A 114,491-nucleotide genomic window follows, 5' to 3' on the forward strand; every position below is an offset into this window, starting at 1 on the left:
ATCTGCTCATTGCTTCCAATTTCACACATTCCACATACAAAAAACTGTTTAACCAGCAGTATATAATATTTCATCTTCAAAGGCGTCTCTTTTTAATTTACTTTCCCTTTTTCTGACAAGACTTCTGTTTACCAGAATCCTGGTTACCTAACCCTAATTGGACATTGATCCAGATCATGATTAGTCAGACTCTCCATGACTTTTCAGTCTCCCTACCCTACCCTCATTTATCCACCTAATTTTCCTTCATCCCCAAACATAGTTGCTTGTCAGAAAAGGATTCCCCCGGGGTAATTTTGTTTTGCGCAATATCTTCCCCCTCTTTTTTTTTTTTTAACGTGTCACTTCATTTTACGACCCAATCCTTTGCTTTTTTTCTCTTTTCTGTCTGCCCACCAACTGCAACAGTTTCCAACCTCTTCAACTCTATTTCTGCCTTATCATTCCTTCCTTACCAGCATGGAATATATGTTAGCAAGACAGGTAAAAATGCATCTGGTACACCAACTTGTCTAAGCGAGGTGAGCAGAATCAATGGCACAGCCCTCTTGTTTCCATAGTTATTTATGGATATGAGAGGCATCCCTTTGTAATGTACATACTTCCCTCATGTTTGGCAGGACCGTTCTATTTGCTAGCATCTGTTTACCTGCTGTCACTACACATTTGGATGCATAGGCTGCTTGTTTGGCTATTCTATCGGCAAATGCATTGCCTTTGGTTATAGGGTCGCAGCACCAGTGTGGACAGCACATTTAATAATGGCCAGCTGTTCATCAATGCCTTAAGCAAATTATGCACAAAAAGGCATTCCCGTGCTCCCAATCCTGGGGAGCTTTGTAAGGTCAGAACTTTGAGGTATAGGGATGTTACTGATGGAGCTGTCACAGGTAAGGATGCCATCACAACTGGTAGGACGTAGGGAGGTGGACATCTCGCAAGATTATCTAACTCCTCATCTTCACTACCAAACAGGGTCGCCGTGCCAGACATGAAGTCTCCTCCAGAGGATTTATCAGTACAGGTACTGGGTTTATTTTTACTAACCATCACCTGTTTCTCACCATCCCAGCATCTGCAGTTCCCTTTTGAACACCTGTTTCTCACCTCCTGTCTGTCTTTTAATTATTTTCTCTTGTTCCTCTGCCCACTGGCATTCTAGTTATAATACTTCCCATCGTTTCCTAGTCCTATCCTTGTTTCTTAACTCTCTCCCTTACTTACATGCAGTATCCATCCAACTTCAAACTCCACTCTCCCCATATAACCATATAACAATTACAGCACGGAAACAGGCCATCTCGGCCCTTCCAGTCCGTACCGAACACTTATTCTCCCCTAGTCCCATCTACCTGCACTCGGACCATAACCCTCCATTCCTTTCCCGTCCATATACCGATCCAATTTATTTTTAAATGATAAAATTGAACCTGCCTCCACCACCTTCACTGGAAGCTCATTCCACACAGCTACCACTCTGAGTAAAGAAGTTCCCCCTCATGTTACCCCTAAACTTCTGTCCCTTAATTCTCAAATCATGTCCTCTTGTTTGAATCTTCCCTACTCTCAGTGGGAAAAGTTTATCCACGTCAACTCTGTCTATCCCTCTCATCATTTTAAAGACCTCTATCAAGTCCCCCCTTAACCTTCTGCGCTCCAAAGAATAAAGCCCTAACTTGTTCAACCTTTCTCTGTAACTTAGTTGCTGAAACCCAGGCAACATTCTAGTAAATTTCCTCTGTACTCTCTCTATTTTGTTGACATCTTTCCTATAATTTGGCGACCAAAATTGTACACCATACTCCAGAATTGGCCTCACCAATGCCTTGTACAATTTTAACATTACATCCCAACTTCTATACTCAATGGTACACAAAAATGCTGGAGAATTAGATAAACCCCATAAACTTTTGGCACGCCAACTGAAAAAACGGGAAAAAGATTTCATCATGCAATTTCAAAGATTAAATCAGATAGAGGGGAATTATTAACACTACCTAATGAAATCAATAAAAGATTTGCTCAATTTTACAAGAATTTATACACATCGAAAACGCTAATAGACAATAATAAAGTTTCAGAATTTTTGGACAATTGTAACCTTCCAAAACTAGAACTGAAGGAACACGAGGAACTGGGAGCACAAATTACATTTAAGGAAATAGAAGACACAATAAACACACTTAAGAATGGAAAAACACCAGGACCAGACGGATTCAGTAGTGAATTTTATAAATGTTTTTACGATATAGTACACCACGTCTACAGAAAATGTATACATATACGCTTTTAAAGAACAAATCTTACCTGAAACACTAGCAGAATCAACGATCACATTAATACTTAAAAAAGATAAAGATATAGAAGAACCAGGCTCATATAGAGCTATTGCTTTGTTAAATATTGCTTGTCCTGGGCGTGCACATCTCTGAAGATCTTTCCTGGTCCGAGAACACTAACGCAATTATCAAAAAAGCTCATCAGCGCCTCTACTTCCTGAGAAGATTACGGAGAGTCGGATTGTCAAGGAAGACTCTCTCTAACTTCTACAGGTGCACAGTCGAGAGCATGCTGACCGGTTGCATCGTGGCTTGGTTCGGCAATTTGAGCGCCCTGGAGAGGAAAAGACTACAAAAAGTAGTAAACACTGCCCAGTCCATCATCGGCTCTGACCTTCCTTCCATCGAGGGGATTTATCGCAGTCGCTGCCTCAAAAAGGCTGGCAGTATCATCAAAGACCCACACCATCCTGGCCACACACTCATCTCCCTGCTACCTTCAGGTAGAAGGTACAGGAGCCTGAAGACTGCAACAACCAGGTTCAGGAATAGCTACTTCCCCTCAGCCATCAGGCTATTAAACCTGGCTCGGACAAAACTCTGATTATTAGCAACCACTTTCTGTTATTTGCACTACCAGTTTATTTATTCATGTGTGTATATATTTATATCATGGTATATGGACACATTTATCTGTTTTGTAGTAAATGCCTACTATTTTCTGTGTGCTTAAGCAAAGCAAGAATTTCATTGTCCTATACAGGGACACATGACAATAAACTCACTTGAACTTGAATCACTTGAACTTGATATAGAGCTATTGCTTTGTTAAATACGGATCAATAAATATTAGCGAAAACACTAGCTAGAAGACTAAGTCAATATGTTAGTAAATTAATAAATGAGGATCAAACGGGATTTATACCTAAGAGACATTCATTTAATAACCTGAGACGTCTGCTTAACATAATGCACTCTCACAAACCTCAAGAACAAGAGTTATCTATCATTTCATTGGATGCAGAAAAAGCGTTTGATCAAGTAGAATGGGATTAGATGATTAAAGTATTGCAAACATTTCAAATGGGAGATAACTTCATCGCATGGATAAAATTATTATATAACAAACCCACGGCTAGAATATTAACTAATAATATACTATCTACGAAATTCCAATTAACAAGGGGCAATAGACAAGGATGTTCATTATCACCGCTGTTATTCGTTCTGGTAATTGAACCTTTAGCTGAAAAAATTAGAACACACCCGGGTATTTACGGTTATAATACAAAATATTCAAATAACAAAATATCCTTATATGCAGATGATGTATTACTGTATATCACAAAACCCCAAATCAGTATACCAAACATATTAAATCTAATTGAGGACTTTGGATCTTTCTCAGGATATAGAATAAACTGGAACAAAAGTGAAATTATGTCGATAAAACCGAAAGACTCAACACATCTCTTGAAATTCCCCTTTAAAATAGCCACAAAAAAATTTAAATATTTAGGAATTGAAATCACTAGAAACTATCCCGCTATGTTTAATGCCAATTATAGCCCCTTACTTAAGAAACTAAATAATCTAATCAAATTCTGGAAAACGCTCCCGATGTCTTTAATAGGTCGAATAAATGCTATAAAAATGATCTTTTTACCACAAATCCAATATTTATTTCAATCAATTCCAATATATCTTCCTAAATAGTTTTTCAAAAAACTAGACTCAGACATTACAAATTTTATATGGGATTATAAATCCCACAGAATACAAAGAGCACACCTTAGTAAACCAAAAGAGATGGGTGGTCTAGCGCTTCCGAATTTTATGTACTATAATTGGGCAGTAAATATTAAAAATATGATTCACCTGCTGGACAATTCTGCCCAGCAGGGGGACTGGATTGTAATGGAGAGAGAGGACTGCTCTCCGTGTAATACAGGAGCGACTCTCCTCTCACCAATGAATCTGAATAACAAAAATTATAATAAAAATCCAATGATACATAGTACAATTAGAACTTGGAAACAAATAAAACAGAATCTAAAATTAAGAAATCTATCTCTTTTAATGCCAATAGTCAATAACCCGTCATTTAAACCTTCAATTATAGATAAATCATTTACACAATGGGAAAGAATGGGAATCAAAACGCTCGGAGACTTGTATGAATTAGGAAAATTATTATCATTTCAACAATTACAACTGAAATATAATTTCAAAAATAATCAATATTTTAAATATCTTCAAATCCGTGACTATCTGAAAAAATACACAAAAGACTATCATAACATGTCCCCAGACTTATTGGATGAAGCCATGAAGACAAAGGCTGAATCAGCAAATCTAATATCATACTTATACAACATTATTTTAAATATAGAAATACCTATAACCGATGGTATTAGAAGAGACTGGGAACAAGAACTAGCTATAAAAATTTCAAAAGAGAGCTGGGATAAACACTTACTATATGTGCATAAATGCTCGATCAACGTACGACATACTTTAATTCAATTCAAAACATTACATAGACTATATTATTCAAAAACTAAAATAAATAAACTTTTCCCCAATGTCTCACCCACTTGTGATAAATGTCAGTCACAAGAAGCTACCATAGCGCACTCTTTTGTTTTTTGTATAAAAATCCAAAAATTCTGGAACGAAATATTTGAAATCTTCACAAAATTATTTAAAATAAAACTTGTACCAAAAGCAGAATGGATCATTTTTGAAATATCGGAAGGTAACCCCGAATTAAACGTGTTTCAAAAGAACTTATTTAATTACGGGCTAATAATGGGGAAAAAGCTTATACTCAAATTTTGAAAATTCAATTCAATTTATTGTCATTCTACGCTCCAATACCAACAATAAAAATGTGGATTTCAAACGTGTTCGAAACACTACACTTGGAAGAGATGAGACTCCTCCTAGCAGGCAAAGCAGACCACTTCCAAAAGACGTGGCCTGCATTTATGGAACTAATACAAGTATAAGGTGCAATAGTAATTTAAAATATAAATGGTACCAGGATCTGGTAACAGGGGGTATAAAATAATTTTTTTTTTAAATACGGTTGGTATATCCTTTTTTGCGGAGTTTTGTTTTCCAATAGAGCGATTGTTTTTCCTTTTTTTTCTTTTCTTTCTAGGGTCTATTTCCTTTCTTTACTTCCTTCTCTAACTTCTTCCCTAAGGGGCTTTCTTTTCTCAACACTTTCCTGCACCTTCACGATTCTTGCTCACTTTCCTTACTTCTTTTATTTCTATCTTTTTTAAAGCTCGAAAAACGAAGTGGAACAACAAATGTATTAAGATATATGTGATGTGTATTATTGTAATTTACTGTACTTCTAATAAAAAATAAAAAAATAAAATAAAATAAAATAAATAAAATAAAAAAATACAAAAAATACAACAAAAAAAGAAAGAAAATGCTGGAGAAACTCAGCGGGTGCAGCAGCATCTATGGAGCGAAGGAAATATGTGACGTTTCGGGCCGAAACCCTTCTTCAGACTGTTTCGGGCCAAAACCCTTCTTCAGACTGAAGAAGGGTTTTGGCCCGAAACGTCACCTATTTCCTTCGCTCCATAGATGCTGCTGCACCCGCTGAGTTTCTCCAGCATCTTTGTGTACCTTCAATCTTCCAGCATCTGCAGTTCCTTCTTGAACACATTCTATACTCAATGCTCTGATTTATAAAGGCCAGCACACCAAAAGCTTTCTTTACCACCCTATCTACATGAGATTCCACCTTCAGGGAACTGTGCACAGTTATTCCCAGATCCCTCTGTTCACCTGCATTCCTCAATTCCCTACCATGTACGTCCTATTTTGATTTGTCCTGCCAATATGTAGCACCTCGCACTTATCAGCATTAAACTCCATCTGCCATCTTTCAGCCCACTCTTCCAAATGGACTAAATCTCTCTGTAGACTTTGAAAATCTACTTCATTATCCACAACCCCACCTATCTTAGTATCATCTGCATACTTACTAATCCAATTTACCGCATCATCATCCAAATCATTGATGTATATGTCAAACAACAGTGGACCCAACACAGATCCCTGTGGCACCCCACTAGTCACTGGCCTCCAACCTGACAAACAGCCATCCACCATTACTCTCTGGCATCTCCCAATCAGCTACTGTTGAATCCATCTAGCTACCCCACCATTAATACCCAACAATTGAACCTTCTTAACCAACATTCCATGTGGAACCTTGTCAAAGGCCTTACTGAAGTCCATATAGACAACATCCACCGCTTTACCCTCATCAATTTCCCTAGTAACCTCTTCAAAAAATTCAAGAAGATTAGTCAAACATGACCTTCCAGGCACAAATCCATGTTGACTGTTCCTAATCAGACCCTGTTTATCCAGATGCTTATATATATTATCTCTAAGTATCCTTTCCATTAATTTGCCCACCACTGAAGTCAAACTAACAGGTCTATAATTGCTAGGTTTACTCTTAGAACTCTTTTTAAACAATGGAACAACATGCGCAGTACGCCAATCCTCCGGCACCATTCCCGTTCCTAATGACATTTGAAATATTTCTGTCATAGTCCCTGCTATTTCTACACTAACTTCCCTCAATGTCCTAGGGAATATCCTGTCAGGACCTGGAGACGTATCCACTTTTATATTTTTCAAAAGTGTCAGTACTTCCTCTTCTTTGATCCTCATAGTTTCCATAGCTACTCTACTTGTTTCCCTTACCTCACATAATTCAATATCCTTCTCCTTGGTAAATACCGAAGAAAAGAAATTGTTCAATATCTCCCCCATCTAGAACACAGTGACTGCCAGAGGAGCTGGGGTCAGATACAATCACGCAAGGGGCATTTAGACAGGCAATCAAAGTGCTAGTGCATAGATGGATGTGAAACTAATGCCACCAATTACCATTTATAGATTCATAGAAAATAGGTGCAGGAGTAGGCCATTCGGCCCTTTGAGCCAGCACTGCCATTCAATATGATCATGGCTGATCATCCAACTCAGTATCCTGTACCTGCCTTCTCTCCATACCCCCTGATCCCTTTACCCACAAGGGTTACGCACATGGGTTAAAAAAGGCCGGCTTGGTGGGCTGAAGGCCTGTTTCTGTGTGATACAACTCTGTGACAAAGACTAGAGGGGTTCAAGGGGCCCTGCCATTCACTGTGAAGATCTTGCCTGATTTCAACACCTCACACTTGTCTGCTTTGAACTCCATTCGCCATTCGTCTGCCCACTTGCCCAGTGGTTAGAGTGTCATAGAGTTATACTGCGTGAAAACAGGCCCTTCGGCCCAACTCACACTGACCAACGTGCCCCATCTACACTAATCCTACCTGCCTGTGTTTGGCCCATATCTCTCCCAACCTGTCCTATCCGTGTACCTGTCTAAATGTTTCTTAAACATTGCTACAGAGTGTGCCTCAACTACCTCCTCCGGCAGCTTGTTTCTTACACCCACCACCCTTTGTTTGAAAAAAGTTAGCCCTCAGATTCCTGTTTACCCCCCCCCCCCCCTCCTCCTCCCCCCTCCTAAACCTGTCCTCTGGCTCTCCATTTCCCTACTCTGGGAAAGAGACTGTACCCAAACTAGTCCTCTCATGATTGTGTGTACACCTCTCCCTATAGCTCAGGCCCTCGAGTCCTTGCAACATCCTCGTATATCTTCTCTGCATCTTTTCCAGCTTGACAACTTATTTCATATAACATGGTGCCAAGAACTGAACACAATACTCTAAATGCGGTCTCACCAACATCTTAAATAACTGTAACATGATCTCCAAACCTCTATGCTCAACACTTTGACTGATGATGGCCAATGTGTGACCACCCTATCTACCTGTGGTGTTATTTTCAATGCACTACTAGAACCCTCTGCTCTTGAACACTCCCCAGAGCTAGACCTCTCACTGTGTAGGTCACCCAGGTTAATCTTCCCAAAATGCAACACATCACATTTCTCTGTATTAAATTCAATTAACCATTCCTCAGCCAACCTTCTAAACCGATCAAGGTCATGCTGCAATATTTGACTGCCCAGCACAGAACCCTGAAACACACCACTCGTCACAGGCTTCCAGTCCGAAAAGCAACCTTCCATCATCCATGGTTGGAGTATGGAATGTACAAGGCTGGGAGAGTGTTAATGGCAGAGACTGTTGCAACAATAGAAAATAGGTGCAGGAGTAGGCCATTCGGCCCTTCTAGCCAGCACCGCCATTCACTGGGATCGAAGGGCCGAATGGCTGATCATCCACATTCAGTACCCCGTTCCTGCCTTCTCACCATATCCCCTGACTCTGCTATCTTTAAGAGCTCTATCTAATTCTCTCTTGAAAGCATCCAGAGAATTGTCCTCCACTGCCTTCTGAGGCAGAGAATTCCACAGATTCACAACTCTCTGGGTAAAAAGGTTTTTCCTCATCACAGCCCTAAATGGCCGACCCCTTATTCTTAAACTGTGACCCCTGGTTCTGGACTCCCCCAACATTGGGAACATTTTTCCTGCATCTACCCTGTCCAATCCTCTAAGAATTGTATATGTTTCTATAAGAGCACCTCTCATCCTTCTAAATTCCAGCAAATACAAGCTCAGTCAACCCATTGCTTCATCATCTGTGTCCCACCATCCCGGGAATTAACCTGATGAACATACGCTGCACTCCCTCAATAGCAATAATTTTCTCCTCAAATTAGAAGACCAAAATTGCACACAATACTCCAGGTGTGTTCCCACCAGGGCCCTGTACAACTGTAGCAGGACCTACTTGCTCCTAAACTCAAATCCTCTCGCAATGAAAGCTTTCTTCACTGTCTGCTGTACCTGCATGCTTACTTTCAGTGACTGATTTCATCCTAATGCAGAATTCCACCTCCCCTTCTCCTAATCCGACACCTTTCAGACAACGTTTAAGAAAGAACTGCAGATGCTGGAAAAATCATAGGTAGACAAAAATGCTGGAGAAATTCAGCAGGTGAGGCAGCATCCATGGAGCGAAGGAATAGGTGACGTTTTGGGTTAAGACCATTCAGATAATAATCTGCCTTCCTGTTCTTGCCACCAAAGTGGATAACCTCACATTTATCCACATTATACTGTATCTGCCGTATTTCTGCCCACTCACCCAACCTACCCAAGTCACCTTGCAGCCTCATAGCATCCTCCTGGCAGCACACACTGCCGCCCAGCTTTGTGTTATTCGCAAACTTAGAGATGTTACATTTAATTCCCTCATCTAAATCGTTAATATATATTGTAAACAACTGGGGTCTGAGCTTTGCAGCACCCCATTAGTCATTGCCTGCCATTCTGAAAAGGACCCGTTAATTCCTACTCTTTGCTTCCTGTCTGCCAACAAGTTCTCTATCCATATCAATTCCATGTACTCTAAGTTTGCACACTAATCTCTTGTGTGGGACCTTGTCAAAGACTTTTGGAAAGTCCAGATACAGCACATCCACTGGCTCTCCCTTATCCATTCTACTTGTTACATCCTCAAAACATTCCAAAAGATTAGTCAAGCATGATTTTCCCCTTCATAAATCCATGCTGACTTTGACCGATCCCATCACTGCTTTCCAAATGTGCTGCTATAACACCTTTAATGCTCGACACAAACATCTTCCCCACTACCGATGTAAGGCTAACCGGTTCAGTTCAGCTTTTATTTGTCATATGTAGGTTAACACAGGGTCAACGGTACAACGAAATGTGTTTGACAACACAACAGGTCACCTCAGCAATGATATTACAAGGATAAAAATAAGATAACATTAGATTTAAGTAACATTTGTAGGTAAAAGACAATAATAAATAAAATAATCAACATATATGATCTGTTTATGAGATGATGTGTTTATGGTCTATAATTCCCCATTTTCTCTCTCCCTCTTTTCTTAAAAAGTGGAGTTGTATTAGCTACCCTCCAGACCACAGGAACTGATCCAGAGTCGCGAGAAAATTGGAAAATGATTACCAATGCATCCCCGATTTCTCAGGCCACCTCCTTGAGTACTCTGGCATGCAGACCATCAGGCCCTGGGGATTTATCTGCCTTCAGTCCCAACAGTATACACAACACCATTTTCTGACTAATGTGGATTCCCTTCAGTTCCTCCCTCCCACTAGATCCTTGATCCCCTAGTATTTCCTGGAGATTATTTGTGTCTTCCTATGTGAAGACAGAACCAAAGTACTTGTTTAACTCGTTCTGCCATTTCCTTGTTTCCCATTATAAATTCACCTGTCTCTGACTGTAAAGGACCTATATTTGTCTTCACTAATCTTTTCCTTTTTACATACCTAAATAAACTTTTACAGTCAGTTTTTATATTCCCCACAAACTTTCTTTCATGCTCTTTCTTCCCCCTTAATTAACACTTTTGTCCTCCTCTGTTGAGTTCTAAATGTCTCCCAGTCCTCGAGTTTGCCACTTCTTCTGCCCAATTTATATGTCTCTTCCATGGATTTGTGACTTCCCTTGTCAGCCACGGTTGAGGCGCCTTCCCAGTTTTATTTTTTTGCCAGACAGGGATGAATAATTTCTGGAGTTCATCCATGCGGTCTTTAAATCTTTGCTATTGTATGTCCACCGTCAACCCTTTAAGTATAATTTGCCGGACTATCCTAGCCAATTCCCGTCTCATACCATCAAAGTCTCCTTTCTTTAAGTTTAGGAACCTTGTCTCTGAATTAACCGTGTCACTCTCCATCCTAATGCAGAATTCCACCATATTATGGTCACTGTTGCCCAAGGGGCTTTGCACAACAAGATCACTAACTAATCCTTCCTCATTACACAATAGCCAGTCTAGGATAACCTGCCCTCTAGTCGGTTCTTCTACATATTGGTTTAAAAACCCATCCCGTATACATTCCAGGAAATCCTCCTCCTTCTGTCTATCCTTCCTGAATATTCAAGTTCAAGTTCAAGTGAGTTTATTGTCATGTGTCCCTGTATAGGACAATGAAATTCTTGCTTTGCTTCAGCACACAGAACATAGTAGGCATTTACTACAAAACAGATAAGTGTGTCCATATACCATAATATAAATATATACACACATGAATAAATATTGAATACCCCTGCATATTTAGCTCCCAGCCTTGGTCACCCTGGAGCCATGACTCCGTAATTCCAACTATATCATAACCCTTAGCTACTAACTGCGCATTCAAATTCATCCACCTTATTTTGAATGCTCCTCGCATTAAGGCACAAAGCTTTCAGGTTAGTGTTCCTTATCTACCTTCAACATTTTACTTCTGTCCTCCTTATATGGCCATCTGTCTCCTTGCATTGGTTCCCATTCCCCTGCCGTTAGTTTAACGTGACCTTTCCTGCACCCTTTCCCATTAGCTGCATGGATAGGCGTCCACATTGTTGACTCCACCGCCCCACTTTTTAGTTTAAACCCATCCTTGTAGCACTAGCAAACCTGCCTGCCAGAATGTCAGTCCCCTTCCAATTAAGGTGTAACCCGTCCCTTTTGTACATGTCACCCCTGTCCCAGAAGTGATTCCAGTGATCTAGAAATCTAAATCCCTACCCCCTCCGCCAACGCCTCAGCCACACATTCAGATCCCCTGTTGCTACCCTCACTAGCATGAGGTACTGGAAGCAACCCAGAGATAACCACCCTTGAAGTCCTGCTTTTCAACCTCCTACCTAACTCTGTATCATGTTGCAGAACCTCCTCCCTCTTCTTACCCACGTCATTTGTGCCTACATGCGCCCCTTCCCTCTCGAGGATGTTCTGAAGTTGGTCTGAGTGAAGTGTGGAGTGGTGGAATGATGTTCGGAGGTAAATCTAGAACACAAGGCAAGGCAGCTATGCTGGGAGATTCAAATTCATGAGGATAAAGGATGCAGCACCACACTCTCTCACCTCACCTGTTGCTCAATATCCCCTCGATGGCTTTTCACCAGACGTTGTCTCCTCCTGAAAGAGACACAACATAGTAGAATAGAATGAATGCAATTTATTGTCATTCAAACCTAGGTTTGAACGAAATATCATTTCTACAGTTTTTTACTATACAAAACAATCCAAGACCCACACTTAACACAGTTCACATAAACATCCATCACAGTGAGTCTGCAACATCTCCTCACTGTGATGGAAGGCAAAGTCTTTATCTCTTCCCTTTGTTCCTTCTCCCGCGGTCCAGCAGTCCAACTGCAGTGTCGAGGCGAACTGGGACTCCGATGTTAAAGCCCCCGGCGGGCGATGGTAAGTCCTGAGGCCGTTTAAGCCACGCCGGGCGATGTTAGGCCCCGGCTCCATGTCCTTAAACCTGCGATTCCAGCGGGAGAAGTCGCCGTTGCGGAGCTCGGAAAAGCGGTCTCCCACCAGGGACCTGCGAGCTCCCGATGTTCCCGTCCACCGGGTCTGCGGCCGGTGCCTCCGAACTCCAAAGTCGGGTCGCAGCCGCTCGTCACCACAAGTTGGCCAGCTCCGCGATGTCAGTTCCGCAGGCTCTGCAACTGGAGCCCTCAGGTTAGTCCCGGCCAGAGGTCGCCGCCGGCTCCACGATGTTAGGCCCAACGACATCCGAGACCCGACAGGGAATAGTCGGGTCCCCGCACAGGGAAGAGATTTAAAACGGTTTCCCCCACCACTCCCCACATATACACAGCTTAAAATAATAATAAAAACTAACTCAAGACATACATTTAACAAGACAAAAATAAAAAAAGACAGACGACTGTAGTCGAGCCGCCGCCACTATACACTGTACATAGTCCATTGCTTAGGTACGTTACAACACTTACCTTCAGCAGCGCTGCAATTCTGCCACTGGCCGTGTGCGCGATTTTGGCGCCTTTGAGAGGGGGGGGGCGGGGTTAAAACGCGTTTTTTTCTTACCTTGTCCTGGATTATATTTGGTTGGAGTGCAAGCTTTTGCTGAAGAATCGTTCCGACGGGCGTTCTGTGTACTTTTTTTTTTTTTAATCGCCCGACTAGTTCAGCGCTGGAGTAATTTTAAAATCAGCTTCTAAAGCCGTCAACGCCGACGGATTTCAGGTAGGGGACAGGTAAGCGAAAGCCGTTTACTTTATGTATAAAAGTGGTCCTTAAGATGCCTTTAGTTCACATTTTAAGTTGCGAAACGGTGATTTAGTCCCCATATGAACCAGCAATGTTTTTCATGCCAATATGGGGACTAAATCACTGCAAACAGCAACGTTCCAAATGATCGCGTTCCAGAAAAACCCACTCGCAAGTTGATTTAAATGGCCATTAATTTACAGGTATTAAACATTAAATTCCTTCCATTTGGCCTATAAATCCATGACAATGAGATTTTAAAATTATGTTATATTGTGAATTCTTGTGTGAATGTTATTTGGACACTTAGGCTAGTTAAAAATGTTAATCTATTCTTAAGAAATTGATAGATGTTTAGATCTAGTAATTGAATTTTGTAATTAGCTACAATTTGGAAACTAAATAATTATATGCTTTAATTTCAAGTCATCTAAGTAAGATTGTTTCATATTTGTTTCAGAATGCTTCAATCTAAAACGGACAAGGATCTTGAAGACCCAGGTTCATACAGAGCTATAGCCCTCTTAAATACTGATCAGAAAATATTAACTAAGATTCTATCTAATAGATTGAGCTTGGTGATCAGTAAATTAATACATCCTGACCAAACAGGGTTTATCCCCAAACGGTATTCATTTTTTAATCTGAGAAGATTATTTAATATTATATACTCCAATAGAATCCCCAACGCAGAGCTAGCAATTATCTCGTTAGATGCTGAAAAAGCATTTGACCAGGTAGAATGGCCATATTTATTTTCGGTGATGGAAAAATTTCAACTAGGAGAGAAGTACTGTACATGGGTTAAATTGTTATATTCTAACCCAACAGCTAGAATATTAACAAACAAAATGTTATCAACTAAATTTAATCTCTCTAGAGGCTGTAGACAAGGATGCTCACTATCCCCACTATTATTTGCTCTTGCAATCGAACCCCTAGCAGAAAGCGTTAGAAACCATCCAGGAATATTTGGATACAATACTAGAGACACAAGGAATAAAATCTCCTTATATGCAGATGATATACTAATATATATTACAAAATTAGAAACTAGTATTCCAAACCTATTAAATCTAATAACTCAATTTGGTCAGTTTTCGGGATATAGAATCAATTGGAATAAAAGCCAAATCATGCCAATAACAAAATTCAATTTACATACAATACAACAATCCCCTTTTAAAATAGTTAAAGATAAATTTAAATACTTAGGAATCTGGGTAACTAAGACATATACCTCTTTATTTAAACTAAATTTCCCACCCTTACTGAATAAACTACATAAGAATATTCAATACTGGAAAACACTCCCCATTTCAATGCTTGGGAGAATTAATGCTATAAAAATGATTTTTTTACCGCAACTACTGTACCTACTTCAATTAATTCCGATATATATCCCAAAAACGTTTTTCAAAAAAGTCGACTCCATTGTTACAAGTTTTGTCTGGGATTATAAGAATCATAGAATAAGTAAAAAACATTTATGTAAATCAAAGATAAATGGAGGTCTGGCTTTGCCAAATTTCTTATTTTATTTTTGGGCAGTCCATATTAAAAACATGAATTTTTGGCTGGAAGAAATGGACCAACAACCAGATTGGCTAATGATGGAAAAGGAAGACTGTCTACCTTTTGAAATTGGACCGATCATATTTGCCCCCACAAAACAGCACAAAAAAACCTATAATGAAAACCCCATAATACATAGTGGAATACGAATTTGGAAACAAATAAAAAAAGATTAAAATTGAATAATATACCACTCTGCCTTCCCATTGTAAATAATCCTTTGTTCAAATCATCCTTTATGGACAAAGGTTTCACACAATGGAAAAATCATGGAATCAAAAATATAGGACATCTTTATGGGAAAGGTACTTTTCTTTCATTTCAAGAGTTACAACTGAATTATGGACTGCACTCAAATAATTTTTTCAGATATCTACAAATTAGAGATTATGTTAAATCTAATACACAAGTTTACAGGAATAGGGAATCAGAAATTCTTGATGAGTGTCTGAACAAGCATCCTAATACTGAAAAACTAATAGCTTATATTTATAACACCCTACTAAATAACGAGGTACCACCGACCGAACTACATAGATACAAATGGGAAATTGAAATAGGTCATCCTATCACGAAAGATATGTGGGACGAAAGTTTACAACAAATACATCAATGTTCATTAAATGCCAGACATATTTTAATACAATTCAAGGTCTTACATAGACTACACTTTTCTAAAATAAAACTAAATAGAATCTTCCCACAAATCTCTCCTATTTGTGATAAATGTCTACATTTAGAGGCTAATTTAACACATACTTTTGCAAACTGTATAAAACTTAAACATTTCTGGACAGATATTTTTGAAATAACTTCAAAAGTTATTAATACAAAACTGGACCCAGACACAAAATTAATAATACTTGGAATATCAGAACAAAGCTTAACACTCACAACAAACCAAAGAAACTTCCTCAATTACAGTATAATAACCGGAAAAAAATTAATATTAAAATTTTGGAAAGGCCCTACAACCCCCACAATCAAAATGTGGATTACGGAAATGTCGGAGACCCTATACTTAGAAAGAATTAGACTTGTCTTAATGGACAAACAAGATCTTTTCCATAAAATTTGGGCTCCATTCATTAACTATCTGAAGGGATAAACTGGCACAGCACGAGGACCCAGCTGAAACTTGAACTCAGGAACAGATGAAAAACTATACTCTATACTTTATAACCTACGAACCTATCTCCATTGATGTATCACAGGTAACCCATTCCACCTCCCTTGTTTTTCTGTTGTGTTTTTTTTTGCTTTCTTTTTTATTTGTAACTTTCTACCCTCTCTTTTTCTCGCTTTCTATAAAAAATAAAAATACTAGAAGCAGAAGTAATTGATAATGGAAAATTTTAATAATGTATGACTGATGTATATGAAAAGTTTTTTTTCTACTATAATATGTAACTACATTGTATAATATGTCTACTTCTAATAAATAAATAAATAAATAAATAAAAAGAATGCTTCAATCTATAATAACTGAAAAATTCTTTCAGTTCTCTTAATTTTTAAGAAAGTTATGCTCATTTGACTATCCTCGATCACAGCTTTTGAGTTAAGTCAATGGAAAAGCAATAGGGAACAAGATGCTAATTTCCGAGTATGAAAATGGCCATAACATTTTTAATACTGAAGATATGAAAGTGAATTAGGTGTCAAATTAAACTTCATTTTATGCTTTATCTGATGGGATAAATTAGACTTGATTTTTAAAATCTCAAAATTTTGAAACATTGCTACATTGCTCTGATTGACAGCTTCCTGTAACAAACACAAATAAATAAGGGCCACAGTTGAGCTTATTGGATCCCCCACAGTTGGGCATCAGGTGTTGAAGAACATCCACCAGTCATTCCCCACAAACGAAAGGCTTGACTATGGGTTGCATCTACTTTCGCTTTATGAAGGAATCAATTCCTCTAATTACAGGCAATTCCAATTTCTGTCCGACACTCCCACCGAGTGGTGCACCGCTGTAATTACAGGCAATTCCAATTTCTGTCTGACACTCCCACCTAATGGCCTACTGCTGTAATTACAGGTAATTGTAATGTGTGGCCAACACTTCCACCCAGTGGCGTGCACCCTAAATGACAAGCGGAGCCAATATCTGCTCGCCACACTGTTCGGGTTATGGAATTGGTTTTAAAACACAATGAGGCCGAACATCTAGGACAGGGGTCGGCGTATTTTTTTTCAATTCGTTTTCGCGACCTGGGAACTGCAGCCAGTCCTGGTGCACGCTGGCGACCTGGTCGCAAGGCTATAGACAATAGGTGCAGGAGTAGACCATTCGGCCCTTCGAGCCAGCACCGCTATTCTACCCACGAGGTAGAACCACTAACAAGGTAGACATGGCGGGAAATAACAAAGATCTTTGCCCAATACTGTCCCAAGACCGGAAATGTGGGGTTTGTTCCAGGAAGTGGACAGCGTAAAACAGGGCTGTGATTGGCTGATCCGCCTGGCGCGGTGATTGGCCGATCTACCTGGAGCTGTGATTGGTCGATCTACCTAGCGCTGTGATTCGCCGATTTACCTTGTGCTGTGATTGGCCGAACTACCGTGAGCGGTGATTGGCCGATTTACCTTGTGCTGTGATTGGCCGATCTGCCTGGAGCGGTGATTGGCCGGACCACCGGGCGCTGTGATTGGCCGATCTATTTAGCGCGGTGATTGGCCGATCTACCTGGAGCTGTGATTGGTCGATCTACCTAGCGCTGTGATTGGCTAAAAGGTCAGCTGTCATGGCGCCTTGCGGCCTCCAGCTTTTGTTCCTCATCGTCGCCGCGGCCTCGGCTGAGATTCGCTTCCCGACTCTGGCGCACCTGCGGCCGGCAGCGAGTGACGAGGAGCAGACGGAGGCGGTGCAGGAGCTGTGCCGTCGGCTGCTTGGATCCCGAGCCGGTGATTTCGTGCTGACGGTGAAGAAGCCGCGGGCCGAGGCCGAGACGTTCGAGTTGCGCTCGCTGCCCGACGGGCGGGTGTCGGTGCTGGGCAGCAGCGGTGTGGCGGCGGCCAGCGGCCTCTATTCGTACCTGCGCGACTTCTGCGGCTGCCATGTGTCGTGGTCCGGGCGGCAGCTTGACCTCCCGACGCCGCTGCCTCGGCTGCCCGGGCCCCTGTGGGTCACGGCGCCCAACAGGTAACGTCGCCTCCAGGCCCAGGGCGCGGCCGCTTGTCTGCGAGCTCACCGCTTCCACCCCGCACACGCCACGACCTGCAGGCGCTGTAATCTACAGTGAAACGTAGCAATGTTACAATATTTTGAGATCTTAAAAATCAAGTCTGCAATTTATCCCATCAGATAAAGCATAAAAAATAAGTTTAATTTGACACCTAATTCACGTTCATATTTTCAGTATTAAAAAAGTTATGGCCATTTTCATACTCAAATTAGCATCTTGTTCCCTATTGCTTTTCCATTGACTTAACTCAAAAGCTGTGATCGAGGACAGTCAAAAGCCCATAACTTTCATAAAAATTAATGAAATTTTCAGTTATTATTATCGATTGAAGCATTCTGAAACAAATATGAAACAATCTTGTTCCCAGATGCTGGAAAATCGAAGGTACACAAAAATGCTGGAGAAACTTAGCGGGTGCAGCAGCATCTATGGAGCGAAGGAAATAGGTAACGTTACCCATTTCCTTCGCTCCATAGATACTGCTGCACCCGCTGAGTTTCTCCAGCATTTTTGTGAAACAATCTCACTTGGATGACCTGAAATTAAAGCATATAATTAGTTAGTTACCTAATTGTAGCTAATTACAAAATTCAATTACTAGATCTAAACACCTATCCATTTCTTAAGAAAAGGTTAACATTTTTAAATAGCCTAAGTGTCCAAATAACATTCACACAAGAATTCACAATAAACCTCATTGTCATGAATTTATAGGCAAAATGGAAGGAATTTAATGTTTAATTCCCGTAAATTAATGGGCATTTTAATCATCTTGCGAGTGGGTTTTTGTGGAACGCGATCGATTGGAACATTGCGGTTGCAGTGAATTTGAACCCCATATCGGCAAGAAAAACACTGCTGGTTCGTATGGGGCCAAAATCACATTTTCGCCAATGAAATTTGGATTAAAGTCATCCTAAAAAGCAAGTCGGAAGGATTTTTCTGCAGCAGCTAAACAGCCTGAGAAAGTTCAACTCCGACAGGCAGGAGAAAACGGCATTTTACAGGCGCCAAAGTCGCACACACGGCCAGTGGCAGAACTGCAGCGCCGCAGAAGGTGAGTATTGTAACATCGCTAAAACATGAGGTGCTGCACTCACCCAGCATCTCCCGACCCGAAACATTGCCTGTCCATTCCCTCCACAGATGCTGCCGAACCCCCTGACTTCCTCCATCACGTTGTGTCTTTGTTTTTGAAAACCGGCATCTATGGTTCCTTGATGATCAGCCATAGAAACATAGAAAATAGGTGCAGGAGTAGGCCATTCGGTCCTTCGAGCCTGCACCGCCATTCAATATGATCATGGCTGATCATCCAACTCAGTATCACGTACCTGCCTTCTCTACATACCCCCTGATCCCTCTAGCCACAAGGGCCACATCTAACTCCCTCTTAAATATAGCCAATGAACTGGCCTCAACTACCTTCTGTGGCAGAGAGTTCCAGAGATTCACCACTCCATGATCCATGATCACATTGAATGGCGGTGCTGCTCGAAGGGCCGAATGGCCTACTCCACCTATTGTCTATTGTTCCTTGTGTCCAGCTTAACGGTACCGCGACGGTTAGTAAAACTTAGATTTAGATTAGATTAGATCCTGGTGCAGAGTTAGTACTTGTGCCTTTGGGATGTAGTACAAGTACAAGCATAATAGGGAGGTTGCACGGCAGTACTGTTGCCATGCAACGCCAACTGGAGTACACGCAGTGAACTGCAGTTAAGTACTTACCATGGATTCTAGTGTAGCGGGCCCGTCTTCTGTCCCCGCATCTGGACTCCACAGTGACTGATTCCACACTCGCAGACCCCGGGCTGTCTATCCCTGCGGCCGGGGAGGCTGGGGGGGGATCAGTGACTCTGGGTGGGCGGAGGGACCAAACTGTCCCCAACTCTGCTGCAGATGACGGGAACCTTTCTGGGTTTTCGCCTCCGTGTGTCCGCTGCCAGGAGCCGTGGCCCCGTTCAACCCGGTCCCGTGTGTGGACGCTGCCGACCCACAGCCCGTGACAAGGGGAGAGTGGGCGGAGGGTGGCCATGCGGGGAGAGTGGGGGCTGGCCCGAGGGATGCGCTCCTTCGGCCGTTTACATCTTGGTGCTCGGGTTCAGAGCAAAGATACGAGAGCATTTAATTCAGAGGGCTCAGTCGCTCTCCGCAATTATTTACAGCGCAAACATTTACCATTTTCTGCCGTTTCTAACAGGTAAGAAAGTACACGTTTCGTGTGTTAACAGTTTACGCCGGAAGCTGCCGTGTCCTCCAGATGGATTGAGCTGCTCCGTGCGTCACATAGAAACACATCGAGCCAGCACCGCCATTCATTGTGATCATGGCTGATCGTCCATTATCAATAACCCGTGCCTGCCTTCTCCCCATATCCCTTGACTCCACTAGCCCCTAGAACTCTATCTAACTCTCTCTTAAATCCATCCAGTGATTTGGCCTCCACTGCCCTCTGTGGCAGGGAATTCCATAAATTCATGACTCTCTGGGTGAAAACATTTTTTCTCACCTCAGTCTTAAATGACCTCCCCTTTATTCTAAGACTATTCTTATTCAAAGATTCACGGGGAGAGCCGGGCGGCAGCAGCCGTTATGGTCATGCGGGGCACGAGAAGGTGGCCAACGGGAGGCGAAAAAATGACTGGGGGGGTGGGGGGGGTTGGAGAAGGATTTTATTAAAAATGTGCACAGAAAAATGACTAAATTTAATTTGCGAATGTAAAAGTAAAATCGCTAGTGAAATGGTAAAAATCTCGGCGTTTTTGCGTCTGGTTTTTGCGGAGTAACAAATCAAAGGCAAAATCAAAATGACATACACCTACACCCACACACACACACACACAGTTTTAAAAGTATTTAGATAGATTTCTAGTTGTAAACTAATTTAGAAATTCGGATTACTGTTGAAATTAGTGTAACTTTAAATTATTTTCTCCAAAGTGCATTCATCCAATCAGATTTTTCTCCAAGTGCATGTCTTTTGAAATCTCTGACTATGAACACCACTGGGAGAGGGAAAAAATATTCAAATTCCATTCACAGTTTCTACCTCACTTTAAATGTATGCCTTTGACTGGACTAGTCCAGGAGCACAGCATGTAGAGCAGCAGTCTCAGTTCCAAAGTCAGATTTAATTGTAACCTCTGCTGTGAATACCGAACAATTTCTTTTCTTCGGTATTTACCAAGGAGAAGGATATTGAATTATGTGAGGGAAGGGAAACGAGTAGAGTAGTTATGGATACTATGAGTTTCAAAGTAAAAGAAGTACTGACACTTTTGAAAAATATAAAAGTGGATAAGTCTCCAGGTCCTGACAGGATATTCCCTAGGACATTGAGGGAAGTTAGTGTAGAAATAGCCGGGACTATGACAGAAATATTTCAAATGTCATTAGAAACGGGAATAGTCCCCGAGGATTGGCGTACTGCGCATGTTGTTCCATTGTTTAAAAAGGGTTCTAAGAGTAAACCTAGCAATTATAGACCTGTTAGTTTGACTTCAGTGGTGGGCAAATTAATGGAAAAGATACTTAGAGATAATATATATAAGCATCTGGATAAACAGGGTCTGATTAGGAACAGTCAACATGGATTTGTGCCTGGAAGGTCATGTTTGACTAATCTTCTTGAATTTTTTGAAATTGACGAGGGTAAAGCGGTGGATGTTGTCTATATGGACTTTAGTAAGGCCTTTGACAAGGTTCCTCATGGAAGGTTGGTTAAGAAGGTTAAACTGTTGGGTATAAATGCAGGAATAGCAAGATGGATTCAGCAGTGGCTGAATGGGAGAAGCCAGAGGGTAATGGTGGATGGCTGTTTGTCGGGTTGGAGGCAGGTGACTAGTGGGGTGCCTCAGGGATCTGTGTTGGGTCTTTTGTTGTTTGTCATGTACATCAATGATCTGGATGAAGGGGTGGTAAATTGGATTAGTAAGTATGCAGATGATACCAAGATAGGGGGTGTTGTGGATAATGAAGAGGATTTCCAAAGTCTACAGAGTGATTTAGGCCATTTGGAAAAATGGGCTGAAAGATGGCAGATGGAGTTTAATGCTGATAAATGTGAGGTGTTACACCTTGGCAGGACAAATCAAAATAGGACGTACATGATAAATGGTAGGGAATTGAAGAATACAGTTGAACAGAGGGATCTGGGAATAACCGTGCATAGTTCCTTGAAGGTGGAATCTCATATAGATAGGGTGGTAAAGAAAGCTTTTGGTATGCTAGCCTTTATAAATCAGAGCATTGAGTATAGAAGCTGGGATGTAATGTTAAAATTGTACAAGGCATTGGTGAGACCAAATCTGGAGTATGGTGTACAATTTTGGTCGCCCAATTATAGGAAGGATGTCAACAAAATAGAGAGAGTACAGAGGAGATTTACTAGAATGTTGCCTGGGTTTCAACAACTAAGTTACAGAGATAGGTTGAATAAGTTAGGTCTTTATTCTCTGGAGTGCAGAAGGTTAAGGGGGGACTTGATAGAGGTCTTTAAAATGATGAGAGGGATAGACAGAGTTGATGTGATCAAGCTTTTCCCTTTGAGAATAGGGAAGATTCAAACAAGAGGACATGACTTCAGAATTAAGGGACAGAAGTTTAGGGGTAACATGAGGGGGAACTTCTTTACTCAGAGAGTGGTAGCGGTGAGGAATGAGCTTCCAGTGGAAGTGGTCGCGGCAGGTTCGTTGGTATCATTTAAAAATAAACTGGATAGGCATATGGATGAGAAGGGAATGGAGGGTTATGGTATGAGTGCAGGCAGGTGGGACTAAGGGAAAAAAGTTGTTCGGCACGGACTTGTAGGGCCGAGATGGCCTGTTTCCGTGCTATAATTGTTATATGGTTATATGGTTTGTATGCAGTATGCATGCTTCATAGTGCAAGCTTCATAGTCTACTATCTATCTCATCGGAGACCCTCAGACTATTTTTGATCGGACATTACTGAATTTATCTTGCACTAAATATTATTCCCGTATTGTATTTTAACTGAATTTTGACTATTGTATTTACACTGAATGGCTTGATTGCAATCATGTACTGTCTTTCCACTGTACCTCGATACATGTGACTAAACTTCATAATGCAAGTATATTCTGGTGCTAAGGTAGAATTGTACAGAATGATTCAAGAGTCCGATAGTTGATACTGGAGTTCATCCTCGGGCTCCTGTACCACCTTCCTGTTGGCAGCAGCAAGATGATCATATTGCCATGATCATATTGAGTGGCGGTGCAGGCTCGAAGGGCCGAATGGCCTACTCCTGCACCTAATTTCTATGAGAGAGAGGCCAGGGTGGTGAGGGTCTTTGATAGTCGTTACCTTCTTGAGGCAGCTCTTCCTGTAGATCCCTTTGGTTGGGAGCTTAATATCTTTAATGGACTGCGCAGTGTGCACCACTTTGTGTGGACTCCGTTCTTGAGCATTTGAATATCCGGTCTCTACACTTTCCACTGTACACTTATAGAAATTTGATAAGAGTATTCGGTGACATGCTGAATCTTCCCAAACCTCAGCTGTATAACTATGAATCTTTATGAACTTGAGTGGTAGAGTGACTTTGTGGACTTACTGACATGTATGACTTGTGAATTATTAAATTTAGCATGTGCATTGCTTACATTGTGTTTGACCACATGATTTATCCCAAAATAATACATTAAATGTATAATTAGAAGGGGTCATTGTTAAATGTAATGATTGTCTCTGATTCCACCACCTATACCAGTGCTTTCCAGTTATCAACCACTGTTTTAAATAAACAATGCAGGAGAGAGAACACGGTATCTATGTGTATTTCAGTTACTTTAATAAATATCCTACAAATATTTAAGTCTGAATATTTGAAAATTGATCCATTGTCTGTAATTTTTTTTATGATTATGTTTTAGGTTCCGTTATTATCAGAATGTTTGTGTATACAGCTATTCATTTGTTTGGTGGAATTGGGAGCGATGGGAGAAAGAGATTGACTGGATGGCATTAAGTGGCATTAATCTAGCGTTGGCATTTACTGGTCAAGAAGCCATATGGCAACGGGTAAGGCATTTCTGCAGTTTTAAGTGTGTGATTTCCAGTTTTAAACTAATTTAGAAATTCAGATTACTGTTGAAATCAGTGTAACTATAAATTCTTTTCTCCAAAGTGCATTCATCCAATCAGATTTTTTGCTAAGTGCATGTCTTTTGAAATCTCTGACTATGAACCCCATTCTTGGAAGCAATGAGCTCTTGATTGTAAAGAGCAGTTTTCTTGTGCATACCCCCTCCATGGAATGTAATTCACTCATTTATATTCCCTAGTGTTGAACCATCTGCTAATGTATACATTTTACATATCTAATCCCATTGTGATATTGTAATTATAAAATCTGCAAGAGTACACTGTAAATCTGAAAGGGGATCAACCCCGGCTGCTCCATTGTGGCCTTGTGCCTGAAAAGCCTCAATCCTGGAACAGTACAATAAATCTTGTACACGGTACTCTAGTTCTACTGCAACTAACATTTAATGAGGGTTCAACATAACACCTCTGCTCTTTGCTTATCTTGGATATGTAACCAACCACTCTCAATATGTGCTGTCATTTAAAATGATTTATGTACACAGATTTCCTGGCACAAGGATTACATCTGTGTCATTAGACGTGTATTGTCTCTGCTTGCCTTTTCTCGTTTCTGGCCACAAAAGATCTGTCTCTAGCATCTACTCGCTCCATTCTCGGCAGAATGTCAAGTTGGCCCAGAGGGCTTGTTTCCGTGCTATATGACTTTATATCCGTTTATCTGGTGACCACAGTGCTGCAGATATATCGCCTAACCAATGTTTATCAAGTTGTACCATTCTCCCTACTGTCATGACTTATAATAACGTATCTCCTATGGGCCAGTGATGTAATGCTGAGGCTCTAAAAGGTACTGGCCACGCTGCATTTCGAGTACTGTGAGCAAATTTGAGGCCCATATCTGAGGAAGGATGTGCTGGCTCTGGAGAGGGTCCAGAGGAGGTTTGCAATAATGATTCCAGGAATGAGTGGGTTAGCATATGATGAGCGTTTGACAGCACTGGGCCTCTACTCACTGGAGTTTAGAAGATTGAGGGGGTATCCTCATTGAAACTTACAGAATAATGAAAGGCACAGATAGAGTGGATGTGAAAAGAATGTTTCCACTGCTGAGAGTCTAAGACCAGTCATAGCCTCAGTATTAAAGGGCGCTCTTTTAGAAAGGAGGCGAGGAGGAACTTCTTTAGTCGGAGGGTAGTTAATCTGTGGAACTCATTGCCACAGAGGACCGTGGAGATCAAGTCAGTGGATATTTTTATGGCAGAGACAGACAAATTCTTGATTAGAATTGGTGTCAAGGATTTTGGGGACAAGGCAGGAAAATGGGATTCGATCAGCCATGGTAGACAAAATTGCTGGAGAAACTGAGCGGGTGCGACAGCATCTGTAGAGCGAAGGAAATAGGCAATGTTTCGGGCCGAAACCCTTCTTCAGAAGGATCTGAATTCTTCAAGGATCTCTGTAATTTGCTCCATTCAACTTTCCCACGATCCTGACTAGTCTCCCAGTTCCTTCTGCTGAAAAACCTCCCCATAGCATGATGCTGCCACCACCATGCTTCACCGTAGGTATGGTATTGGCCAGGTGATGAGCGGTGCTTGGTTTTCTCCAGACATGTTTGCAAGATGGCGCCTGCCTGCGGCGACTTTTGCGGAGCTCCGGAAAAGAAAAGGCTTAACTACAATTTCCAACAACTTACCTGGATCAGAAAAACGGCAGAAATCGGTGCCGTTTCGGAGAAGCTGCTGGAGCACCTCAAGGCTCTCGCAATTTCGCGATCTCCCGCAGCTGCGGGAACCCCGGACTTTAAATTTTCCCACGCTGGCTGTGGAACTCCCTACCCGACTGAGGATCCCAGGTACTGTACCTTGAAACCCCAGGATGACCCCCAGAGCCGACGGGCTGGATCTTCCAGGAACAACGGAGCTGGAGCTGCCGACTTTGAGGGAACCCCTGTTCGTTACAGAGCTGGAGCTGCCGTCTGTGAGGGAATCCCCGTTCCAGCGCAGGTCCGCAGAAACAGCAGGTACAGCAAGTACAGCACCTGGAAACAAAGGGGAAGCCTCCATTGTGTCCGGAAACGTGGCCGACGGGCAGTACTTCAGGTCAGAATGAAGCGCAGGGGACTTCAGCCCCCTCTCCCTACTATCCTACTAGCTAATGTACAGTCCCTTGAAAACAAAGTGGAAGACTTAAGGGCAAGACTGCTTTATCAAAGGGAGCTGAGGGAATGCTCTGTGTTCTGTTTCACAGAGACATGGCTCACCCCCAGCTCCCCAGACTCAGCCGTCCAGCCTGAAGGGTTCTCCATCCACCGCATGAACCGTACCCTGGCATCTGGGAAAGGGAGAGGAGGGGGCGTCTGCCTCATGGTCAACTCTGCGTGGTGTTCAGACGTGGCAGTCCTGTCCAACTCCTGCTCTCCACACCTCGAACATCTGGCGGTGAAGTGCCGTCCCTTCTACCTCCCAAGAGAATTCACCTCCGTTATCCTGACCGCGGTCTACATCCCACCCCAGGCAGACGTCCGTCTGGCACTGGAGGAGCTGCACGCCGTGGTCAACAGACACCAGACGTCTTACCCCGAGGCATTTACCACCATTGCTGGGGACTTCAATAAGGCGAACCTCAAGAAATCACTCCCCAACTTCCACCAACATGTCTCCTGCTGCACCAGAGGACCTAACACCCTCGACCACTGCTACACCACCATCAAGAATGCCTATCGTTCTATCCCTCGCCCTCACTTCGGTAAGTCCGACCATACCGCGGTGCTGCTTCTTCCTGCCTACAGGCAGCAATTAAAGAGCGCACCCCCAGAAGTGAGGACAGCACAGAGCTGGTCGGGGGGGGGCAGAAGAACAACTACAGGACTGTTTGGAGTCTGTAGACTGGGCAATGTTCAAGGACTCGGCAACGGACTTGAACGAATATGCCACAGTCGTTACAGACTTCATAAAGAAATGTGTGGAGGACTGCATCCCTACAAAAACCTTCCGAGTGTTTCCCAATCAGAAACCTTGGATGAACTTTGAGATCCGCACTCTTCTAAAGTCCAGAAACAGGGCATTCACCTCCAATGATACAGTGGCCTACATGAAGACCAGATACGACCTTGGTAAGGCCATCAAAAAGGCCAAAAGGGACTTCTGCTCCAAGCTGGAGGATGAGACAGATGTTCGGCAGCTGTGGCAGGGCCTGAATGCAATCACCTCCTACAAGGCGAAACCAGGAGGCAGCTCGAATGTCGGTGAAACATCACTCCCTGACGAGCTCAATGCGTTTTACGCATGCTTTGACAGGGAGAATACTGATGTGCCTTCCCGATTCCCCATTCACTGTGATGGCATTTCAGTCTCAGTCACAGAGGCCGATGTCAGGAAATCCTTCAGAGGGGTGAACCCACGAAAAGCACCTGGTCCTGATGGTATACCCGGTCGTGTTCTAAAAACCTGTGCGGACCAACTGGCGGGAGTTTTTACGGACATTTTCAGCCTCTCACTTCTGAGGTCTGAGGTCCCGACCTGCTTTAAAAGGGCATCAATTATACTGGTGCCCAAGAAGAGTAAGGTGACGTGCCTCAATGACTATCGACCAGTGGCACTAACGCCGGTGGTGATGAAGTGCTTTGAGAGGTTGATTATGGACTGCAAGGCGACTTGGATAGGCTGGGTGAGTGGGCAAATGTTTGGCAGATGCAGTATAATGTGGATAAATGTGAGGTTATCCATTTTGGTGGCAAAAACAGGAAAGCAGACTATTATCTAAATGGTGGCCGACTAGGAAAAGGGGAGATGCAGCAAGACCTGGGTGTCATGGTACACCAGTCATTGAAAGTAGGCATGCAGGTGCAGCAGGCAGTGAAGAAAGCGAATGGTATGTTAGCTTTCATAGCAAAAGGATTTGAGTATAGGAGCAGGGAGGTTCTACTGCAATTGTACAGGGTCTTGGTGAGACCACACCTGGAGTATTGCGTACAGTTTTGGTCTCCAAATCTGAGGAAGGACATTATTGCCATAGAGGGAGTGCAGAGAAGGTTCACCAGACTGATTCCTGGGATGTCAGGACTGTCTTATGAAGAAAGACTGGATAGACTTGGCTTATACTCTCTAGAATTTAGGAGATTGAGAGGGGATCTTATAGAAACTTACAAAATTCTTAAGGGGTTGGACAGGCTAGATGCAGGAAAATTGCTCCCGATGTTGGGGAAGTCCAGGACAAGGGGTCACAGCTTAAGGATAAGGGGGAAATCCTTTAAAACCGAGATGAGAAGAACTTTTTTCACACAGAGAGTGGTGAATCTCTGGAACTCTGCCACAGAGGGTAGTCGAGGCCAGTTCATTGGCTATATTTAAGAGGCAGTTAGATGTGGCTAAGGGGATCAGAGGGTATGGAGAGAAGGCAGGTACGGGATACTGAGTTGGATGATCAGCCATGATCATATTGAATGGCGGTGCAGGCTCGAAGGGCCGAATGGCCTACTCCTGCACCTAATTTCTATGTTTCTATGGAGCAAATCAACTCCTACCTCGACAAAAACCTGGACCCACTTCAGTTCGCGTACCGCCACAACAGATCAACGGTGGATGCGATCTCGCTGGCCCTCCACTCCGCACTGGACCACTTGGACAACAAAAACTCATAGGTCAGGCTGTTATTCATTGATTACAGCTCGGCGTTTAACACAATCATCCCCTCCAAATTGGTTACCAAACTCGCAGAACTGGGTCTCTGCGCATCCCTCTGCAACTGGATCCTCGACTTCCTCGTCCACAGACCACAGTCTGTTCGTATTGGTGTCACATATATTGTGTCAGCCTCTATAACAATCAGCACGGGAGCACCTCAAGGCTGCGTGCTCAGCCCCCTGCTGTACTCACTCTATACCCATGACTGCGTAGCGAACCACAGTGCGAACTCCATCATCAAGTTCGCTGATAACACCACCATCATGGGGCGTATCACTGATGGGGATGAGTCAGAATATAGAAGAGAGATCGAGCAACTGTCCATATGGTGCCAGCGCAATAACCTGGCCCTCAACACCAGCAAAACCAAGGAACTGATTATGGACTTTGGAAGGAGTAGGAGGGGGACCCACAGCCCCATTTATATCAACGGGTCGATGGTTGAAAGGGTCAAGAGCTTCAAATTCCTGGGCGTGCACATCTCTGAAGATCTTTCCTGGTCCGAGAACACTAATGCAATCATCAAAAAAGCACATCAGCGCCTCTACTTCCTGAGAAGATTACGGAGAGTCGGATTGTCAAGGAAGACTCTCTCTAACTTCTACAGGTGCACAGTCGAGAGCATGCTGACCGGTTGCATCGTGACTTGGTTCGGCAATTTGAGCGCCCTGGAGAGGAAAAGACTACAAAAATTAGTAAACACTGCCCAGTCCACCATCGGCTCTGACCTTCCTTCCATCGAGGGGATTTATCACAGTCGCTGCCTCAAAAAGGCTGGCAGTATCATCAAAGACCCACACCACCCTGGCCACACACTCATCTCCCTGCTACCTTCAGGTAGAAGGTACAGGAGCCTGAAGACTGCAACAACCAGGTTCAGGAATAGCTACTTCCCCTCAGCCATCAGGCTATTAAACCTGGCTCGGACAAAACTCTGATTATTAACAACCACTTTCTGTTATTTGCACTTTACTTGCAGTTTAGTTATTCACGTGTGTATATATTTATATCATGGTATATGGACACATTTATCTGTACTGTAGTAAATGCCTTACTATTTTTCTGTGTGCTTAAGCAAAGCAAGAATTTCATTGTCCTATACAGGGACACATGACAATAAACTCACTTGAACTTGAACATGACGCTTGGCATTCAGGCCAAAGAGTTAAATCTTGGTATCTTCAGACCAGAGAATTTTTTTTCTCATGCCTTTTGGCAAACTCCAATCGGGCTGTCATGTGGCTTTTACTGAGGAGTGATTCCATCTGGCCACTCTACCATAAAGGCCTGATTGGTGAAGTGCTGCAGATATAGTTGTCTTTCTGGAAGGTTCTCCCATCTCCACAGAGGAACTCTGGAGCTCTGTCAGAGTGACCATCGGGTTCTTGGTCACCTCCCCGACCAAGGTCTTTCTCCCCGATTGCTCAGTTTGGCCGGGCAGCCAGCTTTATGAAGAGTCTTGGTGGTTCCAAATTTCTTCCATTTAAGAATGACGGAGGCCACTGTGCTCTTTGGGAATTGCAATACTGCAGAAATTGTTTTATACCCTTCCCCAGATCTATGTCTCAACACAATCCAGTCTCAGAGGTCTACAGACAATTCCTTCGTCTTCATGGCATGGTTTTTGCTCTGACATGCACTGTCAACTGTGGGACCTTATAGACTGGTGTGTGCCTTTCCAAATCATGTCCAATCAATTTAATTTATCACTGGTGGACTCCAAATCCAACATCTCAAAGATAATCAATGGAAACGGGATGAACCCAAGCTCAATTTTGAGTGTCATAGCAAAGGGCTGAATACTTATGTAAATGTGATAATTCAGTTATTTCTTAATTATTTTGCAAACATTTCTAAACACCTGTTTTCTTCATTCTGGGGTATTGTGTGCAGATTGATGATTTAAAAAAAAAAGGAATTTAATCCATTTTAAAATAAGGCTGTAATGTTACAAAATGTGGAAAATGTGAAGGGGTCTGAATACTTTCTAAATACACTGTGTATATGATGTCTACAGCTCTGCCCTCTTCATCCTTTTTGGTCACATCTTCAAAAAAACTCAATTGGATTTGTGAGATATGACTTCCCATGTACAAAACCATGCTGACTATCCCTATTCGGCTCATGCCCATCTAAATACATGTATCTTATCTCGGAATACTCTAATAACTGTTCAACCACATATGTGAGGCTCACTGGCCTGTAGTTCACATGCTTTTTCCTACAGCCTTAGTGAACAGAGGCACATTTACTTCCCCCAGTCTTCCTGCACCTCACCTGTTTTTAATGATCTTGTAAATCTCAGCCGGATATCCTCAACAGGTATGCAACTCTGGATACCATTTGGTGGGTGGGGGGGAGAGTAGAAAGTCAGGGGCGAGCAGCAGCAGTCGTGGCCAGGCCAAGCTCTGAGGCACGGTGAGTTAGGATAAAATTAGAGATGAGCAATAATGGGAGACTCGTTTGTTAGGGGGACAGCCTATCCCAACGTTTAAGATACAGTTAGACAGGTACATGGATAGGACAGGTTTGGAGGGATATGGATCAAGCGCAGGCAAGTGGAACTAGTGTAGCTGGGACATTGTTGACCAGTGTGGCGACTTGGGCCAAAGGGCCTGTTTCCACACTGTATCACTCTTGAGATTCTGCAACAAATTGGACTCGTATCACTATGGTATTCTGGTGCCAAGGTCATCCTGGTGCCAAGGCCCTCACCCAGAGAGTTGTGAGTCTGTGGAATTCTCTGCCACAGGCAGTGGAGGCCAATTCATTGGATGGTTTCAAGAGTTAGCTCTTGGGGCTAACGGAATCAAGGGATATGGGAAGGAAGCAGGAACGGGGTACTGATTTTGGATGATCAGCCATGATCATATTGAATGGCGGTGCTGATTTCTGGGCGGCTGCATAACATACTTTAGGGAGAGGGCGAACAGTCGGAAGTCATGTACATTGGTGCAAATGACATGGGTAGAAAAGGTGATGATGTCCTGTGAATTGAATATAGGTAGATAAGCAGCAGATTAAAAAGCAGGACCCTGAGGATAGTAATCTTTGGATTACTCCCAATGCCACATGCTAGTGAGGGTAGGAATGGGAAGATAGGACAGGTGAAGGAATGGCTCTGGCATTGGTGCAGGGACCAGGCAGGGATTAAGATTTTTAGACTATCAGAGCAGAGATGATTTGTACTGGAATGAGCTACCAGAGGAAGTAGAGGAGGCAGGTACTGTACTAAAATAGCATTTAAAAGATACTTTGATGGGTACATAGAAAGGAAAGATGTACGGGGACATCCATTTTTAAGACATCTACTATTTCCTCTTTTTCTCTCAATTTCACTGTCTCCCTCTGAGTTTTCCAAGTATAATGTTTTTTTGGAGAACACAGAAATATTCATTAAGACGCCGTCTACTTCCTCTGGCTCCATACAAATTGTTTGTTTGCTCCCTTACAGTTATCTCTTTATATATATGTATATATATATGTATGTATATATATGTATATATATACATATATATATACATATATATATACATATATATATACATATATATACATATATATATATATATATATATACATAAAATGCTTTACTTAATCTTGCTCCGTTTAGTAAAGTCAAAATTTAGATTATGTGCACCAAAGGTATACATGGTCATTTGAAACTATTTTTAGTGGGATGTGCCAAGTGGATGAAACATTTCACCATCTCCCCTTCTCCTACCTCCCCCCACCATTCTTCAGCTAATTTTATTTACAACTTGGTTCAATCCATTGAATGTAGTAAACTCTATGGTACCAGGCAACATCCATGCTGTGTGCTAAACACATTTGTAGAACTGCACACACCAACACATAAGCTGTTCATGTGATTCCTGACCTTTATGGAGCATTTGCTTCTTTGATATTGAAGCAGGCAGTTCCCACAGTATTAAGGCTTTAAAATGTCCAGGGATTGTAATATACATCAAATAATGCATCAAATAAAGTTAGTACAACTCTGGAGGCAGACAGTGACTGTCTCCACCAAGAGAATCATCCTGATACAGGGTTTTGACCCAAAATTTCGGCTTTTCCTCTCCCCCCCCCCCCCCCCCCATAGATGCTGTTCAACCTGCTGAGTTTCTCCACCATTTTGTCTGTTGCTCCAGATTCTACCAGTCTCTGCACTCTCTTGTATCTCCACCAAGAACATGATCTTTCCACTAACATTCAATAGCATTGCTATTTTCTAAACCAGCTGCTGTCTTGAGGAGAAGATGTGGGTCACCTTGGACCAGACAATTTACTCAATCAACCACATGAATACTAAAGCTATAAAAGCAGGTAATGCACTGAATGACTCCCAAAAGCCATTCTACCATCCACACGTCAGAAGCATGATGGACCACCAGTATACGAGTTGGTTCCAACGTTAAAAAGAACTTGACTCCATCCAGGACAAAGCATCTGATAATGAACATCAAATCCTCTGCCCTTTTTATCAGTACCTAGCCAATTGCTGAGTAACTGCAGAGTTGGTTTATATTCAGAACAGGCACTAATATGTTTTCCATTTTATTTTAGGTATACCTTTCACTTGGACTCACTCAGGCAGAAATTGACAGCTTTTTTGTTGGGCCGGCATATCTTGCGTGGGAGCGTATGGGCAATATGCACAGCTGGGCAGGGCCATTGTCATATTCCTGGAATACAAATCAGTTGAATCTTCAGGTAATAATCAGCATTTAAACATGTGTTTTTGATTTATTTTACCTCTAGGGTACCAACTGTTTCCATGCAACACACGCTAATGTATCTATCAATAGTAGTTTCATATGAAAGCACTCAATAGTTAAACACGTTGTTTTCTCTATGTAAGGTATGGCGAACACTATGAATTGCAAGGTGTAGGAAGGAACTGCAGATACTGGTTTAAACCGAAGATAGACGCAAAATGCTGGAGTGGAGAAGGGTCTTAACCCAAAACGTCACCAGAGTTTCTGCCTGTTCCGCTGAGTTACTCCAGCATTTTGTGTCTATCTTCGCTATAAATTGTAATCCTGCTTGAATAATCAGTGTGGAACAAGTGAAAGTGCGAAGAATAATAGCTTATTTTAAGGCAAAACAGATTAAATTATTGTTTCCCCTGACTCCCCTGAAGAAGGAAAAAGAAAAGACCACCAGGGACGCCAGGGAGATGGCAGCCCTGCCAGCAGTCTGTTCGTTTTTTCATCTTTTGTTATTTTTAGCGTTTGTTAAAAGTTTGTTTTAATGTACTTCGGTTTGTTTTATGTGGGGGGAGGGGCCAGACACTGCCGGCCACGGGAGACAAGATCGTCCCGTCAACAGAGGGCTCAAGGCCCCCGACCGAAGAAGAACAAAAGGAAGGACGAACTTTAGTTCGCCTTCCATCACAGTGAGGAGTGTGTAGGAGTCACTGTGGTGGATGTTCATGTTAAAATGTGTTTTCAAATCTGTTGCTTTTAATTGTATGACCGAATAAAATTCTGATTCTGAAGAAGGGTCTCGACCCAAAAAATAACCTATTCCTTTTCTTCAGAGATGCTGTCTGACCCACTGAGTTATTCCAGCTTTTTGTGTCTACACAATAAATACAATAATGGGGGCAGACCAGTAGATTGGTGTAAAGATTGTCATGCAATCTGAAGTAGTGCATAAATATAAGAATAACAACATCATTACTGAATGACGTAAGAATATGTGGCATCACCTACGGAAAGATAGGTATGAATGTGTTGATTGGTTAAGGAGCAGTGGAAAAGAAGTTGTTCTTAAGTGGATATCTGGGCTTTCAAGCTCCTGGTTCTTCTGGAAGGTAGACAAGAGAAAGGTAAACGGCCAAGGTTGCACTTGGCATTATTGATGATACATTCAGCTTACCTAATGTAATGCTCTATGAAGATGGACTGGATGGAAGGAAGTGACGAGCCTGTGATGGACTGAGGTGTGGTCACCACTCTGCAGGTTTAGGCAGTCACTTCAGGTACCTAAGAAACTAAATGCATTGATGTTTTCTTGATCACTGCATCAGTGCAAAGAGACCAGGCTGATGTTATGTATGTTGGGAACGAAGCTGAAGAGCACCTCTTCCTTAGGTCAATGATTCAACTCTTTTATCTTACTGATGTTGAGGTCTAGGTTGTTGTTCTGACCCCATGGTGCAAAGTTGATCTCTTTCCTGCACTGTCTTTTTAAATTGTTGATACCACCAACAACAGTGGTAATGTTGCAAAACTTTTACTTCTTGCACTTAGCCACATGATCATAGGTGTACAGGTAGTAGAACAAGGGACTGAGCACATGTTGTGAGACTACCTGCAACTCCAAGTAAAAATAAATTATTTCCCAGATCCCCATAACTCTCATTACTTGCTTAAATCTATCCCTGTTGCTCTGTGACACTGTAGCCACGTGGAAAGGTTTCTTACTACCAACCCCATCTATGTCCCACTTCTGTACACCTGTATTGGGTCCATCAGCCTTCTCTGTTCCCAGGAAAATAAATCTGGCATATCCCGTTTTTCCTCATAAAATAAATATTTCACCCCAGCCAATATCTTGGTGAATCTCCTCTACAACCTCTTAATAGCAATCATGTATTTCCTACAGTGTGGGACCAGAGCGGCGCACTATATTCCAACTGTGGCCTCAGTGTTTTATAAAGCTATATCAACACCTTCCTGCTCTTATACTTGGTGCCCTAGTGAAAACAGGTAGCACCTTCACCGCCTTGTCTACCTGTGGGTATCCTACCTTTAATAGACACCCCTCTCCCCGCCACAAACTGCATCATATAATACTTATTGGAAATAAGTTCCATCTGCCTTTGCCCTGCCTAATTTTCCAGCTGATCAATAATAATACAATTTCAACAACAAATCATGGCAGCTACAGGTATATTGGTTCCAAGCACCATTAATTTATGTTGCATCCAAGACTGGGGCAGTTCATGAACTCGATAGTTGCAGTTTGTTTCGTGGCGGCTTCTATTATTTCGCTGGAGGTTCCCTTCCTTCTGATTGCACTCTGCCTGATCCTGTTCTTTAACATGCCTTTTCTCTTTGATCTTAAATGCCAACCCACATTCTCCTTGGCTATCATACTCGTAGTTATTTACAAAAGACATAGTTTTATTCATTAAACACTCTTTATTTTCCAGATTTGAGCTATTCCACATCATTCATGTTACTCTTGCCTGAAACTGAATCACTCTTGGATCCCCATACAAGAATCTTCATACTGATCTTGTATTCCAATACAGATGTCCATTGTTTTCAAACGTTGCAGTCTCTCATGTTTTCTCTTTGTCTTGAAGAGTATTTTGCCCCTCATATATTTTTGTTTGAAGATTGATATTTTGTTGGCATGTTCCTATTTGTATTGTCCTGGCTGTCTGTTGGCTTTTAGCATAACACCACAATCAAACAGCCTGCATTTTAAACATGATCCTGTTAGGGCACCATCCTTACTGTAAGCATTGTTTAAACTTAACTAATCCTGATGGGTTGTTTCTCAACTTGTGCAATGCTGAAGCATGTTATATTTGTATTAACAATCTTCACAACACCGCCTTCACGATGATATGAAAACGAAGATCAGAAATATTTTACAATAGGCTTATAAATTTAATAGATTTCTCAATTTATTTAGCTCCTTCTTACAATCTGTTTTGTTGATGCCCTAAACCAAAAAGAAATGAAGTATATTGTAAATTACGATGGGAATGGATAAATCTTCAAACTGAACTAAGGTAGACAAACATGCTGGAGCAACTCAGCGGGTGAGGCAGCATCTATGGAGCGAAGGAATAGGTGAAATTTGAGGTTGAGACCCTTCTTCAGACTGATGTGGGGGGGGGCGGGAAGAAGAAAGGAAGAGGCAGAGACAGTAGGCTGTGGGAGAGCTGGGAAGGGCAGGGGAAGGAGGGAGAAAGCAAGGACTACCTGAAATTGGAGGTCAATGTTCATACCCAAGCGAAATATGAGGTGCTGCTCCTCCAATTTGCGGTGGGACTCAATCTGACCATGGAGGAGGCCCAGTACAGAAAGGTCGGATTCAGAATGGGTGGGGGAGTTGAAGTGCTGAGCCACCGGGAGATCAGGTTGGTTAATGCGAACTGAGCGGAGGTGTTGGGCAAAGCGATCGACAAGCCTGCGCTTGGTCTCACCGATGTAGAGCAGCTGACACCTAGAACAGTGGATGCAATAGATGAGGTTGGAGGAGGTGCAGGTGAACCTCTGCCTCACCTGGAAAGACTGCTTGGGTCCTTGGATGGAGTCGAGAGGGGAGGTAAAGCAACAAGTGTAGCATTTCCTACGGGTGCAAGGGAAAGTACCAGGGGAGGTGGGGTGGCTTGGGTGGGAAGGGATGAATTGACCAGGGAGTTACGGAGGGAACAATTTCTGTGGAAAGGGGAATAGATGGGAAAATGTGGACAGTGGTGGGATCCCGTTGGAGGTGGCGAAAATGTCAGAGGATTATCTGTTGTATGTGACGGCTGGATAGGGTGGAGGTGAGGACATGGGGAACTCTGTCCGTGTTACAAGTGGGGGGATGGGGAGTGAGAGCGAAGCTACGAGATATAGAGGAGACCCTGGTGAGAGCCTCATCTATAATCAAAGAGGGGAAACCCCCGTTCCCTAAAGAATGAACTGAACTGAGGACGTTTTTTACATACAGTGTGGAAAATGAAACTCACCAGCTCCATGCCAACCTTCGATCATCCATTCTACTAGTTCTCTGCTATTCCACTTTCTCATCCACCCTACGCACCAGGAATAATTTTGGAGGCCAATTAACATACAAACTCGCACGTCTTTGGAATGTAGAAGGAAACCGGAGCACTGGGAGGAAACTCACAAGGTCACAGGGAGAGCATGCAAACTCCACACTGGCAGCACCCGAGGTCATGATCAAACCCGGGTCTTTGGCGATGTGAGGCAGCAGCTCTACCAGCTGCACTACGGGTGTTGCTTCATATATTCTGATCCATCCTGTTGTTTTAGGGTAACTTGTATTGGTTAGAAATTGATTGATTGTTTATTGTCCTGCAAAATGTAAAAAAAAACATTTTACAGGGAGTTTCTAACTAGCAGAATTCTGCCCTCTGATTTTATTTACTTATTCCCAAACTCAGCACCAGATTCTTCAGCGGATGAGATCTTTGGGCATGTTGCCAGTCCTCCCTGCCTTTGCTGGATTTGTACCTGCTGCCTTCAATAGGTACACTGTATTCTCTGCTTTTGGAAAATGATGCTCACTAAATTAAAATAGTTTCTTCTGATTTTTGGAAACCCTACATTACAATGTTTCAATAGAAAGGATACACATATCCAACAGTCATGGGGTTCATTTAACCTGATTGCCAGATTTAACCTGGCATTTTAAATATTTGTGGGTAGTTTGTGAGATCTGTAGTTAATACAGAGAAGGATGAGGAGAGATAGCGAAAAATGTTTTCAAAATATGAAAACGGTCTTACGATTGGCAATTGAATTACAAAGAGATTGGGTAGGAAGAATATAGAAATAAAATGTTTTAAATGTAATATGTTGTCTTTTCTTTCATTTGACATTTTCTGTGCATTATATTACTATATTAACACTTTTTCACAATTTTGAAAACTTCAGATCATTTCTGATGCCTTTGCTCGAGGGAGGGAGAGTGAGAGAGAACACATTCACCAAACAACAAACAATCTGCTGGAGGAACTCAGTGGGTCGGTGCTGAGTCCTCAGGCAGACTGTTTGTTGCTCTAGATTCTGGAATCTGCAGTCTCTTTCATTAATATTCATCAATCTTGACAAGTAAACAATGACATTTCTGATATTACCTTTAGAAATATTTTTTCCATCCTCTCCAGTGCTTCTTGATCATCTGATAATCTTGTCTGGCTTTAGCCAGAGGGCCTGCACCTAATTTTTCATCTTTCGACAAAGCTTTGGAATAAAAACACTGGGTCAAAGGTCCTCGACTTGCTGAAACCTGTCCTTTCTCATATTTATATTTTTAATTTAAGATTAATTTCCAGTTTTTCAGTGGTAATGCAGTGAAATGGTAGTGGGAGAAATATAATTCAAGATGATTAGTTCTTCCAAATACTAGCTAGGTGATGAGAGATGAAATTACACCAGAGTCTCCTTGTTGTAATAAAAAGCAATTTTAAACCATTGTTTTTCAGATTGTTTCCTAAAGAAAATGTCACGAGGCTCGGGAACTGGGGGAACTTGAACTGTTCTTATTCTTGCTCGTATTTGCTGGACTCTGAGTCACCCTTCTTTCAACAAATAGGCAAGATGTTTCAGTTGGAGCTAATTCAGGAGTTTGGCACTGACCATGTTTACAGTGCAGATACATTCAATGAAATGACGCCAAGGTCATCAGATCCTAAATATTTATCTTCAATCAGCAATGCAGTCTTCAAGTCAATGACACAAGGTAACATCTACTCTTAAATTCCTCAGTTAACATTATTATATGCAACCTTGACAGTGGTTCCATCAACAAATGGAATTTCTTATTTATATAACAATAACCATTTAGTTAAGGAATTAAAACTTTAAATTATGAATTTAAAACGGCTTAACTATTTCACGTACATCTATGCAAGGACAGACTCTCACAACCGTTACTGTCGCTGAGCAGAATTTTAAATCTCTACTATTTTAATGTATTTATTTATTTTACCGCAGTGGACCGTTCGGCAATTTGGCTGATGCAAGGATGGCTTTTTATGTCAGGATTTTGGCGGCCAGCCCAGGTGAAGGCCTTGTTGCATGGAGTACCTTTGGGGAGAATGATTATTCTGGATTTATTTGCTGACAGTAGACCAGCATATTTATTCACAGAATCCTTTTATGGACAACCTTTCATATGGTGCATGTTGCATAATTTTGGTGGCAACACTGGAATGTATGGAACGGTGGAAACTATCAACAGAGGTCCTTTTGAAGCAAGGGCTTTTCCGAATTCCACCATGGTGGGTACTGGAATCACACCAGAAGGAATTGAACAAAATGATGTTGTATATGAGCTAATGAATGAGATTGGCTGGCGCAAAGAGCCCTTAAACCTCTCAAAGTGGGTTACGTCATATGCACAAAGACGGTATGGAAAGAAAAATGATGGTGCAGTAACAGCCTGGTTGCTGTTGTTTCAAAGTGTCTACAATAATACTTTCTATCGGCCAGACCACAACAGAAGTCCATTAGTTCACAGGCCCTCTTTAAAATTGGACACTTCTTTATGGTACAACAAGAGTCATCTTTATGAAGCATGGAAGCATATGCAAATGGCTGTTTCTGAGCTATACTCCAGTGAAACCTTCAGATATGACCTTGTTGATGTGACAAGACAGTCAGTTCAACTTCTAACATCAGAATTTTATGAAGACCTTAAGCTTGCATTTTTGAAACATTCTCTTGTGGGGTTGCAGACTTTGGGAAATGCCTTAATTCATAACCTACTACCTGATCTTGATGACCTCTTGTCCAGTGACAGGCACTTTCTATTGGGCCATTGGTTAGAAACAGCTAGATCCTTAGCAGCAACTGAAAAAGATGCAAACCTGTATGAATTTAATGCTCGTAATCAAATTACTCTTTGGGGACCAAATGGAAATCTTTTGGATTATGCCAACAAGCAGTGGGGTGGTTTGATTAATGATTATTATGCCCCACGGTGGGAACTCTTTGTGTCAACACTGATCATCTGTCTTGACATGAAAATTCCATTCAATCAAGCCCATTTCAACCAAATTTCCTATAAAGTAGAGCAAAACTTTACCATAAACAAAGTGAAGTATCCAGATAAACCATTGGGAAATACCATTGAGATAGCAAAAAAAATGTTCCTGAAATATTATCCCCAAGCAATGAAAATAATTAATTAATCACAAACCCAATTGTGAGCATAAATGTTTAGTATGGGTGAACTTAAATGGAATGATATTTTTTGCTTAGCTGTAATGTGCCTTTGCATCATATACTGGTTATTCCTATAACTACAGGATGTGCAGTGTAACCTCCATATACTGTTAGATGTCAGCAGTCAACTTTAACAGCCATGGTGTACACAATATGCATTATAAGTGAAATTAACACAACGATTTTGGAATCAACACCCCAGTTCCATTTCCATAACATGGCTCTGTATATCAACATGTGCACGCGGTCTGTTTCTTTTTCTTTCTCTCGCACCCCACTCCTTGTCCCGCACTTTCCCTCTCTCTCCCCCTCCTGCGTGCACTCTCCCAATCACCACATTTCCGGGCCTTTTGCAGAATCAATTGGTCCCTCCAGAATACTGCTATTGTCGGAATAATTTTCTCGTAAACACCAATTCATTCCACATGGCTGGATTGTTGCTGCCTACCTGTAACCTTGGAATAAATGAGGCACAGTTTAGCACAAGGGACATGATGAGAATATTGGAACCATAAAATCTCATGTAACTATACAGAACATAGGGCAGATACAAACACCTACTCTCACTGGAGGATAGGTCCCTTGCAGATCGATTGGGTACATTTTCTCTCACTGGCACTCACTAGGTGATGGTTATGCAGGCATAGATGCACTGGGATAGGGATCCTAAATGTTTACCTGTTTGTATAATCTATTTTACCTTAATCTGCTCAACTAATCCATTAATTTGTCTTTGTAAATCTAAAACTGTAAAGATTTGAGAACATTTAGGATACAGTTGTTGCCTTCTAAATTTACAATTAAATAAAACATCAATCTTGGGAGACAAGATCATACCCGCTTTCAATCTTTGGATTTGTTGTGACGCTTGCACTTTCTTTATCAGCACTTTCTTTGTGGCTGTAAGACTATATTCAGTATTTTATTTCCTATATCTTTTTGCACTAGCTGTGGCACACTGGAGTGGCATACCAGGCACTCATGTCTTGTATGATCTGTCTGGATAGTACATAAAACAACGTTTTTCACTCTCTCAGTACGTGACAATAATAGGTCAATGCTAACATTAATTTCGCAATACATCTGTAAACACCGTAGATGGAGTTTGCACTGTACTTAAAATTAAAAATATATTGATCAGCTGAAGTCACAACCATCAACTAAAACGTAAGAATTTAACTTTTCTGTTTTTGATGAACTTGTGTCAACCATTTAGGAAAACTTGGGATATTTTGTGGTTTTGATAAGACATACTGCATGATTGAAAATCTCTAATAGGTGTCTGGTTAATGGAGTCTATAATTCATTAACAAAGAAGGGAAGAGATTTAACTTTTTTCACCTTCCATCATAGTGATGAATGTGGAGGAGTCACTGTGGTGGATGTTCATGTTAAAGTGTATTTTGTGTGTTTTGGTGCTTTTTATTGGTGTGACTATGGCAAATTAAATTCCTCGTATGTTGCAAAACATACTTGGCTAATAAAGTATGATTATGATTATGATGATGATTACGATTAATATTTGATAATAGCATTGCATCCCAATTAACCTGTTATCTAATTATCAAACAAAAGATGAGGGAAAAGCACAGGGTTTTCTTTATCTGAAGCTGCCAATGATCCTTCTCTAGACTATCAATGCTGTTAAGGGGTCTTGTCATTAATTTTCCCCTGACATATAACAGCAATTAAAAGACATTTGGGCAGTACATGGATAGTGAAGGTTTAGACGGAAGACACAAAATGCCAGACCAGCGAGTGGCCTACTCATGCACCTATTTTCTACGTTTCTATGAGTAACTCTGCATCAGGCAGCATTCCTGGAGAACATAGACAATAGGTGCAGAAGTAGGCCATTCGGCTCTTCGAGCCAGCACCGCCATTCAATGTGATCATGGCTGATCATCCCCAATCAGTACCCCATTCCTGCCTTCTCCCCATATCCCCTGACTCCGCTATCTTTAAGAACCCTATCTAACTCTTAAAGGGATCAGGGTGTATGGAGAGAAAGCGGGTACAGGATACGGAGTTGGATGATTAGCCATATTGAATGGCGGTGCAGGCTCTAAGGGCCGAATGGCCTAATCCTGTACCTATTTTCTATGGTTGCCTGATATGCCCTTTTCCGACCTTGGACTCTATAGCATCATGAATGTTCTTAAGATACTGATGGTCAGCCGAGTTATTAAGCTGGAGGCATGTTTTGTGGATGTCCTTCATCGGTAGATCCATCAGATATTGATTTTGCTTTGCCCACTGGCTCCCACCATAAACGCAAAGTACTTGGTGTTTTGTCCCTTTGATCCCTCTCTTGACCTTTTCAGCCAGGTGTTGGTATTTTGCGTTCTTCTCGCTCCATGTTTTTGTGAGCGATTTATCTTTGTTCTTGAATCTTACTATTACGTCCACAATCACAACTTCGCTCTCGTATCAGGTCTGGCTCTCAGTTTCCGTCATCCGATCTGAAATGTGGATCCACTATGGTCGACCACCCGTATTTGCCAACTTTCTCCTTTAGGCATTCAATGATCTTGTTTGCCTCTTTATCTTTGCATTATTTACACGTGGACACTGTCGGAGATGTCGAGGTTGTGCGGGAGGCTGGAGATGTGCTTCGGTCTCCCGGGCAACCTCGCATCTCCTAGTCTTTCCATCGTCTCGTGCATCTGGTTGGATACAGATTGCATCTTATAGGAAGGAAGGAAGGAGTCTTTATAAACTGCTGCTGCTTTACATTTGTTGTTATAAGTGATGCAGGATTTTGTTTTTTATTCCATATCGCTGTCACTGCTTTTTGTCTTCTACTTCTCGCCCCGCCCCGCCCTCCCCTCCTCCATTCCCCGCCCCACTCCTCCTCCATTCCCCGCCCCGCGGGAAGTGACGATGAGGTCCGGATGTTGTTGGTGCGGCACCGTGACCTCACGTGACCCGGGCCTAGCCGGGCGATGGGCGGCGGCCGCAGGTACAACGGGCCCGAGTCTCCTCTCCACTCCGCGGCGCCGGGCGTCCGGGCCCAGCCGCTGCTACTCAATGCGGGTTGAAATGAGTCGTTTCCCCCCCATCCCCCTTGATTAGTGCGGGTGTCAGTGGTTATGGGGAGAAGGCGGGAGAATGGGATTAGGAGGGAGAGATAGATCAGCCATGATTGAATGGCGGAGTAGACTTAGAAACATAGATGCAGGAGGAGGCCATTCGGCCCTTCGAGCCAGCATCGCCATTCATTGTGATCATGGCTGATTGTCCCCAATCAATAACCCGTGCCTGCCTTCTCCCCATATCCCTTGACTCCACTAGCCCCTAGAGCTCAATCTAACTCTCTCTTAAATCCATCCAGTGACTTGGCCTCCACTGCCCTCTGTGGCAGGGAATTCCATAAATTCGCAACTCTCTGGGTGAAAAAGTTTTTTCTCACCTCAGTCTTAAATGGCCTCCCCTTTATTCTAAGATTGTAGCCCCTGGTTCTGGACACGTCCAACATTGGGAACAATTTTCCTGCATCTAGCTTGACCAGTCCTTTTATAATTTTATATGTTTCTATAAGATCCCCCCTCATTCTTCTAAACTCCAGTGAATACAAGCCTAGTCTTTTCAATCTTTCCTCATATGACAGTCCCGCCATCCCAGGGATCAATCTCGTGAACCTAAGCTGCACTGCCTCAATCACACGGATGTCCTTCCTCAAATTAGACCAAAACTGTACACAATACTCTAGATGTGGTCTCACCAGAGCCCTATACAACTGCAGAAGAACCTCTTTACTCCTATACTGAAATCCTCTTGTTATGAAGGCCAACATTCCATTAGCTTTCTTCACTGCCTGCTGTACCTGTAAGTCAACTTTCAGTGACCGGTGTACAAGGACGCCCAGGTCTCGCTGCACCTCCCCCTTACCTAACCTAACCCCATTGAGATAATAATCTGCCCCCTTGTTTTTGCCGCCAAAGTGGATATCCTCACATTGATCTATCTTGTTGGGCCGAATGGCGTGATTCTACTGCTATCACTCATGACCTTATGCCCTCCTCCTCTCCATGGATTCACCAGGACGTTGCTTGAGGGAACACGTCATGAGGAGACTGTCTTAGAGTTGTGACTAGATGGCTAGTGTGTGTTTTTCTTGAAGTAGAGGCTGAGAATGACAACGTTTTACACCTCAATCAACTGCCTTCGGTCTCCTTTGCTTCAAAGGAAGTAACTGCAGCCTATGCCATCTTTCCTCAATGCTAAACGTTTCCAGCGCTAACAAAATAGTCAAATCTCCACTTCATCTCTTGAGTAATTGAATCTCTTCTAATGTGGCAGCCAAATTTATACACAGTGCTTGAACTGTGTTGGTACAATTCTAGCGTAACCTGCTTGTTATGCGCAATCTCTTAATTTGCTTTATTGTGTGTATGTGTGTTGATTATTGTAATTGTAACTGTAATTAATTTATTTGTCATAGTCATACCAAAAAAGCAACAAGACCTACATCTACATAAAAATTAACATAAACATCCACTACAGCGCACTATGATGGAAGACAATAATCTTCTTTTCTCCCGCGGTCGGGGCAGTTAAACCATCTGCAGTCGGGGCGATTGAAGCTCCCACAGCCGGCGATCGAAGCTCCCGCGATCGGGGTGGTCGAAGCTCCTGTGGTTGGTGCTCCCAAAGTCAATCCCTGACAAAGGGATCGCAAGCTCCATGATATTAAGTTCGCAGGCTCCCGCGGTTGGAGATCCTGAAGTCGATCCCCAGCAAAGGGACCGTCAGCGCCACTATGTTAGACCGCAGTGCTGACTGAGATACGATACGGGAAAAGTTGCATCTCCGGCGAGGAAAGATGTTTTAAAAACGTTTCCCATACCCCACATAATATAAAACTAAAGATACACTAAAACATACAGTTAACAAAAGACAGAAAACAAAAGAAATAAAGGACGTGACAACGTACAGCGCCATCAAGTCTCTCTTAGACAATACAGATTAGCTACAATGTTTTGATGGTTTACATAAGTGGTCCAAAATTATTTCCACAGCTCAACAAGTAAATGGCGTTGCAAAAAAAAAAAACCTTCCATCCTTGCCAGTCATCTATGTCTCAAGAGGAATAAAAGCTTTTCAAATTGCAAAACTAACTTTTTTTTATCACTTCCCTTCCAGGTAGCAGACAGATACGATGGCGATGTTTCGGACTGGGATTCTTGTTTTAACATCTCCACTTCCCCTTATTCCATCACGTATTGCTCCAGTCCTGGCAGCAGCTGCTAAAATTGTGGAACATATTTTATATGTTCACTTACACCCTGGTTTGGGACTTGCAGGAAATCACATTCAACTTGCTCCAGCTTACATTCCAGCAAATCGGGAGGTGTCCCAAATACTGACACATCTATATGCAAAAAGTTCAAATGTTTGCGGTTACCTTGATGTCAGGGTCGTTCTTTCAAATATTAAAAATCATTGCACAACTCAACGACCATTTTCATCAGTCCAAACGCTTTCAGAACCACCGGAGGTAGTCCTAACAGACTACAGTGTCGTAGACTTAAATCAATCCAATTTAGTTATGCAATGTTTGGAAAAATATATCCTGAGCTGCTACACTTGCAAACCCAACTTGAGGGGCATGTTTTTACCATGTGGGGTTGATGATGCAGAAAATCTCTGCCCTGATATGGAGGATTCCAGTCTGCGTGAAAGTATTCCAAACTACAGTGATGTTGTATTAGGGGGCACCTTCGACCGACTCCATTGTGCTCACAAGATCCTTCTCAGTATGTCATGCCTTCTTACAAGAAAACGTTTATTAATCGGAGTGTCTGATGGCGAATTACTAAATAGTGAGTATCAAGTGCATCTACCAGTATATTTATTCGGTTTAATTCAGCCTGTTGTCAAATTGTCAAGATACACCTTATATTCTGTGAGTGATCACGATGGCAGTCAATAGACAATAGGTGCAGGAGTAGGCCATTTGGCCCTTCAAGTCATTTGAATTTGCTTTGAAAATCTATACCTCAAAGAGCTAAAAGGTCTAAAAGTAGGCTTGTTTAAGAAGTGTTGGATAGTACTGGAGCACTTTATTTAATTGTGAAATTAATTGGCTGATATTGTAATGTTGGACTAAATTTTAACATTTTTGTACTCCAACCATTCCAATCACTGAATGAATGCTGATATGTTTGCTATTTGACTTGAAGGCAAACCTTGATATGTTTCCAATTTGACTTGAAGGCAAACCTCCAGGCGATTCCAAGTGCCTCCTATTCCTGTCATTCGTTTTGAGAGATTGTGTGTTTATGAGATGCCTTTCCGAGAAACGTGTACATAGAACAGTAAGGTATAGGAATGGTTCCTTCGGTCTAAAATGTTTGGCAACCTCAATGGTGCTTTAAACTGCCTGCATGGTGTGTAATCCTTCAGTTTCCTGCCTGTTTATGTGTGTCTCTCTCACATGTCGATGAGTTCGGTCAAAGGACCTGTTTCCTTACTGTTTGATTTTGTAAGCCTGATTTATGTATTCTGTCCTCATAGGACACAACCCTACAATTTTCCCTCCCTCTGCCATCCCCCATGCCATTTTAGTAATCAATCTGGTGAATATTTATAGCACTGCCGCAATGGCAACTATATTGTTTCTTGGGTAGGGAGACTGTACCTGTGTGCAATTTTCTAAATATGTCCTGCTTTGTTGAGATACGATGTGTTAACTCTTGAAAAATAATGGAAATTTGAAGATAAATCACAGAATGCTGAGAATACGCATCTGTTTGGGCAGCAAAACCTTTTGTGCCACCAGACTGCCCATTCCACAATCCTATCAACATCAATTTTAATTGTACTTTTCTTTCCCCACCCTGTACCCAATAGATTACCAGACTTCTAAGCTCTCTGCTATCCTCAGATTTCAAAATTATACCCTTCATACCTTCTCCTGTTCGGTATTCAGTAGGTTTTATTCCATCGGCGTCAATTGGTCTGGGACTTCCACAAACATTTTTTGAAACTGTTTCATAAAACATTACTTCATTCTAGCTAACTAGCCAACCAAAATACTCAGTTTAATGAAGCTAAGTTTACTGGCTTTCCAATGTTAATTAAGACCTCCATACTTTTCAGTGTGTTTGAAAACATCGCTATCACGGCGGTTAAAAGAAGATAGACACAAAATGCTGAAGTAACTCAGGCAGCATCTCTGGATAGAAGGAATGGGTGATGTTTCGGGTCGAGACCCTGGAGACTGAACTTCAAGGGAGAGGGAGTAACAGAGATAAAATGTAAGAGATCAAAAGAGATGAAGATCAAGGAAAATGTAGAATAGATCGTTGTTAGCTAGGAGAAGCTGACAACAAAGCAAACAAATAAAATGTAATCAGGGACCGAGAACTGGGGTGGGGGAGGGATGGAGAGAGGGAAAGCAAGAGTTACTTGAAGCTTGAATTCACACTGCTGGGATGCAAGCTGCCCAAGCGAAATATGAGGTGCTGTTCCTCAAATTTGCACTGGGCCTCACTCTGACAATGGAGGAGGCCCAGGATAGAAACATCAGTGTGGGAATGGGAGGGGGAAGTTAAATTGTTTAACAACCGGGAGATCAGGTAGGTTTAGGTGGACTGAGCAGAGGTGTTCAGCGAAACGATCACCGAGCCTGCGCTTGGTCTCGCCGATATATCGGAGTCATAGAAACATAGAAAAATAGGTGCAGGAGCAAGCCATTCGGCCTTTCGAGCCAGCACCGCCATTCAATATGATCATGGCTGATCATCTATAATCGGCACCCCATTGCTGCTTTTTCCCCATATTCTTTGATTCCCTTGGCCCTAAGAGCTAAATCTCTCTTGAAAACATCCAGTGAATTGGCCTCCCCTGACTCTCAGACTGAAGAAATGTCTCAACCCATAACGTCACCCGTTCCTTCTATCCAGAGATCCTGCCTATCCTGCTGAGTTACTCCAGCCTTTAGTGTCTATGTTTAACAAAATGTTATGTTCATTGCAGATAAAGTACTGAAGGAGTTGATTGAACCGTACCAAGATCGTGTGAAGAAGGTTAGGGAGTTCCTTTTGGATGTGAATCCTGCTGTACAATACGAGCTTGTTTCTCTGAGAGAACGCTATGGACCATCTATTACTGACTCGAAACTGAAGTGTATTGTTGTTAGTGATGAAACCCAAAAGGGTGGAGAAGCAGTGAACCGGAAGCGACAAGAAAATGTACGTAGACAACAAAGGACATTTCTAAAACACAGAACAACAATTTAAAATGTTTTAACTTTTGTAAAATGTCCTAAAGGTCTTTGGTTACACCAATCTTTGTTAAAGTTACATGACCATATTAACACACAGCCAAAGATGCATCACAATACCACAGAAGTTATTTTGTTATGAAAAGTGGAGAAATTGTATTCCGTCCTTTCAGAATGTGTGAGGGACTCTGAGCATGTGTCTGTGGCGGGGGGACGCGTGAGAGGGACGCGTGAGAGGCACTCATTGGGTGAGTGTGTGAAGGGTGAGCGTGTAAGGCTCTGGGTGAGAGTGTGATTCTTTTTCACAGAGAGTTGTGAGTCTGGAATTCTCTGATTCAGAGGGTGGTGGAGGCCGGTTCTCTGGATACTTTCAAGAGGGAGCTAGGTCAAACTCTTAAAGATAGTGGAGTCAGGGAATATGGGAAGAAGGCAGGAATGTGGTACTGATTGGAGATGATCAGCCATGATCACATTGAATGGCGGTGTCGGCTCGAAGGGCCGCATGGCCTACTCCTGCACCAATTGTTTATTGTGATGGGTGAGTGTGTAAGGCTCTGTGTGGGTGAGTGTGAGGCGTGCTCTTTGGGTGGGTCTTAGTAATTGCCATGTCTCTAACAGCAGCAGATTCATAACTTCTACCACTTAAATAAACAAGGGCAGCAGGCCCAAGCCTTTCGTGCTTTATTGCTATTTGCTGATATCCTTCCCATTGTAGTAACATTGCTGCTTCCTGTACTTCAGATCTGTTCTCTGTATGGTTAAAAAATCTAATCGCTTTGTTTTTTCAGGATCTACAAGAGTTGGTATTGCATAAGATCAGTCTGATTAAAGATGTCCATCACACACACAATGAGGAAGAAAAAATCAGTTCATCCACACTCAGAAAGCGACTGTTAGGATCTTTGCTTATACCTCCCAAAGTAAGTGCCACTACAGTCTTTCAGGACAACATCACAGAGTCTATTGGTGCTGAGATTAGTACTGATGCTGTATTTGTTGCTGCTGGGTTGTATTGGTACGGTGCCATCTGTTATAGGAAATATATTGTCAAGTTTGAAAGGGTTCAGTGAAGATTTACGAGGATGTTGCCAGGTCTAGAGGATGTGAACGATAGGGAGGTTGAGTAGGCAGGGTCTCTATCCTTGGACTGCAGGAGGATGAGGGATGATCTTATAGAGGTGTACAAAATCATGAGAGTAATGGATCGGGTAGATGCACAGAGTCTCTTGCCCAGAGTAAGGGAATCGAGGAACAGAGAACATAGGTTCAAGGTGGGGAAAACATTTAATAGGAATCTGAGGGGTAACTTTTTCACAAGGTGGGTGTATGGAACAAGCTGCCAGATAGAAACATAGAAAATAGGTGCAGGAGTAGGCCATTCGGCCCTTCGAGCCTGCACAGCCATTCAATATGATCATGGCTGATCATCCAACTCAGTATCCTGTACCTGCCTTCTCTCCATACCCCCTGATCCCTTTAGCCACAAGGGCCACATCTAACTCCTTCTTAAATATAGCCAATGAACTGGCCTCAACTACCTTATGTGGCAGAGAATTCCACAGATTCACCACTCTCTCTGTAAAAAATGTTTTTCGCATCTTGGTCCCAAAAGACTTCCCCATTATCCTTAAACTGTGACCCCTTGTTGATGAGGTGTTGAGGCTGAGACTATCCAAACATTTAAGAGACAGTTAGAAAATAGGTGCAGGAATAGGCCATTTGGCCCCTCGAGCCAGCACCGCCATTCAATATGATCATGGGTGATCATCCAGAATCGGTACCCCGTTCCTGCTTTTTCCCTATATCCCCTGATTCCGTTAGCCCTAAGAGCTAAATCTAACTCTCTTGAAAACGAGAAAATAGGATTAGCTTAGATGGGACATCTTAGTTGGCATAGAAGAGTTGGGCTGAAGGGCTTGTTTCCATACTCTGACTTTAAAACTTCTCACCATTATTTATTTCCATCAAGAATATTGCTTGATAAAGTCCTGTCTTTCTTGTTGTCCCTATTATCTCTCAGGTTTCCAACTGACATACCTAACAGAGACTGTAAAGCAAGGTTTAACACAAATTAATCTTCATTAGCACTCAAATTACTTAAACATACATAAAACTAACCTCAACTTCCACAGATGCTTTGTAGGAAGTATCCTATCGGGATACAACAAAGATTAGTTTGGGAACAGCTCTACCCAAGACTGTAACAAATTGCAGAAAGTTGTAATTTCTACATACTCAATAAAGAAAAATCTCCAAACACCTGTCCAACAGATCAGAAACGCTCTTCAGGAGTCGGGTGTGGATTTGTCAATGACCACTGTGCAGAAGACATCATGAACAGAAATACAGAGGCTAAACTGCAAGATGCAAACCACTGGTAAGCTGCAAAGATAGGATGGCCAGGTTACAGTTTGCCAAGTACTTGAAAGAGCAACCACAGCCTGGAAAAAAAAGGCTTGTGGACAGATGAGACGAAGATTAGCATATCAGAGTGATGGCAAGAGCAAAGTATGGAGGAGAGAAGGAACTGCCCAAGATCCAAAGCGTACCACCTCATCTGTGAAACATGGTGGTGGGATTGTTGTGGCCTGGGCATGTATGGCTGCAGAAGGTACTGGCTCACTTATCTTCATTGATGATACAACTGCTGATGGTAGTAGCATAATGAATTCTGAAGTGTATAGACACATCCTATCTGCTCAAGTTCAAACAAATGCCTCAAAACTCATTGGCCGGCGGTTCATTCTACAGCAAAACAATGATCCCAAACATACTGCTAAAGCATCAAAGGAGTTTTTCAAAGCTAAAAAATGGTAAATTCTCGAGTGGCCAAGTCAATCACCTGATCTAAACCCAATTGACCATGCCTTTTATATGCTGAAGAGAAAACTGAAGGGCACTAGCCCCTGAAGCACCGGGCTAGTCCCCTTCTAAACTCATTTAGGACCAATGAGTTTTGAAGCATTTGTTTGAACGTGCAGATAGGATATGTCTATACACTTCAGAATTCATTATGCTGCTACCATCCGCAATTGTATCATCAATGATGATAAGTGAGCCAATATGTTCAGTAGCCATACATGTCCAGGCCATAACACCCCCACCACTGTTTCACAGATGAGATGGTATGCTTTGGATCTTGGGCAGTTCCTTTTCTCCTCCATACTTTGCTCTTGCCATCACTCTGATATAAGTTAATCTTCGTCTCATCTGTCCACAAGACCTATTTTTCCAGAACTGTGGTTGCTCTTTTAAGTACTACTTGGCAAACTAACCTGGCCATCCTATTTTTACAGCTAACCAGTGGTTTGTATCTTGCAATGTAGCCTATGTATTTTTTTCATGAAGTCTTCTGCAGACAGTGGTCATTGACAAATCCACACCTGACTCCTGTAGAGTGTTTCTCACCTGTCGGACAGGTGTTTGGGGATTTTTCTTTATTATAGAGAGAAATCTGCAAGGTGACATGGATAGGCTGGGTGAGTGGGCAAATGTTTGGCAGATGCAGTATAATGTGGATAAATGTGAGGTTATCCATTTTGGTGGCAAAAACAGGAAAGCAGACTATTATCTAAATGGTGGCCGACTAGGAAAAGGGGAGATGCAACGAGACCTGGGTGTCGTGGTACACCAGTCATTGAAAGTGGGCATGCAGGTGCAGCAGGCAGTGAAGAAAGCGAATGGTATGTTAGCTTTCATAGCAAAAGGATTTGAGTATAGGAGCAGGGAGGTTCTACTGCAGTTGTACAGGGTCTTGGTGAGACCACACCTGGAGTATTGCGTACAGTTTTGGTCTCCAAATCTGAGGAAGGACATTATTGCCATAGAGGGAGTGCAGAGAAGGTTCACCAGACTGATTCCTGGGATGTCAGGACTGTCTTATGAAGAAAGACTGGATAGACTTGGTTTATACTCTCTAGAATTTAGGAGATTGAGAGGGGATCTTATAGAAACTTACAAAATTTTTAAGGGGTTGGACAGGCTAGATGCAGGAAGATTGCTCCCGATGTTGGGGAAGTCCAGGACAAGGGGTCACAGCTTAAGGATAAGGGGGAAATCCTTTAAAACCGAGATGAGAAGAACTTTTTTCACACAGAGAGTGGTGAATCTCTGGAACTCCCTGCCACAGAGGGTAGTCGAGGCCAGTTCATTGGCTATATTTAAGAGGGAGTTAGATGTGGCCCTTGTGGCTAAGGGGATCAGAGGGTATGGAGAGAAGGCAGGTACGGGATACTGAGTTGGATGATCAGCCATGATCATATTGAATGGCGGTGCAGGCTCGAAGGGCCGAATGGCCTACTCCTGCACCTAATTTCTATGTTTCTATGTTTCTATCACCTGTGGAGGTCTTCCTAGGCCTGTCAGTCGCTTTGCGATTAGTAAGCTAATCAGTGCTCTCTTTCTTCTTAATGATGTTCCAAACAGTTGATTTTGGTAAGTTTATGGTTTGGCTGATGTCTCTAACAGTTTTATTCTTGTTTCTCAGTCTCATAATGGCTTCTTTGACTTTCATTGGCACATCTTCGGTACTCATGTTGATAAACAGCAATACAAGTTTCCAAAGGTGATGGAAAGACTGGAGGAAAGGCTCGGTGCTGAGAGCTCTCTTATACCTGCATTAATGAGGCATTTAAACACATCTGAACAATTACAAACACTCGTAAAGCCATGTTTCCCAAACATTATGGTGCCCTGAAATGGGGGGACCATGTATAAGCACAGCTGTAATTTCTACATGGTGAAACCAAAATGTATAAAAATGGCCTTTATTAAAATCTGTCAATGTGCACTTTAACCACATGTGATTTTTTTCTATTACAAATCTCAAATTGTGGAGTACAAAGGCAAATAAATAAATCATAGGTCTTTTCCCCAAACATTATGGAGGGCACTGTATCTCCAACACTTTCCTATCAATGTCTCTGCCCAAATATGTTTTAAATGTTGTTATAGTACCTGCTTAAACAACCACCTCGGGCAGCTCATTCCATATACCCACCTGTGTTTAAAAAGTTGCCCCTGAGGTTCCTATTCAATCTTTTCTCCCTCATCTTAAAACTATGTCCTCTGGTTTTTGATTCCCCTACTCTGGGTGAAAGGCTCTGTGCATTCATCATATCTATTCCCCTCATATTCTTATATACCTTTACAAAATCATCTTTCAGCCTCCTTCGCTCTCAGGAATAAAATCTGAGCCTACCCAGCCTTTCCCTACAGCTCAATCGCAGCAACATCCTCATAAATCTTCTCTGCACTCTTTCCAGCATAAAGACATTCTTCCTTTATGGAGGAGGGTGACCAAAACTAAACACTCCAAATGCAGGCTCACCAATGTCTTGTACAAGTTCAGTTTAATTTATTGTCACGTGTACCGAGATACAGTGAAAAGCTTTTTGTTGCGTGCTAACCAGTTAGTAGATAGTGAGAACACTGATGTGCCTTCCTGAGCCACCATTCGCCGTGATGGTATTTCAGTCACAGTCACAGAGGCCGACAGAAGAAGATCCTTCAGAGGGGTGAACCCTCAGAAAGCGCCTGGTCCTGATGGTATACCTGGTAGTGTTCTAAAAGCCTGTGCAGACCAACTGGCTGGAGTTTTTACGGACATTTTCAACCTCTCACTTCTGAGGTCTGAGGTTCCCACCTGCTTTAAAAGGGCATCAATACTGCCGGTGCCCAAGAAGAGCAAGGTGACGTGCCTGAACGACCATCGACCAGTGGCACTAATTTCTGTGGTGATGAAGTGCTTTGAGAGGTTGATTATGAAGCATATCAACTCCTACTTCGACAAGAACCTCGACCCACTGCAGTTCGCTTACCGCCACAACAGGTCAACGGTGGATGCAATCTCACTGGCTCTCTACTCTACTCTGGACAACAAAATCTCATATGTCAGGTTGTTATTCATAGACTACAGCTCAGCATTTAATTCCATCATCCCCTCCAAGCCCGTTTCTAAGCTCACGGATATGGGTCTCTGCGCATCCCTCTGCAATTGGATCCTCGACTTCCTCATCCACAGACCACAGTCTGCCCGTATTGGTGGAAATGTCTCATTCTCGATAACAATCAGCACGGGAGCACCTCAAGGCTGCGTGCTCAGCCCCCTGCTGTACTCACTCTATACTCATGACTATGTAGCCGGACATAGCGCAAACTCCATCATCAAGTTCGCCTACGACACCACTGTTGTGGGACGAATCACTGATGGCGATGAGTCAGAGTAGAGAAGTGAGATCGACCGATTGACCAAATGGTGCCAACACAACAACCTGGCTCTCAACACCAGCAAAACCAAGGAACTGATTGTGACCTTTGGAAGGGGTAGGATGGGGTCCCACAATCCCGTTTATATCAATGGGACGATGGTGGAAAGGGTCAAGAACTTCAGATTTCTGGGTGTGCATATTTCCGAAGATCTTTCCTAGTCCCAGCACACTGATGCAGTTATAAAGAAGGCACTTCATCACCTCTACTCCCTGAGAAGATTACGGAGAGTTAGTATTTCAAGGAGGACTCTCTCGAACTTCTACAGGTGCACAGTAGAGAGCATGCTGACTGGTTGCATCGTGGTTTGGTTCGGCAACGTGAATGTCCAGGAGCGGAAAATAATGCGGAAAGTTATGACCACTGCCCAATCCATCATCGGCTCTGACCTCCCCACCATCGAAGGATCTATCACAGTCACTGCCTCAAAAAGGGCAGCCAGCATCATCAAAGACCCACACCATCCTGGCCACACGCTCATCTCTCCGTTGCCATTGGGAAGAAGGTACAGGAGCTTGAAATATGGAACATCCAGGTTCAAGAACAGCTTCTTCCCAACGGCCATCAGGCTATTAAACACGACATCAAACAAGCTCTGAACAATCACAGTCTATTGCACTTTATCTGTTTATTTATTGTGTACATATATGGTCTATGGTATATAGGCACACTGAACTTTTAACTCCTGTTCTGTATTATGTTTACATATTTTGTTGTGCTGCAGCAAGCAAGAATTTCATTGTCCTTTCTGGGACACATGACAATAAAACACTCTTGACTTGACTCTTGAAAGATATTACATGATTACAATCGACCCATTTACAGTGTATAGATCAGGGGTTCTCAACCAGGGGGGAATTCCCCCCAGGGGGGGATTTCAGGTTTTCAGGGGGGGGAATTGGGACCACAGATTAGCAAACTCAAACTGTTAGAATGTTGATCTTTTTATTGCCTTTGAGGCAGACAATCTTGGAAAGGAGGGGGGGAATGACATTCTGACATATGGTGAAAGGGGTGCATGGGGCAAAAAAGGTTGAGAACCACTGGTATAGATACATGATAAGGGAATAGCATTTAGTGCATGGTAAAGCCAGCAAATTCTGATCGAGGATAGTCCAAGGGTCATCAAAGAGGTAGATGGTAGTACAACACTGCTCTGGTTGCAGTAGGATGATTCAGTTGCCTGATTACAGCTGGGAGGAAACTGTTCCCGAATCTGGTGGTGTGCGTTTTCACACTTCGATACCTTTTGCCTGATGAGAGAGAGGAGAAGATAGAATGGTCAGTGTGCGACTCGTCCTTGATTATGCTGCTGGCATTATCGAGGCAGCATGAGGTATAAATGGAGTCTATAGAAAGGAGGTTACTTACTAATCACCCGGTAGGCGGCGCGGCTCTTGCCAGCAGCGGCCTCTGCAGTCCGTCTGCGTTTTTATTATTTTATGTCTATGTTTTAATGTAGTTTTTGTTATTTTTGTTGGGGCATGTGTGTGGGGGGGTGGGGGTGGTGTGGGGGGGAGGGGGAAACTTTTAAATCTCTCCCTGCACGGGAGACCCGACATTTTCTTTGTCGGGTCTCCGTTGTAGTTGGGGCTGCAACGAGGAGCGGCCTCCAACAGGAAGACCGGGGACTCCAGTGCCGAACTCACCTCACCGTCGCGGAGCTGGCCGAGTCCAGAGCGGGTGGAGCTGTGGTGGACGCTGCTGCGGCCCGACCCCCGGAGTTTCGGTGGCTGCAACTGCGGGTTTGGCGGACGGCACCGGGAGCCCGCGGGTCCCTGGAGGGAGACCGCTTTTCGGGGCTTCCGCAACGGCGACTTCTCCCGCCCGAGTTGCGGGGTTGAAGAGCTCCTGGAGCGGGGCCTTACAGCACCGCCCCGCGCGGCTTGGAATGGCGGCGGGCTGCGAGCGCGCACCGGGGGCTCTAACACCAAGACCCGGTGCGCGAACTTGCATTACCCGGCATGGTTTAATGGCCACGGGACAATTCGCCATCGCCCGCCGGGGGCTTTGACTTTGACTCTGACATGGGGGGGAGAGTGCAGTGGAGAGATAAGTTTTTTGGCCTTCCATCACAGCAATGTGATGGATGTTTATGTAAAATATGTTGTGTCTTGGGTCTATTTGTTGTAATGTATGGCTGCAGAAACGGCATTTCGTTTGGACCTCACGGGGTCCAAATGACAATAAATTGAATTGTATTGTATTGTATTGTATTGTAATCATGCCTTTACATTCTCATTTAACCTGTTGATATAAAGCATACACAGCAATAGGCCCAGCACCGATCCCTGAGGTACACAGCAATAGGCCCCCAGTCTGGAAAAACAACCTTCCACCACCACCCTCTGCTTCCTTCCATGTAGCCGATTCTCTATCCAATCAGTTAGCTCTCCCTGGATCCCATGCGATGTAATCTTTCAGATCATACGACCATGTGGAATCTTATCAAATGCTTTGCTGAAATCTATATAGATAATGTCTATGCCTTTTCCCTCATCAACCTTTTTGGTCACTTCTTAGAAAATCAGATTCTTAAGATACAATCTCCCACGTTCAAACGATGCTGACCATCCCTAATCAGTCACTGCCTATACAAATGCATATATCTTTTGGGTTTATTATTAATGTTTTATGTGTCATTCCTAACTCACTATATGTCATGTTGTCACTTGTGAGTGGAGCACCAAGGCAAATTCTTTGTATGTGAATACTTGGCCAATAAACTTATTGATTCATTCATCTTATCCCTCAGAATCCTCTCCAGTAACTTGCCTACCACAGATGTAAGGCTCACTGACCTATAGTTCCCAGGCTTTTCGCCACAGCCCTTACTTAATAGATGCCCTCCAGTCTTCCGGCACCTATCCCATATCTAATGATGATTCATATATCCTTGCTAGGACACCCGCTATTTCTTCTCTAGCTTCCTACAGTGTCCAAGGATATATATGATCAGGCCAGGGAGATTTATCTACCTTTGTACACCTTGGGACGTGCAGCACCTCCTTGGCGTAAGGATGACTGTCCTCATGACATCTCCATTAACAATCCCAAGTTCCCCAGTCCTTATGAATGAAGACAGAGGAGAAATGCTTATTGAGGATCTGGCCCATCTCCTGCGGCTCCACAAGATGACCCTTTTGGTTTCTGAGCGGCCCTAATCTCTAGATAGCCCCTCTCCCTTGATGTACTTAGAAAATCTCTTTGGCTTTTCCTTCATGTCATCTTCCAAGCTACCTCCTGTCGCCTTTTTGCCCTCATTATTTCCTTGTGGCCAATGTCCTTAAGTATGCCATCACTTTTTTAAGTGTGTGAGCATCATATATATTTTCTAACGTTGAGCAAAGGAGGAAGAGCATTTTTCTCCTCCATCCAACACATAAATTTGCTGCTGATATCAGATATCAATGTTGAGTCTGAAATTAAGGGGATGACAAAATTATAAAATACTTTTGAAATGTTGATACATAAATGAATTTAGTTTAAATATTTATTTGCATCCTCATATGTTTTCAGGATTATCCCAGAATGCCATCAATTCCCTATGTGATTGGACTGACTGGGTGCATGGGGAGTGGAAAGACATCGGTTGTGCAGCACCTCCAGAGGATGGGAGCAACTACCATCAATGCTGATGCCGTGTGTCATGAGTCATACAAACCAGGCAAACCTGCTCATCAGAAGATTATCCAGGAATTTGGGCAAGGTATATTTAAGTGTGAATCATTTACCACTTGCTCACACAATGCAAAATATGAAACTTAACCGCTCTAAGGCATTCATTATTGTGAACCATTCATTATGCATTTTAACAGGTGTTGTGGCCCTTGATAATCCCACATTCCATAAAGTTTCTTACAAGTAGTAGGAGTGTTACTATTCATTACTATTCCACTATTCTTCTACTTTTACGTTCAAACCCAGCATTCCCATACAACTAATTGCACGAATCAGGGATTGTCAGCAAGCTGTGTTTCCAATAGAGTGAAGTGTGAGGTTCATAAGTTAGAGGAGAAGTATTAGGCCATTCGGCCCATCAAGTCTACTCTCATTGAGTCAAGAGTGTTTTATTGTCAAACTGGACTAAGTGGGACCCGTTGGGTCCCAGTCACACAGGAGGCCTGGTTCCCCAAACATATTCCCCAAAGCAATATTCCACCACTCACCCATAGCCCCTAACTGCACATAATGTATCTGCCATGCATCTTCCCACTCACCCAACCTATCTGTCACCCTGCGGCCTCAGAGTATCCTCCTCGCAGCTCACACTGCCACCCAGCTTTGTGTCATCTGCAAACTTGGAGATGTTACATTTAATTACCTTGTCTATCGTTTATATTTATCGTAAATAACTGGAGTCTCAGCACTGAGCCTTGCAGCATCCCACTAGTCACTGCCTCCAATTCTGAAAAGGACCCGTTAATTCGTACTCTTTGCTTCCTGTCTGCCAACCAGTTCCCTGTCCATGTCAATACCCTACCCCCAATACCATGTGCTCTCATTTTGCACACTAATCTCTTATATAGTTGCTACCTTTCTTATCATATACTTTTTCAAAATTATTTTTTTCAATGTTTAATTCAGTAATATGGTCGCAGAGATGCAGAAGGTCCTGATGCATATGAAGATAAACAAATCACCTGGGTCTGATCAGATATATCCGAGGACGCTGTGGGAAGCTAGAGGAAATTGCAGGAGCCCTCGCTGAGATCTATGAGTCGGCATTAAATACAGGCGTGGTGCAGGAAGACTGGAGGGAGGCAAATGTTGTGCTTCTATTCATGAAGGGCTGCAGGGAAAAGGCTGGGAACTACAGGTCAGTGAGCATAACATCTGTGGTCAGAAAGTTACTAGAGTGTATTCTGAGCGATAGGATATCAATGTACTTAGATGGACAAGGATTAAGGATAGTCAACATGGTTTTGTATGTGGGAGGTCGTATCTCATGAATCTGAGTTTTTTGAGGATGTGACCAAAAGGTTGATGAGGACAGAGCCGCAGATGTTGTACACATGGACTTCAGCAAGGTATTCGACAAGATTCTGCATGGTAGGCTGCTCAGGAAGATTAGAACCTATGGGATTCAGGAGCGATAGCTGAACGGATAAAAAAATTGGCTTCATGGAAGGAAGCAGAGGGTGATGGTGAAAGGTTGCTTTTCAGACTGGAGACCTGCGACTAGTGGTGTGTCTCAGGGTTTGGTGCTGTGAAGTGTTGCATTTTGGGAGCACTAACATGGGCAGAACCTACACATTGAATGGTAGGGCTCTGGGGAGTATTGTGGAGCAGGGGGATCTAGGAGTACAGGTACATAGTTCATTGAAAAGTGGCATCACGGGTAGATAGGGTGATCAAAAAGGCTTCATTAGTCAGAGCACTGAATATAGAAGTTGGGAGGTCAGGTCGCAGTTGTATAAGACGTTGCTGAGTATTGTGTTCAATTCTGGGCACCATGTTATAGGAAAGATGTCAAGTTGGAAAGGGTGCAGAGAAGATTCATGAGGATGTTGCCAGGACCCGAGGACCTGAACTATAGGAAGAGGTTGAGCAGGCTGGGACTATTCCTTGGAGCACAGGATGATTAGAGGGTGATCTTATCGAGGTTTATAGGATCATTTTAGGAATAGATCAAGCAGATGCACAGAGTCTCTTGCCACGAGTAGGGGAATCAAGAACCAGTCGACATAGGTTTAAGGTGAGGGGGGAAAGATTTGATCGGAAGCTGGGGGGGTAACATTTTCACACACAGGGTGGTGGGTGTATGGAATGAACTGCCGGAGGAGGAAGTTAAGGCAGGGACTATCGCAACATTTAAGAAATATTTGGACATTTACATGGATGGAACAGGTTTAGAGGGTTATGGGCAGGCAGGTGAGACGTGTAGATGGGACATGTTGGTCGGTGTGGGCAAGTTGTTCCAAATGATTCCACGCTGTAAGACTCTCTGTCTCTATTTAGAAGTATAGAATATAATACACATCACCTACTTGTCACTTAAATGCCCTCTTGATTTTGATTACCCCATCCATGGGGCAAATATTTTGACACTCTACCCCATCAATGCGTCTGGTAATTTAACAAATCATTATCAAATCACTCTGCTGTCGCCTTTGCTCTAGATAATCCAATCCAGGCAATATCCTGGAGAATGTCCTCTGCATATTCTTCAGCGCAATCATATCCTTCCTATAGTACATGAACACAACTACGCACAATACCCAAAGTGCAGTCTAATAGTTGCAGCCGCCTAGGAGCTGCACAGAAACCCCCTACCCAAAGCCGACCTTCTGTCACACCCAACCAGGTTGCATCCCAGCTACTGAATATTGCAAAAGCATCCCAAGACAAGTCCACCAGAAGAGCTGTCGCAACAGAGGACACTTCGACGAACACCTGGAAAGGAAAGAAACCCTGAGCCCTTCGAGGTGGCTGAACTGGAGAAGGTCCTGCAGGGCCTGAAATGTGGAAAGGCAGCAGGTTATGATAACATCTCTCCAGAGTTCATGAAACACCTGGGCCCCCGAGCTCTAACCTGGCTGACCCAACTCTACACTAGGGCCATACAGACTAACTCCATCCCAAAGATATGACGGACAGCAAAAGTCATTGCTATACCAAAACCTGACAAAGACAAAAAACTACCAGCAAGCTACCGCCCAATCTCTCTACTCTGCGTCCCTCTCAAAATCTTAGAACGCCTTATACTACAACGTATATCTCCAGGAGTAGAAGAGATTCTCAGTGTGGATCAGGCAGGTTTCCGCAAGGACCGCAGCACAGGAGAACAAGTTCTGGCCCTAACCACCTGCATTGAAAACGGCTTCGAGAACAAACTGAAGACCGGGGCAGTGTTCCTTGATCTCACCGCAGCCTATGACACTGTGTGGCACAAAGGCCTCCACCTAAAACTCACCAAAGCACTCCCTGCCTGGGCATCAGAAACCATCAAATCTCTGCTCTCCAACCGCAGGTTCAGAGTTCACCTTGGACAGAACAAGAGTGCATGGAGAACGCAGAAGAATGTGCTCCCGCAAGGGTCAGTTTTAGCCCCAACCTTGTTCAACCTTTACACAAATGACCTACCCACCACCAAATCCCGCAAATTCATCTATGCAGATGACATCTGTTTGGCCTTCCAAGCACCAGATTTTGGTACATTGGAACAGGTGCTCAATGAAGACCTTGCTAAACTGGACGAGTACTGCAAAATCTGGCGCCTAAAACCAAGCCCAGCAAAAACGGTCTCCAGTGTGTTCCACCTCCATAATGCAGAAGCCACAAGAGAACCAAACATCTATCTGAGCAGGACCAAACTGAAGTATGCCCCCACTCCAACCTACCTCAGAGTGACCTTTGACAGGACCCTATCCTTCAAGGAACATCTTAAAAGAACAGCAGCTAAGGTGAAGTCCAGAAACAATCTCCTCAGTAAGCTTGCTGGCTCAAAGTGGGGGGCAGCAGCCCCCACACTGCGCATTTCAGCACTAGCCCTTGCATTTTCTTCAGCCGAATATTGTGCCCCTGTTTGGTCCAGGTCATCCCACACACACCATGTGGACACCCAATTGAACTCAACAATGAGGATCATCACAGGAACAATCCGCTCAACACCACTCCCCTGGCTCCCTGTCCTATCCAACATAGCCCCTCCACACATCCGGCGAGTAGTCCTCACTCAAAGGATGCTCCAAAAGACCAAAAACTCCCCTCACCTGCCAATTCACATGGACATCTTCAACCCACCCACTGCTCGACTTCCATCTAGACGACCAATTTGGAAGAACCCACCACCAGCTGATTTCACCATCCAATCAGCTTGTAAAAGGGAATGGGAGTCCAAGGACGTCCTAAATAAACATCTGGTGTCAGACCCCACCCTACCGGTCCCTGGCACCAATCTCCCAAGGAAGCAGTGGACGACGCTGAATAGATTCAGGACTGGACATGGCCCCTGCTTGGCCAGCCTTCACAAATGGGGCAGCAGCCCAACCCCACGGTGTGCCTGTGGAGAGCAGCAAACAATGCAACACATCATTGAAGCATGCCCTCAACAAAGACTCAAAGGAGGACTTGTCACCCTTCATACAGCAGATCAAGAGGCAACTGCTTGGCTAAAGGACTTTGCATTCGCTAAATAAATAAATAGTTGCAGCTTTTATATTCTAACCATCAACTATGAATGAAACCTTTTACGTTCTTTGCCAAAATTGACAAAATGGGTTGTAAATATTACCTAAGGTCACCACAGGATCCCGATCATCTTGGAAAATAGGCATGGTGGAATTTAGCTCAGACAAGTAGAAAGTGAATTGTTTTTGAAGTTAAAACATGACAGGAAAAACAGTACCCTGGTGTGTGAAAATGGGCTCTTCGGCCCAACCAGTGCATGCGACCAGCGATCACCCATACACTAGTTCTATCTTATACACGGGACAATTTACAGAAGCTTACAAACCTGGAATGTGGGAGAAAACCAGAGCACCTGGAGAAAGCCCATGGGGTCACAGGGAGAACGTAAAATGTACCATCTCCACACAGACAGCACCTGTAGTCAGGATGGAACCCGGGTCTCTGGCGCTGTAAGGATGCAACTCTACTACTTGCGCCACTTTGTAGGATCCTTGCCAGCATGGGTGTACAGATGGATCTTGGGATCCAAGTCAATGGTTCCCTTATTGTGGAAACAGAAGTGGGTAGAGCAGTAAAGAATGCATATAGCATACTTGCCTTCATGCAGGTTTTCCTGAGTGTAATTATCTCCTTCAGCTGCCTCCTCATTCTGCTTCTTCTTGCGTATGGAGTGCACAGCCTAAAGTTGTAGGACAACTTGTTCTATTTGATCTTATTTGATTGTGCACGCCAGGTTGATTGCATTCATCGAAACAGGGCGGACCACATGAAGGTTGCAATCTCCCCCCACCTCATTCTGCTGGTGGTGTTGCTCAGGACCAGAGGACATCCATTGCATTCTCTCTTTCCTAGCCTTGCACTTGAATCAGAATCAGAATCAAAATCACACTTTATTCGCCAAGTATGTTTAGCAACATACGAGGAATTGAATTGAATACATTTATTAGCCAAGTATGTATACATAAAAGGAATTTGCCTTGGTGCTTTGCTCGCAAGTGACAACATCATATACAGGAGACAATTAAAAATAAAATATTATAATTTAAACATGTGAAGAATTAAATAAAATACCAAAGCACAAGGAGGCTACAGAGTAGAGCTACTGCTCGTGGAAAAAAATCTGTTTTTATGTCGGGCTGTGGCGGCTTTGACAGTCCGGAGTCGCCTTCCAGAGGGAAGTGATTCAAAGAGTTTGTGGCCAGGGTGAGAGGGGTCAGAGATGGTCTTACCTGCTCTCTTCCTGGCCCTTGCAGTGTACAGTTCATCGATGGGGGGAAGGTTGCAGCCAATAGCCTTCTCAGCTGATCGACTGCAGCCTCTGGATGTCATGCTTGGTGGCTGAACCAAACCAGACCATGATGGAGAAGGTGAGGCCAGACTCTATGATGGCAGTATAAAACTGGACCATCATTGGCCGTGGCAGATTGTGTTTTCTCAGCTGCCGCAGGAAGTACATCCTCTGTGGGCCTTTTTGACTGTGGAGTCAATGGTGGCCTCCCATTTAAGGTCCTTGGAGATGATGGTTCCAAGGAACTTAAATTACTCCACAGATATGACTGTGGTGGTGTTGATGGTGAATGGGGGGAGGAGGGGGAGCTCTCCTAAAGTCTATCAATTCCACTATTTTAAGAGCATTGAGCTCCAGGTTGTTACGAAGGCACCAGAATGCCAGCTTTGTCACTTCCTGTCTGTAGGCAGATTCCTCCCCATCCTGGATTAGTCTGATCAGGGTTGTGTCGTCCGCAAACTTGAGAAGCTTGACAGCGGAGTCAGTGGAGGTGCAGTCGTTGGTGTTGAGAGGTAAAGGAGAGGGGAGAGTACGCAGCCTTGTGGTGCTCCTATGCTGAGGGTCAGAAGGTCTGAGATGTGCTTTCCCAGCCTCATATGCTGCTTCCTGTCTGTCAGGAAGTTGATGATCAACTGACAGAGGGGTTCAGGCACAGTCAACTGGGAAAGTTTGGAGTGTAGTAGCTCTGGCACAAATGCAGAGCTAAAATTCATAAACAAAATCCTTGCTTAGGTCCGCTGGCAGTCAGGTACTGGAGGTTGAAGTGCAGGCATAGGTTGACTGCGTCATCCACTGATCTATTTGCCCAGTATGCAAACTGCAGGGGGCCCAGCAGGGGGTTTGTGATATTTTTCAGGTGGGCCAGAACAAGTCTTTCAAGGATCTTCATGATTACAGAGGTCAGTGCGACAGGCCTGTCTTTGGCTTTTTGGGTACGGAGACTTTGAAGCAGGCGGGGACAGTACAGGTTTGCAGGGACCGATTGGAAATGTGCAGGTGCCAGTTTTATATTGCCCCTAACATGAAGGTGAATGGTGTAATCTATGGCTAAGTTGATGAGAACATATTGAGATTAAGATTGATAGTCAGCATGGCCTGTTTCCATGCCTCTTTTCACAATATAGCACAGGAGCAGGACCCTTGACCCATGATATTTGTGTCAAACATGATGCCAAATTAAACTTAAAGGTTGCAGCATTTTCCTTCTATTGATGTTCCATTCAAGAGTGATTGTAGGCAGGCATTCTGTACCTTCTCCTCTAATAAGTGTATTTGAAAGTCATTACATTATGCAAGATTAGGCCTGGCTTTGATCTTTGGAATACTAGTTGATGACACTTTCATTATTTGAATATTATACAAGTGAATGCTCAATGAAAGGAGAAGGAAATGTTGACAGTGACAAGGAAGTAAGTCCTGATGCAGGGCCTTGACCAGGAAGGTCAACATGCACCATTTGCCTGCAATGCTTGTTACCTGACCCATCCGCTTCTTCCAGTCTTCTGTTTTTTTGTTCCAGATTCCATTAGTCTCTTGAATCTTCAGAAGAAAATGGAGTCCTTCTGAAACCTGTGAAAAGAAGTTCCAACTTGGTTGGCATAGACAACCAAAGGGCCCTTTTCCATGCTACATAGATCTGACTCTAATACTATGAAGTTATGACTCTAATACTATGACTCTATTACTATGTTTCTAAGTTCAATTTTATTAGTGCTCTTGTTTTCAAATCCACGTGGGTTTTCTTATTGCAGACATTCTATTGAAAGATGGAACAATCAATCGAGCTGCTTTGGAAAAGATAGTCTTTGGAGATGTTGTAAGTACTTTGCAAATTTTCTAAATTTGATATTCATCTTCATTGGTCGAATCTTGCTGCTTCTACCTATTAGCATTGTCATTTTTTGCCAGTGCCTCTTTATGTAGCATTTGCCATCTGAAGATTTGACAATTCAAATGCTATTCAATCCAATTCCATCTTCTAGCTTCCATTGACTTGAGGTTATCCACAACACTTACATTTATCTTTATCATGTGCACTTAAACTCTGTACTTTCTGCGCTGGTGCAGTTGTATAAAATCTTGGCATTGAAATTCTTATCCATATTTTCTATTTCATCAGCCTTCCATATTTTCAAATCTCATACAGCTTTGAACCCTCTGGGTCCTTTGTGCTTCTCCAGTTTGTCCTCTTGCATATGACCAATTTTGATCACATCAACATTTGTGTCAGTTAGCTCTAAAATGATGCCCAAAATTTGTTTTGCCTTTTCTTCTCCCTATTCCTTTAAGTCCTTATGTGGCTCAATGTTGATAATGATGCCATGTGGCAACCTTAAGGATGTTTACAAGTACACACTTGTTGCCAACTTTCACCCCCAATGCTCAGTCTGAAGAAGGGTCCCGACCCGAATGTCACCCATCCTTTTTCTCAAGAGATACTGCCTGACCCGCTGAGTGACTCCAGCACTTTGTGTCTCTTCAGATTTGTAGGTTAATTGGCTTCTGTAAATTGACCCTAATGTGTAGGATCGAATTAGTGTATGGGAGATTAGTGGTCGGTGCAGACTCCGTGGGCTGAAGAGCCTTTTTCCATGCTCTATCTCTAAATGAAACTAAAAATCAACTTTTGAAAGTTCCATCAAAATTGGCCTTACCCCTATTTAGGGTTTTTGCTTGAGGAGTAATCCAATTCTTTTCCATAGCTATTTAAAAACTAATAGAACTTCTGGTCACTGGTCCCAGAGCACTCCCCACTGCATTTCAGTTGCCATGTTTCCCAAGAAGAGCTGAACAGGAGGCTGTCTACATATAGATTGAGAACATTTTCCAGAACACATTTAACAAATTCCACTGCATCAAAGTCCTTCAAACTCTGACTGTGCCAGTCGATATTTGGACAGTTAAAAACCTTACTATTACAGCCCTATTATTCTTGTAGCTACTTGTGATCTCCCTGCATATTTGTTCCACTAACTTCTGCTGCCTATTGGGGTTCTATAATGCAATCCCTTCAACGTGATCACTCTTCATATTTCTCAGTTCCACCCATTTAGCCTCACTGGACGATTCCCCAGGAAATATCCTCTCTAAGTACTGCCCTGATGGTCCCTAATAAAAAACACAACTTCACCTCCTCTCATACACCCATCTATACCCCAGAACATCAAGTTGCCAACCCTGTACCTCCCTCCCTCCCTCAGCCATGTTTCTAGAATATCCATGTCCCATGTACCGATCCATGCCCCAGTCCATTAGCCCTGGCTGCCACACCTTTGATGCAGTTTGAACCACCAGTCTTGATACCTACCGTGTTCTTGCCTGTCCTGAACACTGAAGTTACTCTCCCTAACATCTATATTTGTCTCAGCCTTCTCATAAGGTTATAAGTGATAGAAGCAGAATTAGGCCATTCTCTCCCTCCTAACCCCATTCTCCTGCCTTCTCCCCATAACCCAAGATCTATCTATCTCTGTCTTAAAAATATCCATTGGCCTCCCCAGCCTTCTGTGGCAAAGAATTCTACAGATTCACCACTCTCTGACTAAAGAAATTTATCTTCAACTACTTCCTGAAGTAACGTCCTTTAATTATGAGGCTATGACCTCTAGTCCTAGACTCTTCCACTAGTGGAAACATCCACATCCACTCTATCTAAGCCTTTCACTATTCTATATGTTTCAATGAGGTCTCCCCTCATCCTTCTAAACTCCAGCGAGTACAGGCCCAGTGCCGACAAACGCTCATCATATGTTAACCCACTCATTCCTGGGATCATTCTTGTAAACCTCCTCTGGACCCTCTCCAAAGCCAGCACATCCTTCCTCGGAAATGATGCCAAAAACTGCTCACAATATTCCAAATGCGGCCTGCCAAGCATCTTATAGAGCCTCAGCATTTCATCCCTGTTTTTGTATTCATGCCCTCTTGAAATAAATACTAGCATTGTGTTTGCTTTCTTTACTACCGATTCGACTTGCAGATTAACTTTTTGGGAATCCTGCACCAGCATTCCAAGTCCCTTTGCACCTCCGCTTTCTGGGTTCTCTCCCCATTTAGAAAATAATCCACGCCTTTATTCTTACTTCCAAAATGCACGACTCCACACTTTGCTGCATTATATTCCATCTGCACTTCTCTGCCCACTCTCCTAACAGTCCCTGCCTTCTCCACACTACCTGCCCCTCAACCTATTTTCGTATCATCCGCAAACTTGGCCACAAAGTATTCAATCCCCTCGTCCAAATCATTAAGATACAATGGGCAGAGTAGCGGCCCCAGCACCGACCCCTGCGGAATCATCTGCCCCACTACTGCTTCGAGTCCTATCCAACTGCCAGATTATTCAATTACTATAACCATATTCTTTTAATATTACCAGGTATCATGACAGTGCGCCTTAAATTTCCTTAAGAAGCTTTTCCATAATGGCTACCTATTTGTTTTCTTTAAGGAGAAACTAAAACGTTTAACAAGCATTGTGTGGCCAGAGACTGCAATTCTCATAAAGCAGATGATCAGCAAGGCTGGTGCAGAGGGTAAGTGCTAAGGATGTAAGGTGGTGATGCTGAAACCCCATATTGTTATTCTCCCCAGATTATGCGTATTTCTCCCCAGATTCTACCACTCACACACATTTGAGGCAATTTAGAATGACCAATTAATCCATAGTCATACTTCACGGAAACAGGCTTTTCAACCCATCTTGCCCATGCCGACCAGGATGCCCTATCCCAGTCCCAGCCTGCTCGTGTTTGGCCCATATCCCCCTTAATCTTTCCAATCTATGAGTATGTCCAAATGTCTTTTTGTTGTTGTTATAATACCTCCCTCAACTATCTCCACTGGCAGCTCATTCCATATACCCACACACTATTAAATCTTTCCACTCACACCTTAAACCTATGTTGTCTGGTTCTCTGGGTAAAGAGAACTACTCTGGGTAAAAGACTGTACATTCACCCTATCCATTCCCCTCATTATCTTATATACCTCTATAAGATCACTCTTCATCCTCCTGCCCTCCAAAGAATATCATCCAAGTTTGCCCAAACACTCCATATAGCTCAGGCCCTCAAGTCCTGGCAACATCCTCGTAAAGCTGATCTGCAATGTTTCCAGCTTAATATCCTTTCCATAGCAGAATGACCCAAACTGAACACAATAATCCAAATGCAGCCTCACCAATGTCTTGCACAACGGTAACATAGCATCGCAAATTCTAAACTCATTCTTAACACCTAAATACCCACCCTGGCATATGATCCCTAAAGACTCTGTGCCTTATGTTGGTCTGATCCACATGTCTTTGGGTTGTCAAAGAAAGCTTCAGCACCGGAGGAAACCCACACAATCACAGGGAGATCATGCAAACTCCACACACACAGTTCCCAGGACAGATCGAACCCAGCTCACTGGTGCTATGAAGCAGTGGCTCATTTATTTCACATATTCTATATTCAGGCATTCGATTTTCATCTCTGTACATGTTCTTGATATCAGGGGTTTTTATTGCATTTGGGCTATTATACTGTACCCAGATTTAGTGTGATTATGATTATGCAATTGTATTGTAAAATATCCCAACAATGAACTCGCTGTGGAACTGTTTAATAAAAACTCAAATTTAAAATGTTAGGTTCAGATTTGGACATTTATCCCAAATTGTCAGTACCATTGCAGAAAGCACATTGATTAAGTTGGTGGAGAACGGCAGCAAACAGCTGAGAAAAGGAAAGTGAACTTGCAGCATCGCATGGAGCCAGCAGGCAGGAAGCAGTAGTATTCGAGAGAGAGAGTTAGATAGAGCTCTTAGGGCTAACTGAATCAAGGGATATGGGGAGAAAGCAGGAACGGGGTACTGATTTTGGATAGTCAGCCATGATCATATTGGGTTCGAAGGGCCAAATGCCCTACTCCTGCGCCTAATTTCTATGTTTCTATAGTCATTCATTCCTGCTGCAATTTCCAATAAATCTGTTTTGTTCCGGAGGAACGTATTTTAGTTCAAGTTCAAGTGAGTTTATTGTCATGTGTCCCTGATAGGACAATGAAAATCTTGCTTTACTTCAGCACACAGAACATAGTAGGCATTTACTACAAAACAGATCAGTGTGTCCATATACCATTATATAAATATATACACACATGAATAAATAAACTGATAAAGTGCAAATAACAGATAATGGGTTATTAATAATCAGAGTTTTGTCCGAGCTAGGTTTAATAGCCTGATGGCTGTGGGGAAGTAGCTATTCCTGAACCTGGTTGTTGCAGTCTTCAGGCTCCTGTACCTTCTACCTGAAGGTAGCAGGGAGATGAGTGTGTGGCCAGGATGGTGTGGGTCTTTGATGATACTGCCAGCCTTTTTGAGGCAGCGACTGCGATAAATCTCCTCGATGGAAGGAAGGTCAGAGCCGATGATGGAGTGGGCAGTGTTTACTACTTTTTGTAGTCTTTTCCTCTCCAGGGCGCTCAAGTTGCCGAACCAAGCCACGATGCAACCGGTCAGCATGCTCTCTACTGTGCACCTGTAGAAGTTAGAGAGTCCTCCTTGACAAACCGACTCTCCGTAATCTTCTCAGGAAGTAGAGGCGCTGATGTGCTATTTTGATGATTGCATTAGTGTTCTCGGACCAGGAAAGATCTTCAGAGATGTGCACGCCCAGGAATTTGAAGCTCTTGACCCTTTCAACCATCGACCTGTTGATATAAACGGGGCTGTGGGTCCCCATCCTACTCCTTCCAAAGATTGTAAAATCCAGAATGATAATTCTGTTTATCCGCGGATGCAGTGAAATTTGATCAGTCATCACCTGTTGATTGAAAGAGCAATGATTTCCTCCCATATTGGAAAATATATTTAACTCTTACTCAAAAGTGAATTTTAGATAAAGTACATATTTTCATTTTCATCATTTGTGGATTACACCACTGAGTTTATTTACAATCTAAGTATGAATTCCTTCAATATTTCATTACTTTCTTGTCAGGTAAATCTGTATGTGTGTTAGATGCTGCACTCTTGCTGGAAGCTGGCTGGATGGATATGGTTCATGAGGTTTGGGTCATTATTGTTCCAGAGGATGAGGTAGGTTGTATTTATGTCCGTCTATTATGTAAACATTAGGAACTGCAGATGCTGGTTTAGGAAAAGAACACAAAGTGCTGGAGTAAAGTTGGAAAGAGTGTACAGAAGATTTACATGGATGTTGCCAGGAATTGAGGGCCTGAGCTATAGGGAGACTCTGACTTTATACCCTGGAGCGGAGGAGGCTGCAGATGATCTAATAAAGGTGTATAAAATCATGAGGGGGATAGATAGGGTGAATGCAGTCTTTCACCCAGCTTTAATGTGAGGGGGGAAAGATTTAATAGGAACCTGAAGGACAACTTTTTCTCAGAGGTGTGTGTATATTGAATGTGCTGCTAGAGGAGGAACTATAACAACATTAAAAATCGAATAGAACATTTTGACAGGTACATGGATGAGAAAGTTTTAGAGGGACAAGCAGGTGGGACTAATGTAGATGAGGCATCTTGGTTGACATGGGCAAGTTGGGCCGAAGGGCCTGTTTCCATGCTGTATGACTATAACTCAGCAGGTCAAGCAGCGTCTCTGGAGAACATGGACATTTTGGGTCAGGATAGTGGGAGCAATCGGTGGAGGAAGGGGGCAGCCCTAATCACCACCTTTCCGCTGGTACCATTATTCCATCTGCCTTGGTCCTTAGTATAAACAGAAAATGCTGAAAACATTCTGCAAATCAATAGCATCTGTGGAAAGAAAAACATTTGTGGTTGAGAGCGTTTTTTCGGAATTGGGGAAAATCCCTCTCTAACTCGCTTACAATGTTGGGTATCGTGTGTTTTTGTCATGTTTCTGAAGCTTGGTTTTGTTAGCTCCAAAGAAGAAATCTGGTTTTTCCTGTATCCTAGGCACTCAAGAGAATTATGGAAAGAGACAACATTAATGAAGAAGATGCAAAGAAGCGGCTTGCAAACCAATGGACCAGTGCCCAGCGGGTACACCATGCCAATGTTGTGCTTTGTACCCAGTGGGAGCCACAGTTCACAGAGGAGCAGGTTAGTGCATTATTTCATATGTAGCTGTGTGCTTATTTTCAGATGCTGATATATTTTCAGATATCTATCTATAAGATAGTTCTATCTCCTTTATCCATGTAACAAGCATCTTAGCTACAAGCTTGAAGAAATGTACTCAATGTACAAGATACAAATTCAAATACAAGAAGCCGAGACTGAAATGTATCAGAGCCTTTTTTGTGCCTCCTTTGTTTAATTTTCTTACTGTGATGAGAGGTTCAGAGTGTGTCAATCCCTACTATTCTTTGGATGAGAAACAAATCCTCATCGCTTTAATCCAAGATCTTGCTGCACATCAGAATCACATCATTTATTGTGTATTCCGTGCCTTGTTTTCCAAATTCAAATACAAAACCTCCCCTCTGTGTAGATTGAATTCAATTTGCCACTTTTTATCCACCTGACCGGTCCATCAATATTTATCCATGGCTGACATCTCCATACTCCCAGCCATCCCTGGCAAACCCACCCTCTCACTTACTAAGAATCTTGCATCTGCCTTAAAAGTAATTTAACATTCTGTTTCCTCTGAGGAAGAGAGTTCCAAAGACGTGTTATCCTTTGAGGGGGAAAAAACATTAATCTCTTTCCTAATTCAACGTGGGCAAATTGGGCCAAAGGGCCTGTTTCCATGCTGTATGACATCTCTACATCCATCTTATCACAAAACACACTAATTCCCACAACTATCTAGACTACACTTCTTCCCATCCTGCTTCCTGCAAACACTCTATCCCCTACTCCCAATTCCACCATCTACGCCGCATCAGTGCCCAAGATGAGGTGTTCCAAATCAGACATCCAAGATGTCCTAATTCTTTAGGGAACGGGAGTTCCCCTCTCCCATCATAGATGAGGCCCTCACTCGTGAATCCTCGGTACCCAGCAGCTCTGCCCTTACTCCCCCTCCCCCTAGTCGCAACAGAGACAGAGTCCCCCTAGTCCTTGCCTTCCACCCCATCAGCCGTTGCATACAACATATATTAGAGTCATAGAGTGATGCAGTGTGGAAACATGCCCTTTGGCCCAACTTGCCCACACCAGCCAACATGTCCCAGCTGCACAAGTCGCATGGTGCCCAGAACTGAACACAATACTCTAAATGCGGTTTCATCGACGTCTTAGTAAACTGTAACATGACCTCCAGAGTTCTATACTCAATACTCTGACTGATGAAGGCCAATGTGCCAAAAGCCTTTTTGTCCACCTTATCCACCTGTGACTTGTCCTTCAAGGAACCATGCACCTGTACTCCTAGATCCCTCTGCTCTACAACACTCCCCAGAGGCCTGCCATGTACTGTGTAGGTCCTGCCCTTGTTAGATGTCCCAAAATGCAACACCTCTGACATTTTCGCCACCTCCTATGGGATCCCACCACGAGTCACATCTTTCCATCTCCACCCCTTTCCGCAGAGACCACCCCCACCGCAACTCCATGGTTAACTCATCCCTTCCCACCCAAACCGCCCACTCCCCAGGTACCTTCCTCTGCAACCACAGGAGATATAACACCTGTCGCTTTACCTCCTCCCTCGACTCTGTCCAGGAACGCCGATAGTCCTTTCCGGTTAGGCGGAGGTACACTTGCACCTCCCTCAACCTCATCTACTGTATCCGTTGTTCAAGATGTGGACTCTTTTATATCAGTGAGATCAAACGTTGACTGGCCAATCATTTCGCAGAACACCTTCGCTCAGCCCGCCTTGACCTACCTGATCTCCCGGTTGCTAAACACTTTAATTCTTCTTCCCATTCCCACACTGACCTTTCTGTCCTCAGTCTCCTCCAATGTCAGAATGGGGCTAAATGCAAATTGGGCAAGCTTCAAGCCTAGTGGTTTGAATATTGATTTCACTACCCAAGTAATCCCGGCATTCTCTTTCTCTCTCCTTCCCTCCCCCAACCAAGTCGCACCAGCTTCTCGCTTCCACCCAACTAACAGCAAACAATGGCCTGTTTGCTTTAGCATCCTTATATTTTTGCATATCTTTCATTCGTTGTTCTATATCTCTTGACATCAAGGGTTTCCAACCTGGGGTACATTTACCCCCAGGGGGTAAATTTGTTGATTCTGGATTTGTACATATTTTTTCTCATTGATTGACTGTGTTTGGTTCTGGTACATCGGTAACAGTTCATCATTAGTTGTTCATAAATAAGTGAAACCACATTGTTATGTGTGATTAAAGTTGCCTGGGGTAAACGGGACGAAAAAGGTTTAAACCCCTGCTCTACATCATTGTCTATATCTCTAATTTCCCTGTCCCATGACTAGTCTGAAGAAGGGGCTCGACCCATTCCTTCTCTTTAGAGATGCTGCCTGTCCCACTGTGATGCTCCAGCTTTTTGTGTCTATCTTTAGTTTTTCCTTATTGCCTATCTAATTCCTTTTTGGAAGCACTGGTATGGAAAGTGGCAATGACTGCAAAAATGTCAAGTCATGTCAAGTCAAGTTTATTCGTCACATACGAGATGTGCAGTGAAATGAAAAGTGGCAATGCTCGCGGACTTTGTGCAAAAAGACAAACAACCAAACAAACTACAAACAGAATGGAACAGAATCACATATTATTTTACATATTAAATATTGTGGGCGGAAGGAAAAAGCAGTAGAGTGGTTCAGTAAAGTTAGTCCCTGGTGAGATAGGAGTTTACAGTCCTAATGGCCTCTGGGAAGAAACTCCTTCTCAACCTCTCCGTTCTCATAGCATGGCAACGGAGGCGTTTGCCTGACCGTAGCAGCTGGAACAGTCCGTTGCAGAGGTGGAAGGGATCTCCCATGATTTTATGGAAATGGTAGAATGAAACAAGGTCCCGACTGGGAGTGAATATTGGTCAACAGTACACACCGATGACTTGAAAGGTTGTTGCCTTTGAGATTAACATTATTCATTTCCTCTTTTGTATTTCCAGATCCAGAAGGCATGGCAGCTCCTTCAGAAGCGTAGACCTACTTGTTGATATCTTCCAAATCCACAGTCTCTTTTGCTCTTTTTTTAATTGGAAGAAGGTTTTTCAGTAATTCACAGAAGATTGTCTATTAGACTGTACATCCTGATATTAAATGCATTGTTCAAACCACACTGCATCGCAGGTAATAATGATGCTACAAATTAAGGCATTGCAAAGAATCAGTCTGAAGAAGAGTTTTGTCCCGAAACGGTGCCTATTTCCTTCGCTCCATAGATGCTGCTGCACCCGCTGAGTTTCTCCAGCACTTTTGTATACCTCCCAAATATCTCTATCTGTGTCTTTATTCAATTATAACATTAGTCGTTCAGTGCACTTTCAGTTTTTTGGCATCTTTTATTTAATAATTCATCACGTTCAATGCCATCTTAAAATCATCAGGCATTATGGGGAGATTCAAAGGAGCAGGAGTTGATCACGAGTAATGAGAGACTTCAAACAATGCCATACAGGTAGAATCAGCCCCCTTAGCACTGTTCACAACAAAGCTTGTACAGGGGCAAGTTGAAATCATCTACATAACCCTATTACTCTTGTATATCTCTGTGCTCTGTATACATATCTACTCTATCACCTATCCACTGTTAGGAGGCCTGTACCCTTAACAAAGTGATCAGCCCCTTGCTGCTCCGAACCTCTTATCTAGCTGACCTGGCAGAGATCTATAAATCTTCGGCCACAGGCGAGGTGGCTGGAGGAGAGTCAAAGTGGTACCTTTATTCAAGAAGAGCAGCAAAGCTGTCAATAATCCAGGTCAGTTATGCCAGTGCTAGGGATGTCATGGAAAAACGATTGTGCAATAACCTACAGATGGAAAGGCACAGATAAATCAATAAAATCAACATGGTTTTTTTTGGGTGGACTTACCAAATTTTAGTTACAAATTTTAAAGGAGACTAGACTAGACCAAGTGCAGACCCGTTGGGTCTGTTTCCCCAACGGCGTTTGCGGGGGGAGGGGGGTGAGAAGAGGGGAGGGAGGGGGGAGGAGGAGGAAACGGGATAGATTTGGGAGGGAAAGGAGAGTGGGGTAGGGGGTGAGAGATGTGGGGGAGGGGGGATGGGGAGGAGGGAGGGAGGGGGAGAGAGGGGAGGGAGAGGTGGAAGAGTGGGGAGGGAGGTGGAGAGGGGTAGGGGGAGTGATGGAAGAGGGACAGGGGTAGGAGGAAGGGGGCGGGTTGAGAGAGGGAAGGGGGCGGGTTGAGATAGGGAAGGGGGTGGCGTAGAGAGGGAAGGGGGGTGGGGGAGAGAGGGATGGGTGGGAGAGGGAGAGGGGTGAAGAGAGGGAAACAGAACCATTGAAATTAAGTGCAGGAGTAGGCCATTCGGCCATTCGAGCCTGCACCACCATTCAATATGATCGTGGCTGATCATCCAACTCAGTATCCTGTACCTGCCTTCTCTCCATACCCCCTGATCCCTTTAGTCTCAAGGGCCACATCTAACTCCCTCTTAAATACAGCCAATGAACTGGCCTCAACTACCTTCTGTGCCAGTGAATTCCAGAGATTCACCACTCTGTGTGAAAAATGTTTTTCTCATCTCGGTCCTAAAAGATTTACCCCTTATCCTTAAACTGTGACCCCTTGTTCTGGACTTCCCCAACATCTGGAACAATCTTCCTGCATCTAGCCTGTCCAACCCCTTAAGAATTTTGTACGTTGCTATAAGATACCCCCTCAATCTTCTAAATTCTAGCATGTACAAGCCGAGTCTATCCAGTCTTTCTTCATATGAAAGTCCTGACATCCCAGGAATCAGTCTGGTGAACCTGCTCTGTACTCCCTCTATGGCAGGGGTTCTCAACCAGGGGGGAATTCCCCCCCAGGGGGGGATTTCAGGTTTTCAGGGGGGGGAATTGGGAGCACAGATTAGCAAACTGTTAGAATGTTGATCTTTTTATTGCCTTTGAGGCAGACAATCTTGGAAAGGAGGGGGGGAATGACATTCTGACATATGGTGAAAGGGGTGCATGGGGCAAAAAAGGTTGAGAACCACTGCTCTATGGCAACAATGTATTTGAACATTGGGCATTGTGACATCACACAATGGAACGTTCACCAAGTGCTTGTGCTCCTGCAAAGGCATATGTAAATGAATCCATTCTGATTGGACATCTGTAAGCATCGGGCATTGTGACATCACACTATGGAAAGTTCAGCAGGGGCTGGGGCTGGTGCTGCTTCTATGGGTGCGAAGCCAATTTATTTTTGAAATATTGGGGGGGGGGGGGCGGGGGAGAAGGATTTGATTTAAAACGTGCACTTAAACACGACGAAATGTAATGAGGAGCGGATACTTAGAAAGAAAAGTGAAATCTCTACCGAAATGGGAAAGATGTCGGCGATTCTGCTTTCCCCCTTATCCTTAAACTGTGACCACTTGTTCTGGTCTTCCCCAAAATCCGGAACAATCTTCCTGCATCTAGCCCGTCCAACCCCTTAAGAATGTTATACGTTTCTATAAGATACTCCCTTAATCTTCTAAAATCTAGCGAGTACAAGCCGAGTCTATCCAGTCTTTCTTCATTTGAAAATCCTGACATTCCAGGAATCAGTCTGGTGAACTTTCTCTGTACTCCCTCTATGGCAACGATGTCTTTGAGCATTGGGCATTGTGACATCACACGATGGAACGTTCAGCAGGGGCTGGTGCTGGAGCAGCTTCTATGGGTGTGAAGCCAGTTTATTTTTGAAATATTGGGGGGGGGAAGGATTTGATTAAAAACGTGTACTTAAACACGACGAAATGTAATGAGGAGCGGATACTTAGAAAGAAAAGTGAAATCTCTACCGAAATGGAAAATATGTCGGCGATTCTGCGTCTGGTTTCGGAGTTGCAGGGAATCAAAGGAAGAAATTCAGCCGGAAGCCGTCCATGTAAATGGTTCCATTCCGATTGGACGTCTGCGAGCATCGGGCATTGCGATTGGACATCTGCAAGCATTGGGCATTGTGACATCGCACGGGATAGATTTGGGAGGGAAAGGAGAGCGGGGTAGGGGGTGAGAGATGTGGGGGAGGGGGTATGGGGAAGATTGGGAAGAGGGAGGGAGGGGGAGGGAGGGGGAGAGAAGTGGAAGAGTGGGGAGGGAGGAGGAGGGGTAGGGGGAGTGATGGAAGAGGGACATAGGGGGTGGGGGAGAGGGGTGAGGAGAGGGGGAGGAGAGAAGTGGAAGAGGGGAGGGAGGGAGGGGTAGCGGGAGTGGAGGAAGAGAGACGGGAGTGGTGGAAGAGGGACAGAGGGGAAGGGGTGGGGGAGAGGGGAAGAGGTGGGGGTGGGAGAGGCGTGGGGTAAGGGGATAGGAGTGGGGAGGGAGGGGTAGGGGGAGTGGTGAAAGAGGGGAAGGGGGTGGTGGTAGAGAGGGAAGGGGGGTGGGGGAGAGAGGGATGGGTGGGAGAGGGAGGGGTTATGAGGAGAGGGAAACAGAAGCATAGAAATTAAGTGCAGGAGTTGGCCATTTGGCCCTTCGAGCCTGCACCACCATTCAATATGATCATGGCTGATCATCCAACTCAGTATCCTGTACCTGCCTTCTCTCCATACCCCCTGATCCCTTTAGCCACAAGGGCCACATCTAACTCCCTCTTAAATATAGCCAATGAACTGGCCTCAACTACCTTCTGTGGCAGAGAGTTCCAGAGACTCACCACTCTCTGTGTGAAAAATGTTTTCCTCATCTCAGTACTAAAGGATTTCCCCTTTATCTTTAAACTGTGAGCCGCTTGTCCTGGACTTCCCCAACATCGGGAACAATCTTCCTGCATCAGACAAATGCAATTCAGGAATTTTCTATTCACAAGCAAAGTCAGAATGACGGTTAGTGAAGAATTCGAACAATCGCGGAGCGTTCAGATGCTGCGCGCGCCTCCTGCACAAAAGGGGGGGGGGGGAGCGTGTGTCGTCACACACAAAGATCTTGTAGCGGAGATCTCCGCTATAAGATCTTTGGTCACACATTATGCACGCGCCTCCACAAACAGATGAGCGTCTTCTTGAATGGTGAGCGCGTGGCTGCCTCCACAAACAGTCACACACACTGTGGACCTGCCCCCACTAAAAATATTTTGTGTGGAAGGGGAGGAGGAGGTTGGAGAGGGAGAGGGGAGGAGGGGGGGGAGAGAAGAGGACGGGGGAGAGAGGTGAAGGGGGGGGGGGGGTTGGAGTGGTTGGAGCGGGCGTGCATGAATAGAGAGAAGGGCAGAGAGAGAGAGAGAGAGGCTGGTACAACAACAAAAAACCTGGATAAACTCAGCGGGTGCAGCAGCATCTAGGGTCCGAAGGAAAAGGGCAACGTTTTTGGCCGAAACCCCTTCTTCCGGGTTTCGCTCCATAGATGCTGCCGCACCCGCTGAGTTTATCCAGGTTTTTTTATGTCTACCTTCGATTTTCCAGCATCTGTAGTTCCTTCTTAAAGACAGAGACTGTGCACGGTAAGGGAATGAGGAGGGAGAGGGGGAAGAGTGTGGAGGGAGGGAGAGAGTGGATTGGAGGGGGAGAGGGGTGGGGGGAGAGAGGGGAAAGAGTGTAGGGGGGGGACTAAGCTTTAACAGTAAATTAAACATTGTCACTAATGCCAGCGTGTTGTAGAGTAATCCCTGCTGATGTGCTGGAACACAAAGAAGGACCCCATGAATCAACTAACTCACTTCAGCAGGGACTTTGCTTTCTTGCACTTTAATCGACCTCGCAGCACTTTCTTCAGCTTTTTTTATGCTTTTCCCACTAAATACAATGAACCTGCTGCAAGTTTCCACAACATTTATTCCACAGATCAACACATCGGAATCTCCAGTAAAACAGGCATCTGTGAAGCTCGCTCAGCCATTTTGTGTGCTAGCCTGAAACAAAGCGCGTGATTGGCCAACTGGCAGACAACTCAATGTTAAACATGCTTTGATTGGACTAAAAAATTCCCGACATTTTTCCCGTGTTTCTGAGTTTCAGTGGTGATTGTTTTAAATATTTTTACACAATTTGTGAAAATTTCATGTAGTTTGGTGACTTGGGTCACGAAACTGCAGAATAAAGCTCATCGGCCCACAGCCTATTATCTGTACTCCCTCTATGTCAACAATGTCTTTGAGCATTGGGCATTGTGACATCACACGATGGAACGTTCACCATTGGCTGGGGCTCCTGCAAAGGCATATGTAAATGATCCATTCCGATTGGACATATGTGAACATTGGGCATTGTGACATCACACGATGGAACGTTCAGCAGGGGCTGGGGCTGGGGCTGATTCTATGGGTGAGAAGCCAGTTTAGTTTTGAAATATTGGGGGGGGGGGGGGGGGTAAGGATTTGATTAAAAACGTGCACTTAAACACGACGAAATGTAATGAGGTGCGGATACTTAGAAAGAAAAGTGAAATCTCTACCGAGATGGAAAAGATGTCGGCGATTCTGCGTCTGGTTTCGGAGTTGCAGGGAATCAAAGGAAGAAATGCGGCCGGAAGCCGTACATGTAAATGGATCCGTTCCGATTGGACGTCTGCGAGCATCGGGCATCGCGATTGGACGTCTGCGAGCATCGGGCATTGTGACATGGCACGGCGGGAACGAATCGAAAGGCAGAAAGGCAGCCGGACGGATGTCGGACGGATGGGGCGACAGTTTTATATAATAACTAGTCCAAGTGCAGACCCGTTGGGTCTGTTTCCCCAACGGCGTTTGCGGGGGGGGGGGGGGGTGTGTGAGAAGAGGGGAGGGAGGGGAGAGGAGGAGGAGGAAACGGGATAGATTTGGGATGGAAAGGAGAGCGGGGTAGGGGGTGAGAGATGGGGAGAGAGATGTGGGGGAGGGGGGATGGGGAAGATGGGGAGGAGGGAGGGAGAGGGGTGGGGGAGAGAGTGGAAAGAGTGGGATGGGGAAGGGGGAGAGAAGTGGAAGAGTGGGGAGGGAGGAAGGGATAGGGGGAGTGATGTACCTGCCCTCTCCATACCCCCTGATCCCTTTAGCCAACGCAGCCGTTCCCTACCCGTAGCCCCCACTGGGGGGGGGCGGCATCACACACACTAACCACCCCCACACACAGAGTTGGAAAAGTGTATAAAGACCGTTCCCTACCTGTAGCCCCCAGGGGAGACGTGGTCGTCGAAGTCGGGTCCCGGCCGTCTTAAAATAGCGTATCTTGAAGTCGTCGAAGTCCGGTCCGTCTCGGCAACGCGGGGGGGGAGGGGGAGGGGGGTGGCGGTGGCGGCATCACACACACGAAGCATCCCCACACACAGAGCCTTAAAAGTGTAATGCCCCAACGCAGCCGTTGCCTACCCGCAGCCCCCACGGGAGATGTGGTCCTCGAAGTAGAGCCGTTCCCGAAAGGCCGTTTTTAAATGGCGTCGCTGGAGGTTGTGCTGCGGGCGCCAGCAGCCGTTATGGTCGCTGGCCAGCAGGAGGCGACAAAATGAGTGAGTGGGGGTGGGGGGGGGGGGGGGGGTGGGGGGCGGGGGGGGGGGGGTGGGGGGGGGGAAGAAGGATTTAATGAAAAAAATGGACATAAACATAACGAAATGTAATGAGGAGTGGATAGCTGGAAGGGAAAGTGAAATGTCTACCGAAATGGCTGCTTGTATGGGTGAGAAGCCAGTTTATTTTTGAAAAACTGGGGGTGGGGGGAGAAGGATTTGATTAAAAACGTGTACTTAAACACGACGAAATGTAATGAGGAGCGGATACTTTGAAAGAAAAGTGAAATCTCTACCGAAATGGAAAAGATGTCGGCGATTCTTCTTTCCCCCTTATCCTTAAACTTTGACCCCTTGTTCTGGTCTTCCCCAACATCCGGAACAATCTTACTGCATCTAGCCCGTCCAACCCCTTAAGAATTTTATACGTTTATATAAGATACCCCCTTAATCTTGTAAAATCTAGCGAGTACAAGGCGAGTCTATCCAGTCTTTCTTCATATGAAAGGTCTGACATCTCAGGAATCAGCCTGGTGAACCTTCTCTGTACTCCCCCTCTATGGCAACGATGTCTTTGAGCATTGGGCATTGTGACATCACACGATGGAACGTTCAGCAGGGGTTGGGGCTGGTGCAGCTTCTGTGGGTGAGAAGCCAGTTTAGTTTTTAAATTTTGGGGGGGGGGGGGGAGGATTTGATTAAAAACGTGTACTTAAACACAACGAAATGTAATGAGGTGCGGATACCTAGAAAGAAAAGTGAAATCTCTACCGAAATGGCAAAGACGTCGGCGATTCTGCGTCTGGTTTCGGAGCTGCAGGGAATCAAAGGAAGAAATGCGGCCGGAAGTCTTACATGTAAATGGATCCGTTACGATTGGACGTCCGCGAGCGTCGGGCATCGCGATTGGACGTCTGCGAGCATCGGGCATTGTGACATCGCACGGCGGGAACGAATCGAAAGGCAGGAAGGGATCCGGACGCCACCCGGACGGATGGGGCGAGACTTTTATATGATAGATAGATAGATAGATAGATAGATAGATAGATAGATAGATAGATAGATAGATAGATAGATAGATAGATAGATAGATAGATAGATAGATAGATAGATAGATAGATAGAAGATAGATAGGAGATAGATAGGAGATAGATAGAGATAGATAGATAGATAGATAGATAGATAGATAGATAGATAGATAGATAGATAGATAGATAGATAGATAGATAGATAGATAGATAGATAGATAATGTATTGTTGAAGATAGACACAAAAAGCTGGAGTAACTCAGTGGGACAGGCAGCATCTCTGGAGAGAAGGAATGGGTGACATTTCAGGTCGAGACCCTTCTTCAGACTAGAGGGCAGTGTAGTTGATGTAGTCTACATTGACCTATGCAAAGCCTTTGTTAATATCCCATGTAGGTGACTTGTTAGTCAGTCATACAGCATGGAAAAACTCCTTTGGCCCACTCGTCCACGTTTACCAGGTTGCCTACCTGAGCTCGTTACATTTGCCTGCGATTGATCTTATCCCTGGAAACCATTCCTATTCATATACCTGTTCACATGTCCTTTAAATATTATTATACCCACCTCCTCTGGAAGCTTGTCCTATATACCCACAATCATCAATGTGAAAAATTTGTCCCTCTGCTCCTCTTTAAAATATTCTCTTATCCTTAAAGCTGTGCCCTCCAGTTTTCGAATACCCTAAGGTCAACCTTCAGTATCTAATGCTCCAGGAAATAAAGCCGTAACTATCCACTCTGTGCTTGTGCCTCGAGCTTTCCAATGTCTGTAACGTTCTTGTGAATCTTTCCTGCATCCTTTCCAGTTCGATGACATTCCTCCCATAACTGGGCAACCAGAACTCAAGAGTCAAGAATGTGGAATTGTCAGATGCACCAGAAAACAGCTTTATGGTTAAGTAAACAGCCAAGAAAGCACAAGAAATACTAAGGACATTTGGCATATTTCTAATTAGTCTCTGGTGTTTAATTGACATATGTACCAAATACAGAACACTGAAATTCTTACTTGCAGCAGTGTACCAGCCTGGAAACACAGTACTCATACTTTAAAAAATCAATAAATTAAAGAGGTCCTTCATCATTGCAAAAAGTGTGCAACCAAGATGGTTCATCATTCGTAGGTTAATTAATGTCTATAGTGTTCAAGAGCCTGATGGTTGTGGGGAAGAAGCTGTTCTTGAACTTACAGGTCATGGTTTTCAGACTCCTGTACCTTCTTACCAGTGGCAGGAGTCCAATGAGAGCGGGGACAGGGTGGTATGGGTCCCTGATTATGCTGGCTACCTTTTTGAGAAGCGACTTCTGTAGATCCCTTCGATGGTGGGGAGGTCAGTAATCGGTAATGGACTAGGCAGTGTCCACCACTTTTTGCAAGCTCCTTTGTTGCTGGGCATTCGAGTTACTGAACCAGGCTGTGATGCAACCAATATGCTCTCTACACACTGTGAAGTTCAATAGAGTGGTCGTTGACATTCTGAATCTTCTAAGAAAGTAGAGGCATAGATGGGCTTTCTTTATGATTGCATAGACGTGCTGGTCCCAGGACGGATTATTGGAGAAATGTACAGCAGGGAACTCTACCCACCGCCACCAGCGCATCGTTGGAGACAAGTTTGTGGATCCTTGGCTTCCTTCTACATTCGACAATCTTACTAACTTCTACACATGCACTGTAGAAGGCATCCTATGCGGATGCACCACGGCTTGAATTGGCAACAGAATTTAGTGTTACATAGAACAAGTCCAAGGTCCCCAATAAGGTAGGGTGGTAGATTGGGACTACACCAAACTCATGTTAAGTAGTCTGATAACAGAGGGGAAGTTTCCAAACATTGAGGTACGTACGCACTTTCAAGCTAACATAAACATCCACTACAGTGGAATCAACATGTCTCACTGTGATAGAAGGCAATAAAGTTCAGTCATCTTCCTCTTTGTTCACGCGTGGTCGGGGCCTTTGAACCCTCCGCAGTTGCTGCTATGGACGGCCCGATATACAAGCTCTCTCGCCGGGATGATCGGAGGTCGGGACGGAGGAACACACTGCGGCTTGGAAAGCTTGAAAGTGCGTACCTCAATGTAAATTATTTTTAAATGGCTCATGTGTTGCGTTTTATTCAGCGACCGTACAACTGATTAGATTGTGTAGGGAAGAACACATACACACATATATGAATGTGATATAGATGTATATAATAATATAACACACACATATATATTTCTCCAGATTTTTTGATTTTTAAAAATATTTTATTAGAAGTAAGTACAATCATATGGCACCAAAGTGCCTAATATATATTTTCATAATACATTTTATGTACAGCTTCTTATTTTTTTTTGTTATAATAAAGAAAGATAAGAATAAGAAAAAGAAATTAGATAGTAAGGGATAGAAAGACGTGAGATATATAGTGCGTGAAGAAAAAGAAAAAAGACGAATGAATGAAGAAAGTTGAAAATAAAATAGGAAAAAGAGAATAAGATATAAAGAAAAGAAGTAAGGAGATCATTATTTATAATCTTGACCATCCCTCGTCCAGTCCTGAAACAGTTAGCTTTTACAATTGTGTTGCACCATATGATTCCAAAAAGACGACAAATGGAGACCAACTCGTTATGAATTGGTCTGATTTATCCATTAGGAGGAATCGCATTTCCTCAAGATGTGCGGTGTCCAACATGCTTGCAATCCACATTTTAAGCGTTGGTATTGATGTATTTTTCCAAAATGTGAGTATTAATTTTTTTGCTATTATTAAACCATAATTAAAAAATAAAATTTGAGATGTGTTCAATTTATTCCCATCTTCCATTACTCCAAATATAATCATTTCAGTATTAGGTTCCATTCTTATCTTAAATAATTTTGTAAATATTTCAAAAATATCACTCCAAAATCTATAAAGTTTTATGCAGGAAACAAAAGAGTGCGTTATAGTTGCGTTTTGGGATAAACATTTATCACAAATGGGGGATATATTTGGATAAAATTTGTTCAATCTTGTTTTTGACTAATATAATCTATGTAAAATTTTAAATTTAGTTAGATTATGTCTTAGATTTTTATATATAATGATAAACTTTATTTCGGACTCAGACAAGGGACAACTTTACATAAAAATACACTGCAAACCTCCCCGCAACTTTACCCTGGCGTCTCAGCCGTGCTGATCTGGGCCAGACTTCCCACACGCTGTGGAAGGAACATAGGCATCTTTTTGGTTTTTATTGTGAGGCAGAAAGAAAATGAGGGGAAGATTTTTACCAAAGATCTTTGATTTTTACGAGGATGTTTCCATAACCGGCTTCCGTCTCCGCACTAGTATATTGTAGTCCCAGTACAGATACCTGGGACTACAAATAACATCAGATCTGAACTGGACTTTGAACACTGCAGCCACAGTGAAAAAAGCCCAGCAGAGACTGTACTTCATCAGGCTGCTCAGAAAAGCTGGTCTGCACTGTCGCCCTCTCACCCAGGTCTACAAAGGACTGGTAGAGAGCATCCTCACCACAGGCATCACGATGTGGTATGGAAACACCACACAGACAGAGAGGAAGGCTCTGCAAAGAGTCATAAAGACTGCAGAGAGGATCATCAGAACTGAACTCCCCTCCATGGACACAATCTACACACAGCGCTGTCAAAAAAGAGCAGAGAGAATCATTAGAGACACACTACATCCAGCTCACTCCCTGCTCAAACACAAAAACTGCACATACAACCTCAGGCACAGACGAGCGGACAGAATCGCCACAAATAGAACACGCTTTTTTAAGAGCTTCTTCCCTGCAACAGTGAGACTCTTGGCCAAAACACAACAAAATGAACTGATGTCCTGATATAGTGTTTGTGCAAGTTACAATGCTCTATGTGTCTTCTGTGTGTCTTTTTAATTTTTTAAAAATTTTTAAATTTTTAATTTTAATTTTTAACTTAACTTGACTCTCTGAATAGCCGCACAAGAGTTCCTATGTGTGTAAGCACAAATGGCAAATAAAGTTTTTGACCTTTGACCTTGGCTCCGCTATGGGATCTGCGGTGCTATTTCTGAACCTGGACGTTGTAGTCTTCAGGCTCCTGTACCTTCTACCTGACGGTAGCGGGGAGATGAGTGTGTGGCCAGGATGGTGTGGGTCCTTGATGATGCTGCCAGCCTTTTTGAGGCAGCGACTACAATAGATCCCCTTGATGGTAGGGAGGTCAGAGCCGATGATGGACTGGGCAGTGTTTACTACTTTTTGTAGTCATTTCCGCTCCTGGGCGCTCAAGTTGCCGAACCAAGCCACGACGCAACCGGTCAGCATAGGAAGGAGAGTTAGTGTTTAGCAACCGGGAGATCAGGTAGGTGCAGGCGAACTGAGCGAAGGTGTTCAACGAAACAGGCAGCTTACAGCCAGTGGTATAAATATTGATTTCTCTAATTTCAGGTTTCCCTTATTCCCAGTAGCAAAGAGGACGTGCCCAGCTCGTCCATGACTACAAACTGGTGGCGCTAACTTCACACGTCATGAAGTCCCTGGAGAGGCTGTGACCTCTGGTTGAACCCTACCTGGACTCCCTGCAATTTGCTTACCAAACAAAGATGAGGGTTGACGCCATCATCCACCTGCTCCATCCTTCCTATGCTCACCTGGATAAACCGGGAAGCATTGTGAGAGCCATGTTTTTTTAACTTCTCCTGTGCTTTTAACAATATCCGGCCTGCACTGCTAGGGAGCAAACGGACAAAGAAGCGGGTGGACACTGCATTTGGTATCCTGGATCACCAACTACCTGACTGGACAACCATAATACGTCAGGCTACAGAACTGTGTCTCGGACACGGTGGTGAGCAACACAGGGGCTCCTCGGGACGGTCCTCTCTCCCTTCCTGTTCACCATCTACACCTCAGACTTCAGATATAACTCAGAATCCTGCCACCTGCAGACGTTTTCAGATGACTGCAATTGTGGGCTGCATCGGGGAGGGAAGCTGAATACAGAGATGAAGTAAACAACTTTGTTAAGTGGTATGGGCTGAATCACCTGCAGCTCAATACCAACAAGACTATGGGGTAATGGTGGGCTTTAGGAGGAGAGGAACACCCCTGTCTCATCAATGGTGTGGATGTGCGGTTTACCAAGGAGTACAAGTATCTTGGAGTGCACCGGGACTGTAAACTGGGTTGGTCCAGGAACGCTACAAGAAGGGACAGAGCCGGCTGTACTTTTTGAGAAGGATCCGCTCCTTCAACATCTTCTGTGAGATGCTGCAGATGTTCTACCAATTGGTGGTAGCCAGTGACATCTTCTTCACTGCTGTGTGCTGGGGCAGCAGGGCGAAGGCTGCAGATGCCAATAGGATCAACACTCAACAGGAAGGCTGGCTCTGTCCTGGGGGTGGAGTTGGATTCACTGGAGGTGGTCCTGGAGGGGAGGATGCTCCTCAAACTGCGGAGCATCCTGGACAATACAGCTCACCTCTTCCATGACGCACTGGTCAACCTGAGGAGCACCTTCAACAACAGACTGGTTCCACCAAGATGCAGCACAGAACGCCACAGGAGATCCTTCTTCCCTGTGACTATCAAACTATACAACTCTTCCCCTTCTGTCGTGGGGTAGACTGACCCTCCTGGGATAAATAAAGTTCGATCGTAACCAGTCTGAAGAAGGGTCTCGACCCGAAACATCACCCACTCCTTCTCTCCACAGATGCTGTGGGTCCCACTGAGTTACTCCAGCATTTTGTGTCTACGGTTTAAACCAGAATCTGCAGTTCATTCCCACACCAGAGGGCATTTAGTTTCACTGCCCAATAATCATAACCTGACCCTAACTCTTCTCGCCAGGAACTCGCTCAACAATGCAGTTTTTCCGTGAACATGTGAAGGGTCCGGGACGCGGTTCAGGGGCTGAGGGGCCGAAGGGTCGCGGTTCTGCGCTTCCACCCGCGGCCGCTGGGGGCCGTCGCCCGGGGTCACAGGTCAGGCGGGCGTCATGGCGGAGCCGAGCGGCGGGGCCGAGGAAGCGGGAATTAAAGTGAGAAAATGAGGGGAGTGAGTGAGGGAGAGGGTGGTGGAGTGGGGGGGGGGGGGGGGGGGTGGGGGGGGAGGGTGGGGGAGTGTGGGGTGGGGGGGGGGGGGGGAGGGGGTGGGGGAGTGTGGAGTGGGGGGGGGGGGGAGTGTGGAGTGGGGGGGGGGGGGAAAGTGGGGCCTGTGGGGGAGAGGGAGGGAGAGGGGGGTCTGTGGATCGAGGGGGGAGGAGAGTAAATGGCGAGGAGGGAGAAGGGGAACGTTACAGTTGTTGCAGGAAAAGGGCGAATATTGTTTAATGTACATTTGTCTGTTCCTCTCCCTCCCCTGGAATCTTCACCTGAAACAGACCGAGTCTTCGTTCAGCGACAATGGTATTGAACCCGGTAAGTGTAGTTACGGAGACAGACAGCAGCCTTGAGCTGAATGACCAGGGCAGAGAATTATCCCCCCCCCCCCCCCCCCCCCCCCCCCCAAACTTCCCCCCCCCCCCCCCCCCCCCCAACTTCCCCCCCCCAAAACTCACACCCTCAATCCCTGCCCCCCCCCCAAACCTCCCCCTCAACCCCCCCCCCCCCCCCCCCCCCCCCACCCAACTCCCCACCCCTCAACCACAAGCGGCTGGGCTTGTTTACTCTGGAGTTTAGAAGGATGAGAGGGTATGTTATTGAAACATATAAGATTATTAAGGGTCTGTACACGCTAGAGGCAGGAAACATGTTCCCGATGTTGGGGGAGTCCAGAACCAGGGGCCACAGTTTAAGAATAAGGGATCGGCCATTTAGAATGGAGATGAGGAAACACTTTTTCACACAGAGAGTTCTGAGTCTGTGGAATTCTCTGCCTCTGAGGGCAGTGGGGGCCGGTTCTCCGGATACTTTCAAGAGAGCTAGATAGGGCTCTTAAAGATAGCGGTCAGGGGATATGGGGAGAAGGCAGGAACGGGGTACTGATTGGGGGTGATCAGCCATGATCACATTGAATGGCAGTGCTGGCTTGAAGGGCAGAATGGCCTCTACTACTGCATCTATTGTCAGTCCAGTATTTTAGACCAATATTCATGCAGAGGCATCAGCACATAACTGTGTTTGGGACCTTTCACTGCACAAATTATCTACCCTATTTCTACGTTATAGTAGTTATTGTACTGCAGATTGTAACTGGTCAGCTGCCTGAGTACCCTGTAGAAGTACAAATGCATGAATTAATTAAATGTAGAGAGCAGATTTAGTTGCAGCCACGTGGCTGGCCCTATGATGGAGGGATGCATACATTCAACACTCTGATTTGTTCTCCCCCATATCCAGTGTTTCTCGCTGACGGAACCAGGAAAGGAAGCATAGGGTCGCGAGCAAATAGCATCACGTCCAATACCGGCTCCACCAGTGCCTCATCCGTCCCTAACACAGGTAAAAAGGCACATTGCTCTGCTTCCAGTCTCCAGTGTCAGCAACTTTGATCTTATTGTGAAGCACGGCTTACAGTAGTTGGCTTTTCCCCAGGAAGTGGGACTGATAGTAAGCTGTGATTGATGGTGATCTCGCAGTGGGACTGATGGTGAGGGAACCGGTGGTTCACTGATTTGAGGGGGTGAGCTGGGGAGTGAGGGATATGGTAAGCTGAGGGGTGCGGTCTGGGAGGGGGCTCGGTGGTGGGAGGGGCGGTGAGCTGGCTGGGAGAGATGGGGCTGGGTAGGGGGTGATGGGGAGGGGGGTGGGTGGGGGGGTTGGAGATGGAGTGAGCTGGGGAGGGGGGTGGGTGGGTGATGGAGTGAGTTGGGGAGGGGGCTGGGGAGGGGGGTGGGTGGGAGGGGGCTGGGTAGGGGGGTGTGGTTGATGGGGGGGGTGGGGGGGTGGGAGGGACGGGGCTGGGGTTGTTTGCCTGTTACTCAAGTAACATTACCTCAACCTTACACATAGTTCAGCTGAGTGTAAACTCATTTGCTGCCCCACCCACAGGCCACCACACAGGGGCTTCCCATCTATAGGTTTCCGCAACTACCTGTTTCCCAGTGAGAAACATAAGACAATAAGTTTGTTCCGCCATTTGATAAGATCTAATCTTTCTCCCATAAACATTGATCATGCAAAAATCTATTTCAGCCGAATGTAGAATATAACCATATAACAATTACAGCACGGAAACAGGCCATCTCGGCCCTTCTAGTCCGTGCCGAGATGACCTAACTTGTTCAACCTTTCTCTGTAACTTAGTTGCTGAAACCCAGGCAACATTCTAGTAAATCTCCTCTACTCTCTCTATTTTGTTGACATCTCTCCTATAATTTGGCGACCAAAATTGTACACCATACTCCAGAATTGGCCTCACCAATGCCTTGTACAATTTTAACATTACATCCCAACTTCTATACTCAATTTATGCTCTGATTTATAAAGGCCAGCACACCAAAAGCTTTCTTTACCACCCTATCTATATGAGATTCCACCTTCAAGGAACTATGCACGGTTATTCCCAGATCCCTCTGTTCAACTGCATTCTTCAATTCCCTACCATTTACCATGTACGTCCTATTTTGATTTGTCCTGCCAAGATGTAGCACCTCACACTTATCAGCATTAAACTCCATCTGCCATCTTTCAGCCCACTCTTCCAACTGGCATAAATCTCTCTGTAGACTTTGAAAATCTACTTCATTATCCACAACACCACCTATCTTAGTATCATCTGCATACATACTAATCCAATTTACCGCACCATCATCCAGATCATTGATGTACATGACAAACAACAGTGGACCCAATACAGATCCCTGTGGCACCCCACTAGTCACTGGCCTCCAACCTGACAAACAGCCATCCACCATTACTCTCTGGCATCTCCCATTCAGCCACTGTTGAATCCATCATGCTACTCCACCATTAATACCCAACAATTGAACCTTCTTAACCAACCTTCCATGAGGAACCTTGTCAAAGGCCTTACTGAAGTCCATATATACAACATCCACTGCTTTACCCTCATCAATTTCCCGAGTAACCTCTTCAAAAAATTCAAGAAGATTAGTCAAACATGACCTTCCAGGCACAAATCCATGTTGACTGTTCCCAATCAGACCCTGTTTATCCAGATGCTTATATATATTATCTCTAAGTATCCTTTCCATTAATTTGCCCACCACTGACGTCAAACTAACAGGTCTATAATTGCTAGGTTTACTCTTAGAACCCTTTTTAAACAACAACACGCGCAGTACGCCAATCCTCCGGCACTATTCCTGTTTCTAATGACATTTGAAATATTTCTGTCATAGCCCCTGCTATTTCTACATTAACTGCCCTCAATGTCCTAGGGAATATCCTGTCCGGACCTGGAGACTTATCCACTTTTATATTTCTCAAAAGTGTCAGTACTTCCTCTTCTTTGATCCTCATAGTTTCCATAGCTACTCTACTTGTTTCCCTTACCTCACATAATTCAATATCCTTCTCCTTGGTGAATATCGAAGAAAAGAAATTGTTCAATATCTCCCCCATCTCTTTTGGCTCTGCAGATAGCTGTCCACTCTGACTCTCTAATGGACCAATTTTATCCCTCGTTATCCTTTTGCTATTAATATAGCTGTAGAAACCCTTTGGATTTACTTTCACCGTACTTGCCAAAGCAACCTCATATCTTCTTTTAGCTTTTCTAATTTCTTTCTTGATTCTTTTTACATTCTTTATACTCCTCAAGCACCACATTTACTCCATGCTGCCTATAATTATTGTAGACCTCTCTCTTTTTCCAAACCAAGTGTCCAATTTCCCTTGAAAACCATGGCTCTTTCCAATTTTTACTATTTCCTTTCAACTGAACAGGGACATAAAGATTCTGTACTCTTAAAATTTCACCTTTAAATGTCCTCTATTTCTCTTCCACATCTTTCCCATAAAACAAAATGTCCCAATTTACTCCTTTTAAATCCTTTCGCATCTCCTCAAAGTTAGCCTTTCTCCAATCAAAAATCTCAACCCTAGGTCCAGTTCTGACCCTCTCCATAATTATATTGAAACTAATGGTATTGTGATCACTGGACCCGAACTGTTCCCCAACGCATACCTCTGCCACCTGACCCGTCTCATTTCCTAACAGGAGGTCCAGCACCGCCCCTTCTCTAGTAGGTACCACTATGTATTGCTGCAAAAAATTATCCTGCACACATTTTACAAACTCCAAACCATCCAGCCCATTTACAGAATGTGTTTCCCAGTCTATGTGTGGAAAATTGAAATCTCCCACAATCACTACCTTGTGCTTACTACTAATATCTGCTATCTCCTTACATATTTGCTCTTCCAATTCTCGCTCCCCATTAGGCGGTCTATAATACACCCCTATAAGTGTTGCTACCCCTTTCCCATTTCTCAGTTCCACCCAAATAGCCTCCCTAGATGAGCCCTCTAATCTATCCTGCCAAAGCACTGCTGTAATATCTTCCCTGATAAGCAATGCAACACCTCCACCTCTTGCCCCTCCAATTCTATCACACTTGAAGCAACAAAATCCTGGAATATTTAGTTTCCAATCACAGCCCTCCTGCAACCATGTTTCACTGATCGCCACAACATCATACTTCCAGGTGTTAATCCAGGCTCTAAGTTCATCCACCTTTCTTACAATGCTCCTAGCAGTAAAATATACACATTTAAGAAACTCACCCTCTCTTATTCTCTGTTTATTGTCTTTTTCTTCTTTCTCCCCTACATTTTGGGTCAGAGTGCTACCCTTCTCTGCATCCTGCCTCACACACTGACTGCTAGCTTTCCCAATTTGAGTCCCTCCCCCCAACCGTTCTAGTTTAAAGTCTTCCCAGTAGCCTTTGCAAATCTCCCCCTCAAGTAAATATTGGTCCCCCTCGAGTTCAAGTGCAACCCGTCCTTTCTGTACAGGTCGCACCTTCCCCGAAAGAGGTCCCAATGATCCAGAAACTTGAATCCATACCCACTGCACCAGTCCCTCATCCACGCATTTATCCTCCACCTCGCTCCATTCCTACTCTCACTGTCGCGTGGCACAGGCAGTAATCCTGAGATTGTTACCTTTGCAGTCCTTCTCCTTAACTCTCTACCTAACTCCCTAAATTCTTCTTTCAGGACCTCTTCTCTTTTTCTACCTATGCCGTTGGTACCTATATGTACCACAACCTCAGGCTCCTCTCCCTCCCATTTCATGATATCAGAATCATAGGACATAGAACGATAACTGCTGCCCTCCACGTCAATGCCAGCCTTGTTCATGTTAAATTGTCACCATTCTCCACGTACCCATGGCCAAATGAATCAGAGGCTTTGATGGGCTGTTCATTGACTCCATTCGGGCATCATTCAGACTGTGATCAGCGGCTGTTTGCTTGACTTCACATTTTCTCAACTAAAGTGCCAACAGTACTAGTTGCTAATTTAGCAGAAAGATTTCTTGGTGCCTGCTCTGTGCAGCCTAACATCAATATTCATGAGAATCTGATTGATACATAGAAAAAACAAACACAAGCACTTTAACAAAGCAATTGAAACATTTTGTTTCCTCTGTAGCTGAATGCATGACAGACAATGATTGTTCCCCAAATGCAGATGATGAAGATAGTGACTACAGGCAGGAAGCAGCTTATAAAGAGACGTACAAAGATCGACGGCGACAAGCTCACACGCAGGCCGAACAAAAAAGGCGGAATGCCATCAAGGTGTGAGATTCAGAGTTTAGAAACTGAACTTTGAACTTTAATGTCAACCTTTGTACAACTAATTTGGTCAATTGTTACTGACTGTGTGAACACTGTCCACAGAAAGGATATGACGATTTACAGTCAATCGTCCCCACATGCCAAATGCAAGATTCCTTAATTGGATCCCAGAAGCTGAGCAAAGCCACAGTTCTCCAGAAAAGTATGTATAATTCCGTCCCTTCATATGTACTGGTGCATTTAATCCCACCTCCACGCATTGCTACAGTACTTGATCGCAACATCTTTATTGAGCAGAATTGGTTTCTGTGTTAGTGATCTTTCTTTAACCCTGTGCACTGAGCTGATTTTGAGGAAAGTGCAAAAACTTTACAAAAACTGAGCATAATATTAAATGAATTAACATTAGAAAAATCTTCATACTTCCAATGCAGACATTTCCAGTATCATTGAGTCAAACAACACAGAAACAGACCTTTTGACGGAACTCATCCATCCAACCAGCATTCAACCTCAACCCATGTTCCCGCACATGTCCTTTCCTATTCACATATCTGTACAAATGGTTCTTAAACGTTACTACTGCCTCAACTACTTCATAGGGAAGCTTGTTTTTGTGGAAAAAGCTGCACCTTAGGTTCCTATGATATTTTTCCCCTTTAGCCTTAAGCCCATGCTCTCTAGTTGTCAATTACACATGGTAAAATACTGTTTTATCCTCCTCATAAACACCTCTATGTCTACCTATCTATGAGAAAATTGCTCAGTCTCCTGCTCCAAGGAACAAAGTCCTAACCTCTCAGATCGGGCACTCTAGTCCTGGCAACATCCTCATAAATCTTCTCTGTACTTTTTCCAGTGGGGACCATTTATTTGTGCTGCATGATAGGTGCAGCTTCCACAATATCAACAATCTCAAAACCAATCAGGCCAAAGAAATTGTTCGCAGTCCATCCAGCACGCTAAATGTTTGCTACCGCCACCACTGGAGATGTAATGCAGTTAGCCCCCAGCACTGCTGTCACACCCTCAAAACCTATCACCTCTTTTTCACCACAAAGGGCAACAGGTTTATGGGAATACCACCATCTACAGATTCCCCTCCATCGAGCATGAAGCTGATTTGGACTAAAGTGTTATACCCTCACAGTGCTGCCAGCAATGTCGATATTCCATGATGATCAAGGATTTAATGTTAAAACAAATGAACATCACAAAGCTAATCATTAAATTCAGTATGTGTAGGAATGAAGTGCAAATGCTGGTTTATACCAAATGAAGACACAAAATGCTGGAGTAACTAAGAGTGACAGGCAGCATCTCTGGATAGAAGGAACACTTTTTCTCACAGAGAGTTGTGAGTCTGTGGAATTCTCTGCCTCAGAGGGCGGTGGAGGCCGGTTCTCTGGATGCTTTCAAGAGAGAGCTAGATAGGGCTCTTAAAAATAGCGGAGTCAGGGGATATGGGGAGAAGGCAGGATGGGTTATTGAAGGGGACGATCAGCCATGATCACATTGAATGGCGGTGCTGGCTCGAAGGGTCGAATGGCCTCCTCCTGCACCTATTGTCTATTGTCTATTGAATGGGTGATGTTTCAGGTCGAGATCTTCAGACTGAGAGTCAGCGGAGAGGAAAATGAGATAAGGTGTGAAAACGATAGATGAAAGGGATGAAGCTCATGGAAAATGTAGAATAGATCATTGTTAGCTAGGCGTACAAAGTACAATTTAATCAGGACAGTCAATCTAGTCGGAGAACAAGGATGGGGAAATGGATGGAGAGAGAGAGGGAAAGCAAGGGTTACTTGAAGTTAGAGAAGTCAATATTCAAACTGCTGCCAAGTGAAATATGAGGTGCACAGTAACAAAATATTAACCAAGCAAGGCCCTGAAGGTAGAGATTATTGTATTTCCTTGGGCTTTTTTCTTTTACTAATCCATCCTTTAGGCAAGTGCTCTATGTCTAAAGTATGGACCGAGATACAAAGAGCTGGAGTAATTCAGCAGGTCAATTGGCATCTCTAGAAAAGGCATAGGTGTTATTTCGGGTTGAGACCTAAGAAGGGTCTTGATCTGAAACGTCAACTATTCCTTTTCTCCAGAGATGCTGTCTGATCCGTTGAGTTACTCCAGCTTTTTGTGTCTATCTTCGGTTTAAACCAGCATCTACAGTTTCCTCCTACACAAGAAATCTTTTATGCGTGTAAACAAAATCTTCCACATATCAAGTTCGTCAGGAAGCTGGGACAGAATCCCCATTGTGGGATCTAGTAATACTTGGTGAACTTGTTCTGTGCTTGCAGCTATCGATTACATCCAGTTTCTGCACAAAGAGAAGAAGAAGCAAGATGAAGAGATCTCCACTCTACGCAAAGACGTCATGGCTCTGAAGATCATGAAAACGTAAGGTTCAGCAATCTCTTCTAGACCAACTGCTGCGCACATGAGGAGTCTGATAGCGAGACTATCTGTGGTTAGTCAGAGGGTGGGCTTAGGCTCGCTAGCTCTGCTCTCAACAGGCCGGGATCTGATAGGCTGAATGGTCTGCACTGTGTAACAGTGATTATAAATCAGAAAAGGGAAGAATCCAAGGATTTTTCACGATAAATGCTCCCCTCTTACCTCAGCCATCCTGATTACTTCCATACATGGACAGCTCTTAGCAGCAAAAATATATTACTATTATCAGGCTCGTAATCCAGTGGGAAGATTGGGCCGATGGACCTATTTCCACGCTATGACTGTTGATCAGACCAATTACTCTGACTTTATTGTGGATAAATGGTCGGCGACCGCTTGGTGGCTCAAAGGGCTGTATCTGTCTCTGAAAAGAGAGCTGATCTCATTGAAATGTTCAGAATGTTGGTGTGATGAGAACCTGTCATAATTTAAAATATGTTCATAAGACATAGGAACATAATAGGAACGTGAGGGGTGGCTTTTTTACACAAAGGGTGGTGGGTATATGGAAAAAGCTGCCAGAGGAGGTAGTTGAGGCTGGGACTATCATGGCATTTGGACAGATACATGGATAGGATAGGTTTAGAGGGATATGGATAAGTTGGGCCGAAGGGCCTGTTTCCATGCTGGATGACTATGAGCAGCATTAGGCCATTCGATCCATCAGGTCTGCCATGACATTCAATCGTAGCTGATCTTGGCCAATCATAAATAGCATTACCTATCCAGGACTAAAAAATCTTCATGAAGGTAAGGACTTCTACTGGAGAGGTTTGGTCACTGAGTACGTCACAAGTTGACAGATTTTTGGATATTCACAATTATGAGAATCACCGTATATGAAGTTAATACGACAGGAGATTGATGAAGGTAGAATGGTTGTATATATGGATTTTAGTAAGGTTTTTGATAAGGTCCCAGAAGACATATGGTATGTCTGTCTTTATTGCTAGGAACATTGAATATAAGAATAAGTAAGTCATGATGCAGCATTTGGCGCATTGCATGCAATTCCAGTCACCCCATTACAGGAACAATATGGAGGGTGCAGGAGAGGTTTACCAGAATACTGTCTGATTTTGAGGGTTTCAGGTACAGGGAGAGGTTGGATGGACTTAATTGTTTTCTCTTGAACATTGGGGGTTGAGGGGAGACGATAGAAGTATATAAAACCATGAGATCACCGATATGATAAGGTCATGAGGAATAGGAGTAGAATTAGGTCATTCAGGCCATCAAAACTACTCCGCCATTCAATCATGGCTGATTTATCTCTCCCTCCTAATTCCATTCTCCTGCCATTTCCCCATAACCTCTGACACCTGTACATAGAAACATAGAAAATAGGTGTAGGAGTAGGCCATTCGGCCCTTCGAGCCTGCACCGCCATTCAATATGATCATGGTTGATCATCCAACTCAGTATCCTGTACCTGCCTTCTCTCCATACCCCCTGATCCCTTTAGCCACAAGGGCCACATCTACCTCCCTCTTAAATATAGCCAATGAACTGGCCTCAACTACCTTCTGTGGCAGAGAGTTCCAGAGATTCACCACTCTCTGTGTGAAAAATGTTTTTCTCATCTCGGTCCTAAAGGATTTCCCTTTTATCCTTAAACTGTGACCGCTTGTCCTGGACTTCCCCAACATCGGGAACAATCTTCCTGCATCTAGCCTGTTCAACCCCTTAAGAATTTTGTACGTTTCTATAAGATCCCCCCTCAATCTTCTAAATTCTAGCGAGTACAAGCCGAGTCTATCCAGTCTTTCTTCATATGAAAGTCCTGACATCCCAGGAATCAGTCTGGTGAACCTTCTCTGTACTCCCACTATGGCAAGAATGTCCTTCCTCAGATTAGGAGACCAAAACTGTACACAATACTCCAGTTGTGGTCTCACCAATACCCTGTACAACTGCAGTAGAACTTCCCTGCTCCTATACTCAAATCCTTTTACTATGAATGCTAACATACCATTCGCTTTCTTCACTGCTGCTGCACCTGCATGCCTACTTTCAATGACTGGTGTACCATGACACCCAGGTCTCGTTGCATCTCCCCTTTTTCTAATCGGCCACCATTTAGATAATAGTCTACTTTCCTGTTTTTGCCACCAAAGTGGATAACCTCACATTTATCCACATTATACTACATCTGCCATGCATTTGCCTACTCACCCAGCCTATCCAAGTCACCTTGCAGCCTCCTAGCATCCTCCTCACAGCTAACAGTGCCCCCCAGCTTCGTGTCATCCGCAAACTTGGAGATGTTGCATTCAATTCCCTCGTCCAAATCATTGATATATATTGTAAATAGCTGGGGTCCCAGCACTGAGCCTTGCGGGACCCCACTAGTCACTCCCTGCCATTCTGAAAAGGACCCGTTTACTCCTACTCTTTGCTTCCTGTTTGCTAGCCAGTTCTCTATCCACATCAATACTGAACCCCCAATACCGTGTGCTTTAAGTTTATTTACTAATCTCTTATATGGGACCTTGTCGAAAGCCTTCTGAAAGTCCAGATATAACACATCCACTGGTTCTCCCTTATCCACTCTACTAGTTACATCCTCGAAAAATTCTATAAGATTCGTCAGACATGATTTACCTTTCGTAAATCCATGCTGACTTTGTCCAATGATTTCACCACTTTCCAAATGTGCTGCTATCCCATCTTTAATAACTGACTCTAGCAGTTTCCCCACTACCGATGTTAGACTAACTGGTCTCTAATTCCCCGTTTTCTCTCTCCCTCCCTTTTTAAAAAGTGGGGTTACATTAGCTACCCTCCAATCCTCAGGAACTACTCCAGAATCTAAAGAGTTTTGAAAAGTTATCACTAATGCATCCACTATTTCTGGGGCTACTTCCTTAAGTACTCTGGGATGCAGCCTATCTGGCCCTGGGGATTTATCGGCCTTTAATCCATTCAATTTACCTAACACCACTTCCCGGCTAACCTGGATTTCACTCAGTTCCTCCATCTCATTTGACCCCCGGTCCCCTGCTATTTTCGGCAGATTATTTATGTCTTCCTTAGTGAAGACGGAACCAAAGTAGTTATTCAATTGGTCTGCCATATCCTTGTTCCCCATGATCAATTCACCTGTTTCTGAATGCAAGGGACCTACATTTGTTTTAACTAATCTCTTTCTCTTCACATATCTATAAAAACTTTTGCAGTCAGTTTTTATGTTCCCTGCCAGTTTTCTTTCATAATTTATTTTCCCTTTCCTAATTAAGCCCTTTGTCCTCCTCTGCTGGATTCTGAATTTCTCCCAGTCCTCTGGTAGGCTGCTTTTTCTGGCTAATTTGTACGCTTCATCTTTTGTTTTGATACTATCCCTGATTTCCCTTGTTATCCACGGATGCACTACCTTCCCTGATTTATTCTTTTGCCAAACTGGGATGAACAATTGTTGTAGTTCATCCATGCAGTCTTTAAATGCCTTCCATTGCATATCCACCCTCAACCCTTTAAGAATCAATTGCCAGTCAATCTTGGTCAATTCATGTCTCATACCCTCAAAGTTACCTTTCTTTAAGTTCAGAACCCTTGTTTCTGAATTAACAATGTCACTCTCCATCCTAATGAAGAACTCAACCATATTATGGTCACTCTTGCCCAAGGGGCCACGCACAACAAAACTGCTAACTAATCCTTCCTCATTACTCAATAACCAGTCCAGAATAGCCTGCTCTCTCATTGGTTCCACTACATGTTGGTTTAGAAAACTATCCCGCATACATTCCAAGAAATCCTCTTCCTCAGCACCCCTGCCAATTTGATTCACCCAATCTATATGTAGATTGAAGTTACCCATTATAACTGTTTTACCTTTGTTGCAAGCATTTCTAATTTCCTGTTTGATGCCATCCCCAACTCCACTACTACTGTTAGGTGGCCTGTACACAACACCCACTAGCGTTTCTGCCCCTTAGTGTTTCGTAGCTCTATCCATATCGATTCCACATCCTCCAAGCTAATGTCCTTCCTTTCCATTGCGTTAATCTCCCCTCTAACCAGCAACGCTACCCCACCTCCTTTTCCTTTCTGTCTATCCCTCCAGAATATTGAATATCCCTGGATGTTCAGCTCCCAGCCTTGGTCACCCTGGAGCCATGTCTCTGTGATCCCAACTATATCATAATCATTAATAGCTATCTGCACATTCAACTCATCCACCTTATTACGAACGCTCCTTGCATTGAGACACAAAGCCTTCAGGCTTGTTTTTACAATGCTCTTACCCCTTATACAATTATGTTGAAAAGTCGCCCTTTTTGATTTTTGCCCTGGATTTGTCTGCCTGCCACTTTTACTTTTTACCTTGTTACCTATTGCTTCTACCCTCATTTTACACCCCTCTGTCTCTCTGCTCACACATTTAAGAACCCCACCACCTCTTATTCTCTGTTTATTATTATTTTCTTCTTTCCCCCCTACATGTTGGGTCTGAGTGCTTCCCTTCTCTGCCTCCTGCCTCACACACTGTCTGCTAGCTTTCTCTATTTGAATCCCTCCCCCCAACCGTTCTAGTTTAAAGTCTCTAGTTTAAAGTGCTAATCAAGAATTTACCTGTCTCTGGCTTATAAAAAATTTCCACTGATGGTCGCCGCAGCATCATCTCCTTCCTAAAAGAACATCCTTTAATTGTGAAGCTGTGACCTCTAGTCCTAGACCCTCCCACTAGCGGAAACATCCTCTCCACATCCACTCTATCCAAGCCTTTCATTATTTGGTATATTTCAATGAGGTTCAACCTCATCCTTCTAAACTCCAGCGAGAACTGGCCCAGCGCCAACAAACGCTCATCATAAGTTAACCTACCCATTTCTAGGATCATTATTGTAAACTTCCTCTGGACCCTCTCCAGAGCCAGCACATCCTTCCTCAGATATGGGGCCCAAAATGCTCACAATATTCTAAATGCGGCCTTACCAGTGCCTTATAGAGGCCTCAACAACACATCCCTGTTTTTGTATTCTAGCCCTCTCAAAATAAATGATAGCATTGCATTTACCTTCCGATTCTACTTGCAGATTACCTTTTTGGGAATCCTGCACCAACACTCCCAAGTCACTTTGCATCTCCGATTTCTGGATTCTCTCCCCATTTAAAAAATAGTCTACGCCTTTATTCCTACTGCCAAAATGCATGACTCCACTCTTTGCTACACTATATTCCATCTGCCACTTCACTGCCCACTCTCCCAACCTGTCTTAAGTCTTTCTGCAGAGTCCCTGCTTTCTTTACACTACCTGCCCTTCCACCTATTTTCGTATCATCCGCAAACTTTACCACAAAGCCTTCAATCCCCTCGTGCAAATCATTAATATAGAACGTGAAGAGTAGCGGCCCCAGCACCGACCCTTGCGGAACTCCACTGGTCACTGACAACCAGAAAAACCTCCCTTTATTGCCAGTCTTTGTTGTCTGCCATCCAGCCAACCTGCTATTCATGCTAATATGTGCCATTTAATACCATGGGCTCCCATCTTCCTTAGCAGGTCACATGTGGCACCTTATCAAAGGCTTTCTGAAAATCTAAGTAAACAACATCTACTGACTCTCCTTTGTCCAGCTATTAATTTCTCCAAAGAATTCCAGCAAATTTGTCAAAGCAACACCTCTCCTTCACAAATGCATGCTGACTTCAGCCTATTTTATCATGAACTTCTAAGTATTGTATAACCTCATCCTTTAAAATGGACTAATATCTTACTAACCACCGGTCAAACTAACTGGCCTAGAGTTCCCATTACTGCCTTGCTCCCTTTTTGTGCAGCGGGGTAATATAGGCAATTTTCCAATCATCTGGGTCCACTCCTGACTCTAGTGATTCCTGAAATATCACTACCAATGTCTCCACAATCTCTAAAGCCACCTCTTTCAGAACTCTAAGGTACAGTCCATCCTGTACAGGTGACTTATCCACCTTCAGCCCTTCCAGCTTCCCAAGCACCTTCTCCCTAGTAATAGCCACTCCACTAATTTGTTCCTGTAGGCAGTCGGAACCTTTTTCCCAGAGTGGAAATGTCCAATACTAGAGGGCATAATTTATAAGGAAAATTTAATGGAGATGTGCTGGGCATGTTTTTTATAGGGTGGTGGGTGCCTTGAACGTGCTGCCAGGGAGGTGCTAGAGGCAGATACAATAGTGGCGTTTGAGGCTTTTAGATAGGCACATGGAAATGGAAGGATATGGATCACTTGCAGGCAGATGAGGTCATGTTCGACATGAACATTGGGGGCCAAAAGGCCTGTTCCTGTCCTGTAGTGTTCTCTGTTCTGTGAAGGTGCTGGAGTAAAGCTGACCGTGATTTTCAGCAGATGCAGGGGCTGGATACATCCAGCTGTTTGCATTTTATTCCCATTTCAGGCACTCACTTCAGGATTTATGTTCTCTGATAATTTTCATATATTGGATATTCATACAAAACATTACCCCTTTTTTAATTTTTGATTAATGGCAAGTGAAAGTATAAAGATGAGTCCAGTACTTTTGATCAGCGATGATCATAAACCTGTCAATGTGTTTACAGGAATTATGAACAGATTGTCAAAGCCCATCAGACTAATCCTCTACAAGGCAAGGATCAAGTAACTGATCAAGTCAAATTCAGTATATTTCAAAACATCATGGACGTATTGTTCCAGTCATTCAATGCGTGCATCTCTGTGGCCAGTTTTCAGGAGTTGTCAGCCTGTGTTTTCAACTGGATTGAGGAACACTGCAAACCACAGGTCAGATTACAATCTAAAGCACATGGTGGAACATTCTGCATGACTGTAGATTTCAGTAGAAACAACTCTGATGGACCCAGGGACGTAAACAAGTGTTTGTCATTGCTGAGGGAGGGTTGTGTGTTGCCATCTTCAGTGGGCATTCAACAGCACCAGCATGAGATCTGTAACTGGTACTATGCACTTCCCTAGTTTGTAATGAAACTGGGAATTATCTATGGATAATTCTTACTTGCTGCAGATAAACAGGCCCATTAAACGCAACAACACAAATAAATATAAATGATCAATTGTTGTCGCTAAAACAGACCATGATACTGCAAGCTAACGTATGTAGTGCTACCGTAGTCGTGCAAAGTCCACAGGAGTTTGTGCTGAGGTACGAGGGTAGATCTAGAGCCTGATGTTTGATGGGAAGGAGCTCTTCTTGAACTGGGAGGTCACGGTTTTCAGACTCCTGCACCTCCTGACCGATGGTAGCAGCACGATGAGAACGTGGCCAGGGTGGTGTGGGTTTTTGATCATATTTAGTTTAGCTTAGAGATTCAGCATGAAAACATGCGGCCCACCAAATCCATGTCGAGCATCAAATCACCTGTTTACGCAAAGGATAGATAGAAAACGTGCCCTTTCAGTCTGAAGAAGGGTTCCAATAGACTAGGTGCAGGAGTAGGCCCTTCGAGCCAGAACCGCCATTCAATGTGATCATGGCTGATCATCCCCAATCAGTACCCCATTCCTGCCTTCTCCCCATATCCCCTGACTCCGCTATCTTTAAGAGCCCTATCTAGCTCTCTCTTGAAAGCATCCAAAGAACTGGCCTCCACCGCCCTCTGAGGCAGAGAATTCCAGACTCAACTCTCTGTGAGAAAAAGTATTTCCTCGTCTCCGTTCTAAATGGCTTACCCCTTATTCTTAAATTGTGGCCCCTGGTTCTGGACTCCCCCAACATCGGGAACATGTTTCCTGCCTCCAGCGTGTCCACACCCCATAATAATCTTATGTTTCAATAAGATCCCCTCTCATCCTTTTAAACTTCAGAGTATACAAGCCCAGCCACTCCATTCTCTCAGCATATGACAATTCCGCCATCCTTGGAATTAATCTTGTGAACCTACGCTGGGCTCCCTCAATAGCAAGAATGTCCTTCCTCAAATTAGGGGACCAAAACTGCACACAATACTCCAGGTGTGGTCTCAATAGGGCCCTGCAAACTGCAGAAGAACCTCTTTGCTCCTACTTACTTTCATTGACTGATGAACAAGAACCTCTGGATCCAACCTGAGACGTCACCTATTCCTTTTTCCAGAGATGTTGCCTGACTTGATGAGTTACTCCAGCATTTTGTGTCTATCTTCAGTATAAACCATGGTTCTGCGGTCCTTTCCTACACACCTGTTCACACTAGTTCGACATTATCCCACTTTCTCATCGACTCCCTGCACCACTAATGGCAATTTACAGAGGCCAGTTAACCTGCAAGCTTTGGGATGTGGGAGGAAACTAGAGCACCTGGAAGTCACAGGGAGAACGTGCAAACTCTACAAAAGCAGCCTGGGTCTGACGTTGTGAGGCAGCAACTCTACCAGCTATGCCACTCTGCCACCATTGGCTGCTTTGAGGCAACGCTTCCTGTAGATTACTTTGATCAAGGTCGGTGAATATCCGTGATAGACGGCAATATCTACCATATTCTGAAGCTTCTTTTGTTCCTGAGTCTTCAAATTATAAAACCAGGTGTAATACAACCAGTCAATATGCTCTCTACTGTACACCTGTCTTGGTTGAATAGAATATTATGCACCAAATCGCAAACTCTGTAGAAGTAGAGGCGTTGGTGAGCATTGTCTGTATTCCAATAGCCGGAGATTAAGGTGATGATTAATTTACTGCAGTCTACGTAGTTCTGATCATGGGATGAGTTAACTTGTATCACCTCTGCTGTTTCAGACTCTGCGGGAGATCGTGGTCAGTGTACTGCGACAATTAAATGGTCAGCTACATTGAGTTAGCAAGCTCGTACTGCGGAGGTGGACTGGGAGAAGAGTTATACACTGCAAACTTCCAGAGACCTGACATGAACACATATTAGTTCAAATAATGATGTTGAAGCTGATGGAGTAAAAGATTGATTGCTTTTAATTCTTGTACCCGGACTGGATTCAAGTTAAGGACATCAGTTTGATTACTAGATGTGAACCACTTCGAGTCCAATTGACATTTTTAACTTGTCATTATTTTTCTTTAAAATCCAAAAGGCAGGAAGGTGGTATGTGATTTTACTGAAGAGTAACTTTTTCCAAGATGTCTCACCTTCTAGCCACTATACTGTGCTATACAATGTTAATATTTACAACATTTCAGTCATTTTTTGAGCAGTACATTGAAATAATGAAAACAAATTTTTAGATTTCAAGACAGTATCATGTTTTACCTTTAACGCTATTTTATGTTAGTGACCAAAATAGCTTGAAAAACGAATGATATTTATTTATAAAACAATTTCCATTTAATCCAGAGATAAAGTGTTATTTATTTCCACTGGTGATGTGCTAAATCTGAACTACTGCAGGGGGACATGATGGTGGCCAAGGCTGAAACTCCTTAATCTTGGACCACCCACACTGATGGAGGCAGAACTCAGTGTAAACAAAGCACCACTGAGCTGCATCTTCTCACCTTGTTGGATTATGTGTTGTATGCGACGGTTGATGGGGTAAAAGGTAAGGACTAATGGGACTTGGTCTCTGTTTCAACTAAGGGGAAGAGGAGTGAGGGCAGTGCTGCAGTGTAGAGGAGACACGAGTGAGGGCCTCAGCTTGAAGGGAGAGAGGAATCCCCCCCCCCCCCGTTCCCTAAAGAATGAGGACCTCTCGGATGTCCTGTAGTGGAACACCTCATCTTGGGTGCAGATGCGGCGTAGATGGAGGAATTGGGAGTAGGGGGATAGTCTTTGCAGGAAGCAGGGCAGGAAGAACTGTAGTCGAGATAGTTGCGGAGTCAGTGGGTTTAATATCTGTAATTCCATAGCTGATTACAGATTTGGATAGGAGTGACTTGACTTGACTTGAGTGAACCCAGTCAAAAGTAACACCTCACACTACTCATCAAGATAGTTGTCAATTATCAAAAGTAACTGAAGCACCAAAATGCAGATATCACAAACACAAAACAAACTGCATTGGAGATTGGCTGCAAGGCAGAGAAGCCAACACCTTGGGTCAAATATTCCTCATCACAACAGATTACACTTTTCTAAAAAATCTCTTGCCTCGAAGGAGATGCAATTTTTTTCCGTATTGTATCGTATCTGTCGCACTGCGACCTAACATAGAGTTGGAGGCCTCTTGCTGGAGATCGACTTCGGGAGCTCCAACCGTGGGAGCCTGCGGGACGTAACACCGTGAAGCTGGTGATCTCTGTCAGATCGACCTTGGAGCTCGTGCTCCCTGTCAGAGATCGACCGTGGAGCTGGTGATCCGTCAGAGATCCAACGAGAGCCTGCGGACTTTAACATCTTGGGGCTCGCGGTCCAAGGTTAGTCTGAAGGGATTTGGCCCGAAACGTTGCCTATTTAATTAGTTCCATAGATGCTGCTGCACCCGCTGAGTTTCTCCAGTACCTTTGTCTACCGTCCATGGTTAGAGAGACTTCAGGAGCTCCAAGCTGCAGGAGCTTTGACCGCCCCAACTGCGAATGGTTCAACTGCCCCGACCGCGGGAGAATAAAGAGGAAGATTAGACTTTATTGCCTTCCATCACTGTGAGGAATGTGGGGAATGTTTATGTTAACTTTAATGTAGTCGTGTGTCTTGTTGCTCTTTTTTGGTATGGCAGTATGGTAATTCGAGTTTCACTGGACCTTAATTGATACTCGTGACAATAAAACGACCTTTAAACCTTTGAAAGGTGAGAAAATGTGCACATTTCAAAGAGAAGCAGAACAAAAGGAATGGCTGGAGAAAAAAAAGAACCACAGTGCTGGAGTAACTCAGCCAGTCAGGCATCATCTCTGGAGAACATGGATAGGTGACGTTTTGGGTCGGGACAGATGCTGCGTGACCCACTGAGTTACTCTAAAAGGAATTGATGGTCTGAGTAGTATCACAAAGTTGTCAAGTTAACTGTCAGTTGGAATTTTAACAGAAACAAAAAGGTACAATCACATCAGTGGAAAGAGAAATAAGCAAATAGCTAAAATAATTAACTTGCTGGGAGCAACGGTGTAAGTTTGCGATGGGCACTAAAGTTGGTGGCTTTAGAAGAGAGTAGATGGGTGACCATGAGAAAAGGGAGTAGGCAGAGAGTGCAGATGATCCCTGTGGGTTTATAGATTGGCAGAGGGGCAGAACCCAACATAGGACTGAGGCGGGTGAATGAAAGAACGTTCAGTGGACAAGATAGGCAGGAACATGGGAGGAAGGAAGGATTGTTGGATTGAATTTGATTTATTTTAATGCGAGAGGCCCGACAGGTGAGGCAGATGAACTCAGGTAAGTGTGGCTGGGATGTTGTAGCTATTACGAATACTTGGTAGAGGGAAAGGACTGGCAGCTTAGTGGTACAGGTGTTTCAGGCAAGATAAAATGGGGGTAAAAGAGGGGATGGCAAGATGACATTACCAATGGTTGGTCCAGAGAGAATATATGGGTGGAGCTGAAAAATAAAAAGAGGATGATCACCTTATTGAGAGTGTACTGCCGGCCCACTAATAGTCCACGGGAATTAGAAGAGCAAATATGATGTAAGATTCCAGGCGGCTGTGCGGCTAATATGGTTGTCATTGTAGGGAATTTAAATTTTCCCAATATTGACTGGTGCAAAAGGTTTAGATGGGGCAGAATTTATCAAATGTGTTCAGGAAAGTTTCCTCAGACAATACGTAGAGAGAGGTCCAACACAGGACAGGGCAAAGCTTGATCTAGACGTAGGAAATTGGGAAGGACAAGTAACTGAAGTGTCCGTGAGCAAGCCTTTTGGGACCAGCGACCAATGTTCTATTAGCTTCAAAAGTATGACGAGAGAAGGTGAGCCTCTAGTTGTGAAAAAAAGAGGCATCGGTTGTAGATCAGTGCATGCTCCTTTAACATAGTGACCTCACCACTACTAACCACTCCCCATTGTCTCTTGTATAATTGTAGCTTCCCCACCTCCAGCTCGCTCTCTAGCTCCAGTGATGACCACGGACAGCTAGTGCATAGTGTGTGTAGTGCTTATAATAAAGTTATCTAGTAAAAGACTTTGTGTGACAAGCAAGTCATTTTACATGGTTGCGGTACACATCCACCAGGACCATCCAGAGGGATCTGCCAGAAGGAGCTCTTGGCATCTAGGACCGAGAAGACTGGCCGGACCGACCTGTGCCACAACGTCCTCCACTATCCGCATGGGGTAGTGCGGGCGCTTGATGGCAAGGTTCAGGTCTTTCGGGTTGATGCAGATCCTGATCTCGCTCTTGTCCTTCTTGGCAGCGACGACCATGGTGGAGACCCACCGGGTGGGAGCACTCACCTCCTTGAGGATGCCCATGGCCACCATGTCACGTAGTGTGGACTCCACGCGGCCCTTCATGGCAAAAGAAACGCGGTGGGCCGGTCTAATCACCGGGTTGACCCCCGGGTCAACAACGATTTTGTAAGCACAGGGCAATTTGCCCAGAACGTCATCAAAACGGTCGGGGTACTCGCTCAGGGGGTCCATGGGGGCCTGCACCAGGTGGCTGTCGTGGTGGAAAGAGACCAAGCCAAAGTCCTGGCATGCACGGGCGCCCAGCAGGGTGACGTTTTCAGAATCCAGCAGGAGAAAAGTGAGGGGCCGAGAGGTCACAAGAACTGTACAGATAACCGTGGCCTTCCCCACAGGGACCAGAACACCTCCCCCATAGGCATGAAGGCGGGAGTCATCGGGAATAACCCTCTCCCCAGATCTTATCTGCTTGAAGAGGCTAACAGACATAACATTGGCAAAAGCACCAATATCGACCTTCGCAGGGAAGGAGTGGCCATTCACAGTAACATGTACAGAGGGATCCGTTATCAATGCAGGTGCACCCAAAAGCGAAAACACAGTTGAATCACCATGGGAGGAGCTCGTATCAGAGTCAGGGAGTTCATCCGACTGGTACTGGGAACCAGGCGCGCTATCAGAGTCCACAAGGTTGTTTAGACTCCTTCTTGGAGCAGGGACAGGTTTCCCACGGGATCGACATGCCGCAGAAAAGTGGTTCAGCTTCCCGCAGGAATTACAAGTTTTACCCTGCGCTGGGCAAACGTTGAATTGGTGGGAAGAGAAATTGCAATTTGGGCAGCGACGAGGGGTGACCTTAGCGGGCGCAGCGGCGGTGCCCTGGCGTGGCAGGCCATTGATCCGCCGCCGGCCAGCAGCACCGGTGAAGTTAATGTCCTGGGACACCGGTTGAGATACGGAGCCAACAGCAGAGGCCATGCGAGCGGCATGCATAGCTTCCCTTAGCGTTAGATCAGGCTTCATCAGGAGCTCGTCACGCAGCTTAGAGTTCAGGAGACCGTTGACCAGGACATCCCTGATCATTTCGTCCGGGGTTATCGTTTCAAGGCGGCACCGCCGAGCCATATGACGCAAAGAGGCAATGAAAGCGTCAATATGCTCACCGGGAATCTGACGCCTTTGGAAGAACTTAAAGCGCTCGATAATGTTATTGGTAGGGATATCGCAGAGGTCGGGTATGAACCGATCAATGGCCCGCCACGCCAGGGCACCGCCGCTGCGCCCGCTAATTCTAGCGTATCAGCCGTGGTCGCTCTGTGCAAGTGCAATGCTTTTGTTTCCAAGAGGAAGGATGTAGATCAGTGCATGCTCCTTTAACATAGTGACCTCACCACTACTAACCACTCCCCATTGTCTCTTGTATAATTGTAGCTTCCCCACCTCCAGCTCGCTCTCTAGCTCCAGTGACCCACCGACGTGCCCGGCCTGCAGCGCTTTCTGGGCATGGTCAACTACCTGGGGAAGTTCATACCCGACCTCAGCGAACTGAGTGCTCCCCTGAGGGAGCTGATCAAAAAGGACAATGCCTGGGTCTGGCTCCCGCATCACCAGTCGGCATTCATGGCCCTGAAGTCCAAGCTCGCACGCACCCCGACTCTCAAGTTCTTCGATCTAAACAGGCCAATTGTCCTCACTTGCGATGCATCTCAGTTCGGCCTCGGTGCCGCCTGCCTGCAGCTCCATGACGACCAGCAGCTGCCTGTTTCCTATGCTTCTCGCACCATGACCCCTGCTGAGCAGCGCTACGCTCAGATCGAGAAGGAGCTCCTTGCCGTGGTGTTCGCCTGCTCCAAATTCAAGGACTACATTCTGGGTAACACCTTCACCATTGAAACTGACCACCAGCCGCTGGTCTCTATCTTGAACAAGCCCATCCATGTTGCCTCTTCCCGTTTGCAGCGGATGATGCTGCAGCTCCAGCGTTTCACGTTCCAGATTGTGTACCGCAAGGGCAAGGATATGTTCGTGGCCGACACATTGTCCCATGCGCCGCTCCCTTCCGTTGCCCGCCATCCATACGAATCGTCTGACCTGATGGTACTGAACGTTAACATTGTTCCTTCCCAGCAGATGCAGTCCCTGGTCAAACACACTGCCGCTGATCCTGCCCTGCAACAGCTTGCGGGCGTCATCCGCCATGGCTGGCCTGACCGACGCTCTTCCCTGCCGGCTGGTGCCGTGCCCTACTTCCTGGTTCGGGATGAATTGGTGCTGCACAACGGCGTGGTGGTGAAGGGTCACAAGGTCGTGGTGCCGGCCGCGCTGCGGGATCATTACTTTCAAACCGCCCACAACGGCCACCCCGGGGTTGAGGCCACTTTGTCCCAGGCCCAAAGCCAGTTTTACTGGCCGGGCATGGCTCAGGACATCCAGGACAGGGTCTCCGCCTGCGCTGCCTGCAACAGTCTCCTGCCTCATCAACAGCGCCAACCTCTCATGCAGCAGCCGGCTCCCGAGTTGCCGTGGATGGATGTCGCCACTGACATATTCGAATGGCGTGGCAAACACTTCCTGGTCCTGGTGGACTCCTACTCCAGCTGGTTCGAGGTGGACCAGCTGCCTTCCCTCACGTCTGCTGCCGTCATCGGGAAGCTTCGCTGCCACTTTTCAACCTTTGGGTCCCCGGTGACTCTCCAATCTGACAACGGCAGCCAATTTTCAAGCGCAGAGTTCCGTGCCTTCGCCGCCCGTTGGAACATTCGCCACATCACCAGCAGCCCCGAGTACCCGCAAAGCAATGGCCTTGCAGAGCGCGCTGTCCGCAGCGCCAAGGAGCTGCTGGAACATTGTCGGCTTTCTCATTCTGACTTCTACCTTGCCCTCCTCAACATTTCCCGGGATCCCGCACTCGGTTCGCCTGCCCAGCGCCTCATGACCCGCCCTCCTCTCCCGGTCTCTCAGCAATCCCTCAAGCCCACGGTCCGGAGCCCTGCCGCTGTCAAGGAGCGCATCATCGAGAAGCAGGCCATCCAGAAGCGCTCCTTTGACAAGTCGTCCCGTCTCCTTCCCCGTCTGTTCCCGGGCCAGGTTGTCCAGATGCAATCCCCCTCCGGTCACCACCGGCTGGCCGTTGGCAATGCTGACTCTCCCCGGTCATACCTGGTTGACTACGAGGGCACCGTGTACCGTCGGTCCCGCCAGCACCTGCTGCTTGTCAACGAGCCTGCTCCGCCTCCCGCAGACCCGTTTTCATCGCCTGTCCCTTCCCCCCCTGCCCGTCACTCCTCGCATGCCCCGGAAACTGCCCTCTCAGCTCTCTGTGCCCTGCTCACGCCAGCCTCCTTCTCCTGCCTCGCCTGCGAGTGTACCTGTTTCACCTCCCCGTTCTCCTCCTTCCCCTGGGCGCTCTTCACCCGGATCTCCCGTCTCTGTCCCTGCCCCCGTCCCTGCGGCTGAGGGGGAAGGCAGGTTGCGCACCTGCTCTGGGCGGTTGGTCAAGCCGCCTGTCCGTTACGGGGTGTTTGAGTAGCCTGTATCATATGTTTTAACTGTTCCCTGCGCGGTTTCTAATTCTAGCGTATGAGCCGTGGTCGCTCTGTGCAAGTGCAATGCTTTTGTTTCCAAGAGGAAGGATGTAGATCAGTGCATGCTCCTTTAACATAGTGACCTCACCACTACTAACCACTCCCCATTGTCTCTTGTATAATTGTAGCTTCCCCACCTCCAGCTCGCTCTCTAGCTCCAGTGATGACCACGGACAGCTAGTGCATAGTGTGTGTAGTGCTTATAATAAAGTTATCTAGTAAAAGACTTTGTGTGACAAGCAAGTCATTTTACATGGGTCAGCTGGGATTGTGTATCCTGGAGGAATTCCAGGACCAGAGGAGCAAAATTAGGAAGGAAATTGAAAGGACAAAAAGGGGGCAGGAGATACCTCTGGCAGACAATATTAAGAAAAATCCAGAGATTTTGTGAGTACATTAAGGGAAAGTGGGTAACTAGAGAGAATAGGGCCACTCAGAAGTAAATGCAGCCACCTATGTGTGGAGATGCAGGAGATGGGCAAGCTCCTCAATGAGTATGTCTCCTGTTTTACTAGCAGTGAAGGCCAAGGGCAGAAAGGGAATGGGAATTGAAGTGGCTAGCAACTAGGAGTTCCAGCTGACCCTGGAGATCAGAGCAAAGTGCTCAGTGTAATGGTCGCTCAGTTTATGCTTCTCCTCAGCTACCTTCCCCCCCACCCACATCACCCAGCACCTTCACCCTCATCCATCCGCTCATCACCTACCCCCGATCCATTTTCCTTCCCCTCCCGCCTGTTCCCTTCTCCCAACCATTCCTCCCTACCTTCCTTATCACATTCCACCCTTTTGTATTCTCCACTTATCGGCTTCAGCCTTGGTTACTATCTCACCCCTTCTCCTCCAAATGACTCACCTGGTAAATAAAACCGTCCTGGAAGATGTCAGTAACTGCAGGGTAGGTGGCGGTGGAGCGGGGAATGGAAAAAGCAAAGGGTGAGAGGGGAGGGAGTCCCACGGTGACTCAACGTGTCTTGTCGGTCGTGGCATTCTGAAGTGTGTCCTGTTGGGGACTACAACGCAAGCTGCAACAATAGCCACGTCAAGGCCAGCGCCATCGGTGCCTAGTTTTAATGTGAAACTAGACCAACTGGGAGCCTTTGGGTCCCTGTCACATGGGAGACCTGGTCCCCCAACGCAATATTACCCCACTCACCCATAGCCCCCACGGGAGGCAAGGAGAGATTTAGAGCGGATATCATTCAGTCAGTGAGCAGTAGATGTAGACGACATGACGGTAATCATGAGGCAGCATATCAAGATGGCGTGAAAAATTACCCATGACGTACTACGGCT

General features: G+C 44.3%; 3 protein-coding genes across 7 annotated transcripts; all 3 read left to right on the top strand.

Moving 5' to 3' along the window:
* The first annotated feature begins 17,643 nt into the window (after positions 1-17,643).
* naglu (N-acetyl-alpha-glucosaminidase) lies at positions 17,644-70,560 on the top strand. 3 transcript variants are annotated; one of them, XM_033034803.1, is made up of 8 exons: positions 17,649-18,084; positions 24,027-24,174; positions 33,453-33,599; positions 38,026-38,111; positions 39,070-39,326; positions 39,581-40,780; positions 49,349-49,357; positions 70,519-70,560. In XM_033034803.1, the coding sequence occupies exons 1-6, from the start codon at positions 17,687-17,689 to the stop codon at positions 40,777-40,779; spliced, it is 2,235 nt and encodes a 744-aa protein (XP_032890694.1). In that variant the 5' UTR covers positions 17,649-17,686; the 3' UTR covers position 40,780; positions 49,349-49,357; positions 70,519-70,560. The 3 variants fall into 3 exon arrangements, with proteins under 3 accessions (XP_032890695.1, XP_032890694.1, XP_032890693.1); XM_033034802.1 differs by lacking the exons at positions 49,349-49,357; positions 70,519-70,560 and having other exon boundaries at positions 39,581-41,668; XM_033034804.1 differs by lacking the exons at positions 38,026-38,111; positions 39,581-40,780; positions 49,349-49,357; positions 70,519-70,560 and having other exon boundaries at positions 17,644-18,084; positions 39,070-39,213.
* coasy (Coenzyme A synthase) lies at positions 43,695-75,917 on the top strand. 2 transcript variants are annotated; one of them, XM_033034806.1, is made up of 10 exons: positions 43,695-43,775; positions 45,959-46,638; positions 48,797-49,011; positions 49,832-49,963; positions 58,830-59,019; positions 66,483-66,547; positions 69,182-69,266; positions 71,721-71,818; positions 72,667-72,813; positions 75,750-75,917. In XM_033034806.1, the coding sequence occupies exons 2-10, from the start codon at positions 45,975-45,977 to the stop codon at positions 75,795-75,797; spliced, it is 1,644 nt and encodes a 547-aa protein (XP_032890697.1). In that variant the 5' UTR covers positions 43,695-43,775; positions 45,959-45,974; the 3' UTR covers positions 75,798-75,917. The 2 variants fall into 2 exon arrangements, with proteins under 2 accessions (XP_032890697.1, XP_032890698.1); XM_033034807.1 differs by lacking the exon at positions 43,695-43,775 and adding an exon at positions 44,896-44,917.
* Positions 75,918-89,167: 13,250 nt separating this feature from the next.
* mlx (MAX dimerization protein MLX) lies at positions 89,168-106,668 on the top strand. Of its 2 annotated transcripts, none has more exons than XM_033034808.1 (8): positions 89,168-89,272; positions 89,615-89,651; positions 90,573-90,674; positions 94,797-94,945; positions 95,048-95,147; positions 97,249-97,348; positions 103,948-104,149; positions 106,100-106,668. In XM_033034808.1, the coding sequence occupies exons 1-8, from the start codon at positions 89,231-89,233 to the stop codon at positions 106,154-106,156; spliced, it is 789 nt and encodes a 262-aa protein (XP_032890699.1). In that variant the 5' UTR covers positions 89,168-89,230; the 3' UTR covers positions 106,157-106,668. The 2 variants fall into 2 exon arrangements, with proteins under 2 accessions (XP_032890699.1, XP_032890700.1); XM_033034809.1 differs by having other exon boundaries at positions 89,169-89,272; positions 94,836-94,945.
* Positions 106,669-114,491: the final 7,823 nt, after the last annotated feature.

Source organism: Amblyraja radiata, chromosome 16 (genome assembly GCF_010909765.2).
Source record: "Amblyraja radiata isolate CabotCenter1 chromosome 16, sAmbRad1.1.pri, whole genome shotgun sequence".
In the NCBI taxonomy this organism is placed as follows: Eukaryota; Metazoa; Chordata; class Chondrichthyes; order Rajiformes; family Rajidae; genus Amblyraja; species Amblyraja radiata.

Coding starts and splice junctions, on each gene's coding strand:
- mlx (XM_033034808.1), top strand. CDS start 89,231: ATGGCGGAGCCGAGCGGCGGGGCCGAGGAAGCGGGAATTAAA. Junction 90,675..94,796: donor CTCATCCGTCCCTAACACAG/GTAAAAAGGCAC, acceptor TTTCCTCTGTAG/CTGAATGCATGACAGACAAT. Junction 95,148..97,248: donor AGCCACAGTTCTCCAGAAAA/GTATGTATAATT, acceptor CTGTGCTTGCAG/CTATCGATTACATCCAGTTT.
- coasy (XM_033034806.1), top strand. CDS start 45,975: ATGGCGATGTTTCGGACTGGGATTCTTGTTTTAACATCTCCACTTCCC. Junction 49,964..58,829: donor CTTTGCTTATACCTCCCAAA/GTAAGTGCCACT, acceptor ATATGTTTTCAG/GATTATCCCAGAATGCCATC. Junction 59,020..66,482: donor TATCCAGGAATTTGGGCAAG/GTATATTTAAGT, acceptor TTCTTATTGCAG/ACATTCTATTGAAAGATGGA.
- naglu (XM_033034803.1), top strand. CDS start 17,687: ATGGCGCCTTGCGGCCTCCAGCTTTTGTTCCTCATCGTCGCCGCGGCC. Junction 33,600..38,025: donor CAAATCAGTTGAATCTTCAG/GTAATAATCAGC, acceptor TCCCAAACTCAG/CACCAGATTCTTCAGCGGAT. Junction 39,327..39,580: donor CTTCAAGTCAATGACACAAG/GTAACATCTACT, acceptor ATTTTACCGCAG/TGGACCGTTCGGCAATTTGG.